This window comes from Coregonus clupeaformis, chromosome 34, assembly GCF_020615455.1.
Source record: "Coregonus clupeaformis isolate EN_2021a chromosome 34, ASM2061545v1, whole genome shotgun sequence".
Taxonomy (NCBI): Eukaryota; Metazoa; Chordata; class Actinopteri; order Salmoniformes; family Salmonidae; genus Coregonus; species Coregonus clupeaformis.
The window spans coordinates 32889701-33033879 of NC_059225.1; the positions used below are offsets into that span (position 1 = coordinate 32889701).

At 43.1% G+C, this 144179-nt stretch overlaps 1 protein-coding gene and 2 non-coding genes across 3 annotated transcripts; 2 read left to right on the plus strand and 1 right to left on the minus strand.

Moving 5' to 3' along the window:
• Positions 1 to 1063: 1063 nt before the first annotated feature.
• Positions 1064 to 117879, plus strand: LOC121550029 (POU domain, class 6, transcription factor 2-like). Its single transcript, XM_041862093.2, has 10 exons — positions 1064 to 1386; positions 2126 to 2313; positions 23923 to 24020; positions 27991 to 28198; positions 56341 to 56660; positions 78683 to 78820; positions 85284 to 85493; positions 88438 to 88591; positions 106952 to 107120; positions 114319 to 117879. Exons 2-10 carry the CDS (start codon positions 2142 to 2144, stop codon positions 114839 to 114841), a joined length of 1992 nt encoding a protein of 663 aa, XP_041718027.2. The 5' UTR covers positions 1064 to 1386; positions 2126 to 2141; the 3' UTR covers positions 114842 to 117879.
• trnaa-ggc lies at positions 57996 to 58070 on the plus strand. Its single transcript has one exon. It is a non-coding gene; the product is annotated as a tRNA-Ala (tRNA).
• Positions 81265 to 81320, minus strand: LOC121550141. The gene has a single exon (XR_005996921.1). It is a non-coding gene; the product is annotated as a U7 small nuclear RNA (small nuclear RNA).
• Positions 117880 to 144179: the final 26300 nt, after the last annotated feature.

Genomic DNA, 144179 nt, shown 5'->3' on the forward strand with positions numbered 1-144179 from the left:
GCTGAAGAGGACCAGAGCTCCTTTTTAATAATGTGATTAACAGCCTTGGATGAAGGAGGAGGAGACAGATGCTGCACCTATCCACCAATGGAACTGAAGATTAGAGCTGTGATCTCATTGTTTAGAGTCTGTCAGGAAGAGGAATGTCAGCATTAGATATGATGAAATAAGGAGAACATTGAAAAAAGGAAAGAGATGTAAGGATGGACAGAGAGGACCCTGCCTTACTCCAAGTGTCAGTTGCTTCTTGTTCTATTTTTTATCATCGCTGGTGGGGAAAAGATTCCCCTTTCCCTTTATATGTCCCACATTCTAACCAAAGGCACTGCCTTCATTGTTCTCTGTTTTACTATGTCTTGCAAACAACTACATTGTGAAACGACGAGGGAAATTTCAGCACTGCCCGTGCTCCCTGCTGCTGTCCCTCTGAGTTTCCAAAGAGCCGACAGACTGTGAAGAATAAATAATAAAAAACTATTGATTATTTTGATGACTGCAAGATCCAATTAGGTATTAATTTATCCCTCCAGTGGACCTATCATGCGACTCAAAGGAGAAGAGGTGGGAGGTGGGGGTGGGCCCAAATGGATGCAAAGAGCGAGTAAGGCCAGGCTCAGACAGAGGGGAAAATGTGTTTACCTCACCGGGCAGAGAGGTGCATTGATGCGCAGAGTCCCATATTTAAGTGGTCCACAAATGAAGCCCTGATGACAAGAGATATTGTTACCAGGGATATGAGTATTGACCAGCCGACTCGCCTTTCGATGACATCTTAAACTATTTCTATTGATTAACATTTTCATAGATTATCATGTGTCATATCAAAGCCCCCCCGATTCCCCTGATGAGCGCATTAAAAAGGCCCATCTGGGCAGGAACACATCGACCTCCCTGGCAGGCGTGAGATTAGTGGTGGACTGGCGCATGGGCAAGGTTGACCCCCCTCTCCCTCACGCCATACATGCTGGTCACCTGTCCCCATCTCCAACCCATTTAGACTGAATGTTCTTATCCATAAATAAGGCAGCGTGAGAGGGACAGAGTTTTACCCCTCTGTGTTCCTGCTGTTCATTGTGTGTCTCAGAGCAGGAGGGAGGTGGAACAGTCTGAGGAGACACAAGGGAGGCAAAGAGGGAGGAGAGAGAGTGGAGGTGACATCTCCAGTGCTTGTCTTGGGAGGCAAACTTAGGCTTGAACCCTCAGTGGCTATTCAGATGCACCAAGGTCGACGAGAATGTTTCTGGTTTTGTAGCAAGCGTCATGCACTAGCTGGTCTCTGCTCTGTGGTCGTGAGCATGTTTTAATTGGTTTCTGTCAGGTTCTTTGGACATTCAGAAGATCATTTTGTAAAATAATTGTTTGGTCATTCACTGGAGCTTCATTTAGGTATGTGTGCTTTTTGTTGGTTTATTTTTCATTTGGTGCACTTTTACATAGTTGCACATCAGTAGCAACATATCTTCATACATTACTTTGTTAGTAATTAACTGACAGTCATTCTAATTCCCTCCAGCTTATGGTGGTTTTGTTTTTGTGAGACATTAGAATTACATTTTTGGGAGGACCAGTGATACGCATTGATCTATTCCTGCTCTTGATTGGAAGAGGTCTTAATCGTTTGCTGATGTTGCCTCTGACTAATGATGCCACCTTTGACTTCATGCTCTTAATTAAAATATCAGGCAGGCTTTACTTTTGAGGAATTCATTAACTGTCTACGTAGATACAGTACGTCAATATTTCTAGGTACAGTATGCATGTACAGAATGTTGTGACATGTATGTTCTGTGGGTATTAATGAGCCTTTAGAGGTGTGGAGAACCTTTAAGGCTGCAGAGTATAATGGCAAAGCCAAACAATCCGTAACCGCTCTTCACCAGGCAGTTTGCAGCCACCAATATCAGCGGGAGCAGCACCAGTCTCAGATAAAAGAGAGAACGCTGTAGAGAGAGGGAGGGGGAGGGAGGGAGAGAGTGATGAGTGAGCGATAGAGGGGAGACACAGGGGTAGAGAGAAGGGGAGTGAAGGGGGGTAGACAGAGAACAAGCCAGTGTATAGTAGTGTGTGAGAGGCTGCGAGGCAAATCTAACCACGTTCTGTTGTATTCCCCACCTGGGCTCTCCAGCTCCCTCCAGGATCCGATGATTACAGGGCAGTTGAGCAAGCCGCTGCTCTCCCTGCGCAGCGAGATGAGCGCGGCAGAACTCCGGGCAGAGGACAAAGCGGCCACCCCAGACAGCAAGCTCAACGACGAGCCCCTGCTCCTGTCCTCCGAGGCCACGGAAAGAGAGGACACTCCTAACAAGCTCTATGGTGAGTCCATTGACAGGACAGCTCTTGGTCTCTCCTCTCCCTTCAGAGACTGGTCATGGCACAAGAGGCCAGGGAAATGCTCTGTTTCTGAGTGTTTTGGAAAGGGCGTCTGAGACCAGGTGCTGCTGGAGCAGGTGCTGGAAGAGTGTGATGGACCAAACTAAGTTGAGGTGCAGGGATTCAGGGAAGAGGTGGATGCAATAAGGTTGGTTGCCTGAGTTAAGAGTATGCAGATGTGGAAGATAAGTCCTTTAGGTGAGCTTTCAGGTGACATGGTGTTTTACATGTTCATTATGTCATTACTTTTTCACTGGAAATATCAATTAAGTCATGTCCTATAAACTGCTTGGTGTTTTGTTATGAGTCTTGTGTTAATTGATTCATTGATTTCCTTATAGGCTACATTTTGAGAAGTTTAGTTGTGGTAATTTTCAAATAGATTGTTGTGAGAGTCGCAATCAGCTGAATACTCAAAATGTCACACTGGAGTTGTTCAGGTAATTGTGTTTCATAATGTGTATTTAGGCCAACACATTTAGGAATTAGTGTTTGTATAGTTTACATTGATTAGATTGGTAGGAAAGTGACCCTTCCTTTCAGAAACAGCTTGGAATGTCTTGGAACGTGACGTTTTGTAATTTGTAGCAGTGAAATGTGTGAATGTTGTGACAAAATATTCTAAATAAGAGAGGATTTTAGGCTATATTTTATCAGAAATGTGTGTGTGTTCTCAACTTAAAAATGCCTAAACATTGAACAGTGGTGAGGATCTCTGGCTTTGGTTTTGGTTTGTGACATTTCCTTGCGCTTGATTTTATCTGCAATGGTGGGTCATCACAATTTAGAATTTCTTAAGCAACTAACAAATGTTTTTTTGTAGGTTAATTGCAAATACCGTTATGAAGATTAATTGATATTTCTAAAAATGATATATGGTAAACACATTTAAATCACTCAATCACAGCAATTTAGAAATATAAATGAAAAATGGCCTATTGCTCTGATAGGGAATTAGATATCCTTACCACAAGTAGAACAGTAAAAGAGATACTAATTAGTAAGAAATGTATGTGATTTTGAATAGAGAAAATATATATAGATTTTTTTTAACCCGCCAGTTCAATCTTATCTCTCTCATTAATTCCATGTTCAGGTTCAATTACAATTACGATCAAGTTAATTAATATGCTTTTAATTAACCTAATGTACTTATCCAGAGAGTGTAATTTAATCCTAGGTCATAAGGATGAATCAGTAGATCTAATGAGATTAAAACAATTGTTTTGTATAATGAAACTATAAAGACCATTACGCTATGTCTAATATAGACAGCTGTAACATGTAGATTCAGTCTCAAAGTAAAGGTTAAAATGACCTCATTTCACTATGTCTAATATAGACTGCTGTAACATGTAGATTCAGTCTCAAAGTAAAGGTTAAAATGACCTCATTTCACTATGTCTAATGTAGACTGCTGTAACATGTAGATTCAGTCTCAAAGTAAAGGTTAAACACTACCTCATTTCAAGTTGTTTGTTTGGATTTTGGTCAGATCCTTTTTTAATGGAAGTATTAGCATTACGTTTTTAGTCAATGCTGTCACAAAATAATCAGAATAAATTCAGTCACTTACTAATCCTTATTTACACCAAAGTATTAATCAATACATTTTTTGTACCAACAAAATAAGGATAATAAAAAACAATGTAGCGATTGTAACATTGTGATATGTAATATGTATCTAAGATATTAATTTATGCTTTTCAAATGGAACCAAATAGGCTACATTTCTTTCCTACCAATTGTTTCAGGCATTGCAATTCGATTTAAAAAAATGAAATGCATTAATAGAACAATTACTGTATGTCATGGATGGTTTAAAGTATACTTTTTGTGTTATCCTGATGATAGCGCTTTTGATGCTATACTATCACTGAGAAAACAGTATGTAATGCAGTTACAGCGTGTGCCCTTGGTGTGAGTAGATAATGGATGGGATATGATGTGGTCTATTTAAGACATTTTACACAGTGAATTTCATCAAAGGCTATTTCAGGGTAGAGTAATTTTACACTTAGTACACATCTAAACATGCTTGTAAGGTTATGAGTCAGTACTCAGCATTGAGGATGTAATACATCTATTTCTGAAAATGCCCATGGACATCATTGTAAAATATTATTTCAGTCCATAAACACCCCTTCAAATTACAGTAAAGGTATGCTTGTCCGGAGAGGCTTTTCGAAAAGTGACTGAATTGTGTCTTTCAGATATTATTGAATACAAACTACTACAGTAGTACTAATACTTGATTAAATTGGTAGTAAAATATATTTATTAATATTAACATAATACATTATAAACATAATAATGATAGTATAAAAACCATATTGTTCTGTAACATGAACATCCCATGAAAAAGCAGAAGCAAAATAAACAATCCCAAAACAGTACACTGTGACTCTGACGAGAAGAGTGCAGGATTGTGAGTGTCTGCAGTCACCATATGTAGGGCTCTATAAAATCTGTTATAATTTTTTCCTGATTCCGTTTTTTCCAAAATTCTGTTTCCTCCATTTAGTTTTTCCAGGTTTCCGGTTTCCCCAGTTTTTCAGGTTTTTGCTCTCAAAATCACACTTTTTCAGATAGAAAACCACTGAGATGTTCTAAATCCACAACAACGCTTAAACCACATCAGGATCCAACTTATGCATTTTTGGGGAGTGTAGTCACCCTTTAATTCCAGTGCGCACCTAGCAAGAGGCTAGCAAGAGAATGTTGTTTAGCAGTGTTTCTGTAGCGCACATGTGATGGTAGAGTTTGCAAAACAAATACCCACTGGATTGATGCAAATAATCATGATATAATTTTGCCAGATAAGCATAGGCTACTTTGTAGTTATTTAATTGAGAACGTTTTTGGGAAAGCCTTTCCATCTACCAGAAGACTTTTCATTAGCATCATCGCTACACAAAGTGGTAGACGCTCACACCGCACACACACAGACGTGGAATTCACATTGCCTCTTCAGAAAGTTGCAGGAAATTTGAATCCCTGATGCATTCTGTTCATGTCTTATAATAAACTTAGGCTAATTAATACATTTTCAATACATATAGTTGATTCCCTACTAAGTTCAATAAATTGTTTTATATTGTTGAATTCTGTTAAATATCTGGATTCCGTGATTCCGTCCACGTTCTCCACATCGTAGATTGTTATAGGGCCCAACATATGGCATTAGGTGTAGATTACTCTGTTTGGCACTACACTAATACAGTGAAAATATGTGTGAAAATGTTACAATCAAAATCCTAAAGCTACAGTGTCTTCAGAAAGTATTCACACCCATTGGCATTTCTCCACGTTTTGTTGTTACAGCCTGAATTTAAAATGGATTAAATTGAGATTTGTGTCACTAGCCTACACACAATACCCCATAATGTAAAAGTGCAATTATGTTTTTAGACATTTCAATGAAAATCTGAAACGTCTTGAGTCAATAAGTATTGAACCCCTTTGTTATGGCAAGCCTAAATATACTGAACAAAAATATAAACACAACATGCAACAATTTCAAAGAATTTACTGAGTTACAATTCATATAAGGAAATCAGTCAATTGAAATAAATGTATTAGGCCTTAATCTATGGATTTCACATGACTGGGAATACAGATATGCATCTAGGAGTGTGGATCAGAAAACCAGTCAGTGTCTTGTGTGACCATCATTTGCCTCATGCAGCGCGACACATCTCCTTTGCATAGAGTTGATCAGGCTGTTAATTGCGGCCTGTGGAATGTTTTCCCAGTCCTCTTCCATGGCTGCGCGAAGTTGCTGGATATTGGCGGGAACTGGAACACGCTGTCGTACACATCGATCCAGAGCATCCTGAACATGCTCAATGGGTGTCATGTCTGGTGAGTACGCGGGCCATGGAAGAACTAGGACATTGTCAGCTTCCAGGAATTGTACAGATCCTTGCAACATGGGGCTGTGCATTATCATCCCTTTGAGCATGGTGAAGTTATTAATTACACTTTGGATGGTGTATCAATACACCCAGGCACTACAAAGATACAGGCGTACTCAGTTGCCAGAGAGTAAGGAAACCGCTCAGGGATTTCACCATATTCACCATATTTGTCTGTAGGTGTATTTGTTTGTGCGTGTGTTTGTTTCTCTATGCGTGTATTTGTCTGTTCGTGTATTTGTTTCTCTGTGCGTGTATTTGTCTGTTCGTGTATTTGTTTCTCTGTGCGTGTATTTGTCTGTGCGTGTATTTGTTTCTCTGTGCGTGTATTTGTCTGTGGGTGTATTTGTCTGTAGGTGTATTTGTCTGTGCGTGTATTTGTTTCTCTGTGCGTGTATTTGTCTGTTCGTGTATTTGTTTCTCTGTGCGTGTATTTGTCTGTTCGTGTATTTGTTTCTCTGTGCGTGTATTTGTCTGTTTGTGTATTTGTTTCTCTGTGCGTGTATTTGTCTGTGCGTGTATTTGTTTCTCTGTGCGTGTATTTGTCTGTGGGTGTATTTGTCTGTAGGTGTATTTGTCTGTGCGTGTATTTGTTTCTCTGTGCGTGTATTTGTCTGTAGGTGTATTTGTCTGTGCGTGTATTTGTTTCTCTGTGCGTGTATTTGTCTGTTCGTGTATTTGTTTTTCTGTGCGTGTATTTGTCTGTTCGTGTATTTGTTTTTCTGTGCGTGTATTTGTCTGTGGGTGTATTTGTCTGTAGGTGCATTTGTCTGTGCGTGTATTTGTTTGTCTGTGCGTGTATTTGTCTGTGTGTGTATTTGTCTGTGTACATGTTTTGGGATCAGACAAGGGGACGATAGTGTGCAGTCTGGCAGTGGTGTGTGTGTGTGTGTATTTGTCTGTGTTTGTGTGTCTGTACAGTTTGCGTGTTTTGAGATTAGACAAGGAAGTGGCGTAAGGTGAAGATAGTGTGCAGTCTGGCAGTGTTGTGCTCCGTTGTTACTTACTCCTGAGAAATATTTGGGGGGAGGGTTCTCCAAACAACCTCTCAAGTCCTGATCATAGTACGGCTCCAGCTGTCAGTCAAATGAATTTTTTAGGATATCCCAGGGCTAGACTCTCCAAAGCAAAGACTGGGGCACCAGGTAACTAATTCATCTCAATAGTGTTACAATTCTCTGTAATAAGCATCAAGCCTTCTTTCAGTTCACCTCCAGACTCATGATTACATGTGAAGCCCGCTGGTCCATGTTTGTCTGTACATCTTACGCTCTTTGTCTCTCTCTTTCTCTTTCTCTCTTTCCCTCTCCCCCCTCCAGGAAATGAACTGTAAAACCTACAAATGTTCTCTCCGCTGTCAAGTGGGTGCCCCCCAACAAAATGTAGCTTAGGGCCCCCAAAAGGCTAGGGCCGGTTCTGACTGCATGTGTGGGTATGGATTTGGGTACACAGACCCGCAAGCTATTGCGGCCCCTCATGATGAGTTCCGATTTTTTGTGTCCCCCACCCCCATCAAAGTTGCCCATCCCTGCAATACACCTTTCTAAAACGGCAGTCTTTATTTTTATAAAACTGTATTTAACATAACTCTATTGTCATTTCATATTTAATGTCAATTCACCTGCTGTCTCCTTTATTGTGAATTCAGCGGTGTGTTTTGGTAGAGGAAGTCTTAAGATGTGGCTGGCCCAAGCTGCCCTGGTGTTTCTTGTGAGGCTGATGGAGGGATGGTATGGCTCTGCCTGTAGGCTGTGCCCGGGGTGGAGGGGGGGGGGGGGGGTGGGAGGCAGACTGGCTGGCACGACTCACTTGCCCTGAGACTAGGCACAGCTTAGAGACAGTCAGGATATGTGGTGCAGTCAGGAGATGGAAAAGAGAGAGAGAGAGAGAGAGAGAGAGAGAGAGAGAGAGAGAGAGAGAGAGAGAGAGAGAGAGAGAGAGAGAGAGAGAGAGAGAGAGAGAGAGAGAGAGAGAGAGAGAGCGGGAGAGAGAGAGAGAGAGAGAGAGAGAGAGAGAGCTCAACACCTCTCACAAAGCAGCACAGCTCCCCTACATGTAGGCCACAGGGCATAATGGATGACAGGAGGATGGTTTCTCAAAGAAGGAAAAATACTAATGTTATGCCAAGGTTGTACTGTATCTATGTATCACACACATGTTTGTTTATGCATGTTTAGCCGAAAGTAACTTACTTTTATAAATGTGCAGATATATTAATGAGATTGATTATGAATTTCTTAATCAAAAACAAATACAATGAATAGACTTCAAGTCACGGTACCTGTTGAGAGAAATCCTGACTCTTGATATGCTCAGTTACATTTTGACCCCAGCTCATTATCCAAGAAAATTCTAGTAATTATTTCAAGCTATGATTGTCCATGTATCTCCACACTACCCTCTGGATTTAGTATGTATGTATTAAGTCCAGCTCTTTAAACAAACCCCTTCTGCATAATGATAATTGAGCTACTCATATGAGCCAGTTCAGATACTCTAGATTTCATTTGGTTAAGAAATCTGGTATTAGACAAAATCCACAATATTATTTGCTGTTGACGGACTTAAGAACTTCCTAACCATTTCTCGAGGCGACTCTTCACAGTGTTCGCTGAATCGCCTGTTTCAATTACTAGAACAGCAAAGGAAAGTGTATTATTTTTGTGCGTCATTATCATCAGTATGTTGGTGGATGGTGACAATGTACTCAAAAAATGCACAATACAGGTTCACACCATCAATCTGAAAATATCCATGCAGCGGTCAACAAACACATGTCCTTGGCTGTATGGGTGAATGCGCCTACAGTTGAAGTCGGAGGTTTACATACACCTTAGCCAAATACATTTAAACTCAGTTTTTCACAATTCCTGACATTTAATCCTAGTAAAAATTCCCTGTCTTAGGTCAGTTAGGATCACCACTTTATTTTAAGAATGTGAAATGTCAGAATAATAGTAGAGAGAATGATTTATTTCAGCTTTTAGTTATTTCATCACATTCCCAGTGGGTCAGAAGTTTACATACACTCAATTAGTATTTGGTAGCATTGCCTTTAAATTGTTTAACTTGGGTCAAACGTTTCTTGTAGCCTTCCACAAGCTTCCCACAATAAGTTGGGTGAATTTTGGCCCATTCCTCCTGACAGCTGGTGTAACTGAGTCAGGTTTGTAGGCCTCCTTGCTCGCACAAGCTTTTTCAGTTCTGCCTACAAATGTTCTATAGAATTGAGGTCAGGGCTTTGTGAAGGCCACTGCAAAACCTTGACTTTGTTGTCCTTAAGCCATTTTGCCACAACTTTGGAAGTATGCATGGGGTCATTGTCCATTTGGAAGACCCATTTGCGACCAAGCTTAACTTCCTGACTGATGTCTTGAGATGTTGCTTCAATATATCCACATATTTTTCCTTCCTCATGATGCCATCTATTTTGTGAAGTGCACCAGTCCCTCCTGCAGCAAAGCACCCACACAGCATGGTGCTGCCACCCCCGTGCTTCACGGTTGGGATGGTGTTCTTCAGCTTGCAAGCACCCCCTTTTTCCTCCAAACATAACGATGGTCATTATGGCCAAACAGTTCTATTTTTGTTTAATCAGACCAGAGGACATTTCTCCAAAAAGTACGATCTTTGTCCCCATGTGCAGTTGCAAACCGTAGTCTGGCTTTTTTATGGTGGTTTTGGAGCAGTGGCTTCTTCCTTGCTGAGCGGCCTTTCAGGTTATGTCGATATAGGACTTTTTTTCTGTGGATATATATACTTTTGTACCTGTTTCCTCCAGCATCTTCACAAGGTCCTTTGCTGTTGTTCTCTGATTGATTTGCACTTTTCGCACCAAAGTACGTTCATCTCTAGGAGACAGAATGCGTCTCCTTCCTGAGCGGTATGACGGCTGCGTGGTCCCATGGTGTTTATACTTGCGTACTATTGTTTGTACAGATGAACGTGGTACCTTCAGGCGTTTGGAAATTGCTCTCAAGAATGAACCAGACTTGTGGAGGTCTACCATTTGGCTGATTTCTATCACCTTGGCTGATTTCTTTTGATTTTCCCATGATGTCAAGCAAAGAGGCACTGAGTTTGAAGGTAGGCCTTGAAATACATCCACAGGTACACCTCCAATTGACTCAAATGATGTCAATTAGCCTATCAGAAGCTTCTAAAGCCACATTTTCTGGAATTTTCCAAGCTGTTTAAAGGCATAGTCAACTTAGTGTATGTAAACTTCTGAACCACTGGAATTGTGATACAGTGAATTATAAGTGAATTAATCTGTCTGTGAACAATTGTTGGAAAAATTACTTGTGTCATGCACAAAGTAGATGTCCTAACCGACTTGCCAAAACTATAGTTTGTTAACAAGAAATTTGTGGAGTGGAAAAACACGTTTTAATGACTCCAACCTAAGTGTATGTAAACTTCCGACTTCAACTTGATATTCAGCTAGGATGCCAGGAGCTATAGAGTGTGAATGTTCAGAATTCACCAAGTATAAATAGTTTAAGTGATAACTGTAGGTTTGAGGCAGCAGAGGAAAATAGCCAAAAGAAAACACTTTATTCAGTGACTCTTCCTGTGGCAACACAGTGAGAGAGTTCAGATTCAGCTAGGTAATTTTGAGGATTTGCTTTGTATAGAGTAGAGTGCTGCTTTTGGCTTTAGTATGATTTTTTACAGTTAAGTACAAAAGTTTGATTTCTGCGGGGGAAAAAGTGTTGATTGAAGTGAAGGTGTCAACTTTCTTGGGGTTCTTGAGTTTGGTTGATTGTTGTGAGTAGGCTATTTTCTCTTGTACCATATGGTCTATCTACTAGAAACTCATGGACAATATGGACACAGATATAAAACATGTACACTATATATGAATACATTTTTAAAAAAGTTATTCAAATATAAATTACTAAAGCTACGATAGATTTTCTGTTAATTACCAAAATGACTGAAGATACTGGTAACTTTGGTAAATGACCAGTAGCTTTGCAACCTTAGTTGTGAGTGCCCAGGCAGTTGTATGAAAGGAAACACTGGTAGACAATGTCATTGGGAATAATGTTTGTCTACCACACCTAGCCATGCTTCCTATAAATGGTTTCTCTCATTTATAAAAGCTAATTTCTCAAATAGTCTTCCACTCCAGCTATCAAAAGCCATGAGGCACCACAAACATCCTTAAAAGTGGACATTAGGTGGGAAAGATGTGGTTAGCATCCCCCCACACACACACACACACACACAGATTCTGTCTTCCCCTCTCAAGCAAATCTCCCCCTTTCAAACATCAACAGACAAGATAATAAGACACTCAGAGCACAATTCGGTATTATATTCCGCAACCAAAGGCTCATCTCTTGTCAGTTTGCATTTACTCTCCCAAGGATGTGACGCATCTATCATCATGCTGTCAAATAGAGCCGGAACGACAAGGCCACTCATTTTCTACACTTACTGTCTACATGAAATGGCCTGCACTTATACCGATTCTGCCAAAATGGAGGAACATTTTCAGAAAGGTCACCTACAGACTAAAAAGATGAGAGAAAAAGGAATCTTCTATCGATTTATGCGATTGGGGGTCATTCCGAAGAAAAAGTCTAGAAAGACTACTGTACAAATCCTTACATTTCTTTATTTGTTGTATTTCGTAAGATCAGTTACTCATTCATTTCGATAAGATAAGATATTTATGACTACATGTGGGCTTTTTTGCACTCCGGTACCTCATTAAAATCACTTAAATTAATTGGATTACTGAAGTGATAGTTGATAGTCCTTAATACCAGTATAAAAATATGGTTATCACTAGGAAGAAACTGTTTACTTTTATTAGGATCAGCATGTATTTAATTTCATACCAACATTCTCTACAACTACTACTCCCACTTCCTCCTCATCCCCTTGTTCCCTTGTTCCCTTGTTCCCTTGTTCCCTTGTTCCCTTCAACTTGCCTTTCCCTCCTCTGCATACACAGACACACAATGCTGGAGGCAGCCCTCCATACTTAGTATTTTTCTGTAATCAGCTTAGTGAGAAGGGTGAGTGAGTGGAGATATTTGGCTGCTTGGTAATGCAAAGAGGCCTGTAACGTTCTGCTGTGCTGAGGTTAAGTAATAAAGTGGTAGAGACAGTTTGTAAATGGGACCGGCTCAGTACAGTAAATAAGACGAAGGATAAAGAAGGCGGAGAGAGGGGGAGGACTAGGAGTCTTTCTACACTGGAGGTGGATCTCATTATGAGGATTTCAGATGTCTGCGCCGCAAACTTGAACAGCGGCTTAATGCATGCCTATAAAGCAGGTGTAATACATTCTCTATTGCGCCCAGAGCGCCCAGGGGCAATCCTTGCCATCGTCACCATCACAGCTCAGATAGCAGCATTGAGGAACAAGAAGGAGATGTTTCTGAGATGGACAGGCAAAGGTCATCTGTTTTACAAATAAAAAACCCAGTCATGTAGATTACATTCCCGGTGACACTGAGCACGTCAAAGTGACTGACATTATAATCCATCCAATATATTGTGCATAGACAGTAGAAATGAATTGTTAACCTTTGTGTTGCTTTTACAAGGAAATATTGTGAAGCAAATGACATTGAGGGCAAATTTGCCAGTGGTAGAGGAAATTTAATGAATATTAAAATGCACTTCATTCTTCTCTCAGTATGCTCAGTCTTTTTGAGGTGAAAATAATACTTTTCAAATAAATGTGTATTTCATAGTCTCCATAAACAATATCAACAAGCTCTTCATGTTGGACTAACAAAGAAACGTCACAACTCCTTGGCGTTGACACGGTCGGTGTTGTTGGGATAGAATTGAAGCTGGGAAGGGGTCACATTTTCGGGATTGGAAATTACAATGTTGTCTTTGACTTGTGTGGCGTGAACCAGAGATGTATCCTTCCTACAGTCCATGTGTCCTTCACAAGGCTCTATTATTTATAACTCTCGCTCTTTGAGCAATGACCAGTACTAATGCATAACCTTCTGTCCTTCTGGCTGATTCGCTTCCTTTGAAACCAAAGATTGAAGGAAGAGGAAAGGGTGTGTGGAGAAGGGGGGTGGTGCAGGGGAGGGGGTGCGGGAGAGGGGGTGCGGGTGATATTGGGCAGTCGAGATCCAGGCTATCGAGAAGTTATTATGTATTTTCCCCTTCACATCTGAGGATGTGGAATAACATTCTGATGCTTATTTTCTTGGGGAATGGAGTTACGGGGTTCAAAGTAATAGTCTATCCCGTACATTCCCCTCCCTCCGCAGCGTGACTGCACTATGAGGATGTTGTGTGCTGCTGGGGAAATTCTGTTAGAGCGCATGGAGGGTTGGTTCTCGGTTCTGCCTCTCCCGTCCGATGTGGAGGCAGAGTATTGGGGGGAACAGAAGCTCTGTGGGACAGGGGGGCAGAAAGTGGGACATAGAGTCAGCATAAGTGTTGGATAGCCTGAGGGCCTGGGGATGATGTGTCAAGTGTGGCATGTGGGTATCTAGTAGCCCCCCGCACTGGCCCCCGTCCCCGTCCCCGTCTCCACCCACAGACGCTACTGGCTGCCTCTTAATTGTCTTGCCGCTGCTCTCGCTTGGCCAGATGCAACACAGGTTGACGGGCAGCCGCTCTTTGGACGCGGTGTGTTCACCATACATACTATGTGCTGTCTATGTTCTGCCTATATAATACTAGGGTTGTGAATATTTCACATAGATATAACTGTTTCTTTCCTTGATACTTTTGAAATTAATAGCATATAATGATTAATCACTTATTTGCTATTTTGAACATGAACCCGCATTATTCCACACATTTCCTTTGTTTGTGACAGAGATAACGAAAGATCAATTGAAACCAGTGCTGTGAAGTAAACACATTGGATGGAGATCCAGACAGAGGGCCATGGTTGAAGAGAGACCCTCTTGCAGGACAGGGATGAAGGGGCATCAGATCAGGCGGAATCCTATTTACCACAAATATAATTTAAGTAATTTAAGAAGAGTTGCCCATCAAGAGAGGGAGGCACCTCAGTATTCCCCTCATCTCCTAACAGGCTTAAAGCCCTCTCAGGCAGACCCTGATTTCACCATCCATGCTGCACTGATGGACATAAAAGGATGAGGAATAATTTGGGATTGTTATTTGTCTCTTTCAACCCTGAGGTAATCAGGTTGACCTTGCTAGGGGAATGAGGAGAAGGCAAAAGATGTGCTCATGTGCAAAGTGTTCTACTCCCCTGAGAGCTTGCCTGCACAAATGCCCTCTCCCTTTCTCTGTCCAACTCTCCCCCTCTTCCTCCTCTCCACCCCCCTCTCCCCTTCACTGCAGAGGAAGAGGCAGGTAAGAGCAGGCCTAGAGCACTTCCCTGTCTCAGAGAGCCTGTTGGAGGGAGACCCATGGCCATGGGAGTGAGGATAACTATGGGAGGATGCTACTTCCCTGTTATCAGTTACATTTACATACTGACAATGACCAGTAACTACCATTGAGCAGCAACAGTGGAGTCTACACTTCAAAAACATAGTTTCTACCCTGTAATAATTTCTTCATGGAAAGACAGAGACATTAGTCAGTCTCTATACCTCCATCTCTCTCTCTAACTCTCTCTCTGTCACTCTCACCCTGTCTCTCCCTGTCTCTCTCTCTCTCTCTCTCTCTCTCGCTCTCTCTCTCTCTCTCTTTCTCTCTCTCTCTCTCTCCCCCCCCATGTTTTCCAATGTGGTCCTGTAATTACTCCAGAAGTGGTTGAGGAATTGCTGAGGTGAAAAATCCAATTCACGCTGCCCAGTGCTTTGCTTTGCCTACCGTGTAATACCTTGACTACATAATTCCACTTATTGGTGGAATAATTAATGAATAAGATATTTTTGCCTGTAAACTCTGGAGCCCCTTGCAGTTCTCCTTGCAGCTCCTTGCAACTCTAGCAAATCAAACTTTAATGTGAAGGGCCCAAAGAGACTGGCCCCTGCGCTGGGCCCTTAATTAAGGAAATGACAGCTCTCCAGGCTCCAGCGGCCTATAATGTAGCTAATGGTATTACAGGCAGCCAGCCACTCAACAGTCAGTCTCTGGTGTGTTCCGACTTCAAAAACGCTATTGACCTGTAACCAGCCAGGCTCTCTTCTGAGGGTCTCTAAACAGAGTATTACTTTCCTGCTCATCAAATCAAATCAAATCAACATTTTATTGGCCACATGCGCCGAATACAACAGGTGCAGACATTACAGTGAAATGCTTACTTACAGCCCTTAAACAACAGTGCATTTATTAAAAAAAAAAAGTAGAATAAAATAAAAAAAGTGTTGAGAAAAAAAGAGCAGAAGTAAAATAAAATAACAGTAGGGAGGCTATATATACAGGGGGGTACCGGTGCAGAGTCAATGTGCGGGGGCACCGGCTAGTTGAGGAAGTTGAAGTAATATGTACATGTGGGTAGAGTTAAAGTGACTATGCATAAATAATTAACAGAGTAGCAGCAGCGTGGGGGGGCAGTGCAAATAGTCCGGGTAGCCATGATTAGCTGTTCAGGAGTCTTATGGCTTGGGGGTAGAAGCTGTTGAGAAGTCTTTTGGACCTAGACTTGGCACTCCGGTACCGCTTGCCGTGCGGTAGCAGAGAGAACAGTCTATGACTAGGGTGGCTGGAGTCTTTGACAATTTTGAGGGCTTTCCTCTGACACCGCCTGGTATAGAGGTCCTGGATGGCAGAAAGCTTGGCCCCAGTGATGTACTGGGCAGTACGCACTACCCTCTGTAGTGCCTTGCGGTCGAAGGCCAAGCAGTTGCCATACCAGGCGGTGATGCAACCAGTCAGGATGCTCTCGATGGTGCAGCTGTATAATTTTTTGAGGATCTGAGGACCATGCCAAATCTTTTCAGTCTCCTGAGGGGGAATAGGCTTTGTCGTGCCCTCTTCACGACTGTCTTGGTGTGTTTGGACCATGATAGTTCGTTGGTGATGTGGACACCAAGGAACTTGAAGCTCTCAACCTGTTCCACTACAGCCCCGTCGATGAGAATGGGGTTGTGCTCAGTCCTCTTTTTTTTCCTGTAGTCCACAATCATCTCCTTTGTCTTGGTCACGTTGAGGGAGAGGTTGTTATCCTGGCACCACATGGCCAGGTCTCTGACCTCCTCCCTATAGGCTGTCTCATCGTTGTCGGTGATCAGGCCTACCACTGTTGTGTCGTCGGCAAACTTAATGATGGTGTTGGAGTCGTGCCTGGCCATGCAGTCATGGGTGAACAGGGAGTACAGGAGGGGACTGAGCACGCACCCCTGAGGGGCCCCCGTGTTGAGGATCAGTGTGGCAGATGTGTTGTTACCTACCCTTCCTCAGGGAGCCTAACAAAGAGGACCCGGGGTTATTGGCAACACATTATACTCAGGGTTATTGTTGAGGGCTTTAGTGTGCTCAATGAAAGACAGAACAATGCTATGAAAAACACTTTGTAAGTCTGGAGTTTAACACAAGGTGCTTCCACATAGGGATACAGGTAGAAGATTCTTGAGCACGTAATGTTCTGCCACTCAGAACTATAACCTACTGTAGTGCACTATACAGTACTGTATGTTTTCTGTCCCTTCTCTTATGCATGGTATTTTGAGATATAATACAGTATGAGTAGGAACTGGGGAATAGGGCATTCTCTCTCTCCCTCTTTCTCCTCCTCTCTCCCTCTCTCTCGTGTGTGAATACTTGTCTGTGTGCCAATCCCATAAAAGCTATGCCGTGTCAGGCATTTCAGCAGCATTAGTGAAATCAATGGCCAAACAATCCAGCACAATTGGTCTGGTATTGACAGAATTAAACCTTGTGTATGATGTGACTTGTCATTTATTTGGCCCAGTATGATGCTCTGACCCCCATCATCAGTGAATCTCTATTGATTGCTGCAGCCTGAGCTTTCACTATCATTTGTTTAGCACTAAACACTGATAAGGAACAACAACACATATTTCCATAACAAATAGAAACTGTATGATAAGAATGTATTTTCTTTCGAATGTAGATATTGTGTAGATATTTAATAGTAGAAAATAAGTCAGAATAATAAATATACATTTTTTTACAGGATTTTTTTTTGGGAGATTAGAAGTTTAGTTTTTGTTGTCATAAATATACTACATCTCATGTGAGACCAGCTACGTAAATAAACAACATGCACTGAGCCCTGCTTTTGAAAAAGAGCCATTACTAAAAAGAGGGGTTGGGGCGTTGATGGCCTGGTTGATTTTGAAAAGCTTGAATCGTTACCGCAGCTCTCTCTCCCACATTTGACAACTTATATAATGCATCGCTGCTAAAACAACAGTTTCCCGTGTGTATCAAGGACAGCCAACTCGTTCCTAATATTTGGTATACTCAGTGCATATTTAAGTATTTTTCTGCTGTAGTGGGGACAGTAACATTAGAACTAAAAAAATATATATATATTTTAAAGAAAAAGTTGTATATATTTTTATTTTTATGTTTAGTTCACATAATTTTTTAATATTCATCAAGTGGTCTGTAAAATAATAAAAGTGGCAAAAACAAACGTAGACATTAATAAATGCATTTCTATAGCTTCCAAAATATTTTTTTTTATGGAGGCCCTGTGTAGCTCAGTTGGTAGAGCATGGTGTTTGCGACGCCAAGGTTGTGGGTTCGATTCCCACGGGGGGCCGGTTTGAAAAATGTATGCACTCACTAACTGTAAGTCGCTCTGGATAAGAGCTTCTGCTAAATGACTAAAATGTAAAACAGCTTAATTGTTAACGTTTCTTTTATGGACAAAAATAGATTCAGAAATGCACTGGGACAAAAGCTAACTCGGGACACAAAGCCTTCAATAACACCCATTTCATTGACATGGTCAATGGGTAAAGCAGTTGTTGCATTAGAGTAGGTGGCATACTGATTGCTTTATGAAATACCGACTTATTGTTTTGTGCTATGGTGTCCTCGGGGCAGCACTCTGTATTGAGGAGAGAGACGGATCATGTCAAATAAATGCAGCTCTTTGCACCACATACAAAGCCTTCTGCCTTTTGTGGGCATTGAAAGTCTCTCCAGTCGCCACTTAGGTGATCAATGCAAGAGAATTTATGTAATGTCCAATATTGAGAATATTTCCACACCATAAGACATCTCAGAGCCCCCCCACCCCCAATCACTGAAATAGGAATCACTATTGGTGTAAAGTGTAGAAGAGATGACAGTGGTTAGACTAATGTGGGAGATAGTTTTGGGTTATTCAGTTGAGTTAAAAACAGCACAAATACATTACAAAATGTTATTTTACATTAACAAGCAATAAGCTCCTACGGTCAAGGCAAAGTCTATGTACTGCAATGCATGGAAAAGGGTGACAGAGAGAGGTTAGCTATTCAAAATAATATAGCGAACACATTCATCCTTTCAGTACTGGATTTTTGTGCACACAATAGTTAATGTATAAAATTGTCATCAAACATTATTTTCAGCAAACATTTTATCATTCCACGTGCCATTATTGCTATTGTCAGTCCAGCGTTACTGTCCAAAAGGGAATCCACTGAAGAAACCTTCACATTATATAAACTGGTTAAAATAACTTAAAAGGACAAATAACCTAGTAATAAAAGGGAATTGAAGATGGCCTCCCTGGATATTTCTCCTGTCAGCTTTTTAATTTTGTTAAAGAAATCACACCCAACACCTGAGGGAAAAGATGTGCATGTGCATTTATTTATTATCGATTCCTTTCCCAGAGGTAAACGTGTTAACGTCACAGATATTTGCAGAGGGATCAAGCTTTCTCTTAACATCCGACTAAGTTATTGTGCCTGAATGAAAGGCATACAGCAGTTATTTAATAAGCCATAGCCCTCTGCGCTGCTTATCAAATGGAATATATTTTTCACTACACCAACTGCATTTATGAGCCACACATTCATTTCTTATTGATGGTATTGTCATGCATTCTGTAAACTCTGATTCACTCATCAATAATAGAGCCGAGTGATTCTCTGATTAGGGGTGGATGCCAGAGTCAAGCCGTTGTTATTTCATCTCTGATAGTGAGATGGAATGGATATATGCTAATTAGATGAACTGCTGCTGCCAATGTTCAATTCTACTGTCAAGGTTGTTGTGCTCTGATATGACATTTGATCATATGCAGGCTTGTATGCCTTGTTGTCTAAATTAATTAGCAACTAGTTATGTCATTGAATAATGTCTAATATGCTCATGAATACGAATGAGATCCTCAATTCACTCGTGAATTCCGCTTTTCATTCTATGAAGAAACTTGTCTTCAAAGACATAACATTCAGTCAGTAGTACTGGGTGAATTGATGTCGTATAGCTATGAGAACGCCTCAGGAAATAGAGACCCTTAACCAGGCTCATCATCATGCACTTATTTTAACCTCTGTTGGATGTTTGCCCCAGAGTTAGGATGAGACGAGGGTTCCAGTGTTCAAAGCCAAAGACATAGTTTCTTCAAAATTTGTTCAACGTTTTTTCTTCTCTGCAAAGATTAAAGGCATTAGGTTGGGCTATGTTTGACTCATAATGGGTGAAATTGGTAAAAGACTGTACCATCTAATGTTAAGTGACTGCAGGGTTGACAAGCTTGGGTTTATGTGAACCAATATCTAGATGCAGGACCAGTGAGCCAGAGGTAGAAACCAGCTCGAAATGCGGACTTGTCCCCAGGGCAATTAAATCAAGCATCAAATGCTTAAGGCTCATTTGATGGGTCATGCCATTCACCAATTATTTGGATTTTATGTATAGATGAGATGATGTTGGATGGCGGAGTGGAGTTTTGGACGTAATGCACACATGTGTACAGTCCCAGTCCCACACAACCAACCAGCAACGAGATCTTGACAGCAAAGACTTCAATAATACAAAGATTATGGTCTGAATGGAACTCTCAAACCCAGTGTGTGCGCTTTCACGTCTATCTCCAGTTAAGTTTAGAATTCAGGAACAAAATGCTTTTAAAAAAATGCACTCTTTACTGTGTGTCTGTCAAATGTTCTTGGTCTTTATAATATTAGTCTTTTGAAGTTTGTTATTCAATTTCGAAGGTCAAACTAAGATTTTTCAAGATATTTATTTTTCTTCCATAGGCCTCTTGTAAATTGCCCAAATTGAAAAGAGATACATTTACATTTTAGTCATTTAGCAGACACTCTTATCCAGAGCGACTTACAGTTAGTGAGCGCATACATTTTCCATACAGGCCCCCCGCGGGAAACAAACCCACAACCCTGGCGTTGCAAGCGCCATGCTCTACCAACTGAGCTACAGTTGTATTCATGTTCTTTGGCTTTCTATAGAACTCTCCCACTCACTTTGTTTACTTCTTTTATAAACTTGAATTAAAGTTTTTGAGGGAAGTGAGTTAGAATGTGTTGTGATACGATAAATTGAATTAGTTGTGTAGTAGCCTACCATTGATGTATGACTGCATTTAGAGAGAGCTCAATTTGCAGAGACCTTTGTATTGATTACTTCTATTGACTTGTGATATTTGAGGTTTACGTTCTTTGGTCAATGAACTTGACTTTTGTAAAGAATGGACGTTATAAAAGTTATAAAAGCCCATGTGGTATGAAAGCAAATAGTTTATCATTGAACTACAGTTGAAGTCGGAAGTTTACATACACCTTAGCCAAATACATTTAAACTCAGTGTTTCACAAATCCTGACATTTAATCCTAGTAAAAAATTCCCTGTTCTGTGCTCCCATCTTCACATCACCAGTTTCCCGTAGGCTTTCACTGATGGCGGTCATACAAGTCTGGGACTCTGGGAGATCTTCGCATCCAGTTGTAGGATTGTCATTTGTTGCTGTTTCTGTAACTCAAAGGTTTTACTGGATGGGGTTGCTAGCCCCATAACCAACCGTCCACCATTTCTGGTTTTGGGAGATTTTGGAATTGGCAGCCAGGTGAAACAAAAAAAGCTGGTACTGTGTCCAGATGCATTTTAGCTAGCTAACCAAACCAAAAAGTGTTAATCTGCAAATCAGTGGCTCAAAGACACCAGATACAGTTGAAGTCGGAAGTTTACATACACCTTCGCCAAATACATTTAAACTCAGTTTTTCACAATTCCTGACATTTAATCCTAGTAAAAATTCCCTGTCTTAGGTCAGTTAGGATCACCACTTTATTTTAAGAATGTGAAATGTCAGAATAATAGTAGAGAGAATGATTTATTTCAGCTTTTATTTCTTTCATCATATTCCCAGTGGGTCAGAAGTTTACATACACTCAATTAGTATTTGGTAGCATTGCCTTTAAATTGTTTAACTTGGGTCAAACGTTTCGGGTAGCCTTCCACAAGCTTCCCACAATAAGTTGGGTGAATTTTGGCCCATTCCTCCTGACAGAGCTGGTGTAACTGAGTCAGGTTTGTAGGCTTCCTTGCTCGCACACGCTTTTTCAGTTCTGGCCACACATTTTCTATAGGATTGAGGTCAGGGCTTTGTGATGGCTACTCCAGTACCTTGACTTTGTTGTCCTTAAGCCATTTTGCCACAACTTTGGAAGTATGCTTGGGGTCCTTGTCCATTTGGAAGACCCATTTGCGACCAAGCTTTAACTTCCTGACTGATGTCTTGAGATGTTGCTTCAATATATCCACATAATTCTCCTTCCTCATGATGCCATCTATTTTGTGAAGTGCACCAGTCCCTCCTGCAGCAAAGCACCCCCACAGCATGATGCTGCCACCCCAGTGCTTCAAGGTTGGGATGGTGTTCTTCGGCTTGCAAGCATCCCCCTTTTTCCTCCAAACATAACGATGGTCATTATGGCCAAACAGTTCTATTTTTGTTTCATCAGACCAAAAAGTACGATCTTTGTCCCCATGTGCAGTTGCAAACCGTAGTCTGGCTTTTTATGGTGGTTTTGGAGCAGTGGCTTCTTCCTTGCTGAGTGGCCATTCAGGTTATGTCGATATAGGACTCGTTTTACTATGGATATAGATACTTTCCTCCAGCATCTTCACAAGGTCTTTTGCTGTTGTTCTGTGATTGATTTGCACTTTTCACACCAAAGTACGTTCATCTCTAGGAGACAGAACACGTCTCCTTCCTGAGCGGTATGACGGCTGCGTGGTCCCATGGTGTTTATACTTGCGTACTATTGTTTGTACAGATGAACGTGGTACCTTCAGGCGTTTAGAAATTGCTCCCAAGGATGAACCAGACTTATGGAGGACTACACAGTTTTTTATGAGGTCTTGGCTGATTTCTTTTTTTTTAAATACATCCACAGGTGCACCTCCAATTGACTAAAATGATGTCAATTAGCCTATCAGAAGCTTCTAAAGCCATGACATCATTTTCTGGAATTTTCCAAGCTGTTTAAAGGCACCGTCAACTTAGTATATGTAAACTTCTGACCCACTGGAATTGTCTGTTAACAATTGTTGGAAAGATTACTTGTGTCATGCACAAAGTAGATGTCCTAACCGACTTGCCAAAACTATAGTTTGTTAACAAGAAATTTGTGAAGTGGTTGAAAAACAAGTTTTAATGACTCCAACCTAAGTGTATGTAAACTTCCGACTTCAACTGTATCTGATTGAGGATACTTTTTCAAAGTTGAATGTTTAATCTACAGTATACAATATACAATAGCTAAGCAGTAGGGACCTATAAAGATTGCACTATAGTGGCAATGCACTTTTCTAGTAACATGTTATCACACATGATGACTGAGTGAGGTCACAAAACCCTTTGGATTAGCCACCCACAAGCTGAGCATGAGCTGTTGAGAGATGCTGAGAGAGAGTCAACCCACTGGGAAAAAACGGTTGTTTCCACGTCATTTCAAGAAAATATTTTCATATTTTTTTCACCCAACTTTTAACCTAAATCCAATGACATGGTGAAATGTTTTGTTGATTTCATGTTGAATTCACGTTAGTTGACAACTCAATCAAATGTAAATCAAAACTAGACGGTGAACTGACATCTGTGCCCAGTTGGAATGGTCAGTGTCTGTATCCCAAATGGCACCCTACGGGCCCTGTTCAAAAGTAGCGAACTACATAGGGAATAGGGTGCTATTTGAGACACTGGGCACCCACCCACCCTGAGTGGCTTTGTTTTCCCTCCATCCATCACATCACACAGCAGAACAGGCTTATTATCATGTCTGTGTCTGATGTGCGCCTCCGTACTCCACTGTGGCTTCGTAGCAAACAGGTCTAACAGAGTCTCATAGCCGCAGAGCTGCTTGTGGTACAAGGGGGAGGAGGGGGGTTAGATGGGTGATGATGCTCAGCGATGTAAATGGAGGAATAATGCGGAGCCGGGCCCCACATTTTATGCAGTCCCGTGGCCATCCATCCCTCATTCCTCAGCTGTAATCGGGGCCGTCGTGGGAGCGCCGTCCCCCCGTCAATGAGCCTCTCAGCTGGCGGGTCATTTATTCAGGGTTGATTGTGAACGGCGGCAGTGCGTTTATTGATAAAACACTTAAACACATAATCCTCTCCCCTTCGCACTCGAGGCTGTGTGATCACAGCTGGCTATATTTGTGTGTGCATGCGTGTTTGTGCATGTTTTACGATTGTTTTGATGTTATAGTGGATTAAAATCTCTCTCTCACTCCCTACCTCCTCCCCCCCTCTCCCCATCTCTCTTTCTCTCCCCCAGGAGCCCGTGATGGCTCTGCCCAGTCTGATGCCAGCAGCAGCCCGTCAGAACAGTGTCATCTGGGTCAGTCTCACCCAACCTACCCGGTAGGACCACAGGTGGGTGTCTCTCCATGTCCCCTCCTGACCTGCACCTAAACACACACACCCAGCACCACACACACAATCACACTAGATACACATCAAAACATGAAGATGATCTGAAAATTATTTCAAATTCTCTGCAAAGATAATCCGTTGCGATGTGACCTTAATGAACATATACCGTTTTTGAATGAATAGAGAGTTGTTTACATTTCCTCTACCCCCAGGCAGCCCTACTAAATAGCTCAATAAGACAGTCAGCGTATGTGATTAGATTTATTGGCCTGGTGGCTCAGCCCTGTTTAATGAATATCTATCTCATTAGTGCTGTCTCACTGTCACCTCCCTGAACACAGTAGTGTGAACAGCCAGGCAGGCAGACATAGGGCTTCCCTCCCTCCTCCCTTCAGCTAATGAGGCCACTCTCCCAGCACTCAGTGGTTGCGTGCTAAAGTACACCCTATTCCCTGTATATTAAAGGGAATACGGTGCTATTTGGGACACAGTACTCAGTGTTACTCAATAAAGGGCTCCGCTACTGAATCAACCCTCATCAGGGTAAACAAAATAGGAAATGTGATGGGAAGAGAGACTCATTCACTGAGTTCCCTGCTGAATTACCACACTCAGCTCAGCAGAATGAACAGCAGAGAACCAGACTGATTAAAGCCACTCTGATAATGAGAGACATGATAGCTGTTTAATTCATGGATGGTAAACAAGGTTATCAGACGAAATAGAAACGCTTTAGTGCAGCTAGTTGTGCCAGTCCCTATGAGCTTCAGAAGGTTGCTCCCCCAACAGTCTGTCTAATATATTGATGCTGTCAGTACAGTCTCAGTGAAGCTAACAGTTTTCAGAAACAAAGGTGCTCCCCATGCCATAACCAATTCTCCTATTTCGGGATCAATATGTTATGATAGATTCTCACTTCGGAGCCGGATATTGTGCGAACAGGCATTATCCGAAGGTAGTTTACCCAACATGAATCCGCTTTTCCCCTGTTCCCCACTCGCAGTTAGGATAACAAAAGTCAGGTATCTCTGTGATTACGGGCAATTGCTCAGAGCCTGACTGGGCTTCCGGGCAGATGGAAGGGCTTGCTGGCCTATTGGGCAGAGAGGCAGGGTATCTCATCCAGGTCTAAAGCGCCACCCAGCCCCATCCAGACTCCATCCAGACCCCATCCAGACCCCATCCAGACCCCATCCAGACCCCATCCAGACCCCACCCAGCCCCATCCAGACCCCATCCAGACCCCATCCAGACCCCATCCAGACCCCATCCAGACCCCATCCAGAGCCCATCCAGACCCCATCCAGACCCCATCCAGACCCCATCCAGACACCATCCAGAGCCCATCCAACTCCACCCAGAACACATGCAGAGAGGCAGAGTACCTCATCCAGGTCTGAAGCCACATCCAGCCCCATCCATGGCCCAACTCCATCCAGAACACATGGATAAAGTCAGGGTACCTTATTCAGGTTTGGAGGCCCTTCCAGACCCATCCAGGGCCCCAACTCCATCAGAACATGTGCCTGCTCCCTGGGAGCCCCACTCCTCAACACTCAGCTGTCAGCCATGCCAAAGGCAGTACCACACCATCCCCACTAGACCTGCATTGGAGAGACAGGCAAGACAAACACAGAGAAAGGAAAATAATGCAGAACTATTCACACAGACACCCAAAGGGAGCAGATTGGGTTGTTGACTGTAATTCTCTGGCATTTTAAAGGACCGTTTTGTTGTTATGCTCTGGAAGTGTAAACTCACTTTGTGGTGGTGGCCAGGGGCTAGTTTCTCAGATTCAATTAGTACTCACACTTTACATGTTTTACAGAAGCAAGTTAGGTAGACATGGAATACATTTCTGAACTACCCTCCTCTGCTCCTCACAAAAGCAGAGTAACAAAAACAGCCTAAAGACAAATAGCATGGGGTCTTATTTACATGCAGTGCTCTGAAGCTGGCAGACACGTGCCTGTAATAATACATCTGAAGTACATTTGATGTATGTAGAATTGTTTTTGTATCGCTCTTCGGTGTCAGGCGAAGGGATCTCATTTAATTTCAAGATTAAATTTTCAAGTTCAAATGTTCAAAGATTTTGATTATATGCCACTACAAAGCCATCTTGCGTTGACGAAATGGCCCCTTTGTTATTGTCCTTTGATGGTTCTTCTTTGCTCACTCAAATGACTAATTCCTTATTTAAAGCTAATGACAAATGTCATTTTGAATGTGTTCAAAGCAGTCAACCAGTGTCACTCATTTCTGTTATGATTTGTTATAGTGTTTCAAAGCAAACAAAAATGGTTCTGAATTTTGAAAATGTTCAGTATAATACTCACAAGGTATTTTAAACCTAATGAGTATTGTATAAAACATACTCTGTTTTGTTCACAGGACACAGTTGCTAGAACTAAATGTCTCTCCATGCCAGTGACTATTAATTCCGAGCTTCGTCCCTGGTCTCCTTTGATCAAAGGCATGGGAGAAACAAATACATGATCAAGTTCGATTTTTTGGGGGGGGGGGTATTTCTCCTAAATTTTAATGCCAGTGTTTACCTTCCAATCTCTCCCAGCATCTTGGCTTTAAACCCATGTAACATCACATTCCTAAAACTGTGATTATGTTGAAACTGGTGCTCGCTCTCCGCACCGCGCCTGGTTATCTTAGTGACACGGCTGTCACCCAGCAGCACCAAGCCTGGGAGGATGGTGCCATGTTCACACCAGTCGACCCTTCAACTCCGTCTTCCGCTCCCTCGCCACAGGCGCCCCGTGCAAAACAGAAGCAGATAGCTGACAAGTGCAGTTAAAGGTTTGTGGGCTCAGGTCAGAATGGAGGACTCAAGCGGAGAAGGAGCAGCACCGAGGCCACAGGGCAGCCACGCATACTACAGGCATGCAGGAGCGGATGTGTTTAAGAGCAGTGTTAGGCTGGGCTTGGACACAAAGAAGCCATGCATTCATGTCCATGCCCTGTATGTAGAGGCACTCACAGCAGCTATTTTGGGAATGTCGTTTTACATGATGTAAAACGCTTGTTTCCCCTGATGACATTATGAGAATCAAGTCTGTATCTGACAAACTGATGAACTTATAGATTATATATCAAATGTAATACATATCTGGATGTCCTAACTCTTGCTCAGTATTCTGGTGCTACAACCATTTCCACATCTGGTGTCGAAAACATGAATTAAACCCGGGGTCAAAGCACTATGCTACAAAATGTGGTTGTGGCTGTATATTTGCAGATCCACTAGCTGTGAAAATACATTTAAACGGCTCCTCTACTGTGCCAAATATCTTCTAGCGATACTGCAGATAACATATCTTAGCGTCTGTGTCTATGACTTCACCCATTCTACTCTGACTAATATTAGTGAATGCTGACATGAAGTCAGTGTTGTTCTGTATCTCCCACTAAAGGAGGAAAATGCTGATATTTATGAAAGCATGGGGGAACAATTCAACGGCTGATTCTAGGGTGTCAGAGGTGTGTTTATTGTGATGAAATAGAAACCACTCTGCATCTGTCTGAAAGGAAAATGCACTGCTCTTTTTCAAAGGTTGGAGTTGGATTCCTTTTTCCACACGCCAGCAAGCAGCACTGCGTTCTGACTGTCGCTCTGGCTGTGGCATGTTGCAAAGCACAGGTGTCAGCAGCAAAAACAACAGCATTCATCAGAACAACACATTGATTAGAGCACTTTAATCACTTGAGTGAAATGTGGGTTATATGTGTGATGATCATTGATTCCTCTTAGATTAATTTGATGGGAATATCTTAATGTATCTTTATGAATGGTTCATTCCATATCCTGAGGCACTCATAAACCTATCGATGAAATGTGATGTGAATGTAACCTCTCTCTACTATGCATGCTAATACATTAATCACCTTTTACTATGCGTTTTACTATGTATACTAATGTCAATACATTTTTGTAACCCAGTGTCTTTCTCTTCAGTCTCTGCTGGTGGCTCAGCAGCTAGCCCAGCAGCTGGCTGGGGGGTCACCAGGCCTGAACCAGCCCATCCTCATCCCCTTCAACACGGGCGGCCATCTGGGAGGCCAGCAGGGGCTGGTGCTCTCCCTGCCCACCGCCAACATCCAGGGCCTGGTGGCTGCAGCAGCCGCACAGGGCATCATGACCCTTCCCCTACAGAACCTGCAAGGTAAGAGGGCTGCCTCAGCAGATCAACTATAGAGGACAAGGTGGGAGATAAAATGTACAGTCATTTTGACAATGCATGTATTTGATGTAATAACAGCAGTAATCTTATGTTATAACATTCACCAAAAGTATTTAGTCCTTGTACACTGGATGTACCAGTATGTACAGTTTATACTACACAGGTTATGTGTTATGATTCACCTGTATTCTGTAAACGTTCAATATAAAAACCCAGAGGGGAGAAAAATACTTTGGGGGGGCTCTATTCCAAATAGCCACCCATCCTCAACTTGCCCGGAGGAAGAGCCATATTAATTACAGGTCAGCGTTTTGCAGCGCGGCGCAAAAGCACTTCATGACACTTTTCTCTGCATAAGAGTGCACTGTACTCTCCCTTCTCCTCTTTCCTCTGCATAAGAGTGCACTGTACTCTCCCCTCTCCTATTTCCTCTCTTTTCTACCTCATCCGTCCGTCCACATGGCTGTACTTATCCTCGTCTTTTAAACTTTAGTGCGCAAGTGTTCTCTTTTGATCATAGTTGTAAAAGGTTTCCATTTTCATGTTTAAAACATTGCCTCTTTTATACCATTAGATTGAGGGATGGATGGGGAAACCATCAGTCATTAATGTTGGATGAGAGGGGCCTCGCTAATGTAAAAAGATTGGCTGCATGTAAAGCAGTGTGTTTTTTGGTGGAGATTACAATAATGCCAGGGCAGCACAAAGTGCAGAGAAAGGAGTCCCCCCCTTTCTCTTCATGTGAGGAAATGGATGGACGGATGTATTGAGTGAGGAAATGTGAAGGAAGGTAGAAGCCCTAATGGACACAAGCATTCATAAATAACAACATGCATCATTTCTATGGGTTGAGCTTTTAATAAATCCCACATCTAGCCACTGAAGCCCCTCCAATGTATCCTGGAGCAAGGGGCGATAATGGGCCCACAAGGCTGTCTGTCTGTCTCACACTTCAACAACTTCTCATACTGTATGTGGGACAAGCCAGAGGAAGTAATAACCGACAGAAAAACGCATTGTTATAATAATAATATGCCATTTAGCAGACACTTTTATCCAAAGCGACTTACAGTCATGTGTGCATACATTTTTACGTATGGGTGGTCCCGGGGATCGAACCCACTACCCTGGCGTTACAAGCGCCATGCTCTACCAATTGAGCTACAGAGTATGTTGAAGGCACAAAACCAACACCTCTCAATCATCCTTTTATAACAGATGGTACGGTCCTCAATCGTTTGCTATACCTCATCATCCGTTGGGTACAAAGCTAAAGAATGAAATGCCTTCATGGTAGTTTCATTTTAAGCGTACAGAAGCATTGACAGACTGGCTGTTCACACGTCCTCCTCCCATCCTATCTGAGGGTGACGCTGTGAAGGGACCTCCGTGAAGAGAAAGTGACACGAGTCAGGAGTGAAGCTAAATGTCTTGACTGTGTCCGGGGCCCTCTGGCCACGCAACGCCTCTCCACTCTCCCCTGTCGGAGCTCATCAGGGCCCTGCTAAATGAGGCCTGCTGGCAGAGCACCTCTGTAATGCGGCTCCAGCCTGCCCCTGCCCTCACCCCTTCGCCCTTTCTCCCCCTGCTCACACCAGTCCCCATCAACCCTGATTAATCACACGTTTAATGCAGTCAGTGCCCCTTTTGAGCCCAGAGCCAGCAGCCAGCTCATTTCACGACCTCAGGAGCAAGTGTGTTTTACAGCCCTGCTGCACTGCACCGTGTCACGCTGCTCTGCTGGTTAATTAGCGTCAGATCAGACACATACAACTGTTAGCCTACAGTAATGAGACTGCAGGACCTCTGACTCTATTTAAATCTACTGACACGGCTAATGATCAGCTAATATGGCTGTTTGTCTTTGGGGGGGTTGAGGGATTCTTCACACTACAGGTTTAGTATAGCTACTATAGCTGGTAAAGCCAGGATGGATTCCACTTTTGGTGTCCACTTTCACAGAATCCCAAATGTAGTGCTAAAAAGTATGCATTTTCTATCAGCACTCACTGGCTATTTAATCCAATTGTTCGCCCCTTTCAGCTTTAGTATTTTGCAAGGTGCTAAACATTCTTACAAATAAGATAAGCAGGGAAATGTGAGAACCAAGAGATTCCTGCTAAGCATCTTTGATCACTTACCTCTTGTTAAACACCCCTGGCTTTTTACCTTGTCTAAGGTCCTTCTAGAGCAGGGAAGGGCTAGATTCTATCAAATCGGAGGTGGAACTGCGTTAGAGATGGCAAATCCACAAGCAGCTCCTTGCATTAGCTTATCGCGTACACTGCCATTGGATGCAACGAGAGAGAGAGAGAGGCATCAACAGAATACCCTTAGGTGCATGAATACCTAGTGTGTTTATGTATACGTGTGTGTCAGAGGAGGCTGGTGGGAGGAGGTATAGGAGGACAGGCTCATTGTAATGGCTGGAATGGAATAAATGGAAGAGTTTCCATATGTTTGATGTGTTTGATACCGTTCCATTTATTCCATTCCAGCCATTCCAATATGCCCATTCTCCTATAGCTCCTCCTACCAGCCTCCTCTGGTGTGTGTGTGTATGTGTCAGTGGTACACGCCTCCGATGAGCAACACTGCTCTTACCCCCTCATCCCCCATCAGTGGCTGTCTCCTGCCCCCTCTCCTCCATCCGTCTCTGGCCACCTCTCTGGCCACCTCTCCTGCTCCCACTCCTCCATCCCTCTCTGGCACACTCTCCTGCCCCCTCTCCTCCATCCCTCTCTGGCCCACTCTCCTGGCCCCTCTCCTCCATCCCTCTCTGGCCACCTCTCCTGCTCCCACTCCTCCATCCCTCTCCTCCATCCCTCTCTGGCCTATTCTCCTGCCCCCTCTCCTCCATCCCTCTCTGGCCCACTCTCCTGCCCCCTCTCATCCATCCCTCTCTGGACATCTCTCTGGCCACCTCTCCTGCTCCCACTCCTCCATCTCTTTCTGGCCCACTCTCCTGCTCCCACTCCTCCATCCCTCTCTGGCCTACTCTCCTGGCCCCTCTCCTCCATCCCTCTCTGGCCCACTCTCCTGCCCACTCTTCTCTCTCTCCTCTCCTGCACTGCAGGATTTCAGTCCTTCACGGCGTAGTGTGTTACCAAATGTTTTCTTGGTGACTCTGGTCCTAGCTGCCTTGAGATCATTGACAAGATCCTCTCGTGTAGTTCTGGGCTGATTCCTCACCGTTCTCATGATCATTGCAACTCCACGAGGTAAGATCTTACATGGAGCCCCAGGCAGAGGGAGATTGACAGTTATTTTGTGTTTCTTCCATTTGCGAATAATCGCACCAACTGTTGTCACCTTCTCACCAAGCTGCTTGGCGATGGTCTTGTAGCCCATTCCAGCCTTGTTTAGGTCTACAATCATGTCCCTGACATCCTTGGAGAGCTCTTTGGTCTTGGCCATGGTGGAGAGTTTGGAATCTGATTGATTGATTGCTTCTGTGGACAGGTGTCTTTTATACAGGTAACAAGCTGAGATTAGGAGCACTCCCTTTAAGAGTGTGCTCCTAATCTCAGCTCGTTACCTGTATAAAAAACACCTGGGAGCCAGAAATCTTTCTGATTGAGAGGGGGTCAAATACTTATTTCCCTCATTAAAATGCAAATCAATTTATAACATTTTTGACATGTGCTTTTCTAGATTTTGTTGTTGTTATTCTGTCTCTCACTGTTCAAATAAACCTACCATTAAAATTATAGACTGATCACTTCTTTGTCAGTGGGCAAACGTACAAAATCAGCAGGGGATCAAATACTTTTTTCCCCTCACTGTATTATTTGAATCTGAAATCCATTTGCATTGCTAGTTCCAGCCTAATATTAGCTAGTTAACATTGAACCTAGTGTGTTAGCTTTAGCTACCTGCAGATTCATACTACAGCTATGACAATGTTTGTATTGGTAGTAGTATGAGTTGGGGTTATGCCGGTTAATTGTTTAGCTAGCTAGCTAGCTACATGTCTAAACAAAAGACTCCACTTCGGCTGGATTATTACATGACCCATCAAATTAGCAGGGTAGTGTCTGGGGGTGATTACGGCCATCGATTGTGTACATGTCTAGACAATATTCACCCATCAATTTAGCTAGATGTGGATGAGGGGTGGTTATAGCATTTCCTTCACATGACCCATCAATTTAGACAAGTGTGTCGGGTAAGCGTCATCTAATAATGACAAAATATTTATCAAATAATTGTATCTGGACACTTTCTGTTTTTGATATTGCTACTATGCAAGTATGCAAGTACTATCACTGTACCGTTTACACCTTCTGTTACCTGTGCATGTGACAAATAAACTTAGATTTTATTTGATATAGCATGTGTTTACTACATGGCCTCACATGTGAATCTTTAAAGAGATGGGTGGGGCTAAGGCTTAAGAGGGTGTGAACGATGCTGAATGGGTGTAGACAAAGAAGAGCTCTCCAGTAGGTGTACCAAAACATTCAAGGGCCATTTTCTCAGAAGTTGGGGTTACAAGTTTATCAACTTTCAAAGCACAATGACTTCCCCATTGTTCCTCAACTGCAGTGTATGATATACAATGTTCTAGCTCTGAGTCTCTACTTTTATCCAATGTAAAAACACAATTTCAAATGTTGCTACATAAGACCGAAACAAGGCGGTCGGTCACATATTAACAGAGCTCTCTGCCTAGGCTTCCTCACGGCACCATGACAACCAATACTTACAAAGTAATCCTTATTTTGAATATTTTTTAAATAGACCACATTTATTTTTGGCTGAGAATATAAGACTTATAACTCTGAGAGAGCATCCAAGGGCTAGAATGTTGTATATAGAATGTATGACAAACAATAATTTTTAAATATAATTCTAAAACCTTCAGAATTCTGAGATTTTTGTCCATAATACAGAATTCAAGCCAACATTCCAATCTCATTATGACTCAACAATTAAGCTAGGCTACAACCATAGAATTTGGAATTAGAACTTGGCTACAACAAGTTCCAAACCAAAGAAAACAACCAGCATATCCATTCACCACACCATAACTACTCAAGTGTATATCTTTTTAAATCTTCATAAGTGGACAGAAATCGCGGAGGAGAGGTGAGTTAGAACATAATAATGGGTAAAAGTGTTTGACTTCTAAGGAAATCAGTGAAGGTAGGCCTACTTATTACCATTTAATATATTATACCAGTTAGCCTGAAGGTAACTGAAGTTGGAAAACTGGCATGGCCAGACAGTTTTAAGAAAATGACATGGAAAAGATTCACACAAAATAAAAAAAATAAGGAATACATGTTTCTCCATACATATTGATGCAGAGAGAAGTCATTGAGATGGAGAAAGAGATGACTGAAAGTGAGGAGATGGAGAAAGGCAACAAGATGAGGGGGGAACGAGAGATAGAAAGACAAAGAGAAATGGAGGGGCTGCTGAGAATGAGAAAAGAGATTGAGACTTGTAACAAGGTAGACCACTACCGGTGGAAGCTGCAGAGAGAGGTGTTGGAGGAAGTCAACAAGGTGAGGGTGGAACCAGAGCAAGAAAGAGAAAGGCTAATTGAAGAGTTGCTGAGACAGATAAGGGAGACTGAGGCTTCTATTGAGGTAAACTGCTACCAATGGAAGCTGGAGAGAGAGTTGTTTGAGAAACAGAGAGAAAGTGCAGTGTCAGACAGAAAAAATATGGAGCTCAAGATGGCAAAGCTGAAGGTGCAGAACATACTGCACTTGGCCAAGATAGGGAAGTTGACCGTGGAGAACACGAGGCTGTCAGCTGAGAATGAAAGGGTGAGAGAGGTGTCGGACAAACAGAGAGAAAGCGCAGTGTCAGACAGAAAAAATATGGAGCTCAAGATGGCAAAGCTGAAGGTGCAGAACATACTGCACTTGGCCAAGATAGGGAAGTTGACCGTGGAGAACACGAGGCTGTTAGCTGAGAATGAAAGGCAGCGAGAGGTGATGGACAAACAGAGAGAAAGCGCAGCGACCGACAAACAAACAATGGTGGACAAGATATCAAAGGTGAAGATGTCCTTGGCCAAGTTATGGAAGGTGACAGTGGAGAACAAGAATAGACTGTTAGCTGAGAATGAAAGGGTGGGGAAGGAGAGGGTGAGAGAGAGGAATGGATGGAACCTCATAAGAAATGGTTTGGAGACAGCTTTGGCCAAAGCAGACCAGGAGAGGAATCAGACCCTAGTAGCCTGGAAGGAGGACAGGGGGAGATGGGCCAAGGCCAAGGCTGGCCTACGAAGCCTCTTGGATCAACGGGGGGAAAGATGGATGAAGGAGAAGGAGGAGATTAAGAGGAGGAGCACGCAGGCAGCAGATGAGTGGATAATTGAGCTGAGAGAGAAGGAGAGAGCGATAGAGGCTCTGGAAAGAGAAAAGATGAGGATTCTGTGCCTGAATGGACAAGAGAAGAAGGGATGGGAGATGGAAAAGAGAGAGATGGAGAAGGAGAACTGGAAGATTACAGAGGAGCGGGAGAGAAAGAGTAGTGAAATTGAGAAAATGCAAAGGGACAAAGAGAGATGGGCAATAGAGAAGAGGGATGTGGTGGAGAGGATGAAGGAGGCGTACATAAAGCTGTACCAGATGCAGACTGTCCTGAGGTTCAGAGAGCAAGAGCAGGCACAGGTACAGTACTCCATTTAACCAGTCACAGTTCAGGGAGGTCATAAGTCACCTCCCTAATGGTTATACTATCAGATTCAACAGATTAAGTTGACTGCATGCTAGAGAAGGAGTAATAATAATATTTCAGATCACTGACCAACATGTATGGACTTTCTCTTTCAGATGGAAACTAAACGCGCCCAGAGAGTCAGGGCAAAGCAGGAGAAAAAGGAGAGGAAAGAAAGAGACTTGTTGGAGAAGAACAAAGTAAAAGAACTGCTCAGAGCTAGAAAAGCAGAGAGTAAGGAAGAAGTGAGGAAGAATAAGGAGAGGGTGAAAGCCCACCTGGACGAGGTGGCAAGGAACTATAACGAAAAGAAACAGAGGGAGAAAGAAAGAGAAAAGCTGTTGAAAAAGGCATATGGCAAAGAAAATCACATGGTGTACATCCCAGACCTCATACTGAAGAAGATGTAAGAACACAACGCATATGGAAGAGTAAATATTATCAGCTAGCATTGGTCAAAAGTTCATTTCTATCTTCTTTCATTTAGTGGAATACTTCATCAATAAAATAATATGAGCATTTATTTGTCAGCATTCATTCCCATGTGGAAGAAAGAACACACAAAATATGAGAAAAGTATAAGATGTGGATTAAAGGTTGATGTGGTTACTGGATAATGCAATGTGAAGGGCTAGATTCTATCAAATCGGAGGTGGAACTGCGTTAGAGATGGCAAATCCACAAGCAGCTCCTTGCATTAGCTTATCGCGTACACTGCCATTGGATGCAACGAGAGAGAGAGAGAGGCATCAACAGAATACCCTTAGGTGCATGAATGCCTAGTGTGTTTATGTATACGTGTGTGTCAGAGGAGGCTGGTGGGAGGAGGTATAGGAGGACAGGCTCATTGTAATGGCTGGAATGGAATAAATGGAAGAGTTTCCATATGTTTGATGTGTTTGATACCGTTCCATTTATTCCATTCCAGCCATTCCAATATGCCCATCCTCCTATAGCTCCTCCTACCAGCCTCCTCTGGTGTGTGTGTGTATGTGTCAGTGGTACACGCCTCCGATGAGCAACACTGCTCTTACCCCCTCATCCCCCATCAGTGGCTGTCTCCTGCCCCCTCTCCTCCATCCGTCTCTGGCCACCTCTCCTGCTCCCACTCCTCCATCCCTCTCTGGCCCACTCTCCTGCCCCCTCTCCTCCATCCCTCTCTGGCCCACTCTCCTGGCCCCTCTCCTCCATCCCTCTCTGGCCCACTCTCCTGCCCCCTCTTCTCTCTCTCCTCTCCTGCACTGCAGGATTTCAGTCCTTCACGGCGTAGTGTGTTACCAAATGTTTTCTTGGTGACTATGGTCCCAGCTGCCTTGAGATCATTGACAAGATCCTGCCGTGTAGTTCTGGGCTGATTCCTCACCGTTCTCATGATCATTGCAACTCCACGAGGTAAGATCTTACATGGAGCCCCAGGCAGAGGGAGATTGACAGTTATTTTGTGTTTCTTCCATTTGCGAATAATCGCACCAACTGTTGTCACCTTCTCACCAAGCTGCTTGGCGATGGTCTTGTAGCCCATTCTAGGGCGACCCTTTTTTAGGCCCGTGGACCAATTTCACCCCCCCCCAAATGTTTTCAATGTTTACATTTTATTTTAGAAAATGTACTTAGTCGGGGTCTCAACTTACTGTTGAGAGTTAGAATAATAGAATACACAAGGTGCAATTTCGAAATTTAGTTGCGCATCAATTGGCCATTTTTTTTTTATTGGTAAGGCCAGCTATCTAATCTTGTAGTTATCATGGCAACATTTTCTCTACGCCCCATGGCAAAATGTGCAGAATTGCAGGAAAATAACTTTAAAACGTATATTTTTTTTATCTTCGCTGTCACAAGGGTGGCCAAAGTTGCCCATTCCTACAGACAGACAGACAGACAGACAGACAGACAGACAGACAGACAGACAGACAGACAGACAGACAGACAGACAGACAGACAGAAAGAAAGAAAGAAAGAAAGAAAGAAAGAAAGAAAGAAAGAAAGAAAGAAAGAAAGAAAGAAAGAAAGAAAGAAAGAAAGAAAGAAAGAAAGAAAGAAAGAAAGAAAGAAAGAAATGTGAGAGGTGTGAGAGGTGTGTACAGGCTGGAGAGTTGTGAGAGTGAGGCAGAGTGATGAATAACCATCATTGTAATGGGGTTGTGCAGTAAAGTTGGAGCTGTTTCTTAAATAAAACGGAGCAGAAGCAGTAGCATCTTGTTGCGGAAACGGTAAACACAGCAGCGCCCAGTGTAACTTGTTACTTGTCAGAATGATTTATGCCAGGAAACATTCTGTATAAACAAATTCCCATTGAAACTAAACAAGGAAGAAAGTATATTTTTAGATTGAGTGGACACTAGTGTAGCTGCAAACTAAGTTACAGTCATGCTGTTTGTACAATTATGTGATGATGCTTATATTTATTAACTGGCTCATTAACATAATTGGTTATTACTACATTACTATATTACTGTTGTATATTGTAAGTAATTAGATATGTAAAGAAAACAAAACACAGTTGCACAAAAGTAACTCAAAATGAAATTCTAGGAAATATAGATTAGCCACATATATTTTTATTGGATTTTGAATATAGCTTTATTGCAGAGCCAAACGTTTCCACACTCGTTAGTCCATGTCAGACTCCATCTCATCTGCTCAGCTGACTGCTGCTGGGTGTATGTAAGACGTTAGCTCGCCACGTTAGCGCGCCACAGCTCCCTGAAACCCTGGGATTTAAAGGAAATGCCTGTCTATGCCCTTCCTTAACCCCATTCTACCATTGGCACAGTTGGTGCATTTCAAACATGCCATTCAGCTTCATTTGTACTGTACATCATACAGTGTGTGTGTGCGTGTGCATGGCAGCAAATAAAACATCTCTGCCACATAAAGATTCTAATAATGAGAATACTTAGAATAACTACAACAGATTGGTGTTTGTAAAAATTCCTAGTGATGAGTACATCAAGATGGAGTATTATTATATCAGAGAGTCTTATGATCGAGATGTAGTTGTCCCTGATTGCACTGACTTTGCTCACAGCTGCTTGTTTGAAGAAGTGTACTTACTGTGATCAAGATGTGGTTGTCCCACTGGCTATCCTAAGTTGAATGCACCAATTTGTAAGTCACTCTGGAGAAGACCGTCTGCTAAATGACTTAAATGTAAATGTAAAATGTTATGAGGCGTCATTACTCTCATAATTCCCCTAGATCAACATCCCTATCTATTCCTATCTCAATACAATAGAACCTATCCCAGCCCCTCTCCCTTCTCCTGTTTATTTTGAAGTGTTTTCCACCAGTATGTATTCCACATCATTCCTTTAATGATTTAACTTTGCTGTGGTTGTAAGATGACTTGCATGGGAGAGAGTGGCATTAAATAAATAACAGTGATAAAACGTAGACCTCGTACATTTCAAAGCTAATGCAACTAGCGACGCCATAGGAGCAGCTGCACACACTGTCCTGGAGTGATAATTTGATTGATTTGTTGTGACAGCAGCCAAATAATTGAGAGTGAGAGGTGCTGTTGGCGATAAAGAGCAGGCTGAGGCAGGTTCGCCCAGGCAATCCCAGCAGATATGGCGCCTGTGTTCTCATCTCTGCCATTGATATCAGCTGCCACAGGTTTGTTGTTTGTCTTCAATAAGCAGCTTGGAAACGTAAAGAGGCGACTGCTTGTGTGACAGTTCAGGGAAAGGAAAGAACTCACCAATCAGAATGTACCAGAGCAGTGTTCAAAAGGTTAGAATCAAACACCCTCGTATTCACTCAAGCAGGCACACACTCGTACACACGCGCACACACCTATCCCTTGACACTTACTATTTATACCTACGTGTTCTTTTTTGAAGTAGAGGTGTAATTCAATTCACCTCCGAATATTATATTATTTCAAAACGTTTGTTATCAATTTGCGGTGGAATTGTAACACCGTGAGTGGGATCAAATAAGAACTAAAAAACTTGAGCATGAACAAAACCCACTTTTTTTTAGATATGTACATGTGGAACACCATTTATCCTTTGTTCTGTATTCATGTAGCCTATTATGTCTTCTGAAATTGACATTGCCTGGCATATTCTCAGATCTTTAGTGGTCATAACATTGACCTTCTAAATGCTCCTCCACATGCTGTTATTTGTTTTGGAGATAGTGGCATTGTCACTCTGGTTAAACTGCTGTAGCCTCAGCTGTGCCGCAGGACAGCAAGTTGCAGAGAGAGAGAGAGAGAGAGGAGAGAGAGAGAGAGAGAGAGAGAGAGAGAGAGAGAGAGAGAGAGAGAGAGAGAGAGAGAGAGAGAGAGAGAGAGAGAGAGAGAGAGGAGAGAGAGAGAGAGAGAGAGAGAGAGAGAGAGAGAGAGAGAGAGAGAGAGAGAGAGAGAGAGAGAGAGAGAGAGAGAGAGAGAGAGAGAGAGAGAGAGAGAGAGAGAGCACTCTCTTTGATGCCAGTTTAGTAAAGGACAATACCAATGCCAATCAGACATGGCTGTGGGTGCTTCACTAGAGCAGGCTCTGACATCTGCCCTTACTGTGGCAGAGAGAGCACTAAGGGAGACAGTCTGCTATCATCATGTCATAACCATAGACTGAAGACATACACTTGAGGTATTTGTACTGTGTAGGGTGTGATGTTTATTTCTGCACATGCTTTGTACGATATAGTAACCGTGTTTGTCGGCCAGTGATTTGGGCTGACAATAAAGGTCTGTCTGGGAGAATACAGTGCTCTCTTCTGACAGAGAAGTGGTGCACGGAGGCCTGAAATGACTTGAGCTTTTCCAACCGGCATTAAATTAAATGACGAAGTTGGAACACATTCACTTTACCCCAGCCACCTGTCATTCAATCAACTACTGGACTATAACAATACAATACATTACCAGCCTGACTCTCTGTCGTCCCATGCTCAGTCAAATGTGGAATGAAAAATGGGATGGTGTTAAAGGAAAGAGTTTTACGTGTTCGATACTGAATTTGTATTTTAAACCTTAAGGTAATATTATTATTATTATTATTATTATAGTCCAAATAATAAATACAAATTCAAACATTTAACATTTCCATACTTCCAGTATTTCCAGCGAATTACGTCAGTGCCTAGACAGTCGAGCAAACGGTTGTTAGCATATGCAGAATTACCTCAGTGCCTAGACAGTCGAGCAGACGGTTGTTAGCATATGCAGAATTACCTCAGTGCCTAGACAGTCGAGCAGACGGTTGTTAGCATATGCAGAATTACCTCAGTGCCTAGACAGTCGAGCAGACGGTTGTTAGCATATGCAGAATTACCTCAGTGCCTAGACAGTCGAGCAGACGGTTGTTAGCATATGCAGAATTACCTCAGTGCCTAGACAGTCGAGCAGACGGTTGTTAGCATATGCAGAATTACCTCAGTACCTAGACAGTCGAGCAGACGGTTATTAGCATATGCAGAATTAGCTCAGTGCCTAGACAGTCGAGCAGACGGTTGTTAGCATATGCAGAATTACCTCAGTGCCTAGACAGTCGAGCAGACGGTTGTTAGCATATGCAGAATTACCTCAGTGCCTACAGTCGAGCAGACGGTTGTTAGCATATGCAGAATTACCTCAGTGCCTAGACAGTCGAGCAGACGGTTGTTAGCATATGCAGAATTACCTCAGTGCCTAGACAGTCGAGCAGACGGTTGTTAGCATATGTAGAATTACCTCAGTGCCTAGACAGTCGAGCAGACGGTTGTTAGCATATGCAGAATTACCTCTCACTTGTTATTTTCCCTCCAGAAGGTTTCCAAAAGATTTGCTGCCCTCACTAATTAAAAGTCTGCCAGAGATTGCCAAGGCACTAAGCTTTCGAGGAAAAATCTGTAGTCAAGCATTTTAAATGAAAATTGATTTGTGATTTAAATGGTCAGTGAGAGGAAAATGAACTTACGAAATGTTGAAAATGAAATATTAGACAAGGTGCTGTGGGAGAGAGCAGACAGAGATGATAATCTTGTGGAACTGGAAATCCCTCCTGGCAGAATTGGGTGACATTTTACATTTATCTGTGTTCTGCATGGCTTGTAATGTTAATGGTAATTTTATGGAACTGGAATGAAACTGTGTTATCACAGATTGCCTCCAATGTAGAATTGTGTAAGGTAGCACAGTTGTATCCTTTCTTTCCCATTTTCCAGTAATGTGACTTATTGCATGATCTGTCCTTTGTTGTTGAATGTATGAATTCAGCCCAATATTATCAGGCAGTTCTACTCAGAACACCATTACAAACACACACCTTTACTGAAGCAAAGGCCATACAGAGACACTGTAGTATTTTACCACTGGGTTGTTTGAACGTTCATCTTCATGGGTTAGAGGTTTAGAAATGTGGAGTAAAAAGTACTTGCTGAATGGCTTCTGTCACTTTTATTTCTACCAAGCTATTCAAACTGAATTTTCCTTTCGGGATACTTAAAAATCGAGTTACTGACATTATTAACATTCAGTTGAAGTATGTTGTCTTCAGAAACAGCGCTGAATACTTTCCAAAGGAATATATACTTATTTCATAATGGACAAGTAGCTGAAGTACTATTGGAATACATACTTTTTTCAATACAAAAACATCATTATCAATACAACCCAACACCTTTTCAATACAAATCTACTTAAAGAGACTTTTCGGAAGATTTGCATATTTTTTAGCCAGTAGTTCTGAAAGTAGCGCTCTAGGGCCAAAACGGGTCCCCGAAAATTCCGTACTACGTCATTATGTGCAGATACAGTATGTGCAGTATGTCATTGCTCACTCTCTCTCTCTCTGCTATACCACTGAGCCATTGGGCCCAACCTGCAACCTCATTGGAAAACGTTGGGCAGGCCTGGGCCAGCCTTCTTCTTTCATTGTGCAACTCATCAATGTGCATCTTGCTAGCTGTCACTGAAATGGCGAGGGGCTTAAACTCATTGGCTTGAGCTCTAATTTCTAGGGGGCTGGCCCACGTGGACCAAGCTTGCAGTACTCAAAATGGCGCCACATAGCTTCCAGAAAACAGTCGCTTTCAAACGAGGGATTTCAAATCAAATCAAATCAGTGCAAATAGTCCGGGTAGCAATGATTAGCTGTTCAGGAGTCTTATGGCTTGGTGGTAGAAGCTATTGAGAAGCCTTTTGGACCTAGACTTGGCGCTCTGGTACCGCTTACCGTGCGGTAGCAGAGAGAACAGTCTATGACTAGGGTGGCTGGAGTCTTTGACAATTTTGAGGCCCTTCCTCTGACACCGCCTGGTATAGAGGTCCTGGATGGCAGGAAGCTTGGCCCCAGTGATGTACTGGGCCGTATGCACTACCCTCTGTAGTGCCTTGCGGTCATAGGCCGAGAAGTTGACATACCAGGCGGTGATGCAAGCAGTCAGGATGCTCTCGATGGTGCAGCTGTATAACTTTTTGAGGATCTGAGGACCCATGCCAAATCTTTTCAGTCTCCTGAGGGGGAATAGGCTTTGTCGTGCAGTCTTCACAACTGTCTTGGTGTGTTTGGACCATGATAGTTCATTGGTGATGTGGACACCAAGGAACTTGAAGCTCTCAACCTGTTCCACTACAGCCCCGTCGATGAGAATGGGGATGTGCTCAGTCCTCTTTTTTTTTCCTGTAGTCCACAATCATCTCCTTTGTCTTGATCACGTTGAGGGAGAGGTGGTTATCCTGGCACCACACGGCCAGGTCTCGGACCTCCTCCCTATAGGCTGTCTCATCGTTGTTGGTGATCAGGCCTACCACTGTTGTGTTGTCAGCAAACTTAATGATGGTGTTGGAGTCGTGCCTTGCCATGCAGTCATGGGTGAACAGGGAGTACAGGAGGGGACTGAGCACGCACCCCTTAGGGGCCCCCGTGTTGAGGATCAGCGTGGCAGATGTGTTGTTACCTACCCTTACCACCTGGGGGCGGCCCGTCAGGAAGTCCAGGATCCAGTTGCAGAGGGAGGTGTTTAGTCCCAGGATCCTTAGCTTAGTGATGAGCTTTGAGGGTACTATGGTGTTTAACGCTGAGCTGTAGTCAATGAACAGCATTCTCACGTAGGTGTTCCTCTTGTCCAGGTGGGAAAGGGCAGTGTGGAGTGCAATAGAGATTGCATCATCTGTGGATCTGTTGGGGCGGTATGCAAATTGGAGTGGGTCTAGGGTTTCTGGGATAATGGTGTTGATGTGAGCCATGACCATTCTTTCAAAGCACTTCATGGCTACAGACGTGAGTGCTACGGGTCGGTAGTCATTTGGGCACAGGGACTATGGTGGTTTGCTTGAAACATGTTGGTATTACAGACTCAGTCAGGGACATGTTGAAAGTGTCAGTGAAGACACTTGCCAGTTGGTCAGCACATGCTCGGAGTACATGTCCTGGTAATCCGTCTGGCCCTGCGGCCTTGTGAATGTTGACCTGCTGAAAAGTCTTACTCACATCGGCTACGGAGAGCGTGATCACATAGTCATCCAGAACAGCTGGTGCTCTCATTTCCTGGCTAATTGAGGTAATCAAGTAAATCTGCTCATAGAATATGCATGATTATGAACAACACATCCACCCCACATCCAGCCCAAAGCGGAACATTTAAAAAATACTTACATAGTCGGCAAAGTTCTGGAACGTCTCTTTAATAATAACATGAAATCAATTATGACAATTATGACACATTTGGATCAATAGTCTGTGCACTTAACATTTCCTTTCCCTACAAAGGCCAGACAGGCATAACACAGGGATTTCAAATTGGAACATTCCGGCATGTTTAAAGTAAAAGAAACAACTTAGTAGAACAAAGTGCCACTCCAATAAGGGCTCAGGGGGTCACAACACCAGCCAGCCCAACCAGATCACACCAAGGTCACTATTAACCATGGCTCTCCAATTCCATGTCTGTGAAACCAGAGAGCTTGTGGTGATATTTGTCAGCATATGGTGTTGAAACAAACCCCATGGCCATTAGGAGAAGCCTGGACCGCTAGCCTGCTAAAAGCTATCTGTGGTCACTAATTGCTGGCCGGGGCCTAATTGCCTTAATTAATAGGCTTGGTGTCTCAGGCCTGTATCAGTGTCAGATGATGTCTCGGGAGTGGTGTTGGGGTCCCTGGGGGGCCATCTCTGGGCTCACCACAGACACATCACAGATGGAGATCCATTACTCGCTGATCATAAGAGAGCTTCACTAACTAGATCTGAGGGTAGAGAGAAAAGCAATGGTTTCTGACTCCGTTCAAACACATCGCCCACCCCTCTCCTCTTGTACTCTCCTCCTCTCCCCCCTCTTTCTCTCTATGGCCCTATGGTTCCTGAATTACGTGGTTGTAATTCACAATGACAAAGTAGGCTAGCACATTTTCCCCTGACCATGGAGGTTTGTTCAATGAGCTCTCACTGTGAAATTAGCCCTGGTACTCTAATTTTCCAGTTGCAGGGAACTGGTTAAAAGACACAGATCATCCCATATGAAATGAGAACTGATTCAACAAATCTGCTGCTTTCCCCTCTGCCTACTCCTCATCCCTGCCCTCTCCACTACCCCTCTGCCCTCTCCACTACCCCTCTGCCCTCTCCACTACCCCTCTGCCCTCTCCACTACCCCTCTGCCCTCTCCACTACCCCTCTGCCCTCTCCACTACCCCTCTGCCCTCTCCACTACCCCTCTGCCCTCTCCACTACCCCTATGCCCTCTCCACTTCCCCTCTGCCCTCTCCACTACCCCTCTGCCCTCTACACTACCCCTCTGCCCTCTCCACTACCCCTCTGCCCTCTCCACTTCCCCTCTGCCCTCTCCACTACCCCTCTGCCCTCTCCACTACCCCTCTGCCCTCTCCACTACCCCTCTGCCCTCTGCACTTCCCCTTTGCCCTCTACACTACCCCTCTGCCCTCTACACTACCGCTTCCTCTCCCCCCTTCAAGCACCTTGTCCGCATCCGGGGAAGGCTTCTAAGATTCGGGTGCATGCATACATTTCTTCTGATGACATATTGTCCCGGTGGGGAATTCCACTTACTGCTGCTGCCTTTTACTGAACCTGTTGCTAGTCAGTGAGCACGATAAGCGTATAAGTAGCGCGTTTCTTCATTCATCATACATCGTTCTGGGACCTCAAATATCTCATATGCAATTCAGGAGGAAACTACTAAACCAGCACAAAGAATCCCTGTGGGAAGCAGCTGAGGTTATATTAAACGCTGTGCAAGAAATACTGCATTTTGGATTGTTTGCATGTGTAATGAAATATACATTTTTGATGTTTGCATTTTGCCATCATTTCGGTTTATCTGGTATGAAACTTATTACAATTAGTGGTACTCGTGATTTACATTATACATCTCATATATTTCTGACACTATTTATGCCTATGAATTTTGAAATCAGTTTTTCCCCCCAATCATATTCGCTGCTTTGTTGTGTTGTATTAAAGAGCATTACTAATCACAAGAGGCTCTGTGTCACTCAGAAGTCTCCACATCACTGGGGCTGACAATGTTGTTTTGGTATGCATGTTGTGCTGTACGAAAGTCCTTACATGCTCCCACAGACAACCAAAGGGAATCATTAAAGACAGAAGATGGAAGCAGAAGAATGGAGAGCAAATGCCATTGTTTGGGGTTATTCCATCCCGCTAAATTCTTTCCCTCCTTCTATTCTCGCATTTCTCTCTCCAAATTCACTATGGGATTGTGGCACACTTTGAAACGCATATCAAATCAAATCAAATCAACAACTAAAACTTGTCACATGTGCCGAATACAACAGGTGTAGACCTTACCGTGAAATGCTTACTTACAAGCCCTTAACCAACAATGCAGTTTTAAGAAAAATAAGTGTTAAGTAAAAAATAGATAGGTAAAAAATTGAAATAACAAATCATTAAAGAGCAGCAGTAAAATAACAGCATATGCAAACGAGGCAGCGTACAACAAAGGGGCTATGATGTCCTATTCATCCCCACATTGTATTTTCATTCTTTCAGAATCATTTGATAACTGGGGGAGTGGGTGAGTGAGCAGGCGAGCGAGGCAACGCTTAATAACCCCATAATATAGCTGCCTGGAAGCTGAGAATGAAAGATGCCTTTTAAAGGACTGGAAAACAAGCTGTGTAATCGTATTTCTCCCTCCCTCCTCTCTTTTTTTTCTAACGGCATCATTTCTTTAAACCCCCCACAATCACAACTGTTATCAAAATAATCCCCAATGAAATTCTAATTTAAGTTGAGCAGACTATTAGAGGAGCTCGACTACACTCCATTTCGGGAGCAGTAAATGCAGCCCCTCAATCTCTCCCAGCTTTTACTGTCAGTCAGAGAGCACTCAGTCATCTCCGTGCATCAGGTCCGCAATATTGATTTTACCACCCACTGAAACAGCCGCATGAACATACATTTTGCATGAGGCTTTTATTCACGGCCTCTTCCTCAGTCTGACGACAAATGACGGGACCATGAACAGGCTGTAATAACCCGTCTAGGACTGCCGGGGCTAACAGGCTTCACAGGGGCTCCAGACTCTACTCTAGTATCTACCACTGAAGGACAAAAGGCAGAGCTAGAGGGCCAATCATGTATGTTGTGTTCAGTGACACACATTCTGTGTCACGCCCTGGCTCTGGGGACTCTGAAATGTTGAGCCAGGGTGTGTCGTTTCTGTGGTATATTTTCTACGTTGATGTGCTAGATCATTTAGATCTATGTTGGCCAGGGTGGTTCCCAATCAGAGGCAGCTGTACCTCGTTGTCTCTGATTGGGGACCATACTTAGGCAGCCTGTTTGGCACTAGTCGGTGTGGGATCTTGTTCCGTGAAGGTTTGTTTTGTGTAACCTAGGACTTCACGTATCGTTTGTTTGTTGTTTTGTGTCGTGTTAAGTACTTAAGAAAATGTACGCTTATCACGCTGCGCCTTGGTCCGTATCTTCCGTTAACGATCGTGACATTCTGTATCACCTCCACCTCTGTCTGAGCCTCCCTTCTGGACGGACTTTGAAGAGTGAGAGAAGCCTGCTATATTATAGAGGTTATAAATATCAGGTCGCTATACAGACATCATGGGAACATTAAAAACGTTACTTGGTAGTCCATGAAAGGTTCTGAATATCATGTTATTTTGGAGATATCCTAGGAACATTTCATAACGTCACATTTAGAGCTATGGTTTGTCTTCATATGACGTTACAACCGGAATGATTTCCCTCTGTTTATTCTAACCATGGCCAAGGAGCAGGAATCTATTTGTCATACTCTCAACTTGATTCGTATACTACAGCTCCCAAAAGAAAAACAGAGCAACAAATTTGTATTTCCAGATATCTAGGGAAACTATGACATGGAAATGTGTTGTGTGACCTTTAGTTCAATGTGTGAGCGTTATCTGTTGTTTGATATGTTTATTGTATGTAACACCAATGTAAGGAGTAAGGAACTTGTCTGTCGGCCTTGCATTAAAGAACATAATTGGTTAAAGAAAATTGTGATAAATAAAAAAGTTTACCAGTTTCATTTAAGGACCAAAGGATTGACAGCTGTCCCATATAGATTGCAAAATAGTTGGGAAGAGATTTTTGACGTACCGATTCCATGGCATAGTGTTTATGAACTGATACGCAAAACGACGCCGGATTCAAAACTTGAACCAATAGAATGTTATTTGTATGGGGGATAAAATCTTCCCAGCTCTGCAGATTTGGCTGTGAAGAGACAGAATCATTAGATCATTTGTTTTGGTACTGTCCATTTGTAGCTTGTTTCTGGACACAGGTCCAGGAATGGCTAAAGGATTGCAATATTTGCATGGAGCTGACCCTGCAGATAGCACTACTGGGTCATCTGAAAAGTCATAGTCAATCGATCAATAATATAATAATACTTTTAGCAAAAATGTTTATTTTCAATTTACAAACTGTAGAAACAATGAGAATAGAAATGTTCAGAACTTTTGTAAAACATCACAGTACAGTTGAAAAATATATGGCAAATAGAAATCCAATATGGATGGTGTTAAGAGATAGATGGGAGGTGTTGAATGGAGCTGAAGGATGGGACTAATAACAACAACTAATAACAACAAGATAACTAGTGTAAGACATGCTGTGTCCATAATAAGTATATAGGTTATATATTGTGAGCTTTTGTGAAAGAGCACAGTTAGAAAGATATGGCATATAGAAGCATACCAGATGGACATCGTGAAAATGATCGGAGGAAGTTCAGGAGTAAAAACAAACAAAATATAATTATTGACTGTGTCCATAAAATGTATATAGTATGTATAAGCATGAAGTAGAGGCCTAAGCATTGTTGTTCACTGGTTTACTCCAATTAGGGAAGGGATGGTGGGGTAAAAAACAAACAAACAAAAAAACACCAATGTCTATGGGGGTGGTTGATGCTCACATTTTAAACCCTTCACTACACAAGACTATGATGATTAAATATTTTCAGTTTCAGTTCAATATCTATTTAAAAAAGGTCAAGGGAAGCATGTCATTTAACTATTATGCTGGGTTATTATGCTGGATCATTATGCTTGAGACGCCATATTGCAAATACCAATAAATATTGCAAATACCAATACAATTATTTACCACTGTGATAAAAGTTGCATCAAAACAGCTGCATCCGCACAACATGTTTCTGGAAGAAATAACATGTTTTCATCCAGTTTATCAGTCTAAGTGAGCTTACTCTTCGGGGTAAAAATGACCTTCCTCCGTCCATGTTCATAATTACCAAGCGCCTCACCAACTGGCCCATCTCTCTCCAGTGGAGTAATTACCTGTGTGGCTCATTGAGCAACCAATTGAGATGATGCTTTCTGTACTCCCACTGAGAACGGTGAGGTATAATAGGGATGCTGTTTCCTCTCCTCTCCCTTCACTTGTTCAAGAAGCACAGCACAATTTAGAAGACCCCTAAAATACAGACATTTTTATTTACTTCATGACGGCACCTCTTCAGACCCCTGACTGGGTGTTCATTTATTACAATCTGCTAATGATGCTGGGGGAGAGAGAGGTGAAGATAGATGGTGGTCAGAAAGAAGTTTCTCACTGTGGACTGGAAGTTTTACAGGATAGATAGAGCATTGTTTGTTTTAGGTACATGCGTTTTTGACCTTTTGATGATTTTATGCCTCCGAACATTTGAACACATATTGTACAGTTTTGCACTGAATGTTGTAACCTAGAATATTCTTATTTTCGTACTTGAAGAACTAACTCTTTATAGTTCATTGGATGGACTGGACTCCTCATCTCTATGTTGTATGCAAACGGTTTGTGCGATACACACTATACAACGTAAGAAAGATGAGTCCAGTCAATTCAGTGAAGTGTTAAGAGCAAGTCTATCTATGGAGTAAACTTTATGGGTTGAAGCCAGGCCAGTCAATGTTTCTTTATCTGGACATGACGGCTACTTTGTTACTGTCTCTGTCATGTGGGCCTTGACCTGGCCTTTTCTGTGAGCTGAGTGTGATGAGCACGGATGTAGACATAATCCCATTTGATGCTTTTACTTTCAATTATAACATCACCTTTTGCCATTGGTGACTGTCTTTCAATACTGTATATAACTGGACAAATACTTGGCCTTTCTTTATTTCTATATGTTCCACCTTTTTTATTGTCCCTCGTATGAATTTGTCCGAACTCTAAAGAAAAGAGTTACCACACATGCATTGTGCAGAGCAGACAGATATGACTAATGCTCATTGCGCACACACACACACACACACACACACACAAACACAGGGGTGAGCTGTTGTTAACACAGAGGAAAAAACCACCGAGGCCAAATCAAGCCCAGAGAGAGAACTGCAGTAATGGAGGGTTGGCAGGGACCAGAGAGGGGCCTGTGGTAATGAGAGAGGTGGCTGCTTCTCTCTCCTCCTCTCCTGAGCGACACAGGAAACAGAAATAGCATTTTGTCTGACGAACAAGCAGGTTTTGACCTAGCCTTTCGACCTCTGACAATCAGTCTTGTACTTCACAAAGAGTCAGGGCTGAGGCAGTCAAAGACGACAGTCGATTTTTACAGTGGCACCGTCCGCAGAGAAACAAAGTAGACAAGAGCCTACAGTATCAGGCGGCAGGTAGCTTAGTGGGTAGGAGCGTTGTGCCAGTAACCGAAAGGTCGCTAGTTCTAATCCCCGAGCTGACTAGTTGAAAAATCTGGCGATGTGCCCTTAAGCAAGGCACTTAACCCTAATTGCTCCTGTAAGTCGCTCTGGATAAGAGCGTCTGCTAAATGACAAAAATGTAAATGCATCATGGGTCCTCGAACCCCACAGATCATATGACTCCTACCCCTCTGTGCTGCAGAGAATCACTGTATCCTGTTTGAGGGATTTAATCTCCCTCCTACTGGGACCTCTTATGGTCCAGAAGTGCTACTGTAAAGATTACAATTGACAGAAATACACATCTAGTGAACATCTGACATGTTTTTAGTTGATTCATGTCTTTTGAGTCCTTTTTCTGTGATGTAGCTTATTCCTTATTATCCTCATTTTCAGAGCTGGTTCAACAGTCAGATTGGGATCCTCGCTCTTTTACTACTAAGCATGGTGCCTATATACAGTTGAAGTGGGAAGTTTACATACACTTAGGTTGGAGTCATTAAAACTCGTTTTTCAACCACTCCACAAATTTCTTGTTAACAAACTATAGTTTTCCTATAGAAAATGTGTTGGCAGAACTGAAAAAGCGTGTGCGAGCAAGGAGGCCTACAAACCTGACTCAGTTACACCAGCTCTGTCAGGAGGAATGGGCCAAAATTCACCCAACTTATTGTGGGAAGCTTGTGGAAGGCTACCCGAAACGTTTGACCCAAGTTAAACAATTTAAAGGCAATGCTACCAATTACTAATTGAGTGTATGTAAACTTCTGACCCACTGGGAATGTGATAAAAGCTGAAATAAATAATTCTCTCTACTATTATTCTGACATTTCACATTCTTCAAATAAAGTGGTGATCCTAACTGACCTAAGACAGGGAATTTTTACTAGGATTAAATGTCAGGAATTGTGAAAAAACTGAGTTTAAATGTATTTGGCTAAGGTGTGCGTAAACTTCTGACTTCAACTGTAAGTGAGAGGACCACTCGAACATTCCTCCCGAGTGGTGCAGTGGTCTAAGGCACTGCATTGCAGTGCTAGCTGTGCCACTAGAGATCCTGGTTCAAATCCAGGTTCTGTCGAAGCCAGCCGCGACCGGGAGACCCATGGAGCAGCGTGCAATTGGCCCAGCGTCGTCCAGGTTAGGGTAGGGGAGAGAATGGCCGGCAGGGATGTAGCTCAGTTGGTAGAGCATGGCGTTTGTAATGCCAGGGTTGTGGGTTCGTTTCCCCCGGGGGGCCAGTATGAAAATGTATGCACTAACTAGATAAGAGCATCTGCTAAAGGACGTAAATGTAGGGCATATAATGAGCTCCATAGCATCCCAGCAGCCTTTTGGCCTGTCTCCATCTTCACCGAGCCTCCCTTTCTCATCCTCCATCCATCCACTGTTTGCTTGAGGAGGGAGCACAAACAATTAGTGGAGACAGGGCTGCTGGATTATGTGCTCAGCCAAAGCCATCAGACAGCCGCGGTTAGAAGAATGCTCTTCCTAAAGCCGGGTGCCCAGTTACAGGGGGGGGAGAAGGGTCAGTGGGCCTGAAAGTCTTAACAAGATGACAGAATTTATAAAGCACAGCTGTTAAAGAATGTAGTTACCTGTGGTGTAGTCCTTATAATAAGGCCACATGGGGATTCTTCCATATTCCCTCAGTATTTGTTTTTCTTCTTCTTCATATTCTTTTGTTGTGTCTCTCTTTCCTCCTCTGCCTCAGGTCAGCGCTGGAGGAAATTCTCAGAATCCTCTTTGATCTTCCCTTGGTTTCGATAATTTTTTTTTTTACAGACATTTCTATTTATCTCTCTCTCGCTCTCCTTTTCGTTTGTTCGTTCTTTCTGTATTTCTTTCATTCGCCCCATTTTCCAACTTTTAACTGGCGCACTCCACATTTTCTTGTGGTTCACTTGTAAGGGAAGACAGAGAGAGGAGCCCGGTCCTGTCATAGCTTGCGAGACAACTTGCCCCAACATTTCAAGTGAGAATTGGAGTCTTGGCTTTTGCAAGCCCAAGATGATATATAATTCATGGTGGGGTTTGGGAGAGGTGTCAATGTGTCAGGAGGTAGAATAAATGTAAAAGTGTTGCTGCTGTTTACTGGCCCAGAGACACTGGCCACATCCCAAATGGCACCTTATTCCCTTTAAAGCTATTTTAGTAGGGTCCGGTAGGACTCTGGTAAAAAGTAGTGCAGTTTATAGGGAATAGGGTGTCATTTGGGACGCACCCAATAGCGTTCTTCGTTGGGATTCTTCTTCTGCTGCTTAGAACCGAGGAAAAGGGGGAGGTCTTGATCAGAGCGGTCCAGAACCCAGCGTGACCAGACTAATCAAAGAAATGTCTGCCCTGATCTTTTATTTATTCATCTCAATATGAAACAGCCCATGGTTTAATTATTGAAGTGCAATGATTCAGTATGTATACAAGCTTGTCTCCCGCTCTATTCACGAAGGCTCTGTTGCATTATCAATACGACAATCAACACTCTCTTTTGTGCCATTGATCTGTTGTTATTCTCGCAGTTTCTCGAGACCTCTCATTGTTTTTTAAGGCTGAAAAATAACTATTGCGGTCACTAAAGGTTATATTGATGTTATACGGCTTAAAATAGCATTCATAACATATAGAAAGTAGATAATAGTACTTTGGCAATATACACTCACACATAGTCCCAGAACTGGCAAAAACAAAGTCTTAGGCTGCAGGTAGACTTTGTATGGTGCCGGTCGTGCACCGCACCACCAGTACCTCTTCCCAAGGAACAAAGTCAAGTAGATTCACAGTCAAATGAATGGCCAAATGTTCTATGTCTCAGAGCGTACAGTCTTCTCCTTCCTTTTACTGGAGAACCAGTGAGTCAGTTATAAATGTAATGTATTGGTCAAATCAACTGGTATGAATGTCTTTATATTTGGTTTTGCTACTAGAAATGATGTGGTTTTTGCACTCTCTTTATTCTATCTACTGAGTGATTATAAGGATAAAATGCTGTATGCCTTAGGTCAATACAGTCACTTATACAGTCAATTAGGGCTTTGTTACCAAAATAAGAACCAATGAATTTCAGAGTCAATGGTTACGAATTTGTGCAATTCACCATCACATACTGTACTATAGAAGAGCTGAATACAGTGTATTCGGAAAGTATTCAGACCCCTTGACTTTTTCCACATTTTGTTACGTTACAGACTTAATCTAAAATTGATTAAATTGTTTAATCTACACACAATATCCCATAATGACCGAAAACAGGTTTTTAGAAATGTTTGCAAATGTATTAAAAAGAAAAAAAGAAAATATCACATTTACATAAGTATTCAGACCCTTTACTCAGTACTTTGTTGAAGCACCTTTGGTGGCGATTACAGCCTTGAGTCTTCTTGGGTATGACGCTCTCAAGCTCTGTCAGATTGGATGGGGAGCGTCCGGGCTCTGGCTGGGCCACTCAAGGACATTCAGAGACTTGTCCCAAAGCCACTCCTGCGTTGTCTTGGCTGTGTGCTTAGGGTCGTTGTCCTGTTGGAAGGTGAACCTTCACCCCAGTCTGAGCTCCTGAGCACTCTGGAGCAGGTTTTCATCAAGGATCTCTCTGTACTTTGCTCCGTTCATCTTTCCCTCGATCTTGACTAGTCTCCCAGTCCCTGTCGCTGAAAAACATCCCCACAGCATGATGCTGCCACCACCATGCTTCACCGTAGGGATGGTATTGGCCAGGTGATGAGCTGTGCCTCCAGACATGACGCTTGGCATTCAGGCCAAAGAGTTAAATCTTGGTTTCATCAGACCAGATAATCTTGTTTCTCATGGTCTGAGAGTCCTTTAGGTGCATTTTGGCAAACTCCAAGCGGGCTGTCATGTACCTTTTACTGAGGAGTGGTTTCCGTCTGGCCACTCTACCATAAAGGCCTGATTGGTGGAGTGCTGCAGTGATGGTTGTCCTTCTGGAATGTGCTCCCACCTCCACAGAGGAACTCTGGAGCTCTGTCAGAGTGACCATCGGGTTCTTGGTCACCTCCCTGAACAAGGCCCTTCTCCCCCTCCCTGAACAAGGCCCTTCTCCCCCGATTGCTCAGTTTGGCCGGGCGGCCAGCTCTAGGAAGAGTCTTGGTGGTTGCAAACTTCCATTTAAGAATGATAGAGGCCACTGTGTTCTTGGGGACCTTCAATGCTGCAGACATTTTTTGATAACCTTCCCCAGATCTGTGCATCGACACAATCCTCTCTCGGAGCTCTACGGACAATTCCTTCGACCTCATGGCTTAGTTTTTGCTCTGACATGCACTGTCAACTGTGGGACCTTATATAGACAGGTGTGTGCCTTTCCAAATCATGTCCAATCAATTGAATTTACCACAGGTGGACTCCAATCAAATTGTAGAAACATCTCAAGGATGATCAATGGAAACAGGATGCACCTGAGCTCAATTTCGAGTCTCATAGCAAAGGGTCTGAATACTTATGTAAATAAGGTATTTCTGTTTATTATTTTTAATACATTTGCAAACAATTCTAAAAACCTGTTTTCGCTTTGTCATTATGGGGTATTGTGTGTAGATTAATGAAGAACATGTTTTATTTAATCCATTTTAGAATAAGGCTGTAACACAACAAAATGTGAAAAAAGTGAAGGGGTCTGAATACTTTCCGAATGCACTGTACATGTACAGTACGTATTGCATATTATGGGAGTGAAGATTAATTCCTGTCCTGTCTTGTCCTGTCAATTTTTGTTCTGTACTGTCCTGATCCCACAACAATTCTATAAAATCACTCCTGTCCCATCCCATACGAATGTTTGTACTCAGAAATATGTTGGCTATTGTGCTTGTTTAGGAAGTATTTAAAATAATTTCAGTAATGCAATATGCGACTGTGATATGTGGTTGTCTTTACTATTTTAGTTAAATGCAATGACTGTAGGCCTATGTCGCTCTGGATAAGAGCGTATTCTAAATTACCTCAATGTAGATCGATTAGGGCTGGAGGATGAGGACCGACACCCCAGCAGGATGGTCTGCTCAGCACAGCACCGGCATAAATCTGTAGCATACAGCTGAGCACTGCCCACATATAAACATTTACAACATGAACATACAAAATCAAATAAAAACTGAGCGGCAGTACTCCATAAGTCAATCTATTTTTATATCGCTCTTCACCTCAGATGGTACGGGTTTAGTTAAATACACGAACAATTGGGCTTGACGGTAAAGTTGTTAGGAGTAGAGCAGCTATGCCGCTTGGTTGGTTAAACCGCAGCATTTTTTACAAGCCGTGTACTCGGTTCCTTCCTTGTCAAAGACAACTCCATAAAATGATGCTAAAACATCGCTCTTTCCGTGGCTCTAATGTTAATGTTAGTGATGGGTCCTTGGCTGCAACAAGACATTGCAATTCCTTGAAGGCTTCATCATTTAGCCTAATAACGTAGGTTGGCATCTGAAGCCTTAGTGACTGGCAACAACTGGAGCGAGGCGCGAGTGAGCCGACATAAGGGGCAGAGGGGAAATGACCTTTTAAACAAATGTTTATTAAGGAAACTATAGGCAATAAGGACTACACAGTTGTTGTTTCATAAAATGCTCCACACATTACATTTTTACGCTGAAAAAACTCCCGTTTATAACTATTCCTGTACTGCCCGTTCCTGTAGACTGTTGATCCTGTCTCATCCTGTCCCGAACTTGACTCTAGAACTTGACTCCCATTCCTGCCAGAAATCCCGCAAGACCCGCGGGAGTCCTGTTCCCCTGTTAACCTCTAGTATGCGTGTCTGTCTGTCTGAACATCTCTGTCTGTGTGTTTCACTGAAACTGTGCATAAAATGTATTAACATTTAAATCTAGAAATGAGGATAACGGCATGCCATTATTGGATCCAATTAGTTAATGGATTGATTTCTTAAGACGTCCAGTCAAGATGAATGGCTCTTCATAGGAGATTTTCCGCAATTAAACCCAAGATCGTGGCATTCATTGCGTGAAATTGAAGAGCTTCTCTCTAGAGAGAGCAATTATGTCAATCCATGTATATAGCTTTGTCCTCTAACTTGAAGTCAAGTCGTTCCTTAAGTCCATTGTAGAAGTTACAATACTACAGGACCTTGTTGTGGCACTGACCAATTTGCATCATTGTCCCACACCTCCACCTGCAGTATGTATTGTGTGTCTGAGGTGTGACCATTATTTTTCAGTATGATAACCTGACTGCTGGTTTTCATGATTGCACATGAATGTCTTACAATTGTTTTTGAATGTCTCTGAATAGTTTTAGACTGTGATGATGATAACAACAGAGGTGATACCAGGAGGTTGATGCTCTGCTTCTGTTTCTCTTCCTTCTTCAGCTACCTCATCCCTGAACTCCCAGCTTCAGCACCTGCAGCAGCTCCAACAGATACAACAGCACCACCATCACCAACAACAACAACACCATCAGCAGCATCAACACTCCCACAGCCACGCCCACAACCAGCTGTCATCACGGGGTCACATGACCCCGCCCAGCCTACAGCAGTCCTCTGTCTCGGTTCCCTCCCCTGGCTCCGCCTCCTCCACCACCTCCATGACTGGCTCTGGCCAACCACCGCAGTCTTCGCCCCTCCGGCAAAACCAATCGCCGGCCCGCAGCCTGCCCTCGCCCGTCACCCCGCCCATGCCACTGCAGGTGAGCTCACTCTTACCCCCGTCAGTGTAAACCAATGGTTTAGTCACTAAATTATCTTTAACTTTGTTATCCAAGTTGGAAGAATAGTAGCTTACCTTACTGTTTATTGCTGCTGCACCTTTGATGCCCTCATACAAAACTTCAGCAAATGGATGTGTTTTTGAATTGTCTTTCTAGTGGTGATATGCTATTATTGTGTGTGTTGTGGAGAGACGGAGGCCAACCTTGAGATAACACAATGCTGATGCCTACTTAATAGACCCCATTTGTCCAGGTACTCTGTTTTATACTTGATATGAATCAAGACCCAGTGTTTGACTCCTGGCAGGCAGCTCTGCTGTCAGTGTGGGGACAATAAAATGTGCATCTCATTGACAAGGTCATCCTACAGCGAGAGGTTTCTTCAAAGCACCCGAAACTGTTTCGAGCCACCATGCATAACTTTTTCAACTGATTCATCTCGGATAGATCATGTTATCTATCCCAGCTCTCATCAACATTTATCAGTCCTTTTTAGCTTAGCTGTCCTTCTCTTCCCTTATCCAACCTCCTTTTTAGTCAGTTTGTCTGTCCATCAATCTTGGCTCCCTTCTGTCCATCTGACGATAATAACCTATTTTTATATCCCTGTGGTTTCATTTCTGGTGAAGCCGGATCAGGGTCGCCTCCCTCTCCCTCGCCACATTCATCAGCGTCAGTCCCTTATTGGGTTGTGGCACTGCACCCTTCTTTAAGTCTGGGATGAGTATGGCCATTTGTTTCCCCCCTTGCACCCCTCTCCGGCCCTGTCATGGCCTAGTGAGACTCAGCAGGAAAAACAGACGCCCGCATTTAATAACCCCCAAAGGCTGGCTAGCTGCTTCCTGCCTCCCAGACCTAGACGCCAACCATATACTGTAGCCACAGTCCAGCCATGGCGATGAAGCCTGAGCGCTGAGGGTAGATTGGGCTAGTCAAAGGCTGCGTGTCCCAAATGGCACCCTATTCCCTTTATAGTGCACTACTTTTGGCCACGGCCCATAAGGCTCTGGTCAAAAGTAGTGCACTATATAGTAAGCTTGGGCGGTATACCGTATATACCGTGTATATGCCATTGAAACTATTTCTGTGAAGTATTTCTATACGTTGTAATATTTGTAGCTACTTTTTAAGTGAATACCTGCAGTCAACTTGTGCAATATGTTAGAAGATAAAGCAAATTGCATTCTTCATTTCACCTGTCACATTATTTTACATTATGAAGCTTACCATAGTTCCCCAAAACAGTTGAGCCAATCACGTTTGTTTGTAAATAGCACAACTGGAGAAAGCAGGAGCAGCTGTGTAGCTCAGTTGTCCCCTGTAGCTCAGTTGGTAGAGCATGGCGCTGGCAATGCCAGGGTTGTGGGTTCGTTTCCCACGGGGGGCCAGTATGAAAATGTATCCACTCACTAACTGTAAGTCGCTCTGGATAAGAGCGTCTGCTAAATGACTAAAATTTAAATGTATTGACAGGGGTCGCATTTATATTGAAAGTCAAGTATTTTTTTGCTTCAATAGAGTGATCAGGGGCGTGCAACTATAGTTTTCCTTCACAGAAAATACATTAGTGCAACACATTCGTCAGAAAATAGCTTCATTTTCATCAGATGACAACAGAAGTGCAATGCTATTTGGCTGGCAGCCGCACAAGTAGGCTAAATTAGCTTACAATGAAAAAGCAAGGTCTTTTTTGCAAAAACTATGCATAGCCATCATATTTCTGTTTATCATACAAAGACTGTAGCCAGCTACATTTCCTAATGTTTTTCTTAAAGTTAATTTTGCATTTTACCAGAGAAAGTAGGCTGGCTACACTGAGAAAAGTACCAGAGAAAAGTAGCTACACACCAGTCATAGCGCTGTCTGCTGATAAAATGCCCATTCGTGAATATTCATCTGAGTGGAGAAGTGCAACTGAAGCAGAAAATTAGTCTGATGCCGAGCAGAAATTACAATAAGAAGCATTTTAGATCTGTATTTACAAAATGCAGCAAAATATTTCCTATGCGTTTAACTTTTTTTCCTAGATGAAAAATGAAGAGTTCTGTGTTAACACGACCCCTGTGTTCGAGAAGTCAAAGCCCTTTGGATGAGTTATCTATATAGGTGCCACCGCTATCTTTTGATTTCCTTGCGTTTTTTTCTCCTCTCCTTTCTCGGCCCATCTGCTCCTCTGAGCAGAGCAGGCAGGCCCGTTGCCCTAGCGACTCCAGACGCCACACAAACACAGTGTGTACACATGCTGTTCCAGAGCCAGTACTGTTCATTTGGACAATGACTCTCGTTCACATTGTAAATGTCCAAACTCACCAAAAATTACATTCGGTAGCTCCTACCTATATATGTACAACATTGAGTAGAACTGCCTGTCTTTGTAATTATTTTATTTTTTCATTTGCGCTCGTTAGCATATTTAGCTAGCAGCCTCCATGGATATATGCTATCACTTGTGCTAATTGTGTTAGCATTCTGGTAATAGACACCCAATGGGCTTTTTATTCTTCGTTTTTGGCGCCCCCTTGTGTACTAAGACAGCAATACCGTAAATCCTGGGATGAGATAAGGACAGTATGACTATGTGAAAATCTGGATACCGCCCGACCCTACTATATAGGGAATAAGGTGCTATTTGGAACGAACCCATAGTACTGGTCCACTCAGACACACCCAGCATAATGGCCAAAGCCTAACAATAATAGTATTTTCTGGAGTACATAAGTGTTATGATGTTAGTACATTACAGTCAAGCAAAGCCCCCATGTTCTTCTCTGAATATTTTAGTCTGTTTGAAGAATGTCTTAGAAAGCATGGCTTTATATAGAATTTATTTGAAAGCAGAGCTACAGAGCCTGTGCCTTGTATACTCACAATAAATTATAATGCTCCTCTGATTCCTAGCACAATTTATGAGAAATCATCATTTATTAGTACTATTATGACATCTTTCACCAGTTTCACCACCATCACACCCTGTTCTTAGCTTGGATTGTATTTGACAAAGAAGCTGAGATCCTGATTATAATGACTGGGGATAGATATATATATAGATAAATAGACCACCCTGGAGGGAGGCCGAAGAGGCCATCATTAAGATATTGCCTCGTCCAATGGTATTAAGGCTGATGTGAGAGGGAGGCAGGCAGGCTGGGTGTAAAAGGTTTAATCTCTCTCAGGGTCAGTGCTGGGGTTGTCACTGAGGGCGTTGCTATGTCACCCGGTGAGGGTCCCTCCAAGGACAGTTCTTGTGTGCGTCCCAAATGGCACCCTATTCCCTTCATAGTGCACTACTTTTGACCAGGGTGCACTACGTAGGGAATAGGGTTCCATTTGGGACACAACCCCTCTCTGCTGAGAGCAGTCCTGCCCAGGTCTCGGCACACTCTCAAGTCTGCAATAGGATTTGGGCCCCTCCAACCATCTGCACCCTCCACCCTCAAAACCCAGGTCAATGATTACATTTTCAGTTAAGAGTCACTGAGCATCACTTTGGTTAATCAATAGAGGCTTCCATCCGGGGAGAGCTCCACTCTGTAACCCCCTGAGCGTGTGGGTGCGTGCTACATTAAACCTTTCCTCAGAGAATTCTAAACCATAATTGTCCGAGTACATTTTCATTATGTATTTTGCATTATTGCTTTGGCCATGTGGGACTAAAATACAAAATTGTTGTATTGGGAATCTATACAGCCAAGGCATGCCATAATTAGTCCTCACACTAGGTTATAGGGCTCTGATCAAAAGTAGTGCACTACATAGGGAATAGTGTGCCATTTGGGACGCACATAGAACAGATCACAGCCCTTTATTGGTCTCCTAAAATTCACACACACAAGACCACTCAGCCATTCAACCATTTGTTTTAAGAACCAGAGGGCGTGTCAGATAGACGAACAGTCATTAGGATACTATTACTCTCCTAATTGTCCCCCACTGGGAGATGATGCTCACATTGCACCTGTTACAATAGAATCAACAGTCCGAGCAAGTCTTTGTATGTAGAGAAACAAACTCTAATCTCAACATTAGAGTGGATGAAGAGAAACAATACGGCTGTTTTACTGTTGCTCCCTTCTTGTTTCAGTAGAGTAGCAGCCTGGGTTACTGGCGGACTCTCCACAGTTTAACACAACGAGAGGTTCACTCTGCACCACAGTAGCCGGCCCTACAGCACTACCACCTCCTGTCTCCCATCCCACTCCAGCATGCTGACTTCCAGTTGCTCACAGAGGGGGCCTCAACCTCCCTCCAAAGTGATGACAAATAGACGGGGAGAGAGAATATGAAATTTGCTTAAGTGTGTTAATGGCCTGATTGCTGGATCCGGGCTGGATTTGCTGGAAGTTGATTGAATAGAGGTGCAGGTTTTCTCCACACCCGGCAGAGCTCAGGGATTTGACGGCGCTCGCCAAGTCTGTTACACCAGAATTGATCTTAATTAGATCTGAAAGACCTGCCACAGCAGAATGGTCGCAGCGATTAAAATGAAAAACAGGAGAAATTACTGATCAAATTAATCATAATGTCGGGCTACAGCTGTAGGTCTGGTGTAATTTGCCACTCCACTGAGTTACATCGGCCCCGGCAGGGAGAGGCAGAGAGAGGCTGCTACATACTGATCCGTGGCAGTGGGAGGCTTAGGCCAGCCCATCAACTCTCTCTAATTCCATTCGCTGAGCCCGGGCCCTCGTGACCCCTGTGCGTCATTCAGTGGAACTAACACACTCACAGGCACACACACGCACACACACTGACAAAGGTTTGCACGCACACACACAGACGCGCACACACACACACATTCTCCCATATGTTATCACTCTCTTCCACTCTTTCATTTCTGTTTTATTTGTTTCTTTTTCTGAGTTCTCACATGTCCTATCTCCACTTTCCTGTTTTTCTATAGAAACAAAAATGTAGAATGTCTCTTAACACAAACTGTCTGGTTGGTTAGGTACAATACTCAGTCTGCCTGAACCTTATTTGCTGTTTGTTGTGTGAACAACATCTTCCAGAGGCTCATGAACAGTATCATGTATTGTCCAGCCCTACAGTACCTCTTGTCTTGGTCTGGGCTGTCCTGTCACACGTTGTGTGTATGTGTGTGTGTGTGTGTGTGTGTGTGTGTGTTCACTTATAGCCCTTGACCTTGGCACAGTGTCTAGTTCTGTGGTTTCAGGGCTTACAGTATGTCCTGTCTCCATCCTCTATCCCTCCTTCAGCTTCCTGCAGTCTGTCTGGCCTCCCCCCTGCGGTCCTCAGCTTTCCTCTCCTCCGTCCCTGTGCTCCACACTGGGCCTGTCCACTCTACTCCATCCCACAGACTCGCTGGGGTAATTACTGCCCAGAGCCCTGCTCTCTCTCTCTCCCTCTCTTTCTCCATCCCTCCCTCCTGTTCCAGCACTCCACAATTGACCACCAAAACGTCTGCAGACATCTCTTTCTCTCGCTCTCTCTCTCCTTCCTTCTCTTCCCCAGTGGACGCCGACATCACAGGACCGCGGGGCATCAGACCCACAAGTGCTGCAATTACCTGAGCCCTTTCTCTCTCTCCTCTCCTTTTCTCTTTCTTCCTCTTCCTCTCTGACTCCCTTTTGGCTCCCTCAGTAGTCCCTGGCAATCAGGCTTCATTAGAGCCCTCTCGTGAAAACCCATCGTCACCAAGGTCAGCCCCTGCCCACCACAACAGGCTTTCAGGGGCCTGGCTGTCTGCACTCTCTCCATCTCTCCCACTCACTCGCTCGCTCCCTCCCTCCTTCCCTCGGTCGGTCTCCAGCCCATCTCAACTGCTTTTGTCTCCAGCTGACGCCCCTTCAAAACACCTTTGTCACTGTCTTCCGCTGCAGCACATTTTTGCCTATGTCAACCACTGTTAGAATCAGCACCATTCAATTTGCCTCATTCCTCTTTTTTGTGTGTTATAAATCGCTCTTGCATGTCGATTAATTCATATCAAACAAATCAAATTGTATTTGCCACATGCGCCGAATACAACAGGTGTAGACATTACCGTGAAATGCTTACTTACAGCCCTTAACCAATAATGCATTTATTTGTTTTATAAAAAAGTAAAATAAAACAACAACAACAAAAAAGTGTTGAGAAAAAAAGAGCAGAAGTAAAATAAAATAACAGTAGGGAGGCTATATACAGGGGGGTACCGGTGCAGAGTCAATGTGCAGGGGCACCGGCTAGTTGAGGTAATATGTACCTGTGGGTAGAGTTAAAGTGACTATGCATAAATAATTAACAGAGTAGCAGCAGCGTAAAAAGATGGGGTGGGGGTGGGGGGGCAGTGCAAATAGTCCGGGTAGCCATGATTAGCTATTCAGGAGTCTTATGGCTTGGGGGTAGAAGCTGTTGAGAAGCCTTTTGGACCTAGCTTGGCGCTCCGGTACCGCTTGCCATGCGGTAGCAGAGAGAACAGTCTATGACTAGGGTGGCTGGAGTCTTTGACAATTTTTAGGCCCTTCCTCTGACACCGCCTGGTATAGAGGTCCTGGATGGCAGGAAGCTTGGCCCCAGTGATGGGCCGTACGCACTACCCTCTGTAGTGCCTTGCAGTCGTAGGCAGAGCAGTTGCCATACCAGGCGGTGATGCAACCAGTCAGGATGCTCTCGATGGTGCAGCTGTAGAACTTTTTGAGGATCTGAGGACCCATGCCAAATCTTTTGATTCATTTTCCAGATCAGGTACCCACCTGCTTAATTTACTCATGCAGCCCCTGATAATTCCACAGTGTTTTAAATCTAAATTAAGATGACATTCCCATAGCATTCTAAATGTACCCATGATTTCCATGCCCAATTAGTGTGATAGTATCAAATCTAACAAGTCTATGAAATTGTCCATTACCGCTCAGAAAGTTCATGAGAAAATCTAATGTTCTTTAGTGAACAAAAATACAGTGTTAGAGGTGAATAAAAAAAATTCATAGGCCTAATACAAACGCCACAGATCTATGGTCATATCGCAGTAACTACTACTGAATTAAAATACAGCATCTTTTTTTCATAAAGCACTGGATTCAATTCATTTGTGTTCTTTAAAAAAAGTGTGTAAATGAGCAGCTGGGGACAGATGTCTTATGTGTTGTGCCGTCACTGCTGTCTAGTGCTTGCAGTGAGGCCTTGTCGGTAGTCAGGCTCCTCAGCAGCTCAAGCTGGGAGGGGGTGGAGGGAGGGGGTCTCATTAATGCACAGGAGATCTGGCTCTTAAGAAGGCAGAACATTTCCTTACATAACGACCTGTTGACTGAAGCAGAAAATAAGTCTGTTGCCCATCAATAGACAGCGGCACATTTCTCATATGAATATTTATACAGCAGCATAGGTGGAGACAGATGAGGGAAGCAGTCTGACCATGACAGCACTACTGCTATTATTTACTTCAAATGAGAGGGATTAGGCCAAAGAAATCTTCAGACTCAGGGCCAAATATATTTTTATTTACTATATTTCCACTCAAGCCCATGGACAATTCCTGCACATTTTTGTATTGGGGATGTAACAAGCAGGTTTCCTCTCTAAACTGTACTCTGTTGCTGTGAGGCTCTGCAGAGCCATACTTACCTATTTCCTACTTTCTGTCTGTGTTTTGGCACTTGTTCCTCTTCTCCAGCCTTCCTCTCCCACTGGGCAGGCACAGAGCTGAGGAGAAGAGAGGCGGTAACCAACCCCGAACAGACGCCTAGTAGTGAGACTTGGTGCCCCGATCAGCCCACACTCACACTGGGGGCGACACGCATTAGATGCCCACAGGGGAGCCTTGGGGTTGGGAAGGCAAGCCAAGGCTCACTTAACAGTGGATACGGAATAGGGTTTCTTAAATTATGAGGCTAAGCCGTGACATTGAGTTTCCCCCTCCTCCTCCTCCTCCTCCTACTCCAGTGTGCTCCCAGACACAAGCTGCTGTCTAAGTGCTCCACTCCACTGAGGAGGCCAGTCCCCCTGCGGGGCACGATTTTCTTGCCTGTAATTTCTGATGCCCATTAGTGACCACAAGGAAAACAGCCACTCCGCACAGCAGCACTGACCTGCACCGCAAAAAGCATCCTCTTTTAATGCAATGTTATTGCTTTACTCTCACAGACCAAGTCAAAAGTCCCCATTTCTGGTCAGAGCAAAATATGACCAGAGAATGTGTTATTTGCATTATATGTTGGGCATAGATGATCTAGTCAGGGCTAAATAGGGTCACTTGATAGCTGCACTCTAAATGCTGATACACCATTGGAATAAAGGAAATAGAAGTGTAGGCTCCTATTCATCCAGGTGGGGGATCTTCAGCCCCATTTGATTAGCAGAGTGAAACTGATATTGATGCTTCAGTGAATGGACCACAATACAAAACCGATTGATTTAGTTAAATTAGCAGCTTCTCAAAGAGGACGGCCTCGGGAGTTAAACAAGCAGATTATCAATACACAAAGTCTGTAAATGTCATCAATTTATCTCACCACTTAATGCTGAGATAGCGTGTGTGTGCGTGCGTGTATGTGTGTGCACGTGTGTGTGCTTGCATGTGTGTTTGCGTGCGCAAATGTGTGTGCGCGAGTGTGTGTGTGAGCGGTGGGGTTAATCGATCATGGGTGACCACGTCTCGGCCACAGAGCCCCTCTCTTGTGATTAACCTCTGGAGTCAATGACACATGACAGGCCTCCCCTTCAACCTCCCCCATTTCTCTTCACTATAGGCCGTATTTTTGGACACCACAGTGAAGAGTAATCATTTACCTTTGTTGTGTTTATAAGGCCGGAGCACGGATGACCCTTTCTAAATTGAATTAAGGACATGGAAAGATCACCGGTCATTGATTAGGAGGATATTAAAGTCATTCAAATGCTATATTTATATGTCAAACAACAGCAACGTGAAAAGAGATGGCATTTCCCCTCAAATAAAAAAAATGAGTTTTTGTGATATTTTGTTTAGGTGATTGTTGTTCCTTGACCTTTTTAACTGAAATTGTTTAACGCACACCCCAAATAATTGAATCAATCTCTTGGGGTAGATTGCTGGACACAGGTTAAACCTGGTCCTAGACTGGAAAGCACTTCCTATGAAGAATCTCTATTGAGCACACTTTTTAGTCTAGGACTATACTTAATCTGTGTCTGAGAAACCAGCCCCTAATTATATATCATGTGATACTCTGATTTTGTTATTCTGTGCATGTTTCATCTGATGTTTCATTTTTCACTTACTACTGTAGTAAACTGAGAAGCACCACAGACCAGGAATGCAATACATCCACTTCACACTCAGCCAGAGTAATACTCTCTCTGCTATTTTTACATCTACAGCAGGAGAGGAAAGGTTGCTTAAAAAAACGGCATGTTTCTCAACTTTACAACTGTATGCAAATAACTGCACCAAATATGTCACTTCATAAAATCGCAATGGTCAGCTCTTTTCCACGAATGGTACTTCATCACATAGCCAGTTGACGTAAATTTAACACATCCGAAAAAAGTCAAATATTATGGATTATTAAGCAGAGAGAAATGAGAAGAAAAGGGATGTTATAAGGGAGCTTTTTTAGCCACACAGTCGGTGGCCCCTCTGACTAGAGAAAATGTACTGTTCTGCTGATGGATGACAATAGAACCCATCGTGAACTCCCAAGCCCCACAATTATCAACGAATGGGCGAGAACAGATTTTATGTAATGATTCAAGCCGCTGTTAATTTCACATGAAGCTAATGAGCGAGAGGATTGACGGCTACTATCCTGCACTCAATCATGCCTTTATAGTTAGCCTGAACATTTTCACGACTCTGCCCTTCCTTCATTAGCATTTTGCCTCATTAAATTCATTAAATATGGCCATTCTCCCACCACTAAGGATGTCTATTTCCTAGAAGTAATGCATTTTATTTTATCAGCCCCCACTCCCCTTTGTTAACTAGCTGTCAGACTGCTGGGCTATGATGACATCACTCCATTAGCACGCACCCCTCCCACCCGTCTCTGGTCCACTGCCATTAGAATGGTTTGAATGGTTACTGATGTGCTGGTGTTGTGTTGTCATGGCGTTTTCTGTCCCTGATGTTCTTTATGCCTTTCTCTTCCCTCATCATCAATGTTCAATGTCCTTTCGAATGTTGATTTGTGACAATGGCCCATAAGTAGAGTGGTAACAGAGGTCCATCGGTGGCCCAGACGACGCTCTGAGGACCCAGAGTGGAGGAGCAGTGTGTGAGGCTGCCCAGCCATTCCAGCCAACCCTGGGACTAGAGGTGTTTGGGTAGGGCCTAATGGCATTTTGATGTACATGAGCCCAGTAGCGGATGTGAGGGCAAGGAGGAGCCGGGAAGGGAGCTGTTTGGAGAAGCTAGGCTGAGCAGAGGACTGGCAAGGCACTGACAGACAGAGAGCGTGTTTTCTCATGTCACAGCTGATTACATTCACTCAGGAGTGGGAATAGAAGAGAGGGATGGAGGGATGTGAGAGGTGGGGCCGAGAAAGGGAAACGTATGTGTTTTTCCTCCTGAGATAGACGCTCGCTCCTCTCATCCAGAAGCAATAACCCTATTTATTGTTAATTTTCTCTGTTTGGTTCACTTTGCCACACTTTTGGCTGAGTGATAACGAGCATGACAGGAGAACTTAAGATGGAGGGCCACTTTGACAGATGGGCTTCTTGCATCTGGCTACATTCAAAAGCATTACTTTGCCAGACTTCCTTTTACTGCTATCATCCCTATATCCATGTGAGGACCCTCTCAGGCAAGCTGAAGTACATTCTGTTCCATACTGGTCAGATATACTGTGCCCTCATGTACAAAATCCTTTGTCCATTACACATGCTGTGTATCTAGGTCCACTGGAGGAAGTATTTTCATCCTACAGTAATTGTCTACTCTTAGCTAAATGCTTTCTAATAAGCGCCTTCTAAGGAGCCGAGAGAACTATTATGGATGTTGTTCAAAGCATTAGTAATGGTAGAACACTCTGTTTTCCTTTGACAATACAAAAAAAAAGTGATTCGCTTAAAAACAGGCACATAAGAAGAGCCAGCCTAGAATAAACTCAAGTTAGTTTGAGTCACATTTCCAGGGGTCTCTCCACGCTCACAGAGAGACCATTTTTATCCTATTCCAGAGATTGCACGGGTTACTGCACCGGTGACCCTCATGGTCAACGGGTTACTGCACCGGGTGACACTAATGGTCAACAGTGACCGAAACAGAGTTTACATTTACTGTTTTATCAAAGAATGATATCTACCTTGAATCAAGGACCTCTTTTTGTACCTACTGACCCCATGTCCTGTACAGTATGTATTAAGTTAGGGTGATGAATAATGCTTATGGGGAGTGATGGCAAGTAGATCTGTGGCTTGTGGTCCTGTGATGATGACATACTGTATGTTTCAGACTGGTGTTTCAATATAATAATATAATATAATAATATTCTACAGTGCACCTAACTTTACATCACACAGCACCAGCAGATACAATACTCACTGGTGACTCCAGAATATGTATTTATCCAATTATTTCATGTCATTATCAGATTCCTGGGGCTCCTGTTTGTGTGTTATTGGCACGATTCAGCCCTAGCGATCGGGTAGTGAGATCCATGGCACTAAGACTCCTATTCACCACCCTATTGACGGGGGAATTAAAAAGCCGGAACACAATGGAGGCCCTGCAAACAGGAAGATCACTGTTTATCTCCTGCAACACATGCAATCAACACAAATGCTGGGCCACGTCTGTCATTTTCTGCCTCCCGTAGCACTGTTGAGAGGAGGCACTGTGGCGGAAAATCACCTGTTTAGACGTCAAACACTGCTATCCCCCCTTCTTATACCTACAGTGAGGGAAAAAAGTATTTGATCCCCTGCTGATTTTGTACGTTTGCCCACTGACAAAGACATGATCAGTCTATAATTTGAATGGTAGGTTTATTTGAACAGTGAGAGACAGAATAACAACAACAAAATCCAGAAAAACGCATGTCAAAAATGTTATAAATTGATTTGCATTTTAATGAGGGAAATAAGTATTTGACCCCTCTACAAAACATGACTTAGTACTTGGTGGCAAAACCCTTGTTGGCAATTACATTTACATTTACATTTACGTCATTTAGCAGACGCTCTTATCCAGAGCGACTTACAAATTGGTGCATTCACCCTATAGCCAGTGGGATAACCACTTTATTTTTTTAGGGGGGGGTAGAAGGATTACTTTATCCTATCCCAGGTATTCCTTAAAGAGGTGGGGTTTCAAATGTCTCCGGAAGGTGGTGAGTGACTCCGCTGTCCTGGCGTCGTGAGGGAGCTTGTTCCACCATTGGGGTGCCAGAGCAGCGAACAGTTTTGACTGGGCTGAGCGGGAACTATGCTTCCGCAGAGGAAGGGGAGCCAGCAGGCCAGAGGTGGATGAACGCAATGCCCTCGTTTGGGTGTAGGGACTGATCAGAGCCTGAAGGTACGGAGGTGCCGTTCCCCTCACAGCTCCATAGGCAAGCACCAAGGTCTTGTAACAGATGCGAGCTTCAACTGGAAGCCAGTGGAGTGTGCGGAGGAGCGGGGTGACGTGAGAGAACTTGGGAAGGTTGAACACCAGACGGGCTGCGGCATTCTGGATGAGTTGTAGGGGTTTAATGGCACAGGCAGGGAGCCCAGCCAACAGCGAGTTGCAGTAATCCAGACGGGAGATGACAAGTGCCTGGATTAGGACCTGTGCCACTTCCTGTGTAAGGCAGGGTCGTACTCTCCGAATGTTGTAGAGCATGAACCTGCAGGATCGGGTCACCGCCTTGATGTTAGCGGAGAACGACAGGGTGTTGTCCAGGGTCACGCCAAGGCTCTTCGCACTCTGGGAGGAGGACACAACGGAGTTGTCAACTGTGATGGCGAGATCATGGAACGGGCAGTCCTTCCCCGGGAGGAAGAGCAGCTCCGTCTTGCCAAGGTTCAGCTTGAGGTGGTGATCCGTCATCCATACTGATATGTCTGCCAGACATGCAGAGATGCGATTCGCCACCTGGTTATCAGAAGGGGGAAAGGAGAAGATTAGTTGTGTATCGTCAGCGTAGCAATGATAGGAGAGGCCATGTGAGGATATGACAGAGCCAAGTGACTTGGTGTATAGCGAGAATAGGAGAGGGCCTAGAACTGAGCCCTGGGGGACACCAGTGGTGAGAGCACGTGGTGCGGAGACAGCTTCTCGCCACGCCACTTGGTAGGAGCGACCGGTCAGGTAGGACGCAATCCAAGAGTGAGCCGCGCCGGGAGATGCCCAGCTCGGAGAGGGTGGAGAGGAGGATCTGATGGTTCACAGTATCAAAGGCAGCAGACAGGTCTAGAAGGACAAGAGCAGAGGAGAGAGAGTTAGCTTTAGCAGTGCGGAGAGCCTCCGTGACACAGAGAAGAGCAGTCTCAGTTGAATGACCAGTCCTGAAACCTGACTGGTTTGGATCAAGAAGGTCATTCTGAGAGAGATAGCAAGAGAGTTGGCTAAAGACGGCACGCTCAATAGTTTTGGAAAGAAAAGAAAGAAGGGATACTGGTCTGTAGTTGTTGACATCAGAGGGATCGAGTGTTGGTTTTTTGAGAAGGGGTGCAACTCTCGCTCTCTTGAAGACGGAAGGGACATAGCCAGCGGTCAAGGATGAGTTGATCAGCGAGGTGAGGTAGGGGGAGAAGGTCACCGGAGATGGTCTGGAGAAGAGAGGAGGGGATGGGGTCAAGCGGGCAGGTTGTTGGGCGGCCTGCAGTCACAAGTCGCGAGATTTTATCTGGAGAGAGAGGGGAGAAAGAAGTCAAAGCATAGGGTAGGGCAGTGTGAGCAGGACCAGCAGTGTCATTAGACTTAACAAACGAGGATCGGATGTCGTCAACCTTCTTTTCAAAGTGGTTGACGAAGTCATCCACAGAGAGGGAGGAGGAGGGGGGGGGGGGGAGGATTCAGCACGGAGGAGAATGTGGCAAAGAGCTATCAAAGAGGAATCAAAGAGGTCAGACGTTTCTTGTAGATGGCCACCAGGTTTGCACACATCTCAGGAGGGATTTTGTCCCACTCCTCTTTGCAGATCTTCTCCAAGTCATTAAGGTTTCGAGCCTGACGTTTGGCAACTCGAACCTTCAGCTCCCTCCACAGATTTTCTATGGGATTAAGGTCTGGAGACTGGCTAGGCCACTCCAGGACCTTAATGTGCTTCTTCTTGAGCCACTCCTTTGTTGCCTTGGGCGTGTGTTTTGGGTCATTGTCATGCTGGAATACCCATCCACGACCCATTTTCAATGCCCTGGCTGAGGGAAGGAGGTTCTCACCCAAGATTTGACAGTACATGGCGCCGTCCATCGTCCCTTTGATGTGGTGAAGTTGTCCTGTCCCCTTAGCAGAAAAACACCCCCAAAGCATAATGTTTCCACCTCCATGTTTGACGGTGGGGATGGTGTTCTTGGGGTAATAGGCAGCATTCCTCCTCCTCCAAACACGGCGAGTTGAGTTGATGCCAAAGAGCTCGATTTAGGTCTCATCTGACCACAACACTTTCACCCAGTTCTCCTTTGAGTCATTCAGATGTTCATTGGCAAGCTTCAGACGGGCCTGTATATGTGCTTTCTTGAGCAGGGGGACCTTGCGGGCGCTGCAGGATTTCAGTACTTCACGGCGTAGTGCGTTACCAATTGTTTTCTTGGTGACTATGGTCCCAGCTGCCTTGAGATCATTGACAAGATCCTCCCGTGTAGTTCTGGACTGATTCCTCACCGTTCTCATGATCATTGCAACTCCACGAGGTGAGATCTTGCATGGAGCCCCAGGCCGAGGGAGATTGACAGTTATTTTGTGTTTCTTTCATTTGCGAATAATCGCACAAACTGTTGTCACCTTCTCACCAAGCTGCTTGGCGATGGTCTTGTAGCCCATTCCAGCCTTGTGTAGGTCTACAATCTTGTCCCTGACATCCTTGGGGAGCTCTTTGGTCTTGGCCATGGTGGAGAGTTTGGAATCTGATTGATTGATTGCTTCTGTGGACAGGTGTCTTTTATACAGGTAACAAGCTGAGATTAGGAGCACTCCCTTTAAGAGTGTGCTCCTAATCTCAGCTCGTTACCTGTATAAAAGACACCTGGGAGACAGAAATCTTTCTGATTGAGAGGGGGTCAAATACTTATTTCCCTCATTAAAATGCAAATCAATTTATAACATTTTTGACATGCGTTTTTCTGGATTTTTTTGTTGTGATTCTGTCTCTCACTGTTCAAATAAACCTACCATTAAAATTATAGACTGATCATTTCTTTGTCAGTGGGCAAACGTACAAAATCAGCAGGGGACCAAATACTTTTTTCCCTCACTGTAGCTCTCCCTCACACTGCTATCCATATTACCCAATAAAAGACCCTAGGATAGAGCCCAGTCGATTCTCTCTTTTTACCTGGATTTACCGGAATAATAGCCTCCGAATAGCAGAGGAATAGCAAACACAATGATACTACCACCAACATATTCAGTTGGGCACGTATAGCTACACAAGGATAAAGCACCTAAGTATCAACGCACCATAGTATCACACACACACGCACACACTCACACACTGCCAACGACACCAACTACATCCGCAAGTCAAGTGTCTCTGTCAGAGCTGATACCATTATCTGTTTACTGATCCAGACCTCTCCAACTCCACATGAGGCCAGGCTCTGATCTGCTCTGCTAGCTGTAGTGTAGACACCCCTCTCTACATCCTCCTCCACTCCACTGTGCCTCTATCGGGCTAGCACATCACCCCGTGGTATGACCAAATCCACATCATCAACCCAGTTAAATAAGGAAATCCCCTTTATCAGACCAGCGCATCACTTGACATAACCAAATCACCTAAGGGCATGATGTTTAACCGATCATAACCAAATCCTCTCTGCCTCACCTGGACTCCACCATTGTATCACCTCTCACTCATACAAATCCTCTCCCCCTCAGCAGAGAGCAGAGGGAGAGGAGAGAGAGCGGCTCCACTCAGAAATGAAGGGAGGATTATCTGTTAATGCAATCCCTGACTGACTGATATCACCAGCCGACCCTTCCTGCCACTTTTGCAACGATACATGTATTTATTTGAAGATTTGGCCCGGATAAGGCCCTCTCAAATCCATCACCGTTCCTCCAGCAGGATGGTCATAAAACAGGATGAGGTGGTCTGGCTGGCTCTCTCCATCCCCCCACCAGGACAGATATAGAGGCAAACCTGGCTCCTCGTCACACTCATCCTTTGTTTCTGTCATATATGGAAACATGCATCTAAAACATTTCACAATGTGAACATATTGCATCAAAGGAGAGAGAAATGTATATCTCAATCTCACTATTACAGTAATAGCAGGCTAAACCCTTATTAGCATAGTGACACTACAAGCTTTGCCATAGAGAAGAGTTTAAACACACACTACCATTTTGTCTAGATACCAATCCCACTCCAAATACTTTTTGGCACGATGGAAACTTGCCATTCCATGGGTCAGCCGGGTTTAATTTTTTTATTGTTTGTGTTTCTCCCCCTGATTCCATGAGCTGTCAAAAAAACAAACTATTGCTATCTCTATTGATATCAACTTCAATCTGATCTAAAATGAATAAGATACGTTTAGAAGGTTAGAAGTCAGTATATAATCGCAAAAATGTATATTCAAAATGACACGAGTCCTTCAGGGCATCCATTTCACAGGTGAGTGACATGTTTTCAAAACGATTACTGTATGGCAAGTAATGAAATACATGCTTCCTCTTCTGTTCTGTTTCTCTGACCTTTACAATAATACTATCCTGACTAGAGCAAATCATTTGTAAGTTACGAGCCTCCCCTTATGGAAAAACCACATGATTTCACATGCGGAAACTCACATGATTTTACATGTAAATTGTCCACATTTTGCACATGTAAAATTGTATTTCACATGTGAAATCATGTGAAACCATGTGGTTTTGGAACACTTCACATATGATGATATTTCACATGGATATTTTTCACATGACATTTCACAGGGGATGCCCTGCAAACAAAAACTCAGTGTTTTCAACTTACATACTTTACATACATGACTACATTGTGTATGTTTATTTATACAGTAATTATTATTCAACATGTCCTCACCTGGGATTTGAACACGGCATTCCGATCTTCCTGCTACGCCACCATGTCTGTGTCAATAACAGATTTCACCTGTATTCCTACATTTTGGACCTCAAAGTAAATCTCAGTTTTGTTAAAAATACACTCAAGAAAAACTATTTTATTTATCATAGTGATTCAGGAGTATCATTCAAACAGAATAATATGACCCCACCAATATTAGACAACTATACAGAAAACCCCTCAAATTGCTGAAATAAGTAAATTAAATTAATGATGAGAGAATAGTCAGATTAACTGATAACTAAAATAGCAGTGCAGATGGCACTCTTTTGCTAAGTGCAGAGATGTATTATAGGTAATGAATGTGGAGGGGACTTCTGAGAATGCTGAAGACTGTGGCGCAGCAGAAATGTCAGCGTATCCCAAATTCAGAGGTTGTGAGTTCAAATCCCAGGTGGGGTCATCTTGGAAAGTCAACACTAAATTATCATGTCAAATGTAATTATATTGATTAAAGATGTTTACACTATTTTAGCTAAACAGCGTACCACTTACCTTAAAGCCCCCATACCATTTCATGACTTCTCTTCCAAGAAAATGTGAAATAGGCGTTTTCACATGTTGAGCTGTCAAAAGAGACACATGAGGTCAGTTGTTCACATGTGAAACCATATGTTCACATGTATTACATTTAGAGTTCACATGTTAACACCACCTTTTCACATGTGAGGAGAATAACATGTTTTCACCTCACGTGAATTTCAGATTCAAATGTGAAATTTGCAGTTTCACGTGAAAAACATTCACGTGAAAATAGAATTTGCACTTTCACATGTGAAAAACGTGTCGTTTCACTTGTTGAAATTTTACATCCCCATGTTGTCACATTTATTTCACATGAGACAATGTTTCCACATGTGCTCAATGTTTTCACATATGTAGTTTCATGTTATCACATGTTGCTTTTACATGTTGTCACATGTTAACACATTAACTTCAGTGCTACAAAGTGATCATGTGAAATTCATGTGATTTTTTCATAAGAGCATGGAAAAACAAATAAAATTGTCAAAAGTTGACAACCCTTCTGAGATATATGGAAATTGTGTGCATATGTTTTATCATTTGGAGCTAATGATAGATGTCAAGTAGCCAATGACGAGTAAAAGCTTGAATGAGACTCTCAAATGCACATCACCTCTGTGAAAGATGAATAACTAAAATGAAAAGACATTTCTTCTTAACGTTTAAGACTGAAGTTGGTCAGAAAGACGAACGCGGCATGGGCATTTAAAGAAAATCCTGCGATTTTCGGAAGAAAAAAAACTGGATGACTTTCAGACTAGGGGACCCAATATCAATCATGGCCAATTTGAGGCCACCAACATGAAATATGATTTCATAAGACAAATGCAGTGTCATTCTTAATGTACTTAACCTTTACTGTCAATGAAAAAGTATTGATTGTTCCGTGGCATCTTTTCATCATTTGATTTCAGAAAGAGTAATAATATATGGTGGTGGGGGTACCATAAAAGATGAATGGCAACTGAATGGTCTCAGTTTAACAAAGCTCAGGTCCCCACAGAATGATTTAGGTGGTGGGCCAAAGCACCATATCTGCTTTAGTCTTCAAGATGATCGATCCTTGGCGAGGTGGAGGCGCATTTTTTTTCATATAAGCTACATTTATTTTTTCTGAACACATTTCCATTTCTTGGCAATCTCCATTCTTGCAATTTTTTTAATTTAAATTCATATTTATAAGTTCGCTAGCTGGTCAAGCAAACACTGCCAAGTACTATAACAGTAAACCAATCAAAACTTGGGTACCATCTCTGGCAATCATGTTCTCTGTTACAAAGGAAGTAAACACAGCTGATGCCAGCTTGAGGTGGAAGGCAAGAGGGGGGAGCCCGGGAGTTGGAAATGGCCACGAGTAGTGCGGAAATAGATAAAAAGTTGGTGAAGCAACAGCTGTGCTGGAATGCGAACAATATGGGTGTCAGTTCTGATGGTATGGAGCGGGAGGATGAGGGTCAAGGACCGGAATGGTCGGTAGTGGAAAGACATAGGAAGAAGAGAGATCATGATACAGAAAGCAGTGCAGTGTCTAGTAAAGAAAGCATAAAGAGGGCCAAGATAGGAGGCAAGAGTAATGATGTGTTGGAGTGGAAAGTGGTGATAGTGTTTGATGAGACCACAGGGCTTCACTTACACCCTATCCGACTAACTAATGCCATAGAGAAAGAGGTAGGTGAAGTGAAATTAGCTCAGTTCGTTGGAAATTGTAGATTGTTCATATTTTGTGGTAGCCAGGCTCAGCAAGAGAAGATTCTGAAAATGGAAAAGCTTAATGGGAAGAACATTAAAAGCCATGTCCCTGGTACTTATGCTAGATTGAGGGGAGATATCTAAGTCCATTTATTAAAGAAAATGTGAAGGGAGGAAGAGTGGTTGAGGCCAAAAGGTTGATCAGTAGGAAAAAACGTCAAAGAAGTGAAAGCCTATCAGTGCTGCTGAGGTTTGAGAAGGTTATGCCTGGGATAGTACAGATAGGATTCCTTAGTTTCAATGTCAGAGAATTTGTCCCATCCCCATTGCGGTGTTTTAAAAGCCAAAGAATAGGACATGAAGCTGTTCAATGTAAAGGAAGGAAAATATGTGCCACAGGTGGAGGGGAACATGATTACGGTGAATGGTAGAGCAATGTGAAGGTTAAGTGTTGTACTTGTGGGGGGAACATAGTGCAGCATTTGGTGGATGCCAGGTGCAGAGAGAGGCTAGAGAGTCTCAGAGATATAGGATCAGTCAGGATGTATCGTATGCAGAGGCTGTAGGAGAGATTGGTGGAACTACTGTGTGGAATGATGGAGCTTCCATGGCTGCTCCTGTACTAAGTGGACCTGCTGTCGGGGCTGGTGCTTCTGCTGGTCCTGGCATGGTTTGGAGGCCTGTTCAGAAATCTTGCGCTCATGAATGTGCGGTGTCAAAGGACACTTTGATAATGAATAAAGTTGACTTCACAGCTTTTATTGGTAAGGTTATCAATACGACTCGGGTTGTGAAATGCAAAAATGCCAGGTTGAAGGTTATTGTGGAGACGGCAAAGGAGATATTGGGAGTAACAGATGTTACTGTTGAAATGGTTGTTGACATGCTGAACAATCCTAAGGGTGGAGGGTTTCAGCATGATATAGATGAAGTTTAATGTTGTAGGGAGGTTGGGGAGGGGGTTTGGGGGGAGGGGGAGGGTGTGGTAGAAATTAACAGGGATTTATTTGCTTTTTATTTTATTTTCATGGTAGTACAGAATTGGGCAGATCATGATTGATCGTACATTGCAACACAGTAGGTGGCGGCATGCACTTAAACGATTGTTTATGGACCGCCATGATCTCTGTCCAATAAACTACTATCAGGTAATGTATTTTTTGGTCATTTGTAATCTACAGTATTTAGTTACATAAACGTGATGCAATCAACGCAAGCTTTAAATGACTCCCAATTTAGCTAGCTAGCTACAATGAGTAGATTTGATCCTCTTCATCACACATCCGACAGCAGTTTGTGAATTCACGTGAGCCTGTGTTTAGATCTTAGATAGAAGCAAGCCATTGGCTGCTGCCTACACGACGTGTATGTACGGGTGTTCTGATTGGTTATAAGTTTAGCAGTTCAGCTAATTTGCCTGAGCAGACAGTGTTAAAATATACTTTTTATGAGAAAATGTGCAAGAATTGAAGGTGCTACAGTCATCATAAGTGTATTTCACTGTCATATACAAAAAAGCAGCTCCTCCCTCGACAAGGATCGATCAACTTCACGTTTTTCAGGTTCGGCCCACCACCTATGCTGTGGAGAGAAAGATTTGTGGAATTTATGCCTTTGCTGAATGATCTTTTGATAGCTTTATAGTAACTTGCCCAGAAGTATCTGAAAGATATTGCATATCCACTATTCATTGAAGTTATCTTTCTATCCATATTGTTTTTAGATGGTTATCCTTTTCTCTATGCATTTTCTATGTGCTATTAGGATTTTCAATTGTTTCACCAGGCCTCGTTGAATATTAGCCCCTCATAACATTATTGCCCACCAGCACAAGCCAGTCGCCGCTTAAGCAGTGTTTCTTTTATTTCTCTATTCTCTTCAGTAATTGGATGGTCTCCCCTGCCGGCCTGCTCTTTGATCTACTTACACAACCTAATAAGGCTCTGCTGCACTACAACCAAATCAGCAGTGCATTTTCAGGCCTAATAAGTGGTTAGCTTGATTTATATGGGTCATCTCATGCTCCTACTTGGCTGGAGCTCCACAGGCTCTGGCCACACGGAGACCTCCTTCACAAGCCCTTGGCCAGTCCACCAGTTCCAGATGAGTCCATTATAGCCGGGGTAAAGACGATCATTTTTGAACCCCTCGAGATGAGCGGCGTGGTGGAGCGGTATGGTGGCGGGGTGGTTCAGAGTGGGAGGTGTTAAGGTGGTGGTGCATGGCCGCCGTGGCTACTTCTATTGTTAGAGCTAGATGGTCTGGGGCTGCCTGGCCCCTGTAAAGATGGTGCTGGTCCTTGGGAGAGCCCCGGGGGCCACAGGAAGCACTTAGACTGATAAAATTGCCACTTATTCACCGGCCCACCCCAGGCTGTCCTCTGGGTCCTGGAGCACACACCTCTAGGGCCTGGATGATGGACTACTATACATTTAGACATCACAGTACGACTGTCTTTAGGAACAAAGTATTGACACTCTGTTCTCTCAAGCTACTTCACTTTCTTCATCCTACACTCTCCCTCCCATGTTTGTGTACGCTAACATTTCAAGACTACCAATAAACGTCATTGCTACTGATCAAATAGCATCATTTATTATGTTTGACCTCTAATGGTTGATTGTGTACCTTCAGTTGAACTCTCTGGCCAGCCAGGCAGCGGTGGCTGCAGCAGCTATGGGCTCCATCACCGGGTCCCAGGTCTTTGGCAACGCCCTCTCCAACCTGCAAGCTGGAGTCACGGGGCAGCTGGTCACCAATGCACAAGGACAGGTGAGTGTCCACTCATTATACCACTTATAACACCTGTATACCAGGTATCAACTTTTCATAAGACATGTCTGGAATGGCTCACAACGAAAACCTAGTGGAAGATCACATCCCACAATGGTGGTTAATGTTACAGTACATTTCCATGCTGTTCAGTGCTACAATAAACACTTTTCACTAACTAAATACATGCAAACAGAACTCTAAAGACTGGATGGTCTCAATATTCCGTTTTCTTATGTTGTAATGTTGTTTTGGGGGTTTATTTCTTTATTTTTCTGCTGGTTGTTATGTGGCACTGCCCCGTGGCATCCATCCTACCATATGTTAAGCTTTTTGGAAATAAACAAAGCCCTTCCTCCTCTTATCCGCATGTTCCCGTCACAGTAAAACGCTGACCTTGTCATATTTACAGGGTGGCTGCAGAATTGTTCCATCAGTAGCCAGAGGCTTGAACGATGACGCTTGTCAGAGTGGGGCCCTATCTAATGAATCATCTTATTGCAGGTGCGCACAGCACATATTAAAGGAAGCTCGTATGGACAATGTGCCCTTTCATGCCAGCCGGTTATTTACCTTGACCCCTGTTTCATCCCTCTCTCGCTGCACTCCTCCCGCTCTCCTGTTTTTATCACTAACTTAAAACCACTGCCTGACTAATGCCTTAGATGTTGGCTTTTGTGGTTTTATGATAAGACAGACCTTATTCCATGTTTGTTTGTGTAGGAAGTCTGTAAGGCGTAAGAGTTGCTGTACAGGGGAGTTTTTCTCAATATGCTCATGACTAAGCAATGCACATATTGTAGGCTACTTATAATTGTGTATAAATGTGTTTCTCGAGAGTGTATATGTTCTTCTATTAATTTGCCCACATGTAGTCTATACCGTAAACAACATGCGTGAGTGTGTGTTAGCCCTTGATGCTAAACACAGCTAACGAGACAGTATGGGTTTCCCTGGTCTGGAAACGCCCAGAGCGCCGGGGACAGATCCCCATTGAGATGGATTTGATGGGATGCTCTGTGCTTTTGTAATGTCACGCCGACTGACACTGGCTGACATAATAAGGTCACAGAGACGGTCAAAGCCCTGGGCTACAGTCCTTTGCTCCCTGACCTCATTATTCCAGAGCATTATTCAGTCTGAGCGCTCCGAAACATGCACCACACTACTACTAACGCAGGGTTCCCCCCACCACACAGGCACGCACTCACACAGATGGATGCACGCACGCGTCCTCGTGCACATGCACACAATCGCGCACATACGCACACATACCCCACCACCCCTCTGATACTGGCAACATTACAGAGACTAATGCATGCCTGCAACTTGACTGGAGGACAAACAAACACTGCCTCAGAAGCTGAATGCCCACCATAAAAGCAGCACTTGTGTCAGTCTGTAGAATCCCAAACAGACTTTGGTGTTTGTTTTGCTGGAAGAATGACAGAGGAACTAGAATAGCTCCACAATGTGTGTGCTTGTTGAATATTCTGTAGTGGTTTAGCTAGGTTAGAGAGCAGTGGTTTAGCTAGGTTAGAGAGCAATGGTTTAGCTAGGTTATGCAGCATCGTAACAGCATTGTTACTGTACTAAAAGCACAAGGAATTTGATCAAAGTATCCGAATGAAAATACTTGTCCTGCCTTCATTTGGAGTCCTTTCTTCTTCTATAGGTATTTTTATCTAAATGAAGTATTTGTCTTTTTTGAAGAGAGCATAACACAGTAGATGACCCGGTCATTAATGCCCAGTTGATTTCTCTCTCTTAGCTTGTTTAGTGTAGGTTCCAGACAGGGGCCTTGAAAAGCATTGGATTTGATAATGTGGCTTTAACATGTGTCCACCTGATTACATTTGTCAATCTTTTTTCACTTTCCAAGGCTAGTCGATGAAGCCACTCTTCAGTCCCATCTTTGTGACTACGTCTGTGAGAAAATAGTAAGAATTAATTTGATATACACAGACTGCCTTAGGAAAGCATTATACCATTTTATTTTTGTTTCCTCAGTATCTAATACAACAATTAAGGTAAAATATATTTTTAAAGATCTTGAAATAAGATCAATTACTTGTATTAGGCATTTTTTAGATTAAAATAAGCAAAATGATCTGCCAATGACGTTACATAATTTAGCTTGGTACAAAAAACAAGAAAAAAAAACAATTTTAAGTGAATTATCACTCAATATAAGATATTTAGGCTTGCTTGGATTTCACTTTTTGTAGTGTACAGTGAATACTGTATTTACTGTAGTGTTGTGGACATATACTGTATTTCCAGTTTACTATAGCATAAATACTGTAGTAAAAAACTGCAGTATACAGTATACTATAGTAATTACTGCATGGTTTTTGCTTACTGTAATTTACTGTAGTGTTTTTGTGGACATTACTGTAGTATTTACTATAGTGTTTCTGTTTTATTGTCTTTGATATAGCAGTGGGGGCTTTCTCCTAGAGGAAACCTACTGGACAAAATACTCAAAGAGCAAATTTTCCATAACTTGTAAGTAGTTAGGACTGAGGTCTGAACGGACAACCTGTAGGGAACAAAATATATGGTCTATACTTGGGTGGCCCAAATTGGGATATAGGGGAGGGGAATGGGCAGGGTATATGCAAATGAAATACTGTAGTATAATATACTATAGTAATTACTATAGTGTTTTGCAGACTGGAATGTTTTTGCAGAAATTACTGTAGTATTTACTGTAGTGTTTTTGCGGTCTGAGATATACTGTATTATTTACTATCGTTTTCTACAGTATACTACAAAATTCTATAGTAAATACTACACATGATCGAGGGATACTGCAGTGTGTAGTATAGTATTCTACAGTATACTACAGTTTACTAAAGAATTCTACAGTAAATACTGTAGTATTCTATAGTAAACTGTAGTATTTTTTCGCTGTTAACCTTGGTTCCTGGTCTTTGTGTTTCCTGGTGAAACCCCCATGAGCCTGGGCTTTTGGGCCCATCCATCCCCTTCACTGAGCTTTGATAAAGGCCACAGCCCACAGGCCAGACTGCTGTTACTAATACACACAATACCAGGTAGGAACACACATGCTCTGTTAACCTGCATGTGCACAACCACGGAGGGACTCCATTGAAATACAAATTCACTCCTGCGTGCGGAAGCCCTCAGTCCTCAGAGGTAGAGGAAACATATTCTGACATTGTCATTTTAAATTTTGAAACCTAACAGCGGGGCAAATAAAGGCAGGTAAATAATACTGTAGGTATCTGTATATTTTGTAATATGGTAGAATATTCACACTGTTTTAGGCCCACAATCAAGAGGGCTTTACATCTGACTTTGTGATCTTATAAAGCAATTAACATCCTTTATCAAATGGATATGCTTAGTGTCTTTGAGCTGTAATGAAGTAAGTCAGGACTTCCAAACGTTTCCCAACCTGGGTCTCTATTCCAACATGGTTCTCTATTTAAACATGGTTCTCTATTCCAACATGGTTCTCTATTCCAACCTGGTTCTCTATTCCAACATGGTTCTCTATTCCAACCTGGTTCTCTATTCCAACCTGGTTCTCTATTCCAACCTGGTTCTCTATTCCAACATGGTTCTCTATTCCAACATGGTTCTCTATTCCAACCTGGTTCTCTATTCCAACATGGCTCTCTATTCCAACATGGTTCTCTATTCCAACATGGTTCTCTATTCCAACATGGTTCTCTATTCCAACCTGGTTCTCTATTCCAACATGGTTCTCTATTCCAACATGGTTCTCTATTCCAACCTGGTTCTCTATTCCAACATGGCTCTCTATTCCAACATGGTTCTCTATTCCAACCTGGTTCTCTATTCCAACATGGTTCTCTATTCCAACATGGGTCTCTATTCCAACATGGTTCTCTATTCCAACATGGTTCTCTATTCCAACCTGGTTCTCTATTCCAACATGGGTTTCTATTCAAACATGGTTCTCTATTCCAACCTGGTTCTCTATTCCAACATGGGTCTCTATTCAAACATGGTTCTCTATTCCAACCTGGTTCTCTATTCCAACCTGGTTCTCTATTCCAACATGGGTCTCTATTCCAACATGGGTCTCTATTCCAACCTGGTTCTCTATTCAAACATGGTTCTCTATTCCAACATGGGTCTCTATTCAAACATGGGTCTCTATTCAAACATGGTTCTCTATTCCAACCTGGTTCTCTATTCCAACCTGGTTCTCTATTCCAACATGGGTCTCTATTCAAACATGGTTCTCTATTCCAACCTGGTTCTCTATTCCAACCTGGTTCTCTATTCCAACATGGGTCTCTATTCCAACATGGTTCTCTATTCCAACATGGTTCTCTATTCCAACATGGTTCTCTATTCCAACATGGTTCTCTATTCCCAGCACGGAGATAGCAGGAGGGGAAAATGGCCAGAGATATTGTCTGGCCACCATGGCTAACACCACAGATTGCCCTGGCCTGGCTGGATAGATGAGATGGCATTTCTGTGGAAACAAGAGAAGAGAAGGATAATCTTAATGAGTTCTGCTGAGAGAAGGGAGAGGGAGAGGAGGATGCAGGTCCTGACCGTTCCTGACACGCCACACTATCACGAGTGGAAAACAAATACATGAGGAGGAAAAAGACAGAGAGGAAAGGGAAACATAAAGGATGCTGGTTGGACAAAGCTGACAATACTATTGTTTGTTAGATGGTGCCACAACGTATGTGACTCTGTGTGTACAAAATGCCATAACTGGCTGTAGTCTTCCACCAAAGCATGTATTCTCCATGGACCTCTCCGTGAATCTACAGGTTTCCATCAGAATGTTCATGTTTTACATAATCAGTGTCACAATTGAATGCCTTGAGGAACGCCATCTAAGCACTGCCATATATCATCCAAGAGGTCTGAGGGCGAGAAGTAGCGTTGCATCCGGGACAAGAGCTAAGCTGTCAGTTCCCTGCCTGTGTTATTACGCTTATAGAACAACCACTTAGTCCAATGAGGATGAATAATTGAGCGGAACAAGTCCTCCGCCACAGAGGCACGCGAAGCCAGACGTCGAGAGACATTAGCATCAGGCGGCGCAATAAAATATGCTAAGTGGCAGGAGAGGAGAGCATTACAGGGGAGGCGACACAGAGCGCGGAGAGAGAGATAAATTATCTGTAGCTTAACGCGAAGCAACGTAAGCAAATGAGCCGTGGAGGGGATGAATTACAGATTACCTACCTTTATACCACGAAATCCTTCCCCATTATGTCAAACTGAGAGGGGGGAGAGGGGAGGGGAGACCAATAAAGCAGAGAGCGGCATGGCAGGGAGAATCAGATTAGCACTGAGAGCAGTTGTGAGATGCTGGACTACAGTATGGGGGGACCTGTTTGCATCTCGCTGTGAAATTATACATAGTGGCAGGTGCATGTGTAATAATCTTGATTTATACACAATGCTTGAAGTAGGCAGAAACCCTGTGCAGTATGAGCTACCAAAACATTAATTGTGCTTGTGTCCATTTATTTTGGTAATCATTTTTTGACTTCGTTTTTTACTATAACAAAATACAACAATGCTAGCCCAAATCTTCCAGCCATGTCCAAATGACACGTTTTGTAAAATAATGGCAAGCCCAACCATGTTCACTCTCCTCTGACATAATGAGGCTGCATGCTGTGGTCCTGTCAGAGAAGAGAACAGGCAGAGAGACTCTGAAGCTGTCTGTCCAGGACCAGTCCACAGATTACATTAACCTTCATCATTGTGAAGAGGCGCTAAATCCCCCCCTAAAGCGCTACTCTTGGCCACACTCTGGCAGCTCTGAGAGCTAAAACGCTGCGGTGACACTCTGCTGCCCCCTTTGATCTGCAGCCATGGAGGAGAGCAGAGGAGAGCTGGGGAGGGGAGGGGGGGGGGTGAGAGGAGGAGAGCTGGGGAGGGCGGATGAGAGGAGGAGAGTGGAGGAGGGGATTAAGTACCCCAGGGACCCTGGGAGCTGAATTGGACATTTGGGGTATGTGTGTGTGTGTGTTGGTGTGCGTGCAAGCGCACTTGTGTGTGTGTGTTGTGTGGGGGGGAGGGGTCTCAGCATTAGCAACCCCCCTAAACAGAAACCGACAAAGACACATATACACACATGAATCTCACACACATACATGCCCCTCTCCTGGCCTGGTGATGGAAAATACAGGCAGTGGTCTGCACCAGCACGCACACATGAACTCAACCATCAAGTGCTTGGGCTTTGATACTGTCATTCCAAACGTTTGTGCGTCCACTGATATACATGTATTGTCATACACAGTAGTACTGTATGTTTTATTTGATGTGGGAGTTCATATATAATCTGAAAGGCACTCCATACTTCTGTGCAGTAGATCATAAGAACAATAGTTCTAAAGATGTTCACCCTCCTACCCTTATCCATGTACTGTAGATCACTGGAACAGCCCATCTGATTTCTTCTCCTCTCACCCCTCCTTTGCAGATAATTGGAACGATCCCACTGATGCCCAACTCTGGGGGGCCCTCGAGCCAATCAGGGGGCGGAAACCCTGCGCTGCAGGTCCAGCCAATTACACCTCAGCTTCTGACCAACACCCAGGGCCAGATCATTGCCACGGTGATCGGCAATCAGATCCTGCCTGTCATCAACACCCAGGGAATCACGCTGTCACCAATCAAGCCTGGACAGCAGGTAACCACACACACACGTACTGTATAGTACACACACATGCACAGACACATTAGACACAATACATACAAGACACATGAAGATATTCCTACTCACAGAAGATGCCAATTGAGTACATTCGCAGATCACAAATCTGTGTAGATATAGCTTACTCGTGAGAAAAGTAACCCAAACAAAACTAGTCAGGTCTGATCTTCTCATCTTCTGTCTAAACACAACTTGAAAATATTTCCTTCTCATAAACGTAACTCCCAACTGGAGCATTTCATTGCTCCAAGTGTTTGGAAGCGGTTGCTTTCGATTAAACCATTCAAATTGACTCTCTTGACTATGGCAGTAAAGATTATAGAAGTGTGACAGAAAGAAAGTGATAGTGCATGTATCAAAATCTGTCAAGCCTTTGAAAAGATACTCTATTTTTAGGAGCTAATAAGCAGCACCATGGTGCATCCTCACAAAGGTGTGTGTTTGTGTGTAAAGCACCTGTCAGGGAACCTCTCAAACTCCCTCTCTGGCAGTCTGCAGAGCCCCTGCAGAGCCAAACGAAAAACAACTTTTCATCACCCCACTTAAAACTCAAACACTACCTCACTCTGTTTTCACCCTGTTTCTTTTTTCTCTCACTCCCGCTATATTTCTCTCTCTCATCCTCCCCACATATTCGTGACCTTATCTGTGACCTGAGCATGTCGTAATTCTCCTTAATCACATATTTAAAAGGAGAATCGTGTGTCTCTAGCTAGCGTAACAATAAAACACAGTGCTGAGCCTCTAAAAGAGGTTCTCTTAGAACATGCACAGACGAACATGGACGTGTAAATGCATGGTAGGAGTCAGAGGCACACTTACCAAAGAAAACAAAGAAATGTCACAGCTTTAAGTCTACTATGGACCCGGCTTTCAGCCATAAAAATGAAGATAAAAAAAGTGAAAGATGCTATGTAAACGGCAAGGACAGTAGTTAAACCTGATAGGGTGGATTAACTCAGAAGATGGCCTTCAATGTGACTTCACAGAACACCAGATCACACTTGTGGACGTTTGTAATAATGTTTGTTTTTTTGTCCTCACTTCAAAGCCACGGACGTAGACAACGACTGTTCCACGGGTATCATTTACGGTTGTCAGCGCCAGCAATGCCGAATGTTTCCAGTGAAGCTAGATAATTCTCACTGCCTGTCAACCGTCTCGACAGTATGTGCATCGCTGTTGACATCCACCACCACTCCAAACAAACACATGCCGAGGGGAAAATAATTAATAGCGAGAGAGAGTACTGAGAAAGTCAACCTAGTTTATGGAGGAGACAGCTTTGACTTTAGAGTGAAGACGTATCAGCTTGATCTTGTAAGAGCAATTCATTTGCGCACCAAACATGAAAATACATAGTTTTCTTACAGCCAGAGCTGTAAATCATAAATTAAGTTTGATAAGGGAGTGGCGGTGTCTTTTCCTGCGCCGACATGCCTTTATTAGCAATTACCTTATGTGATGACTGGAGAAAACACCCTATAATTATCTAAATGTTTTTTTCTACACTCCTGTATGGCAGGCAGGGGATGGTAGAGGTCTTCACGGGTCCAAAAAGTTGGAAGAATGAAATCTGAAATGGACCTGGGGCTTTCCCACCCGAACCCAATATGCATAAATTTTTTTATATACAGACACTCATTCCGAACGGACCAGAGGACAAGCAGACCCGTTCCATATAGACCTGGTCGGATCCAGACACGATCCAATCCGAGTGAGGGAAGCAGCAGAAAATATTTTTAAGCTACTTTATTGACCGGAGCTGATAAAGCGTGATAGGAGGGAGACAGAAGTGCTGCTCTAGCAGGCGGGGGGCACCATACTGTGAGCGAGTGACACTGGGAGCAGGGAGGGAGAAACGAGAGACAGCAACCAACCAAGCCGACTCGTGCTATAGTAGACTAAAAGCTGCCATAGCTAGGTTATTTATCATCAAATATGACTGCATCAAACTGGGAGAAGCTAGTTAAGCTAGCTAAAGTTAGCTACAGTAGCTAGGCTAATTGAGGCTGCAGTGCATGCACTTTCTCATCCTACAGTTACAAATAATAACTCCATTCAGAATATTAAGTAGCAACCTACCTACCTGTTGGCTCTTGGTCGTTGTAGCCTATCCTTCTCTTTTAACTTTTAATTCCGTCATTTGATTTCCATCCTCCATTGATTAGATATCTCCTAACTTTTGCCACACATGGAGCGAGGCTCTATGACTGTAACCTATTGCCGCTTTGATGACTCATGTTTGGCCAACAACAAGCTATACGCGCCACGCTCCACTCTCATGAAAAGCAAGAGCAGCAGCATAAATTATATAATTTCGCTCTACTGCAGCAGTCCATTTAGATATGTACGGGCCCTTCCGGACAAGTCAGTTAAAATTACCGGGCAGAGACCATTGACAATCAAATCAGATTCAACCCAGACCCGTGACATTATTTAAAATTCTAGTTCCGGACCTGCTCGAGTCCCGGACCCCCCTCCCCGCAAGCAAAACATTTTAGCAAAACGTTTTAGCGGCCCCCCTCATGAAGAGAGGGGTGTAGAGAAAATGTTGCCGTTTTAAAGCAAGTTTGCTGCAATTCTACACATTTTGCCATTGGGTAGAGGTTTTTAATATGATAACTGATGATCGATGGGTCCCACCCCGGTCAGTAATTCGACCATGCTTACTACAAGTTTAGATAGCTGGCCGCTAGACTAATTTACCAATCTAATTGAGTGACTGCTGATGCAAAACCAAATTTCAAAATTGCTCCTTGTGTATTCTATTATTCTAACTCTCAACCGTAAGTTGAGACCCTGACAGAGTTCCTAAAAATGATTTTCAAGATAACTTGTAGTGTTATTGAGTTGTAATATTATAGTGGTTGTATTGTTGTTTTAAGTCAATATTTAATTTCTGTGTGTGTGTCCTCAGCTGCCTCAGGCTCAGCCGGTTCAGACAGGCCCAGTGTCGTCTCAGCCCAACCTGCTCCACATGCCCCACAGTCAGAGTCCTCTCCGCCAGGTCTCTTCCTCCTCATCATCATCATCTTCCTCCTCCGCTCTCAGCGTGGGTCAGCTGGTCAGCAGTGAGTACCCGGCGACATCCTCACACGCAAACACACAAACACACACACTCATATTAAAATAACATACAAGCATACAGATAAACCTACATTGTCAGATAATTACATTTTGTAATTGACCACATGTTGGTGAACCTTCTATTTCAAGAGTGCTGGCTTTCTGTTTGTCCAAAAACATTAGATTTTTCGGTAACGCTTCATTTTATAGCCTGTTAATTACTATGTATTTACCTAGTAAATACGTAGTAACAAAAACGATATACATAGTAACAATTTAGTCTTAAACAAGCAAGTAAGTACTACATACTTATTTAGTAATAATATAGGTAAGTACAAGTAAGTAAGAAGTACAAGTAAGAACCAGCGTATTACCATGTAAATATGTAGTCACGCCGGTCTCTTTCAAAGTAATACCTAAGAAAAACCAATGAACATACATGGTAATTTATCATTTAAATACCTTCATTTAAATACCAAATAAATACCTTCAAGTGATCCTCTTGTGTTGATATTCTCTCAGTTATTTCAGAGTACTTTACCTTTAGTTACCATGCATGGTCACAGTAACAGGGCTGTAAAATTAAGTGATGTCTGTTTCCATGTAGATACAATGTAGTTACTTGTGAGTTACCACTGCATTGGATGATTCCATCGCATGAAGACAACAGCAACATTTTCTTTGATCTTACCCTGTTGTTACATGGTACCACCTTCACACTCACAGGGTAGGTAGGAGGTAAGAGGGCTGTAAAATGAAACCATTGCTAATACCATATACAGTGCTTATAGAAAGTATACACCCCCTTAAAAAAAATGTCACCTTTTGTTGCCTTATAGCCTGGATGTAAAATGCATAAAAATTGTAGGTTTCACATTGTACCCCACAACTTCCAAGTTTAAAATATATTCAGATTTATTTTTTACAAATCAATACAAAATAAAACCTGAAATAGCTTGGTTGGATAAGTGTCCCTTGTAATAGCAATCCTAAATTAGCACAGGTGTAACCGGTCACCTTCAAAATCACATGCCAAGTTGATTGGCCTCCAATTGTAGTGATTCACATGATTTCAGGATAAATTCAGCAGTTCCTGTAGGTTCCCTCTGCTGGGTAGTGAATTGCAAAGCAATCACTTAACCATGAGCACCAAGGAGCTTTCAACCCCCAAGACCTAGATCAGGCCCTCCCTCCAAACTGGATGACCAACCAAGTAGGAGACTGATCAGAGGCTACCATGATTCCAATGGCAACTTTGAAATAACTACAGGCTTTTATGGCCAAGACTGGTCAAAGTGTGCATGTGACAACAATATCCCAAGCACTCCACAAATCTGGCATGTATGGTAGGGTGACAAGAAGGAAGCCATTACTCAAGAAAACCCACCTTGAATCCCATTTGAAGTATGCAAAAAAAAACACTCGGGAGATTTTGTAGCCATGTGGCAAAAGGTTTTGTGGTCTGACAAAACTAAAATTGAACTTTTTGGCCTAAATGCAAAGCGTTACGTTTGGCGCAAATCCAACACAACACATCACCCAAAGAACACCATCCCTACTGTGAAGCGTGGTGGCAGCATCATATTATGGGATGTTTCTCATCGTCAGGATAGAAGGGGAAATGAATGGAGCAATGTACAGAAAACTCCTTGAGGAAAACCTGCTGCCCTCTGCAAGAAAGCTGAAACAGGGACGGAAGTTCACCTTTCAGCATGACAACGACCCAAACCAAAGCTAAAGTGGAGTTGCTAAGGAATAAAAAGGTAAATGTCCTTGAGTGGCCCAGTCAGAGCCTCGACCTAAATCCAATCGAAAATTTGTGGCACGACTTGAAAATTGCTATCCATCAATGCTCCCAAAGGAACTTGACAGAGCTTGAACAGTTTTGTAAAGAAGAATGGTCAAATATTGCCAAATCTAGGTGTGCAACCTGGTCTCAGAGCATTTCGTATTATTCTGTAAGTAAATCCGAGATACTCTATTTATTATTATATGTTATGTTTTGTATGGTATGTATTAATTTGTGGATATCCATCATCCATTTCATATGATATGTTACAAATTATAATTTGTATGATATGTTACGAATTGCAATTCGTATGATATGTTAGAAATTCCAATTTGTTGTGGCTAGGTGGCTAACATTAGCTAGGCTAAAGGTTAGGGGTTAAGGTTAGGAGTTAGGTTTAAGGGTTAAGGTTAGTGTTAGGGGAAGGGTTAGCGAACATGCTAAGTAGTTGCAAAGTAGCTAATTAGCAAAAATGCTAAAGTTGTCCGTGATGAGACTCAAACACGCAACCTACGTTCGCGTTATGCGCCCACCCATCCACCTCGACAAACTATCCTCCTTTCATTTTTGCCTTAAGTAACCTTCTGTCTTATGTAACCATACCAAACGCGACATATAATACTAATTTCAATGTCCCGGATTTAGATTTGTTTTATGTTACGTCTAGTCTAGGAACCCAGGCTGAGCAAAGTTGGTAGAGACCTATCCCAACAGACTCGAAAGCTGTAAATGATGCCAAAGGTGCTTCCACCAAGTATTAACTCAAGGGGGTGGAGACTTATCCAATTATGATATTTCTGTTTTGTATTTTTAATATAGATTTACACTACATGACCAGAAGTATGTGGACACCTGCTTGTCCAACATCTCATTCCAAAATCATCTGCATTTATATGGAGTTGGTCCCCCCTTTGCTGCTATAACAGCCTCCACTCTTTTTGGAAGGCTTTCCACTAGATGTTAGAACATTGCTGTGGGGACTTGCTTCCATTCAGCTACGACCATTAGTGAGGTCGGGCACTGATGTTGGATGATTAGGCCTTGTTCGCAGTCGGTGTTCAAATTCATCCCAAAGGTGTTCGATGGGGTTGAGGTCAGGGCTCTGTGCAGCCCAGTCAAGTTCTTCCACACCGATCTCGACAAACCATTTCTGTATGGACCTCGCTTTGTGCACGGGGGCATTGTCATGCTGAAACAGGAAAGGGCCTTCCCCAAACTGTTGCCACAAAGATGGAAGCACAGAATCGTCTAGAATGTCATTGTATGCTGTAGCAGTCACCTAAGTCATAGACTGTTCTCTCTGCTACCGCATGGCAAGCGGTAACGGAGCGCCATGTTTAGGTCCAAAAGGCTCCTTAACAGCTTCTACCCCCAAGCCATAAGACTGTTGAACAATTAATCAAATGCCCCCCCTTTGTTGAGCGACTTACAGTTAGTGAGTGTATACATCTATGCAGAGTCACTTTACCCCTACCTACATGTACAAATTACCTCAACTAACCTGTACCCCCGCACATTGACTCGGTACCGGTACCCCCTGTATATAGCCTCGTTGTTGTTAATTTATTGAGTTACTTTTTATTAAATGTTTTACTTTAGTTTATTTAGTAAATATTTTCTTAACTATATTTCTTGACCTGCATTGTTGGTTAAGGGCTTGTAAGTAAGCATTTCACGGTAAGGTCTACACCTGTTGTATTCGGCGCATGTGACGAATAACATTTGATTTGATTAGCGTTAACATTTCCCTTCACTGGAACTAAGGGGCCTAGCCCGAACCATGAAAAACAGCCCCAGACCATTATTTCTCCTCCACCAAACTTTACAGTTGGCACTATGCATTGGGGGCAGGTAGCGTTCTCCTGGCATACGCCAAACCCATATTCTTCCGTCAGACTGCCAGATGGTGAAGGAATTGTCCGTAGAGCTCCGAGACCAGATTGTGTCAAGGCACAGATCTGGGGTAGGGTATCAAAAAATGTCTGCAGTATTCAAGGTCCGCAAGAACACAGTGGCCTCCATCATTCTTAAATGGAAGAAGATTGGAACCACCAAGACTCTTCCTAGAGCTGGCTGCCTGGCCAAACTGAGCAATCGGGGGAGAAAGGATGTGCTCAAGAACCTGATGGTCACTCTGGCAGTGCTCTAGAGTTCCTCTGTGGAGATGGGAGAACCTTCCAGAAGGACAACCATCTCTGCAGCACTCCACCAATCAGGCCTTTATGGTAGTGGCCAGACGGAAGCCTCTCCTCAGTAAAAGGCACATAACAGCCCGCTTGGTGTTTGCCAAAATGCACCTAAAGGACTCTCAGACCATGAGAAACAAGATTCTCTGCTCTGATGAAACCACGATTGAACTCTTTGGCCTGAATGCCAAGCGTCATGTCTGGAGGAAACCTGGCACCATCCCTACGGTGAAGCATGGATGTGGCAGCATCATGCTGTGGGGATGTTTTTCAGTGGCAGGGGCTGGGAGACTAGTCAGGATGGAGGGAAAGATGAGCGGAGCAAAGTACAGAGAGATCCTTGATGAAAACCTGCTCCAGAGCGCTCAGGACCTCATACTGGGGGCGAAGGTTCACCTTCCAACAGGACAACGACCCTAAGCACACAGCCAAGACAACGCAGGAGTGGCTTCGGGACAGGTCTCTCTGAATGTCCTTGAGTGGCCCAGCCAGAGCTCGGACTTGAACCCAATCAAACATCTCTGGAGAGACCTGAAAATAGCTCTGCAGCGACGCTCCCATCCCACTTGACAGAGCTTGAGAGGATCTGCAGAGAAGAATGGGAGAAACTCCCCAAATACAGGTGTGCCATGCTTGTAGCGTCATACCCAAGAAGACTTAATTGCTGCCAAAGGTGCATTAACAAAGTACTGAGTAAAGGGTCTGAATACTTACACTACCGGTCAAAAGTTTGAGATTTTTGGTTCCACCCGCCGTGTCTTTGTGAGACGCGTGTGGGTGAATGGATGATCTCCGCATATGTATTTCCCACCGTAAAGCATGAAGGAGGAGGTGTTATGGTGTGGGGGTGCTTTGCTGGTGACACTGTCTGGGATTTATTTAGAATTCAAGGCACACTTAACCAACGTTTGCGACCACAGCATTCTGCAGTGATACACCATCCCATCTGGTTTGGGCTTAGTGGGACTATAATTTGTTTTTCAACAGGACAATGACCCAACACACCTCCAGGCAGTGTAAGGGCTATTTTACAAAGAAGGAGAGTGATGGAGTGCTGCATCAGATGACCTGGCCTCCACAATCCCCCGACCTCAACCAAATTGAGATGGTTTGGGATGAGTCGGACTGCAGAGTGAAGAAAAAGCAGCCAACAAGTGCTCAGCATATGTGGGAACTCCTTCAAGACTGGTTGAGAGAATGCCAAGAATGTGCAAAGCTGTCATCAAGGCAAAGGATGGCTATTTAAAGAATCTCAAATATAAAATATATTTTGATTTGTTTAACACTTTTTTGGTTACTACATGATTCCATATGTATTATTTCATAGTTTTGATGTCTTCACTATTATTCTACAATGTAGAAAATAGTACAAATAAAGAAAAACCCATGAATGAGTAGGTGTGTCCAAACTTTTGACTGGTACTGTGTGTATCCCGAGTGTGTTGGGCCCTGAGTGGCGCAGCGGTCTAAGGCACTGCATCTCAGTGCTAGAGGCGTCACTACAGATCCTGGTTTGATTCCAGGCTGTATCACAATCTGGCTGTGATTGGGAGTCCCATAGGGCGGTGCACAATTGGCCCAGCGTCGGCCGGGGTAGGCTGTCATTGTAAATAAGAATTTGTTCTTAACTGACTTGCCTGGTTAAATAAAAAATCCCTGGTATATTACATCATATACCAGGGACAAGACATAGGCCTATTTTTGGACTCACCGTTGTGCTGTTGAACAGGGTGGTGCGGCGTTCCTTCTTGTCATCAAAGTCTGGAATTCTCTGGATTGATGGTGCTTTCAAGACAACTGGGAACTCGGGGGGGGGGGGGAAATGAGGTTGAATCATGACATCAGTGATCTTCAGGTTGGAAAGTCTGATATCTAGAAAGAGATCAGAGTTCCCGACTTGGAATTCTGAGTTGGATGACCGTTCAAAACGTATTTTCCCAGTTGGAGCTAGTTTTTTTTTCCAAGTTCCCAGTTGTCTTGAACGTACCGAAGTCAGAGATTTCCCAGTTCCATGTTCTGAGTTCCCAGTTGTTTTGAACCCGGCAGAAGTCATGCTGGATTGACAGCATGGCCAATATATTATGTATGAGTTCACACAAATGCTGAGCACTTGTTGGCTGCTTTTCCTTCACTCTACGGTTCAACTCATCCCAAACAAATCTCAATTGGGTTGAGGTCGGGTGATTGTGGAGGCCAGGTCATCTGATGCAGAACTCCATCAATCTCCATGGTCAAATAGCCCTTACACAGCCTGGAGGTGTGTTTTGGGTCATTGTCCTGTTGAAAAACAAATGATAGTCCCACTAAGCGCAAACCAGATGGGATGGCGTATCGCTGCAGAATGCTGTGGTAGCCTTGCTGGTTAAGTGTGCATTGAATTCTAAATAAAACACAGACAGTGTCACCAGCAGAGCACCCCCACACCATCACACCTCCTCCTCCATGCTTCACGGTGGGAACCACACATGCGGAGATCATCCGTTCACCTACTCTGGAACCAAACATTTTAAATTTGGACTTATCAGACCAGACTAATGTCCATTGCCCAAGCAAGTCTCTTCTTCTTATTGGTGTCCTTTAGTAGTGGTTTATTTGCAGCAATTCGACCATGAAGGCCTGATTCACGCAGTCTCCTCTTAACAGTTGATGTTGAGATGTGTCTGTTACTTGAACTCTGTGAAGCATTTATTTGGGCTGCAATCTGAGGCTGGTAACTCTAATGAACTTATCATCTGCAGCAGAGGTAACTCTGGGTCTTCCTTTCCTGTGACAGTCCTCATGAGAGCCAGTTTCATCACAGCGCTTGATGGTTTTTGCGACTGCACTTAAAAGTTCTTGAAACTTTCTGGATTGACTGACCTTCATGTCTTAAAGAAATGATTGACTGTTGTTTCTTTTGCTTATTTGAGCTGTTCTTGCCATAATATGGACTTGGTCTTTTACCAAATAGGGCTATCTTCTGTATACCACCCCTACCTTGTCACAACACAACTGATTGGCTAAAACGCATTAAGAAGGAAAGAAATTCCACAAATTAACTTTTAACAAGGCACACCTGTTAATTGAAATGCATTCCAGGTGACTACCTCATGAAGCTGGTTGAGAGAAGGCCAAGAGTGTGCAAAGCTGTCATCAAGGCAAAGGATGGCTACTTTGAAGAATCTCAAATATAAAATATATTTTGATTTGTTTAACACTTTTTTGGTTACTACATGATTCCATATGTGTTATTTCATAGCTTTGAGGTCTTCACTATTATTCTACAATGTAGAAAATAGTACAAATAAAGAAAAACCCATGAATGAGTAGGTGTGTCCAAACTTTTGACTGGTACTGTATGTATACTATAGCTAGGAAAGTAATACTTTGTGTATGTTGTGTAGTAAGCTGTTAGTAGTGTGTCTCACCCTAAGAATTTGGTCCCTCTCCCCCTCAGAACTTAACCTACAGTGAGGGAAAAAAGTATTTGATCCCCTGCTGATTTTGTACGTTTGCCCACTGACAAAGAAAAGATCAGTCTATAATTTTAATGGTAGGTTTATTTGAACAGTGAAAGACAGAATAACAACAAAAAAATCCAGAAAAACGCATGTCAAAAATGTTATAAATTGATTTGCATTTTAATGAGGGAAATAAGTATTTGACCCCCTCTCAATCAGAAAGATTTCTGGCTCCCAGGTGTCTTTTATACAGGTAACGAGCTGAGATTAGGAGCACACTCTTAAAGGGAATGCTCCTAATCTCAGCTTGTTACCTGTATAAAAGACACCTGTCCACAGAAGCAATCAATCAATCAGATTCCAAACTCTCCACCATGGCCAAGACCAAAGAGCTCTCCAAGGATGTCAGGGACAAGATTGTAGACCTACACAAGGCTGGAATGGGCTACAAGACCATCGCCAAGCAGCTTGGTGAGAAGGTGACAAAAGTTGGTGCGATTATTCGCAAATGAAAGAAACACAAAAGAACTGTCAATCTCCCTCGGCCTGGGGCTCCATGCAAGATCTCACCTCGTGGAGTTGCATTGATCATGAGAACGGTGAGGAATCAGCCCAGAACTACACGGGGGGATGTTGTCAATGATCTCAAGGCAGCTGGGACCATAGTCACCAAGAAAACAATTGGTAACACACTACGCCGTGAAGGACTGAAATCCTGCAGCGCCCGCAAGGTCCCCTGCTCAAGAAAGCACATATACAGGCCCGTCTGAAGTTTGCCAATGAACATCTGAATGATTCAGAGGAGAACTGGGTGAAAGTGTTGTGGTCAGACGAGACCAAAATCGAGCTCTTTGGCATCAACTCAACTCGCCGTGTTTGGAGGAGGAGGAATGCTGCCTATGACCCCAAGAACACCATCCCCACTGTCAAACATGGAGGTGGAAACATTATGCTTTGGGGGTGTTTTTCTGCTAAGGTGACAGGACAACTTCACCGCATCAAAGGGACGATGGACGGGGCCATGTACCGTCAAATCTTGGGTGAGAACCTCCTTCCCTCAGCCAGGGCATAGGAAATGGGTCGTGGATGGGTATTCCAGCATGACAATTAACCAAAACACACGGCCAAGGCAACAAAGGAGTGGCTCAAGAAGAAGCACATTAAGGTCCTGGAGTGGCCTAGCCAGTCTCCTGACCTTAATCCCATAGAAAATCTGTGGAGGGAGCTGAAGGTTCGAGTTGCCAAACGTCAGCCTCGAAACCTTAATGACTTGGAGAAGATCTGCAAAGAGGAGTGGAACAAAATCCCTCCTGAGATGTGTGCAAACCTGGTGGCCAACTACAAGAAACGTCTGACCTCTGTGATTGCCAACAAGGGTTTTGCCACCAAGTACTAAGTCATCTTTTGCAGAGGGGTCAAATACTTATTTCCCTCATTAAAATGCAAATCAATTTATAACATTTTTGACATGCGTTTTTCTGGATTTTGTTGTTGTTATTCTGTCTCTCACTGTTCAAATAAACCTACCATTCAAATTATAGACTGATCATGTCTTTGTCAGTGGGCAAACGTACAAAATCAGCAGGGGATCAAATACTTTTTTCTCTCACTGTATACTTAATACATAACTTAGCCTACTGTTCTGACTTGGTGGTGCTCATGTAGCCTATAGCCAGTTTTAGAGAAATGTCATTATCGAATATTGTAGAAGCTTTCATTGTCTGCTTATATGCCCGTTATTTATCCTACATTTTGACCTGGTGTACAGGGAGAATACTGTAAGAACTGCCCATGTTCTGAATTATGTCGCTGTCCATTTCAAAAGTGCTGAACAAATAGGCATATCGTCCATCTGAGCTCGCTCATTAATGTCTTAATCAAAATTGCCTCTTATCAGCTCATCATTCCATTATGCCATACTTTGTACATCTCAATTGTTATATTGCTTATATAGGTCTATCTCATTAGTATCTTATTCATACTTCACATACTTAGTCTCTCTCTCTCTCTCTCTGTGGTGACTTAAAGAAGAGTAAAGTTAACGCCTCAACATCTTGCTGAATTTATCTAAACTAACACCTATCTAAATTTCTGTCTGTGTCCATTTTGAAAGTGCTGAGCGAAGGCCTACCTCGTCGCAGCTTGTTTGCTTGCACTTGCTTATACTTAGGGCTTAGTGTTAATGGTATATGAACAATCATTATGAATCTACTGAACATAAATGTAATAATATTTGTGTATGGCTCAAAAGCCAAACTCATTTCGGCATTCGTTATTATTGAAGGAGAATGCATTTTTTTATCTAGTTACGCAACTCCACAAGTCAGTAGAAACCATATTTATTTAAGCAAGTCAGCCATATCAGCTATTGTTTTAAAAAGGCGGTAAACGAGGCTGAATGAATTTTTTCCGCTGCCAGTTGAGGCTCTGCTGATCGCCAGGTGTAGCGGTGTTAAGGATTCACTCCATGGTCCTGAACAGAAAGCTCTGCTGTCGGCACAGCTTTATGTATGCCCTAACAGTTTGTGGGCACCGTTTGTCACTGTTATAGTGCAATTAATGTATTGTTTAGTGTTGTGTTGTGTAGTGGCTTTGCTGGCATGCAACAAGAAAAAAAGAGTTTGCCCCAACAACATTTACATGCTAAAATCACCAGCATTGAACTCTATAGCACTCTTGACAACCACGTTGAATGTGACTGCACATCAAATGTTGCAATGGTAAAACGTTTTGTATAATTTTCGCCTACTTTTAATTCTTGCCTAATATGTTGACATGCGTAACCTTTTTTAAAATCAATTCTGATAGTTGTTAAAAGCGGTGTCTTAACATACACAATACTCTGTTGCAGATAAGCATACCCCATATAAGAGATTAAGGGTAAAGGACAGATCACGCATTAATTTTCTGAAAGAAAACTTAGCTTGGGCTAAGGCTAGATTTACTGATTCTACCTCTGACTGGCAGTCCTTCAGATATTTGAGAAGTGTCTTACTCTGGTTAGAAAAGCAAAGTCAACATACTTATTGAATTGTGTATCTGAGAGTGGTAGAAATCCAGCTAAATTCAAATCTTTGAAAATAACTCCACCCCCTCATTGCCCCAGCAGGTTATGACAGTCTCTGGTACCATAACAGACAAAAATACATTTGTGGTGCTTTTAATAACCATTTTGCCTCAGCTGGCCATCTATTTGAAAGAATGGTTTCTGAAAAGACCTCAACTTCCACTAGAGGGAATCCTTTATTCACCTCTAAACAGATAGCAGAGAATGATGCACTTCCAGGCACTCTTTTTTTCTCTCATTTGAACCATTTTATGTTAATGATGTATTAAGTGCCTTGCAAAAAAATTGATGTAACAAAATCCATAGGAGCTGAGTCGCTTGATCCCTTTCTACTGCAGCTTTCTGCCCCCCTCAGCGTAGAACCTTTGACCCAAAATGTGTTATTTAACAATTGCCTTTGGTGCTATCCCTAAGATCAGGAAGGCAGCGCATGACCTAGATAACTACTGCCCAATTTCTAAACTGTCTTGCAAAAATATTAGAATCACTGGCAACCTCTCATCTAAGAACTTTTTAAACTTCAAATTATATTCTTAATGTGTGCCAGTCTGGTTTTAGACCTGGACATAGCACCGTTTCAGCAGCTACGCTTTTCTTAAGTGATATATTAAATTACTTAGATCATAGGAATCGCTGTGCTGCCATATTTATAGACCTATCCAAGACCTTTGATACTGTCGACTATCCCCTACTCATTCAAATGTTGTCTGAAATGGGGCTCGACCAGGAGTCTTGCAAGTGGTTTGGGAACTATCTGTCAGACAGAACACTGTGCCTACTGACGGTGTCAAGTTACCTCGATATTACTAAAGGTTTCCCGCAAGGGTCGATTTTGGGACCTGTCCTCTTTACTATTTATATAAATAATAATGGTCTATCTGCAAAAACCTGTAACATTCATCTGTATGCAGATGACACTGTTATGTACACTATTGCCCCTACGGCTGACCAGGCTGTGTTGGAGCTGCAATCTGATTTTGTTGCCTTGCAGAAAGTCCTGATTGATTTAAAATTGGTAGTTAATGTGGGAAAAACTAAATGAATGCTGTTTTTCTGATTCTCGTAAAAATATTTCTGATGGCTTACACATTTATGCATTGGATGGTTCTTTCGTCAAGCAGGTTCCAGCCTATAAATATCTGAGCTTTTGGATTGACAATATTTTGACGTTTAAAAAACATACGGATGAGCTAGTTAAGAAACTGAGATTTAAAGTAGTTTTTTTTTAATAGAAATAGATCATGCCTCTCCCTAAACAGAAGGAAGCAGATTATACAGTCAACTTTCCTGTCAGTTCTTGACTATGGCATTTATCAGAATGCAGCAGCTACTACTCTTAAACCTTTGAATGCCGTCTACCATAGCGCCCTTCACTTTATCACAGGTTACAGTTTTGATACCCATCACTGCATCCTGAATCTCTCGACTAACCTGTATCCCAGCACATTGACTCGGTACCTGTACCCCCTGTATATAACCTCGTTATTATTATTTTATTGTGTTACGTATTTTTTTCTTAAAACGGCATTGTTGGTTAAGGGCTTGTAAGTAAGCATTTCACAGTAAGGTCTAAACCTGTTGTATTCGGCACATGTGACAAATAAAATGTGATTTGATTTGTATCAAAAGGTTGGCTGGTCCTCATTAAAGTCCCGTATTTCACTTCATTACTCCCTTTTTGTTTACAAAGCTCTACTACACAAGTTTCCAACCTACCTCACCTCACTGTTAAAATGTGAAAATATTAAAACCAAACCCGTTCACAGAGATGGTTACCTCTCGAGGTTCCACTAGTACATACCGATCTAGGTAAATCTGCCTTCAGTTTTAGTGACCCCCATTTTTGGAATAGCCTACAAAACTCCCTACATCTTGACTCTCTGGTGCCTCTAGGGCAGTTTAGGATTCAATGTTGAATGAATTTAATGAGAATTGCAACTAAATAATTGTATTTGTGGTGTTTGAAGCTGTAGGGTTGATTGTGTAATTTGTATTGATCATTTTGAATTTGTATTGTTGTCCTCAGGGCACAATTGTAAATGAGACCCTGGTCTCAATGGTTTACCAAAATAAAAGTTGTAAAAAATGAACATCGTCCTAAACCCTACTCCTAGCTAGTAGTTTTTTCGTCTTGAAACAGGTTTTAACAGGATTCCTAGGACCTTTTCTGAGATGCTTTGTGCATACGGGCCCTGGTCTGACAAACACTGCTGTAGCTCTGCCACCTTCCATCGCAGATGCGGAAGGCTGACATCTGCGGATGCGTTCGATTGAGATGCAGCCATGCAAAAAAATGATATCTCTAGTTTAAACAGACAGATTTTGATGGTAATATTGTATTGTGCTAATTCGATTTCCGCACAGGCATTGAGTCTAGGGGTTGTTTTAAGACGGAAAGGGACTGCATCCCAAATGGCACCCTATTCCCTATATAGTGCACTACTTTTGACCAGATGAACCCTCCATGAAGTAAAAAACTATACTATGGGCCCTGGTCAAAAGTATTGCACTACATAGGTCTCCAAATGTTCACACGTTTGGAGCTTGGCCGCCTGTCACGACTTCCTCCGAAGCTGCCTCCCCTCCTTGTACGGGCAGGCTTCGGCGTTCGTCGTCACCGGCCTTCTAGCCACTGCCGCTCCTCATCTCATCATTCCATTTGTTTAGTCTTGTTTATTACACACACCTGGTTCATATCCCCTCATCAGTACCTGTATAAGTATTCCCTCTGCCCCCATGTCTTTGGGTGTGATTCTTTATTGTAGAGGATATTATAGCTCGGTGGAGCTACTTTGTATTTTGTATCGCCCGGGATATTCACCCGTGTGCCTTGTTTCTCCAGTGCACCGTATTTACCGCACTGGAGTGTATTACGCATTGCTGCGTACCGCTGTGTTCCTGATTAAACTATATATTCTGTGATTTACTCTCCTGCGCCTGACTCCGTCCGAAATCAGCCGCCACACCGCTGTAGAAGCTCGGAAGCCCCACTTATGAGGCCTCACGGCGAGATGGCAGCCCCATAGATTTTTCTTTAAATAGGCTTGGAGGATTCCTTTAATAATTCATTGATCATGACCAAGATGAATAATTCACCGGCACAAACTTTGCTTTAGTAACAGTATGCCAGGGCACAATGTGTAGAATGTGAAATCACTTTTTATTAGCGATGAAATTCTTCAAATGCTTTGGGGGAAAAAGTTTCCTAAAGTCACTTACACTGAGTGTACAAAACATTAATAACACCTGCTCTTTCCATGACATAGACTGACCAGGTGAATCCAGGTGAAAGCTATGATCCCTTATTGATGTCACTTGTTAAATCCCCTTCAATCAGTGTAGATGAAGGGGAGGAGACCGGTTAAAGAAGGATGTTTAAGCCTTGAGACAATTGAGACATTGATTGTGTATGTGTGCCATTCAGAGGGTGAATGGGCAAGACAAAATATTTAAGTGCCTTTGATCGGAGTATGGTAGTAGGTGCCAGTCGTAGGGCTGTTAAGGTGACCGTATTACCCCCACACTGACAGTCAGGAGTCATGACCGCAGTCAAATACGATGTGACCGTTGAGTTACTGTATCTAGGCTTCTCCAAAACTGTGTTCTGATGCCTCTGATGGTCATTAGTAGCCTACCAAACTTGCTAATGGCCGGTACTCAGCACTCTATTGTCCCTCTAATCACTCTGACATCAATGCAAATGAAATCGAAAATCAAATCAAACACTTCATGAGACTTGAGACTGGCAGAATCTTTTTGAATACCTCACAAATTATCAAAATGACAGGCTACTTTGACACTGACAAGCTGAGAATCTGAGATCTATAAAAATTACCTTGTCTTGAATCCATCAATAGCCTAGGTGTGTGTAGACACATATTGTAGGTTACAATATGAGGAGGAAATTATAGTCCTAAAAATGCTTTCCAGTTTCACTGACTCACCCAATGATGTGCAGGTCACTCGCAGGTGATGGCCGATGCGTTCGTGCCAAAAGCCTCTCTCTCTTGTTTTACTTTGTAAAACAATATTTGGAAGTTGCTAAAACACTTTGGTAGTCTACAGCATACGGATTAGTCTCTTTTCTTTTCAGCAGGAGCCATTTGCTTTCCAACCTGTGTTTTCCGGCGATTGTATTAGAAATATTGCGAAAGGTCTGTTTTGTCTGCATGCTGTTCACCGACAGATTTGCGGCGCGATTCCCGACTGTAGAATATGCCTTCATATTGGGCTCCACACAATCCACAGCTAAGCTATTTTTTAAATAAGCTATTGAGCCTCTACGGCTTACGGCTGATGTAGTAGGCTATTCTAAATGATTTCATTTCTTTCTGAACACACAGCAGGTGATAAAAGCAGATCCCAGCTTTGTCGTACTGCTATATTTATTGCTCAAAAACAGTATAGCCTACCTAGCATATTAAAAAAGTAACTGCTGGTAACCTCCATTCGCTATTCCAGTGCAGGCTATGGATAACTTTTTTTTGTTGTTGGCCATTTCTAAATAAAAATGTATTCTACACATATATTAGTAGGCTATATGTAAAGACCAGATTAAATTGAGAATACTGCATGAGCATATTATCAAGTGCTTGTCAAATTGTGAATGAAAGACTGATGAAGTGTGTGCAGCCTGCACAAGAAACAGATCAGAGTGCTTCCCTTTCATGCAGCGCCACGGGAAGTAGGGGTGCTGAGGGCGCTGCAGCAGCCCCTAAAAAATCAGAATAAAATGTAAATATATATTATTTTGGAAAAATATATTTTTTCACAAAAGTAGTGCACTGGGACTTTACTAGTATTAGCGGACATATATAGACGTCTGTAGCGCGGGCAACGTTGTTTTTCAGCATCTCCGCTTTGGCTAAAAAGGTAGTTGTATAATTAAGAACGGAATGTTGCTTTCACGACTCAGGATAAGACCCAGATGCAGATACAGGAGGCGGATAGTTCGAATCTCAGGTATTTATTGTAACACAGGGGGCAGGCAAACGGCAGGTCGAGGGCAGGCAGGGGTTCGTAAACCAGGTCAGGCAGGTACAGGATGACAGGCAGGCTCAGGGTCAGGACAGGCAGAAAGGTCAGAACCGGGTAGACTAGAAAACAAAACTTGAAAACAGGAAAAACGCTGGTACAACCTGAACAAGACAAGACGAACTGGCAACAGACAAACAGAAAATGCAGGTATAAATACACAGGGGATAATGGGGGGAAATGGGAGACACTTGGTGGGGGGTGGAGACAAGCACAAGACAGGTGAAACAGATCAGGGTGTGACAGTTGCCGGATTCAATCGTTGGAATTGTAAGAGTTGTTGCCCTGTCCCTTTCTCTGTGATTGTCATTCTAATGGAATCCAGAAAGAACAAAACCCTGTCCTCAAACATTTACATCAAAAGGTGGAAAGTTATGGGTAAAGATACAAAACATCCTAATCAAATTAAATATTTTTCTTGATCAAATAACATGGAAAACAACCACTTTTTGTGCAGTTACTGTATTGTACATTACTGTATTGTACATTAGCTGGTCATCTAGGTTTGTACCTGTAGACTTTCCATCACCATGAAGAAAAGCAATGCACAATACAGTAATTGAGTACATTGAGACATCAAGTGGTTTGTGATGAGGTGATGTGAGGATGTGGCTCAGTAGGTAGAGCATGGCGCTTATAGGGTTGTGGGTTCGATTCCCATGAGGGACCAGTATGAAAATGTATGCACTCACTACTGTAAGTTGCTCTGGATAAGAGTGTCTACTGAAAAGGAATGAATAGACCATTTTAGTTTTCACATAGAAATAAGTTGCATTTGCAAAGTATTTCAAGAAACTGGAAAACATATACCAAGCAAGTATTTCTATATTCCACAAGTATTATCAGATTAACTGGTTTGTACAGATAATTATCAGACTCAATATATAAATGCTGGTAAACACTCAAATACATTCAGTTAAAATGTTTTCACAAAAGTGAAATGATGTAGATGTCTTCAACGCGGGCAAAAATAAAATTCTGCATCCCCCCGGCAAAAAAATCGCAACACCCCTAAACTACTTCCAGCAGCCTTAGAATGTATTAGAAATCAAAACATATAGCCTAACGTTTGTATCACAGCTAAAGTTTCATAAATAACTCTAAATTAAGCATATAGGAGGACCTGTTTATTTGTTAACCGCTCAAAACAGAATAGCCGCATGTGCGCACTCCCTCAACTCGTTTGGGGAAAAATATCCTTTCTATTTTATTCAGCTATGTTCAATTGTATTGTTCTTACTATAGAGTAATATTAAAAAATGCACGAGAATTATAAGAAAATCTTGCCTGCTAAATGAACTAGTGTAGCCCACAGCCATATGGCATAGCCAGATCAGGGCCTAACATAAGGATGACTCAGTATGTTATTCTATTCTTCTGAAATGGGCTACATTTTCTTAATATCATAATGTTTCTTTAGAGGTGCCTAAAATAAATAATGGATTTATTGTGTTGGTGTAGGCTATATTAAATGGATTTATTATACTTTTTTAAATGTAGATGTTCCAAAGGTCCACATCCGTGGCTTGCAGGCTATGTGTGGAAGCCAGAGATGCTAAATGTGTCAATTACCATGAGACCGGCAGTTATTTGAATGACAATCAACAGCTTATATGATGTGGATGTTTTGTATCTTTGCCCATAACTTTGCACCTTTTGATGTAAATGTTTGAGGACAGGGTTTTGTTCTTTCAGGACCGCCACAGCCCTAGCCAGGCACACCAGTTTGTGTCAAGAACTGCAACGCTGCTAAGTTCTTCACGCTCAACAGTTTCCCATGTGTATCAAGAATGGTCCACCACCCAAAGGACATTCAGCCAACTTGACACAACTGTGTGAAGCATTGGAGTCAACATGGGCCAACATCCCTGTGGAACGCTTTCGACACCTTGTAGAGGTGTTCTGAGTGCAAAAGGGGGTGCAACTCAATAGTAGGAAGGTGTCCTTAATGTTTTGTACACTCAGTGGATATGGGGGTCTGCAAAGCAGCAATTTACAAAAACATTTCTATAAAGTGAATTCTACACAGAGGAGTTTTATGTCATCTTTCAACACTTGAGTTGTGCAGCGCACAGCAGCACAGTCTTTCTGTGGAGGCCTCAATTGACTAACCCAAAGGAGGGACACATGAATGGGAATGATTCTCTAATAAAGATTCCACAGACTTTTAAAAAATGATAAAAGCAGGGAGAGTGGGTTATAAAGCTGTTTGCTTTCAGACTGCTTATTCTTCTTAATGAAAGAAGGAATGTTTACTTATTAAATAGGCATGGCTTTATGCCGCGGAGTCTGTTGTATGAGCTTTTATATGGAAGATTAAAGGAGGAACATTTTCAATTTAGTGTTAAACGCAAAGCCAGCCTTTCACTCTCACTACCATTGATACAGCACATGCTGTACAGAGACTGCTATTATCAACTAGAGAGGGGCAGAGAAGCACCAAAATGAGAATCACTGCTAACTGATTGTAGATTTCATAATATATTTTCTAAAGCTACTCTTTGTTCATCATCAGAGAGCAGCATGGTCACATTATATTGGAATGTATATGTATTAGCTATATTCTTTGTATCCAGTACTTTTAACAGTGCTATTCAGGTAACTGAAACCCGACTCCCTCTGCACTCCCTGACGAAGAGTTTTTGAGATTTTCGTCTATTGAACAGGCCATCACAATAAAGGCATTTTAACTACATGAAGAGAAACACTGATGAAGACAGCTTGCTGTCGAAACGTTGGTGAATAAATAATTGCATCTAGTGTGCGGATTTTCCTTTTCTTTTAAACTATATGAAGAGTGCCTTGGTCCTCCTCGTTCTTTGACCCCCTCTCTCTCTGTTGTATTGTAGACCCCCAGATGGCCTCCAGCGAGGTGGATGGGGTCAACCTGGAGGAGATTCGGGAGTTCGCCAAAGCGTTCAAGATCCGCCGCTTGTCCCTGGGCCTGACCCAGACTCAGGTGGGTCAGGCTCTCAGCGTGGCCGAGGGCCCAGCCTATAGTCAGTCTGCCATCTGCAGGTAAGGAACGCTTGGGGTTCCAAGTGATTAACATCGAAGCATGGTATATCTTAGCATAGCTCTGTTGATTATGGTGTCTTCAGGAATATTCCTATCCTTCCCATCAAGTGATAAATGGGTTTTTCTTTACTGCAGTGCAGAATTTAAGTTTACTAACTAATTGTGGTATTAAAATGACAAATAAATACAATACAGTGAGGGAAAAAAGTATTTGATCCCCTGCTGATTTTGTACGTTTGCCCACTGACAAAGACATGATCAGTCTATAATTTTAATGGTAGGTTTATTTGAACAGTGAGAGACAGAATAACAACAAAAAAATCCAGAAAAACGCATGTCAAACATTTTATAAATTGATTTGCATTTTAATGAGGGAAATAAGTATTTGACCCCTCTGCAAAACATGACTTAGTACTTGGTGGCAAAACCCTTGTTGGCAATCACAGAGGTCAGACGTTTCTTGTAGTTGGCCACCAGGTTTGCACACATCTCAGGAGGGATTTTGTTTCACTCCTCTTTGCAGATCTTCTCCAAGTCATTAAGGTTTCGAGGCTGACGTTTGGCAACTCGAACCTTCAGCTCCCGCCACAGATTTTCTATGGGATTAAGGTCTGGAGACTGGGTAGGCCACTCCAGGACCTTAATGTGCTTCTTCTTGAGCCACTCCTTTGTTGCCTTGGCCGTGTGTTTTGGGTCATTGTCATGCTGGAATACCCATCCACGACCCATTCGTTCTCACCCAAGATTTGACGGTACATGGCCCTGTCCATCGTCCCTTAGATGCGATGAAGTTGTCCTGTCCCCTTAGCAGAAAAACACACCCAAAGCATAATGTTTCCACCTCCATGTTTGACGGTGTTGATGGTGTTCTTGGGGTCATAGGCAGCATTCCTCCTCCTCCAAACACGGCGAGTTGAGTTGATGCCAAAGAGCTCGATTTTGGTCTCATCTGACCACAACACTTTCACCTGAATCATTCAGATGTTAATTGGCAAACTTCAGACGGCCCTGTATATGTGCTTTCTTGAGCAGGGGGACCTTGCGGGAGCTGCAGGATTTCAGTCCTTCACGGCGTAGTGTGTTACCAATTGTTTTCTTGGTGACTATGGTCCCAGCTGCCTTGAGATCATTGACAATATCCTCCCGTGTAGTTCTGGGCTGATTCCTCACCGTTCTCATGATCATTGCAACTCCACGAGGTGAGATCTCCGAGGGAGATTGACAGTTCTTTTGTGTTTCTTCCATTTGCGAATAATCGCACCAACTGTTGTCATCTTCTCACCAAGCTGCTTGGCGATGGTCTTGTAGCCCATTCCAGCCTTGTGTAGGTCTACAATCTTGTCCCTGACATCCTTGGAGAGCTCTTTGGTCTTGGCCATGGTGGAGAGTTTGGAATCTGATTGATTGATTGCTTCTGTGGACAGGTGTCTTTTATACAGGTATCAAACTGAGATTAGGAGCACTCCCTTTAAGAGTGTGCTCCTAATATCAGCTCGTTACCTGTATAAAAGACACCTGGGAGCCAGAAATCGTTCTGATTGAGAGGGGGTCAAATACCTATTTCCCTCATTAAAATGCAAATCAATTTATAACATTTTTGACATGCGTTTTTCTGGATCTTTTTGTTGTTATTCTGTCTCTCACTGTTCAAATAAACCTACCATTAAAATTATAGACTGATCATTTCTTTGTCAGTGGGCAAACGTACAAAATCAGCAGGGGATCAAATACTTTTTTCCCTCACTGTATATTACCAGTTTTATGGAAGTAAATATGTATTATACCATTTCATATCTGAATGATGGACAATCATTTCTCTGTAGTTCAACTGACCCTCTTGCTGCACTCCTGTCAGTATGCAGTAGTAGCTACAGTAGATGAAAGCACTCAGCACTGCTGTATTTGAGAGTGCACATAATCTTCTGGTGTCCATGACGGCTCACATCCATATTTCATCTCATATTTAAGCAGACATCATTAAGATATTAAAATGAATACATAATTGAAGACCATCCAGTCAAATGAAGCTCTTTGTCCACTTCTTTCTCTCCTCTCACACGACAGCGCTGTTCTTTATGCAAAATACATTACCTAGAGTATTACACGAAGCACTTAAAGCATTTAATAATTACTAAGGCCTATTGCTGTTCCCTCTACATTGGGCTTAAGAGAACCTGGCAAGAACTGGTCTGTTAATAAGATTGTTGTGTTCTACAGTCCCGTAAGGACATGCGTTTAGTCATGAACAGCTGCATTATCTATTCATTAGATAATCAGACATATAGTGTTTTACGAGATAGTCTCTTCCTTTTTATGCCTTCCTTCCACCTGGTTAACTTTAGTACCAATGAACTAGACCCTTTAGAAATACACCTACAGTATCTCTAATCAGGCAAAGTCACATAGGGTGGGTACCATTATATTAACACAAAGAGTTTCATATGATCAAAAAGTATAATAATGTATGTTTTGTTTCAGTTTTTCCTCCCCGAACATGTAATATACTGTATGCCATTTAGCAGACGCTATTATCCAAAGCGACTTACAGTCATGCGTGCATACATTCTACAAATGAGTGGTCCCGGGAATTGAACCCACTATCCTGGCATTGCAAACGCCATGCTTTACCAACTGAGCTACAGAGGACTACAAGTGAAATCAATAGTTTTAACAATATCATAATCACGTTTACTTAAGTTCTGGCATTTGGTCGTGACCTTACTGTGGCTAATTTCCTGTTACCTTTTCATTTTTCTCTACCCATAGTATTTTGCTTTACCATAGTTGCATGGTTCACTGTCAATAGTTATCAGCACTGTACCCCGTCATATTCCTGTATTCATTTTCTAATGCGTTTCTGAAATACATGTGCTTTGCTGATGACCTGCTGCCCTGCTTATGTGACACATTGGTGCAATGGGCTTTTAACATCAACATCAAACGGCCGATATAATCTGAAACTGGAGGGAGCAGGGTTCTTATAATGGACAGCCCTTTCAAACTAATGTTTAAAGTCTTAAAAATCACACATGAAATATTTACAAGCATCCATAATTCAGATATTTATAACATACATTAAAAGCCATTAGCTTAAAAATAAATAAACAGGTAATATGTCCTTGTGGGTTTATTTATGTCGGTAAGACAGTCTTTTTTTGTTTGTATGACATTGGACATGACAAGCATCTTCTATGTTTTAAGTAAAGAGGCAGTCTTCACATGCTTTAGTTTAGTTAACATCAACAGAGTCATGGAAGTTGGAGGAGAAGAGGGGACTGCATGCTAGCTCAGGGGCATGTTGTTGTCCTATATCACTGGAACAGACAGTGACAGATGGTTCCATCTTGTCTGATTTCATTGCTCACTTTGTTAAAAAGCTTTATTAGCTTATCACAGGGGAACAAACATCCCATAAGTACATCATCAAACCAATGGGTTTGGATCTTGTCTTATGATAGAGTGCTTGGTACATACAGTAAATACAATCTGTCATATTGCTGCATGTCATATTTAAGGGTTAAACACAAACTATTATTCTATTGTATAAATTATTTATAGATAATGTTGCAAATGATGATTGATGGCATCGATTCTTTCACAAATGGAGGACACATTTTATTGCAGAAAAATATGCATGAAGTTTGAATCCACCTCCACCTCAATGAAGCTACATCTCCAAAGATTCACAGTGCTCTTGATGTGAATACTGCTCACAATGCATAGGTGCACAATGTTGTCTTAACTACTCATTGCTGGTGTAATTCTTGAAGAGCAATTATGTTGCCATGTTTAAGCTGCATGCATTTACAACATTCATTCACACTAGAACACAGCCCTTCCACATCAATGATTCATATCTCATGACAAGAAACTGTTGTCTCTAATTTGCGCATCAATGTAGCAGAAACGTGCCTTCACATCCTCCATATTTGTAGCAGAAACGTGCCTTCACATCCTCCATATTTGTAGCAGAAACGCGCCTTCACATCCTCCATATTTGTATTTTATCACATCCACTTCTTTCTCTACCTGCTCCTGGTATGTTGGATTAATATCTGAAAGATGGGATACTGATTTAATACATCATATCAGTCCCCTGTATTCTGTTAGTAATGGACCCTCCACTCAGTCAAAGACCCACTCTTAGCCATGGCCTCACAATATTCTTAAAGGGTTAAATATAAACAGTACGATAGTCATATGCAAACCTTCATTTTGGGCTACACTTAGCAGATGTTTGCGCATGGCCTGAAAAAGGTACTTTTAAGACCGTTAAGAGAGATGGGGGAGGGGGGTAAAAGAGATATGTATTTATTTTCCCCAGGTGGTTCTGAACCAGTGGGAACCAGCTGAGCAGCTCCCGACTCATTTTAGTGCATTTGGTTCCTGTTGATCCATTAAATGTCCTGTCTCTACCGACTCCTTATATGTACTAAAGTATTCCCTGCAGTATATAACCGTCCTCTTTCCGCTGTTTAAAAGGTGGTTATAAATAATAATGACAGTCGACAAGCAGAAATGCAACAACAATCAGAGAGGGGAAACAGGAAAAAACAGGCAGGGTCCTTCTTCAGTAAGCTAGGGCAGCATCACTTCCCTACTGTTCTGTATAACCAGCCGACTTGCCACTAAGAAATATCTTTCATTTTGTTTGTGTGAGAGGGGTCCTTTCCCCCAGCTCTAAGGCATCTCCTCACCTGCCTGCCAGGAAGATTCTTTCAAAGACATCCAATTTTGGTCAAGGTCTTAGAAGAGGCCTGGACAGGAACGGCTGTTGTTTTAAAGGGGGATCACCTTTTCTCTCAGCTGCTCGCTCCCGAACACCTGGACAGATGTCTGGACTCTCATTAGAAGGCAGTCAGCTCAAACCACACTCTGACACTGACCCCAGCATGAGAGAACCCCAGCGCCTTTAGCCCAGGTCCATCTTCCTTCATCATGTGAAAGCCAAAAGCCATTTCTGTGCTTGTCTCACAGAACTCTGCAACTGACATGGTCAGAATACACTGAGCTACAGTACAGATACTCCTGAAAATGTTATAATAGTACATTAGCATCCACTATTTGTTGAGATTACACTGATTCAACAAGCCATAATTCAGCTGCAGTTTGTGACTCAGGAACTCTATCAAAATGTTGTAACTATAGTTTTGTGCTATTGAAGGTACTTTTCAAAAGCACTAAAGTGCACCATACATTAAATTTGAAGAATTACTTATGCTTCATGCATCCATAAACTCTGAAGTATATTCAAGTCTGAAGGGTGGAAATGTATTCATATTAAATATACAAGAGAGCTTGAGGAGAGAGAAAAGTTTGAAAAATGTATTAAAATGTGAATTTTGATTAATAATTCAAACTGCTTTTGTAAAGAAATTACAGTTATGTATTTACACTTGCTCAAATCGCTTACAAGCATTTTTTGGAATAATGACGATTTTCAAAACAGAGTCCACAAGACACAGAACTCTGTGGCCTTTTGCAAAACAGTAAATAGGTTTTCGAAATGTAGTTGCCTTCTGAAAACATAAATACATTCATTTAAACTATATTATACAGTCAAAATTGCAAATAGATTCATCAAAAGAGCATGACTGCCTGCAAAAAGATGAACACAACTATACTTATCTCTTGAGTCCAAGCAGACAAAACAGAAAGTTAGTCTGTCTTTAAAAAGATCCCACTAGATCAATACATTTTCTTTGCAGTCACTAAATCATGCAATCAAAAGTGCAGAATTATGGGCAATTACTCTCCTTTTGTGCATATTTCACCAAAAAATGTCATACACATCAAATCAAATATTATTCCTGATTTAAAAAACAATATAATAATAAGCCCGTTGTGCAGGATTCATTCATCGATATCATCACGATCCAATTCCATGTATTCAATACATAGGCTGGTTTGCTCACATTTTGTAGACTTTCCAATTGGTTACAGAAACACAATCCACAATAGAAATAGGAAACACAACTGATACAGTATGAATGCATAGGCCTCAATGTACACCAAAGCAAAGCTCTATAATGGAAGGTAACAGTGTTGGAGATGATGACTTAGGAGGAACCCAAAGAGACTTAAAAGTAACCCAACTTCATTCTCTGCATCTCTGCATGTCCTCAATATTGTAAAAAAATCACAACAATTGGACAGTTCCCATTGCCTAGATCTTTCCATATATTGTACATGGTATGACACTGATGGGGGGATTTAACATATTGTGCAGTAGTATTTATTTATAATATGCCATTTAGCAGTCGCTTTTATCCAAAGCGACTTACAGTCACGTGTGCATTCATTTTTATGTATGGGTGGTCCCGGGGATCGAACCCACTACCCTGGCGTTACAAGCACCATGCTCTACCAATTGAGCTATAGAGGACCACAAATGCCAGAAACAGTGAACACAATTGCACACATTCCTCTTCTGATGAAAGCAATGAGTTAATATTCTGTGAACAAAACACTTAACAGTGAGTTTTGTATTCATTGTTGACGTTTGTATTTAAAGTTTTGCAGAAAAGTGGTCTAAGATATGCAAGTCAGGTACAAAGGCAAGAAAATGATCAGTTCTGTAAATGTATTTCAGCATTTGATCATTGCTGTTCTGCTATAGATACATTTCAACACTGATCCAAAAATTGCTTGTACGCGACTGAGAAGATCTAAGTGCATGCACTGCTGCCTTTTTCACCATATTAAAAACCTAGATTTTTTTATCACTTCAGGGGAAGGTATGGGAATAATGTTAAATTCATTGTTTGGTTAACCCCTTTTTACCTTTTGTTGATTGGTGATATAATATGTGGATTATATTTTACATCAATGTGTAGTGTAATCTACATTTGCTAAAGCTCAGTGTTTGATCATGATAGTCACATGATCTGTCAGTTTTTTTTTGTCTATCTGAAGTCTATTTTTAGCTAATGGCAGGGTCTCCTCGCTCCAACACTGCCTTTCTGGGACAGAGAATCACAACCAAATACAAGACAAGCGAAAAACAAAATAACGCTCACTTCCAACTGCTACAACTTTGGCTACACACTGTCATGAATGTATCCAAGGCTGGTGGGTGTCTTTGTCCCAGTGGCAGTTGTCTGGGAGAGGAGGCCCTTCCAGTTCACTGAGGCAGGCAGGTTATCCCTTGGCCCAGCAGGGCACCTAAGTAAGATTCTTCTCTCTCAATTCTCCCCAGACACACCATCCTGAGAAGCCACTTTTTCCTACCACAGGAAGCCCAAGAGAACACTATAGGTAGCAGTCTGACAGGCAAACTGAACCCTGGCCTTTTATATCCTGCCAGGTTTGAGAAGTTGGACATCACCCCAAAAAGCGCCCAGAAGATTAAGCCCGTTCTGGAGCGCTGGATGGCCGAGGCCGAGGCCCGCCACCGGTCCGGCATGCAGAACCTGACCGAGTTTATCGGCAGCGAGCCCTCCAAAAAACGTAAGCGGAGGACCTCTTTCACCCCGCATGCTCTGGAGATCCTCAACAGCCACTTCGAGAAGAACACGCACCCCTCTGGACAGGAAATGACCGAGATAGCCGAGAAACTGAACTATGACCGCGAGGTGGTCCGCGTCTGGTTCTGCAACAAGAGGCAAGCGTTGAAAAACACAATAAAGCGGTTGAAACAGCCCGGTGACCTGGACCTGGACCTCGGCCCGACCGCGCCCATGGACCCTCTCTCTGATTCTCTGGATGAGACCCCAAAATGAACTACCAAAACTAGAGGTAAAGAGAAAAGTCCTAACAACATGGTGGATCATGACCCAAAGTGGGATGAAGACTGAAAGAACATTCCACCCCTTTTATAAAGTCAACTGAAAGGACATTTATGAAAGTTTGCAAACAAGAATACGTGTTGTCAGTGTGATTACCACAGTTATTTATTTAAATGACCTTGCCGAAATCCAAAAATAAGAAAAAATATATGTTAATATTTGAGAGAAAATAATTCATGGAGTTCTAGTTCTGGCCTCATAGACCAGAATATTGTCCAAATTTGGGTTCCCATTAGGGAGATTTTAGTAAAGCGATCATGCCAAAATCAAAGACAAAAACACTAACTACTTACCAAAGTCTGTTGCATCGGAACACTAAGAATAATTTTTTAAGTGTAAATGTGTTCTACATTTTTACATTTGTACTGGCAAGAAAATCTAAGATATATATGTGAGTTTGGCTGTACATTTTATCTTTGTCTCGCTTCATTTTATCTCCTGGGTTTATATGTAAATATCTACGAAATTGAAACCACAATGTCAAATTTGTCGTGTAAATGCATTTTTTGCTGTTCAACAATGCCATATTGTTTGTCTCAGATTCTTTCTCATCTGCAACTATTTTCAGTCACAGTGTAACTTTGTACAACTTTTACAAGTATGTATCGATGATTTTATGAGATTGTTTTTATGTTTTGGAGGAAGGGTAATAAACTGAAGTCTGTCTGAACAATGAGGGGATACTCAGTACCTAACCATATAGGTTCTGTCTCTGTGCACCAACTCTATTGTGGATATGCCTAAAGCTATTGTATCTCATTCTGTTGCCAAAGCCTGATAGCCAAAGAACACATTACTTCAGCTCAAGGACTTGTTTTTAGTTATTTTTATGTGCCTAAGTTCCCTTTCTCTGGTTCTTTTTACTGTAGAGTTTATTTCATACACTGAGCTCAACTAAGTTACACAAAGGCCAACAGAATGCCAAGAAACATTTTGATTCCAAAAGAGAACTCTTTGTTTGTTGACAACCCTTTGATATTGCAATATAGAAAATGGGTTTTACTGTGAGGACTTTTATACCCATCCCTTCCTGAAGTGTGTGTCTAGTTTGGTCTGTTTGCAGAATTGCTCCTGCATGTTTGAGATGAACCTCAAAGTTGGACTTATAGAAATATGGAAACAAGACAACAAAACACAAAAGGCAGCCCAAGCTTCAAATCAATAAATATATGTATATTCTTCTGAGTACATTGTCACCGAGAACAAATTACACGTTAGTGGTTTTAGCAATTATTTTACATTTTTGTACCCTTAAAGCAAAATATGCATTACTTCCCTTCAGCATTCAGTAACTCATTATAATCTAATCAATCTGAATGTTTTCTCATCCCTGAATCTTTGTTTTCAGGGGTCAAATATGTTTTATGAAATGTCATGCTGCTGTTTTGTGTTTATTTTCTTTTAGTGATTCTATAGTGATGCCTTGACAGACAGTATAGCCTAATTCAAAAAGTATATTGGAAAAAGTTAGCCCTTTCACAAGACATAATCCATATTCATTTCAACCAACAAATCATAAGGTGTTATTGCTGTGTAGCTGTGGATCTAAACAGGGTGTCATCATAACGTCTAGCTCACCTCCCATAGGTGTACTTCAATATTACCAGGACCCACATGGAGGATTTAAGGAATCCATATTGTTACACCACTGGAGTGTTAATAACCTATAGGCCTACTGCCACTGTGTTGAACTACTCTAAAGAATATTGCAAACTGGTACATACATGTAAAACCACTTCTCAGAACTATTAAGGTTACACATTGATATGAAATGTTCTAATTTGATTCATGTAAAACACTTAGTCCCACGTTGCACTGTTGCTTACCTAGCAGCATAAAGTGCACTTGATAACACTTACAAGCACATAAGGAAATAGATAATAGTTGAGGATAGTATACAGAAGGCTGAGGTTTGAGAGGCACTACATAGGAGCCCCATTACGTGTTCATTTACCCTTTATTATTTACTGTAGGCCGACACTGAGCAAAGATTAAAGTTTTTTTTTGTTGCAGGAAGTAGTTGTAAACAGTGTTATATTGTAAGACAGTATTACTAAATGGTGGTCAATCATAATATACTGTAAGTCATATGTGATTTGAATCAATTAAAAAATACTTTTATGTGTTCCCTCTGTCTCTCATCCCCTCTCATCCCAACATGTAAGAGAAGTGATGATGTGGTTGCTGTATATTATGGGCATGTAGTACTGAGGCTTAACAATGAAGCTGTAACCAAAACCAAAAAGAACGGAGTTAAACCTTCACGCAACCTTTCGATGCTGGACCAAAGCTCTATAGTTATATGCACATTGTACAGAGAAATGGTTTAATGTTGCTGACAATCTTGAAATACAAAGAGAATCGATGAGTAGATAAGTAGTAGTTCTTTGATATTTGACCTCACCACTGTCCAACACATTGTGAGCAATGCCATGCGTTAACCATAATAGAAAAAAGACAGAAAAAATGACTCCTGTATGTTTGAATGTAGTGTTAACTTCTCATGGGGGGAGGGTGTCTGAACAGAGATTCTGTATGACGCTCGTTTTACTTTTGCCAAGTGGTTTCCAGGTCAGATGGACTTTCTAGACTTTGTTGTTACCTGCTCTGCTTTTTTTCTCTCTGTGGCTATGTTACATACACTTCTCAGTTTCAGTCTCCAAGACGTGCCCTATTTTATAGGGGGCAAAGAACGCTTTATGATCGTACCCAATTATGTAAAAAAGATACATGTTTTCAAATTATATCCACACAGACTCATACACCAACTGGTTTGAAATATTGTTATAACTCAAGAAAGACCTTGAAACCAAAGCTGATGAACCTGCAAAGGTTGCTTTTAATTTTATGGACTGGAAATTGTACTTAAGCTATAGAGCAATATCTGTTTCGTCATTTAAGCTGTGCTTTGTGTATTTCTAAAAAGCTTCAAGTCTGTCACATTTATTTGTACCATAATTAATAATAAACAATTGTTCGACATGAATGGATTGTCTTGTTTATTCTGAAATGTAGCATAAATTATTTTAATCTAAATGATATTGCTAGTGTCTTATAAGCACCAAAAGGACATTTCCAAAGAATGATCTGGTAAGAACTGCATATTTTTTTGTACAGTATACTATTAGAATAAAAGGTTATAGAACCAAAAAGGGTTCTATATTGCTTGCTTCATATATCACACCCCTAAAGGTTCTATAAAGTAGAACCCCAATTAACCCTTTTTTTTTCAAGGAAAAGGGTTCATTGGGGTTCTATATAGAATTTAGGGTGCCATATATCAAGCGAGCGATATAACCTTTTTAGAACCTTTTTTTCTGTGTATTGTAATAGGGAAAAAAGCACAAATGCACCACATACTAACAATATACCAACAGGCAAATTAGCATTCTTCAGTGAAAGCCTTTTGAAACTAAACTCCAAAGTTTGAAATAGCTTTCTTGTTTATGAAGCCTTTGAAAACAGACTGGCTGGTGAATAGAAAGTAGTAAATAAATAAATAATTAAAAAAAGCACAGACAACATAAATTATTAACATTAGGCTGAAAACTGATGTCTTCCTTTCAGCTTTTTCCCCTAGATGTATTTTTAAGTGGTGATGGGTGAGGTATAGCTTGGCCTATTTGATATTCTTTTGTTTTGTATTTGTTCCATTTTCTTTATTTAATATAATACAATTGTGCAGACAGCAATTTTTTTCAACGTCTTAAAATGTTTATTGTTTGTTGATGGAAAAGTAAACTTCAACTTAACAAAAGTTAACATGTCAATAAGTGAGTGACCAGTGCACAAAAACTACATATCTCACTCTCAACATACCAACAATACATCTCTCTCGTAAGGAGAGGAGTAACCCAATATGTGAGTTGGAATCACAGAAATAGAATAGATGAAACAAACACTCTTAAAATCCACGTTTTTTCAATTTACCCATTTTCTTCTGGACTTTGTCATTGCTGCTATGTGTACAGCATCGTGAGAAGCACAAGGACAGAATCACACTCAAGCATTCAAAATGGTACAGTTGATATGCTGATATTCTAGTCCACAATGAATAGAATATTCTGTTGTATTAATTGTGTTTCTATGGGTGGGATAATGTTGCTACAAAAGTATCATCAATCAACACTGCCAATACTGAAGCTGTTTGACCCTGGGTCTTAACCATATCCATGACCCCTAATAGTGATCTGCAACACATCAGTGTTGTTTGCAGTGACCTACAGTGGCTTGCGAAAGTATTCACCCCCCTTGGAATCTTTCCTATTTTGTTGCCTTACAACCTGTAATTAAAATAGATTTTTGGGGGGGTTTGTATCATTTGATTTACACAACATGCCTACCACTTTGAAGATGCAAAATATTTTTTCTTGTGAAACAAACAAGAAATAAGACAAAAAAAAACAGAAAACTTGAGCGTGCATAATTATTCACCCCCCCCCAGGGTCAATACTTTGTAGAGCCACCTTTTGCAGCAATTACAGCTGCAAGTCTCTTGGGGTATGTCTCTATAAGCTTGGCACATCTAGCCACTGGGATTTTTGCCCATTCAAGGCAAAACTGCTCCAGCTCCTTCAAGTTGGATGGGTTCCGCTGGTGTACAGCAATCTTTAAGTCATACCACAGATTCTCAATTGGATTGAGGTCTGGGCTTTGAGTAGGCCATTCCAAGACATTTAAATGTTTCATTTGTACATTTTAGTAGACGCTCTTATCCAGAGCGACTTACAGTTAGTGAGTGCATACATTTTTCATACTGGCCCCCTGTGGGAAACGAACCCACAATCCTGGCGTTGCAAGCGCCATGCTCTACCAACTGAGCTACAGGTTTCCCCTTAAACCACTCGAGTGTTGCTTTAGCAGTATGCTTAGGGTCATTGTCCTGCTGGAAGGTGAACCTCCGTCCCAGTCTCAAATCTCTGGAAGACTGAAACAGGTTTCCCTCAAGAATTTCCCTGTGTTTAGCACCATCCGTCATTCCTTAAATTCCGACCAGTTTCCCAGTCCCTGCCGATGAAAAACATCCCCACAGCATGATCCTGACACCACCATGCTTCACTGTGGGGATGGTGTTCTCGGGGTGATGAGAGGTGTTGGGTTTGCGCCAGATATTGCGTTTTCCTTGATGGCCAAAAAGCTCAATTTTTGTCTCATCTGACCAGAGTACCTTCTTCCATATGTTTGGGGAGTCTCCCACATGCCTTTTGGCGAACACCAAATGTGTTTGCTTATTTTTTTCTTTAAGCAATGGCTTTTTTTCTGGCCACTCTTCCATAAATCCCAGCTCTGTGGAGTGTATGGCTTAAAGTGGTCCTATGGACAGATACTCCAATCTCCGCTGTGGAGCTTTGCAGCTCCTTCAGGGTATCTTTGGTCTCTTTGTTGCCTCTCTGATTAATGCCCTCCTTGCCTGGTCTGGGAGTCTTGGTGGGCGGCCCTCTCTTGGCAGGTTTCTTGTGGTGCAATATTCTTTCAATTTTTTTATAATGGATTTAATGGTGCTCCGTGGGATGTTCAATGTTTCTGATATTTTTTTTATAACCCAACCCTGATCTGTACTTCTCCACAACTTTGTCCCTGACCTGTTTGGAGAGCTATTTGTTCTTCATGGTGCCGCTTGCTTAGTGGTGCCCCTTGCTTAGTGGTGTTGCAGACTCTGGGTCCTTTCAGAACAGGTGTATATATACTGAGATCATGTGACAGATCATGTGACACTTAGATTGCACACAGGTGGACTATTTAACTAATTATGTGACTTCTGAAGGTAATTGGTTGCACCAGATCTTATTTAGGGGCTTCATAGCAAAGGGGGTGAATACATATGCACGCACCACTTTTCCGTTATAAATTTTTTAGAATTTTTTGAAACAAGTTATTTTTTTCATTTCACTTCACCAATTTGGACTATTTTGTGTATGTACATTACATGAAATCCAAATAAAAATGTAAATTACAGGTTGTAATGCAACAAAATAGGAAAAACGCAAAGGGGGATGAATACTTTTGCAAGGCACTGTATCTCAATGAAATCAGAGGAGGACATTATCACTAGTATTGCCATATTTTTTAGCAAATTTGCTAAATCAATTTGGATTTTGTCTACATTATGTACGTATTTCAAAAAAGCGAGACATATGTTTCTCTGGGTTGATCTATGAGTCTAAATAGAAAAAATAATCTCTCCTGATTTGAACAGCTCTTTGCAAAAGTCAACCGTCTGACTTATAACACATTCCTGTTCAACTAGCAACCAACTGAAATTGTCCTGGAAGAGAAAGAGGGTGAGAAAAAAATATTATGACATGTCGGCAGTCCAAATGGATTGTGTTTCAATATCTGTCAGGACACAGAAAGAGAAAGGTGGAAGAGAAGGGTGCATGTGTTGGATGCAGATGGTTTTAAATTGCCCCCTTTGTTTTCCATCAGGCATGAGGCATTCACTTCCCTTATCTTTCAGACAATGTGCACTGGGCTGATGTTCTCAGTAAATGAACTGTCGGTGTATCCCTCTCTACCACCAGTCCTCCGCCTCCTTGTTTTCCCTTCCTCCTCAAGGTTGAGACATTGCTCCTCTCACTGCTCAGCCCCCAAGCCGTCTCCCACTCTGCTGCTCTGCTCTGCACACCAGGATGCCTCTGGGGGTACAATTAACAATCCTCACATGCAATCCTGGTTGTCCATGCATATGATGCCTGGTTGCTTTTGCTATTCTGTTTTTTTCACCATTCTTAGCCATGACACAATTTGAGACATCTGAAGGTAGAGTAGTTAATAGGCCAGGTTTTTTTTATAGAGATGGCCGGCACCCTGACTGGAACAGCAGATTGCATTGCCCACAACACATTCAACTTTCTACACTGTCTAGTCTACACTGACTGTGTGAATGCATCTTCTCACTTTGTGATGCCTTCAGTTTTCCATCAGGACTCAGGACTAGGCCCAGTGCTCCCACCACCATGTGTCCCGCCTCTTCTCTTTTGCATGCACCAATCCAAGGGAGTTAGTTTGACATGTACTTCTTCTCTACCATTCTTGGTTTTACCGAAATTCTAAATTAAATCATGTTGAATGAATTCAAATATTTTTTTTACAGTACTGTAATGTTCAGAACATGAACGTAAAAAAAAAATGGGCAAAGACCATCTGCTTTACCTAATTATTGTTGTATGGTATAGGACCTATAAATCTGATTAACTCTTCCAGGGTTGGGGTCAATTCCACCCTCACTTAACTCAATAAGGAATTGGATTAAAGTGCCATTTATAAATAGGAAGATTGCCTATGAATTCACTTTCAATTAATGAGTTGAAATGAGTGGACCCAACCCAGATCTCTATCCACTGACACTGCTATAATATATTATTACACACACCAGCAGTTATCCTGATCTGGAACCAGGTTTCCATCCAGCCCTTTTGTTATGTGGGCAGCTTGTCTCTCCCTTTTCTGTTTCCCTTCCTCCTTGTTTTGTCCCCTCTTTTTCTGTTGTATCTGTATGTGTGTTTGTCCCCTTTATGTGGGTGTGTCTGGAGTGGATCAGGGGGCGTGCTCAGGATCTGCCTCTCCTGTGCAGCTGCGGGTTGTTTCCAGTGATTCCTGCCTACGCAGCTGCATCCTATTCTCTCATCAACCTGCACTACTTATTCCTGGGCATGGCTCTCCACCGGCGCCAGATCGTTGTTCTTACCAGAGCGTTTTGGACATATCTCCCAAACCTGCCTGCCTTCCTGCCTGTCGGTCTGCCTGCCTGCCTGCCTGCCTGCCTGCCTGCCTGCCTGCCTGCCTCAGCCTCTCCTTCCTCCGGAGCCGACTAGCCCACTCTGTTCCTTTACTTCAGTTGTTTTTGGACTAAGACAATTTTTACTTTGATTAAATATTTTTGTTTCTTCCACTCCCTTTGTCGTGTTGTTTCTCTGAGTGCTGGGTTGAACCATAGCCTAACAGAACGATCTGGCCATGGACCCAACAGAGAAACAGCACGGGCAAACAAAGACAGCTTCCAACAAGCTATCCAGGCTCAAGGAACGTTGCTAGGACAGCATGACCAGTTGATTCGGACTCTTGTGGAAGATAATCATCAACTGCTGAACCAGGTGACTCAGTTAACTACACACGTCTCTAAATTGTCTGTTATCAGTTCTCCATCTCTCTCTGACCCCCAGTTTGATGCACCCCAAGTTGTTTCCTCGGACACTAGGCAGGCTTCGTTCCGTCGGGAACCCCCTGTCACGCCGCCTGAACCGTTCAATGGAGAATTGGACAAGTGCCGGGATTTTTGCTTCAGTGTGACTTGATTTTTTCGGCAGAGACCACTGTCGTTTTCTACTGATTCATCTAAGGTACATTATGTTCTGGGGCTGTTAAGAGGGAAAGCTCTGGTTTGGGCTGAGGCTGTGTGCTCAGATCAAACTTTGACTGGATTGACTTTTGCTGATTTCTCTGCTAAATTGAAGACTGTTTTTGACCATCCTGACCATGTGGGTAATTCCTCCAAGATACTTTTTAATTTGAGGCAGGGTTCTAACAGTGTGGCAGAGTACTCTATTGAGTTCTGGACGTTGGCAGCGGACTCCAAGTGGAACAATGTGGCACTTCAAGGAGCATTTCTAAACGGTTTGAATGAAGCCATTAAGGATGAACTGGCTGCTCGTGATGAGCCACATGATTTACATTCTCTCGTTTCCCTGTCCATCAAGCTAGACAATCGGTTGCGGGGAGGCGTCGGGAGAGAGGCGATCGGCCACGTCTAGGAGGACGAGTTCCCCAGCCTTCAACCACTCGAGTCTCGCCTCTCCGGAGTCGGCAGCTTCTTGTTCCTGATTCCATCCCGAGCACAGAGGGAGGAACCTATGCAAGTGGGTCGAGCTCGACTACCTCCAGCAGAGCGGCAACGGCGCCTCCAGGCGGGTGAGTGCCTGTACTGTGGAGACGCCACACACATTCTGGCTACATGCCCTAAGCGGCCAAAAGACAAGGCTCGCTCGTAACGGTGGGTCTACTTGCGAGCCCAGAGTTAGATCCTGAACCCATCATTCCCCGATTACAAGTACCTGTAACCTACGTTTCCAGAGTCATTCCCTGCCACTCTCAGCTCTCATAGACTCAGGTGCAGAAGATAACTTTATTAGCCACCAGTTCGTTACACAAGCTCGTATCCCCATGGAGCCACTACCTACCCCCATTCGGGTCACAGCCCTTGATGGGCGCCTCCTCGCGGAGATAACTCATCAAACCACCCCCGCTTCCCTAGTGATTTCTGGCAATCATTGTGAAAGCATTCAGCTAAGAGTTATGTCTGGCTCAGCTACCTCCCTAATCCTTGGCTTCCCCTGGTTGGCTCTTCACAACCCACAAATTGATTGGACACGTCACACCATTCTCAGTTGGAGCACTAACTGCCATTCCGAGTGCCTGAGGTCAGCGGTTCCCCCACTAAGTGTAACCCAACTCCTCCCTCAGCTCCTCTTGATCTGTCATCTGTCCCCAAAGAATACCATGACTTAGCGGAGGTTTTCAGTAAGGACAAGGCTCTGTCTCTACCACCACATAGGCCTTATGATTGCCCTATTGAACTGCTTCCTGGTGCTCCCTTGCCCTCTAGTCGGTTATACAATCTGTCCCGACCGGAAAGAGAGGCAATGGAGCAGTACATTGGTGATTCTCTGGTCTCGGGCATAATCCGTCCTCGTCGTCTCCTTTGGGTGCAGGTTTCTTTTTCGTGGAAAAGAAGGACAAGTCGTTACGCCCCTGTATCGATTTCAGGGGTTTAAACAACATAACTGTTAAAAACAAGTATCCCCTTCCACTCATCAACTCAGCTTTTGAACCTCTGCATGGCGCCACAGTGTTTTCCAAGCTCGACCTCAGGAATGCTTATCACCTTGTCCGAATCCGAAAGGGAGATGAGTGGAAAACCGCTTTCAACACTCCACTGGGACATTTTTGAGTATTTGGTCATGCCCTTTGGGCTTTCAAATGCCCTGCGGTTTTCAAGCCATGGTGAACGATGTTCTTAGGGATTTTTTGAACCGTTTTGTCTTTGTATACCTGGATGATATTCTTGTTTTTTCCAAGTCACCCGAGGAGCATGAGTCACACGTCCGTCAAGTCCTTCAACGGCTCTTGGAGAACAAGCTGTACGTCAAAGCAGAGAAGTGTGAGTTCCACAAACAGTCTACATCGTTCCTTGGATTCATAATTGAGAGTGGGCAGGTGAAGGCGGACCCCGAGAAGATCCGGGCAGTGACGGAATGGCCCACACCCACCACCCGTAAGCAACTTCAACGATTTTTGGGCTTTGCTAACTTCTACCGTAGATTCATTAAGGGTTTTAGTAGAGTGGTGGCACCCCTTACAAGACTCACATCTCCTAAAGTCCCTTTTCGGTGGTCCCCTGAGGCGGAGCAGGCGGTAGGGGTTTTGAAGGAACTGTTTTCCACCTCCCCCGTGTTGATACACCCCAATACCTCTCTGCAGTTTGTTGTGGAGGTGGACGCGTCGGACTCAGGTGTGGGAGCAGTCCTCTCCCAGCGCTCCCCCACTGACCAAAAGCTTCACCCCTGTGCTTTTTTCTCCAAGAAATTGTCACCCACAGAACGGAATTACGACGTTGGAAACCGGGAACTGCTGGCGGTCAAGCTTGCACTGGAAGAATGGCGGCACTGGCTGGATGGAGCTGAACTGCCGTTTGTGGTCTGGACTGACCACAAAAACTTGGCTTACATCCAAGCCACTAAGAGACTCAACTCACGCCAAGCCAGATGGGCCCTGTTTTTAGTAGGTTTAACTTTATTCTTACATACAGACCGGGGTCAAGAAATGTTAAACCAGATGCTTTGTCCCGCCAGTTTGCTGACCCTTCGGAGACCAGCGAGCCTGAGGCAGTCCTGCCTTCCTCATGCGTCGTGGCGGCTGTTCAGTGGGAGATCGAGTCTCTTGTGAAGACTGCACTTGCCACGGACCCGGGACCGGGTGATGGACCTCCCAACCTACTCTTTGTTCCCGAGACGGTCCGGTCTCAGGTGTTGCAGTGGATTCACACCTCCCGTTTTGCTGGTCACCCTGGGATGAGACGCACGCTGACGCTGCTTAGGGAGACATTTTTGGTGGCCTTCAATGGAAACTGACGTTCGGGCTTTTGTGGCAGCCTGTTCAACCTGTGCTCGGGCAAAGCCTCCCATCAGTCCCCTTCGGGCGCTGCTACCCTCCCAGTTCCCAGCCGTCCCTGGTCCCACATTGCCATGGATTTTGTCACCGGCCTACCCAAGTCTGAAGGTAATGATACTATACTTACATTGTGGACAGATTCTCTAAATCTGTCCACTATATAGCATTACCAAAATTACCGTCTGCCAGTGAGACAGCGGACCTCCTAGTCCAACATGTATTCCGTCCCCATGGAATACCTGTGGACATCGTATCTGATAGAGGCCCACAGTTTACTTCCCGTGTTTGGAAGGTTTTCTGTTCTGCTTTGGGTGCTTCCGTTAGTCTGTCCTCAGGGTTTCATCCCCAGACCAACGGTCAAACAGAAAGAGCCAATCAAAACCTCGAAGCAACCCTTCGTTGTGTGGCTGCTCAACATCCATCATCCTGGGCCAAACATCTGCCCTGGATAGAGTACGCCCACAACTCCCTCACCGCCTCTGCCACCGGTCTTTCACCCTTCGAGGTTACCATGGGTTATCAACCCCCTCTGTTTCCTGCTCAGGAGAAGGAATTGGCTGTTCCTTCGGTTCAGGAGAACCTCCGCCGCTGCCAGAGAGTGTGGAGCGACGCTCGGGAAGCATTGCTTCGGACCACCGACAGGAACAAGACAACAGCGGATAGGAGCAGGACTCCCGCACCTGTGTTTCATCCTGGTCAAGAGGTTTGGCTGTCATCTAAGAACGTACCTCTTCGTACCAAATCACGCAAGCTGTCTCCTCGGTACCTGGGTCCGTTTGTGGTGGAGTCCATCATTAACCCCGCGCTGCTGTTCGTTTGAAGTTGCCTTCAGCCATGAAGATACACCCTACTTTCCACGTCTCCCAACTGAAACCTGTGTCCTCCAGCCTTTTGTGTCCGCCGGCTGATCCACCTCCACCTGTTCGCCTCATTGACGACCATCCGGCCTACACCGTCAGTAGGCTCCTGGACTCTCGGAGGCGGGGTAGGGGTCTCCAATACCTAGTCGATTGGGAAGGTTATGGACCAGAGGAGAGGTCTTGGGTCCCTAAGCGTTTTGTGTTGGATCCTCAGCTGATCACGGACTTCCATCACGACAACCCTGACAGGCCTGGTGGGTCGCCAGGTGGCGACCATTGAGGGGGGGTACTGTTATGTGGGCAGCTTGTCTCTCCCTTTTCTGTTTCCCTTCCTCCTTGTTTTGTCCCCTCTTTTTCTGTTGTATCTGTATGTGTGTTTGTCCCCTTTATGTGGGTGTGTCTGGAGTGGATCAGGGGGCGTGCTCAGGATCTGCCTCTCCTGTGCAGCTGCGGGTTGTTTCCAGTGATTCCTGCCACGCAGCTGCATCCTATTCTCTCATCAACCTGCACTACTTATTCCTGGGCATGGCTCTCCACCGGCGCCAGATCGTTGTTCTTACCAGAGCGTTTTGGACATATCTCCCCAAACCTGCCTGCCTTCCCTGCCTGTCGGTCTGCCTGCCTGCCTGCCTGCCTGCCTGCCTGCCTGCCTGCCTGCCTCAGCCTCTCCTTCCTCCGGAGCCGACTAGCCCACTCTGTTCCTTTACTTCAGTTGTTTTTGGACTAAGACAATTTTTACTTTGATTAAATATTTTTGTTTCTTCCACTCCCTTTGTCGTGTTGTTTCTCTGAGTGCTGGGTTGAACCATAGCCTAACACCTTTTATGCCAGTAAAGTACATGTCGGATAAAAAATGTCATTACAGGCCTGGTGGAAACAGCTAATTTGTCAGGAACATTTCCAAATGTCCACAAAACAAAATATTCCAGACAAGGTGGGATCTTTTTGTGTCGGTAAAATTAATGATGCGAGAAATGGTGATGGAAATGCCTTTATGCGCAAATATTGATATAAGAACCATCATATCAAAGTAAACTTGGAGTCACGCGATGATATTCTGTGGTCTTCCCACTACTACTCGGGAAATAATACAGTTTATTAGGCTACAGATTAAATAAATTATGATGAACTTCACAGGGTGGTGAAAGTGCACAGTGATGCGCTTGATGCTCCTTTCCAATAGATATATTGGGTCTTATTCTGGTGACATGATCGATGCTTGGCTGCCGTTTGACAAATACAAATAATCTCACTCTCATCATGTATGTAGCCTACCTGCACTGTATCTGTGAGCTGTTGGTTAGAGCGCACCTGCCAAGTCCAGAGTGGGCACATTCGCTATGTAACGCAACATTTCATTTTTTATTCGGTACATGGAAATTTTACCACAAAAGTTATTTTTATGTGCAACAAATACATTTGATGGAAACATCTCTGGTATGAAAATGTGCATACTGTTTTTATGCAGATTTTAGAATATTTGCATGAATATCTGTCGCCAATTGGATGGAAACCTAGCTATTATGGAAAATATTGTTGTACTGTCCATTTCTCTCAGATTTCTAGGGTAAAAACAAGACACACGTTTTATACTAAGTGGAGTGGTATCATCTGAGAGAGTGATATATATACACTGCTCAAAAAAATAAAGGGAACACTTAAACAACACATCCTAGATCTGAATGAATGAAATAATCTTATTAAATACTTTTTTCTTTACATAGTTGAATGTGCTGACAACAAAATCACACAAAAATTATCAATGGAAATCAAATTTATCAACCCATGGAGGTCTGGATTTGGAGTCACCCTCAAAATTAAAGTGGAAAACCACACTACAGGCTGATTCAACTTTGATGTAATGTCCTTAAAACAAGTCAAAATGAGGCTCAGTAGTGTGTGTGGCCTCCACGTGCATGTATGACCTCCCTACAACGCCTGGGCATGCTCCTGATGAGGTGGCGGATGGTCTCCTGAGGGATCTCCGCCCAGACCTGGACTAAAGCATCCGCCAACTCCTGGACAGTCTGTGGTGCAACGTGGCGTTGGTGGATGGAGCGAGACATGATGTCCCAGATGTGCTCAATTGGACTCAGGTCTGGGGAACGGGCGGGCCAGTCCATAGCATCAATGCCTTCCTCTTGCAGGAACTGCTGACACACTCCAGCCACATGAGGTCTAGCATTGTCTTGCATTAGGAGGAACCCAGGGCCAACCGCACCAGCATATGGTCTCACAAGGGGTCTGAGGATCTCATCTCGGTACCTAATGGCAGTCAGGCTACCTCTGGTGAGCACATGGAGGGCTGTGCGGACCCCCAAAGAAATGCCACCCCACACCATGACTGACCCACCGCCAAACCGGTCATGCTGGAGGATGCTGCAGGCAGCAGAACGTTCTCCACGGCGTCTCCAGACTCTGTCACGTCTGTCACATGTGCTCAGTGTGAACCTGCTTTCATCTGTGAAGAGCACAGGGCGCTAGTGGCGAATTTGCCAATCTTGGTGTTCTCTGGCAAATGCCAAACGTCCTGCACGGTGTTGGGCTGTAAGCACAACCCCCACCTGTGGACGTCGGGCCCTCATACCACCCTCATGGAGTCTGTTTCTGACCGTTTGAGCAGACACATGCACATTTGTGGCCTGCTGGAGGTCATTTTGCAGGGCTCTGGCAGTGCTCCTCCTGCTCCTCCTTGCACAAAGGCGGAGGTAGCGGTCCTGCTGCTGGGTTGTTGCCCTCCTACGGCCTCCTCCACGTCTCCTGATGTACTGGCCTGTCTCCTGGTAGCGCCTCCATGCTCTGGACTACGCTGACAGACACAGCAAACCTACTTGCCACAGCTCGCATTGATGTGCCATCCTGGATGAGCTGCACTACCTGAGCCACATGTGTGGGTTGTAGACTCCGTCTCATGCTACCACTAGAGTGAAAGCACCGCCAGCATTCAAAAGTGACCAAAACATCAGCCAGGAAGCATAGGAACTGAGAAGTGGTCTGTGGTCACCACCTGCAGAACCACTTCTTTATTGGGGGTGTCTTGCTAATTGCCTATAATTTCCACCTGTTGTCTATTCCATTTGCACAACAGCATGTGAAATGTATTGTCAATCAGTGTTGCTTCCTAAGTGGACAGTTTGATTTCACAGAAGTGTGATTGACTTGGAGTTACATTGTGTTGTTTAAGTGTTCCCTTTATTTTTTTGAGCAGTGTATATATATATATATATATATATATATATATATATATATATATATATATATATATATATATATATTTAACATGGATCACAGGAGTTTGATGGGTCAGAGATCCCCTCCTCAGATGTTTGGAAGTCTGGCAGATAACTGTTCCTCTGATGAGATGTTTGTATGGACAATGTTCACCTCTTCATCTGCCTCTTACTCTCTCTCCCAAGCACCTAGCAAAAGGCAGTGAGAGAGGAGATATGGATAGAGGAGTAGGTCATGAGTGGTATGGTTGGCCGCATCTTTGCCGTCTTATTAGTGGGGGCCTAGTTGCGGACACTTTGGCCTTCTTTATGGGCCATGATGAGACCCTCTTCGCACATCTCAGGAAAATGGCTGGGGGAAATCACAGATGGGAATCACTCAAAAACAGGGAGATGTCAACAGGACCATAATGATACCTGATGGCCCCAGAAGACTCTCTCCCCTTTTCCCTCTCAGCCTTCTACCTGCCCAAGTTGCACCACACTTGAAAACATAATTAGAGGTAAAACAGGAAGAAGCTTTAACCCCCCCCCCACACACACTGTTTTCTGTAGCCAAAGCTCTTTGTTTTATAAGTCCGGGATTCTTTTTCACACACCTCTCTTTCACTTCTTCAGAAAGGGGGGATGAAAGAGGGAGAGAAAGAAAGAAAGAAAAATGGAGGGAGAGACAGAGAGAGAGAAAGAGCGAGAGAGAGAAAAGGAGAGAGAGAAAAGGAGAGCGAGGAGGAGGTGGAGAGTTCCCTCTGTGCGATGCCAAGGTGCTTCCAGTCCATTGTTCTGCCAGCTGTCAGGTTAAATTAGGGAGTACAGGCTCTGTGAGTGTAAAAAAATCAATACTTGATGGAAGACTGCTCCCCGGAAAATCTGTTTTGATTCCAGGATTAATTCTTGACCAAAGGCTCTAGCAAAATGACATGCCATTGGGCTGAAAATGAACACATTCTGCAGTGGAAATTGGATGGAAATGTGTCAGGTGATTGCCCTGGCTGGTTGTTCTGCTCTTTGAGCAGCGGGACTGAAGGTGTGGCTGCTGCTGCGAATGAGGCCCCCGGACTGACTCAATTTCCAGAGCAAAGATAACTCCACCGTGGCCTGGGAGTATTCTCAAGGCCATTGTTGTCCAGCTCCTGCAAATGTATTCTTACCTAGTTGAAATGCATTTGTCCACCACGTTCTCTCTCTCTTGTGTTTTCCATAAAGCATGGCATGAAGAATGGGGAATTTGAAAATAAAGCAACGTCGAGAAGAAAGGGGGAAAATGCTATATTGATGAGCAAGTAATGTGTTTGTCATCACAAATAACATTTTTCTGTTTGAAACTTCAACAGGAGATAGCAAAGAGTGTCTGAGCATTGACATTAACAACAGATGCAGTCAAGCTGGACAAAATATGTTTGTGGATGTATTGTGTAAATAGAGCATAAGGTACAGAGCCTAATGCCACAACAAGATGGTCTACATCTGATATTGAATATCAGCCCATCAGCTCTGTGACATAAAGCAACATTTACCTGACCAAAATGTGAAGAGTTAAGGAAAATAAACGTTAATTTGCCCACTACTCAATTACAAAAAGAAAGCATTCAATTATTATTTCCTCAAACAAATCCAAAATTTTACTAGAATTAAAAGGATACAAGCTATCGTTTGCAAAAGTAAAAGTAATAACATTTCCGATATTATGAACGAAAAGCTGTGAGAGAGAATAGCCTACTTTCAGAATATGTTTACTCTGTGTGCAGACCATCTTCCACAGGACATTTTGCATCTCTCTTAATGGGTAAGTATCTGAGCACCAAAATTATTTAAATAGACAGGAATAATGTATTGCACAAAAAGTAGTTAGAAAGCCATTCTTTCTGTTCCGGCGTTCTTCCATTTTGCCAGAGATTTGTATGACTGATGGTTTTCCACATGTGAAAAGAGTGCATTGTATTTGGGACTGGTAGTGGGTGGAAAGACAATTGACAATATCAAAAATATGAATATGCATAAAATGCAATATATGATGCAATTAATTGTAATATAGGCTACAGTAGTCCTGTCTGCATGACAGCATAGGCAACCTAGTACCTACATCTTGCCTTTGAAATAGACCTACTCTTTGGATGTGTGTGAACTAAATCTTCATTAATGTTTTCATATAGTTTGTTTTACTTGTGTACAAAAATGTTTAGACATAGTTACACTAGACTCGCAGAGGTATTCAACTATTACCCTACGACAGGGTTCTTCAATTCTGGTCCTGGAGGGCCGAAACACTTCTGTTTTTTATTTCTACCTGGTAGTTAATTGCACTCACCTGGTGTCCCAGGTCTGAATTAGCCCCTGATTAGAAGGAGAGGATGAAAAACAGAGGTGTTTCGGCCCTCCAGGACTGGAATTGAAGAACCCTGCCCTACGAGGTCCGGAGACTGCTGGTTTGCTGTTCTACTTGATAATGAATTGCACCCACCTGGTGTGCCAGGTCTAAATCAGTCCCTGATTAGAGGGGAACAATTAAGACAAGCAGTGGAACTGGCTTCGAGGTCCAGAGTTGAGTTTGAGGGCTAGAGTAACCAAATGTGACAAGATGTTTGCAGCTCTGTAGAATTGTATGGGTTTAGCACCATCTACAGGCTAAATGAAACTCCATCTGGAGACGAGTGTGTCATTTTACTTAACACGCAGTAGATGGCAGACTGTAGCACTACTCTTCCTGGTATACATTGCCATCCAAATAAGAAAAACAACAACAATGCGCATTGTGATGATGTCGTAACTTTTGTGGCCAGTTGATGCAGGTACACTTCCGCTTTTAAACTGCCAGCCCAACGACTTACTGTGTTCATTAGCTTATTGGCTTAGGCTGAAAGGATGTGAGGTTGACCATCCCAATGCTACTGTTCTAGATGACTGTTGGGAATATACTAGTAGACAAGGCAGTGGTTTTGGTTGGACAGTTGGTAAACTTGCTGATGAGAGTGGTTTGAGGGAGTTTGAGGTTGGCCCTTCTGTGGTGATAGGGGATGTTCCTCCATAGTTACTCCCAACCTTACGAAAAACAATATTGCAGCCAGAATACAGTATAACTACAGTACACTGTAGTATAACTGTAGTGAGAGTGCAGTATAACTGCAGTATGCTGCAAATACTGCATCCAAAATAACACTGTTTTCTTGCAGTATGACTGCAGTTACAGTGCAGTATAACTGCTCTGCAATTACTGCATCCAAAATACCACAGTCGACTGCAGTTCTTGCACTTTTACTGCGGTTTCAAAACTGCTATCTCTTTTTTGTAAGGGCAGATCCTGTTGTTGATCTAAACTTTGTAGAGAAAAGGAAAGATTGGTCAGAAGTCAGTGGGCCAGATAGTGGGCGCACAGGAGTAGGCGTTTACCTTCTTGAATTTGATGTGCAGATATGTAGAAGACTAACAGATGAACTGTCAGTATACTCAGTTGAACTGTTGGCAATAGTAGTTGTCCTCCAGTGGGTGGAGGACGTACAACCTGTTAGAATTATAGTATGCTCAGATTCCCTGTCTGTCCCTTGAATAGTTTATCATCTGGTAAATCTAATAGGAGTGACCTACTATTGGTGGTATTAATGTTATTATGGAGAATTGAGAGACTGGGTGTAGTAGTGAGATTCTGCTGGGTCCCAGCACATTCGGGTGTGGAAGGGAATGAAATTGTAGACCAGTTAGCCAAAAGAGCTTTGAAACGAGATATAATTTATATTAATGTTCCACTGGGTAGAGGTGAGGCCAAATGTAAGATCAGAGCCATTTTGATAGATGTGTGGCAGAAGAGATGGGACTCTGATTCAAATGTCAGATTAGGAAGAAAGGTGGTGTTTGCTCGATTGCGCTTAGGACATTGTACATTGAACCCGTCATTACATCTGGTTGGCAAGCATGTGAATGGTTTGTGTCTGGAGTGTATGGTCGATGAAAATGTGTTGTTATAGTATGTTGAAGAGAGGGGAAGATTGAATTGTGGTGTCATTGAGGTTGGACGGGGTTGGGGGGGTTTGGAAGGGATTTGGGGGATGGGGGAGGGGTTTGGGGGATGGGGGAGGGGTTTGGGGATGGGGGAGGGTCTATTAGAAGTTAGTAGGGCTCTTTTTTATTTTCTCAGAAGTACTGAGTTAGGTAGGAGGATATAGAAATGTTGGAAACCGTGATTGACCACACACTCCAGCACAGTAGGAGGCGGCATGCACCTTTAACGTTTGTTTGCGGACCACCATTATATCATAGAAGAAGAAGAAGAAGAAGAAGAAGAAGAAGAAGAAGAAGAAGAAGAAGAAGAAGACTTACTGTGTAGTGCCTGACACAATCTTCTATACTGACAGCTGTCAAAACACAGTAAACACGCAATGTCTTCCTACATCCGAGACCAAGACCTCCTCCCTATTACGGTGAACGTAATAGAAGCCACACAGTTTGAGAGTAGGATGTATAACAAGCACAAATCTTTTTGGTTGTTACAAACAACTTTCTGGGGATTCATGAGTCTCTAAAAAATTATGGCATGGTGAGGCTACTTGGAAATAGAATAGCTAGTTTAGTCAAAATAGTACAGTTTAACAGTTATATTGTAAATAATTAACTTACGGTGTGAATTTAGGATAGACTCCCCAGAAACTACGCTGAACAAAAATATAAACGCAACATGCAACGATTTCAATTCAGTCAATTGAAATAAATAAATTAGGCCCTAATCTATGGAGTTCCTCTGTGGAGATGGGAGAACCTTCCAGAAGGACAACCATCTCTGCAGCACTCCACCAATAAGGCCTTTATGGTAGTGGCCAGACAGAAGCCTCTCCTCAATAAAAGGCACCTGACAGCCCGCTTGGAGTTTGCCAAAAGGCACCTAAAGGACTCAGACCATGAGAAACAAGATTCTCTGGTCTGATGAAACCAAGATTGAAGTCTTTGGCCTGAATGCCAAGCGTCACATCTGGAGGAAACCTGGCACCATCTCTACGGTGAGGCATGGTGGTGGCAGCATCATGCAGTGGGGATGTTTTTCAGTGCCAGGGACTGGGAGACTAGTCAGGATCGAGGGAAAGATGAACGGAGCAAAGTACAGAGAGATCCTTGATGAAAACCTGCTCCAGAGCGCTCAGGACCTCATACTGGGGGCGAAGGTTCACCTTCCAACAGGACAACGACCCTAAGCACACAGCCAAGACAACACAGGAGTGGCTTCGGGACAAGTCTCTGAATGTCCTTGAGTGGCCCAGCCAGAGCCCGGACTTGAACCCGATCTAACATGTCTGGAGAGACCTGAAAATAGCTGTGCAGCGACGCTCCCCATCCAAGCTGACAGAGCTTGAGAGGATCTGCAGAGAAGTATTGGAGTAACTCCCCAAATACAGGTGTGCTAAGCTTTTCGCTGCTAAGCTTTTCGCGTCATACCTAAGAAGATTCGAGGCTGTAATCGCTGCCAAAGGTGCTTCAACAAAGTAGGTCTGAATACTTTTGTAAATGTGATATATATATATTTTTTTGTCATTATGGGGTATTGTGTGTAGATTGATGAAGGAAAAAAAAACAATTTAATCCATCTTAGAATAAGGCTGTAATGTAACAACATTTTGAAAAAGTCAAGGGGTCTGAATACTACATGAGGTGTGCGACTATGAAAAAGTTGCAAAACAAAGCTATGCGCTGTGTCTTGCCTTAATGCACAAGCTGGGCATCATTCACAAGCGATAATACATCATTTACAAGTGATAGGCTAATATTGTCACCCATCAGACTATTCTTAATTTAATGTTGTCTTTTCATACACAGTACCAGTCAAAAGTTTGGACACACCTACTCATTCAAGGGTTTTTCTTTATTTATACTATCTTTTACATTGTAGAATAATAGTGAAGACATCAAAACTATGAAATAACACATATGGAATCATGTAGTAAACAAAAAAGTGTTAAACAAATCAAAATATATTTTATATTCGAGATTCTTCAAATAGCCACCCTTTGCCTTGATGACAGCTTTGCACACTCTTGGCATTCAACTCAACCACCTTCACCTGGAATGCTTTTCCAACAGTCTTGAAGGAGTTCCCACATACTGTATGCTGAGTCACACCTGTTAATTTAAATGCATTCCAGTGACTACCTCATGAAGTTGGTTGAGAAAATGCCAAGAGTGTGCAAAGCTGTCATCAAGGCAAAGGGTGGCTATTTGAAGAATCTCAAATATAACATACAGTTGAAGTCAGAAGTTTACATACACCTTAGCCAAATACATTTAAACTCAGTTTTTCACAATTCCTGACATTTAATCCTAGTAGAAATTCCCTGTCTTAGGTCAGTCAGTTAGGATCACCACTTTATTTTAAGGATGTGAAATGTCAGAATAATAGTAGAGATAATGATTTATTTCAGCTTTTATTTCTTTCATCACATTCCCAGTGGGTCAGAAGTTTACATACACTCAATTAGTATTTGGTAGCATTGCCTTTTAATTGTTTGACTTGGGTCAAACGTTTCGAGTTTCCTTTCCACAAGCTTCCCACAATTAATTGGGTGAATGTTGGCCCATTCCTCCTGACAGAGCTGGTGTAACTGAATCAGGTTTGTAGGCCTCCTTGCTCGCACACACTTTTTCAGTTCTGCCCACAGATTTTCTATAGGATTGAGGTCAGGGCTTTGTGATGGCCACTCCAATACCTTGACTTTGTTGTCCTTAAGCCATTTTGGCACAACTTTGGAAGTATGCTTGGGGTCATTGTCCATTTGGAAGACCCATTTGTGACCAAGCTTTAACTTCCTGACTGATGTCTTGAGATGTTGCTTCAATATATCCACATAATTTTCCTTCCTCATGATGCCATCTATTTTGTGAAGTGCACCAGTCCCTCCTGCAGCAAAGCACCCCCACAGCATGATGCTGCCACCCCCGTGCTTCACGGTTGGGATGGTGTTCTTCGGCTTGCAAGCAACCCCATTTTTCCTCCAAACATAACGATGGTCATTATGGGCAAACAGTTCTATTTTTGTTTCATCAGACCAGAGGACATTTCTCCAAAAAGTACAATCTTTGTCCCTGACTCAGGGGACTCGTATATGTTGAGTCAGGGTGTGTATATTCTTTGTTGTGTGTATTCTATGTTGTCGATCTAGTATGTGTGGATCTATGTTGGCCGGTGTGGTTCCCAATCAGAGGCAGTTGTCGCTCGTTGTCTCTGATTGGGGATCATACTTAGGCAGCCTATTGGCACTAGTTTGTTGTGGGATCTTGTTCCGTGTAAGGTATGTTGTGTGTTCTACCTTGGACTTCACGTTTCGGTTGTTGTTTTGTCGTTGTGTTTAATAGTTAACAAACATGTGCGTATATCACGCTGCGCCTTGGTCTGACCCGTCATTCAACGAGCATGACACCATTTGCAGTTGCAAACCGAAGTCTGGCTTTTTTATGGCTGTTTTGGAGCAGTGGCTTCTTCCTTGCTGAGCGGCCTTTCAGGTTATGTCGATATAGGACTCGTTTTACTGTGGATATAGATACCTTTGTATCTGTTTCCTCCAGCATCTTCACAAGGTCCTTTGCTGTTGTTCTGGGATTGATTTGCACTTTTCGCACCAAAGTACATTAATCTCTAGGAGACAGAACACGTCTCCTTCCTGAGCGGTATAACGGCTGCGTGGTCCCATGGTGTTTATACTTGCATATTATTGTTTGTACAGATGAACGTGGTACCTTCAGGCGTTTGGAAATTGCTCCCAAGGATGAACCAGACTTGTGGAGGTTTTATTTCTGAGGTCTTGGCTGATTTCTTTAGATTTTCCCATGATGTCAAGCAAAGAGGCACTGAGTTTGAAGGTAGGCCTTGATATACATCCCACAGGTACACCTCAAATTGACTCAAATTGTCAATTAGCCTATCAGAAGCTTCTAAAGCCATGACATCATTTTCTGGAATTTTCCAAGCTGTTTAAAGGCAACGTCAACTTAGTGTATGTAAACTTCTGACCCACTGGAACTGTGATACAGTGAATTATAAGTTAAATAATCTGTCTGTAAACAATTGTTGGAAAAATTACTTGTGTCACACACAAAGTAGATGTCCTAACCGACTTGCCAAAACTATAGTTTGTTAACAAGAAACTTGTGGAGTGGTTGAAAAACGAGTTTTAATGACTCCAACCTAAGTGTATGTAAACTTCCGACTTCAATTGTATATTTTGATTTGTTTAATACTTTTTTGGTTACTATATGATTCCATATGTGTTATTTCATAGTTTTGATGTCTTCACTATTATTCTACAATGTAGAAAATAGTAAAAAATAAAGAGAAACCCTGGAATGAGTAGGTGTCCAAACTTTTGACTGGTAATGTATACTAAATAATATGTGTAATATGCTCATCTATGCACTTAAATAGTGAATGGAGGACTATGCACTTAAATAGCGAATGGAGGACGCTTTTCCCATGGTTCATTTTCATGTCAGCCAGGTAGGCGATACTCCTGTTGTAAAGCGAAGCAATGTGCTTAATATTAGGAAACTTGATAAATAAATAAATATAGTAGGCCTAGCCTATAGAAAGCTGATGCGATCCTCCTCTTTTTAATAGAGGCCATCAAAACTCTGTTTTCTCACACAATTGCATAGCCTATAGAAATGTTGTGCAACATGACCACTTATGAAGTGTTTGGTTAGATTTTCGATTACATTTGCATTGATGTCAGAGTGATTAGAGGGAAAATAGAGTGCTGAGTACATTTACATTTTAGTCATTTAGCAGACGCTCTTATCCAGAGCGACTTACAGTTAGTGAGTGCATATATTTTGTTTTCTCTATACTTTAAACCCAAAAGCACCAGGCAGTTAGCATGTTTGGTAGGCTACTAATAATCATCAGCAGTATCAGAGCTTGGAGAAGCCTAATTACTGTGACTAAACGGTCACGTGGAATTTGACTGCCGTCATGATGTGTGGCGGTAATACGGTCACCGTAACAGCCCTAGGCGGACATAATAGAAGTTGCAACTGCACTTGTCGCCATCCCAACATCCTAAAAGATTATCTATTATATTGACAAGATAGTCGAGTGACCTTCTTCTTCGGCGTTTAACGGCGGTTGTCATCCAATATGTTGCATCACCGCTCCGAACTGAACTATAGTACAATGAGGGAAAAAAGTATTATTATTTTTTGTACGTTTGCCCACTGACTATAATTTTAATGGTAGGTTTATTTGAACAGTGAGAGACAGAATAACAACCAAAAAATCCAGAAAAACGCATGTCAAAAATGTTATAAATGATTTGCATTTTAATGAGGGAAATAAGTATTTGACCCCGTCTCAATCAGAAAGATTTCTGGCTCTCAGGTGTCTTTTATACAGGTAAAGAGCTGAGATTAGGAGCACACTCTTAAAGTGAATGTTCCTAATCTCAGCTTGTTACCTGTATAAAAGACACCTGTCCACAGAAGCAATCAATCAATCAGATTCCAAACTCTCCACCATGGCCAAGACCAAAGAGCTCTCCAAGGATGTCAGGGACAAGATTGTAGACCTACACAAGGCTGGAATGGGCTACAAGAACATCGCCAAGCAGCTTGGTGAGAAGGTGACAACAGTTGGTGCGATTATTCGCAAATGGAAGAAACACAAAATAACTGTCAATCTCCCTCGGCCTGGGGTTCCATGCAAGATCTCACCTCGTGGAGTTGCAATGATCATGAGAACGGTGAGGAATCAGCCCAGAACTACACGGGAGGATCTAGTCAATGATCTCAAGGCAGCTGGGACCATAGTCACCAAGAAAACAATTGGTAACACACTACGCCGTGAAGGACTGAAATCCTGCAGCGCCCGCAAGGTCCCCCTGCTCAAGAAAGCACATATACAGTGCCGTCTGAAGTTTGCCAATGAACATCTGAATGATTCAGAGGAGAACTGGGTGAAAGTGTTGTGGTCAGATGAGACCAAAATCGAGCTCTTTGGCATCAACTCAACTTGCCGTGTTTGGAGGATGAAGAATGCTGCCTATGACCCCAAGAACACCATCCCCACCGTCAAACATGGAGGTGGAAACATTATGCTTTGGGGGTGTTTTTCTGCTAAGGGGACAGGACAACTTCACCGCATCAAAAGGACGATGGACGGCGCCATGTACCGTCAAATCTTGGGTGAGAACCTCCTTCCCTCAGCCAGGGCATTGAAAATGGGTCGTGGATGGGTATTCCAGCATGACAATGACCCAAAACACACGGCCAAGGCAACAAAGGAGTGGCTCAAGAAGAAGCACATTAAGGTCCTGGAGTGGCCTAGCCAGTCTCCAGACCTTAATCCCATAGAACATTTATGGAGGGAGCTGAAGGTTTGAGTTGCCAAACATCAGGCTCGAAACCTTAATGACTTGGAGAAGATCTGCAAAGAAGAGTGGGACAAAATCCCTCCTGAGATGTGTGCAAACCTGGTGGCCAACTACAAGAAATGTCTGACCACTGTGATTGCCAACAAGGGTTTTGCCACCAAGTACTAAGTCATGTTTTGCAGAGGGGTCAAATACTTATTTCCCTCATTAAAATGCAAATCAATTTATAACATTTTTGACATGCGTTTTTCTGGATTTTTTTGTTGTTATTCTGTCTGTCACTGTTCAAATAAACCTACCATTAAAATTATAGACTGATCATGTCTTTGTCAGTGGGCAAACGTACAAAATCAGCAGGGGATCAAATACTTTTTTCCCTCACTGTAACTCATATACCGTAACATTACTTTGTCAGGTAAATACTCTGAATCAAAGCTCAAAAGAACAGACTGTGTCACCTCTGTTTCACCACGCTCCCCACCGGATCTGTGTCGCACCAAACGGCGGGCGTCACAAACACCAGGAATCTTCAACTTAAATTGCTCCAACTCCACACTTAACGCTACCACCGAAATCACTCCCTTCAATGTTGCCCTGTACCTAAGCGCAAAGCAAGATACAGGTCTTTCCCCAAGTTCTTTCGCACGGATTGCCTGCTTCCTCTGATCTGAAGAAACACAAACAAACATCACAAGTCCACTTCGGGTTACCTTCAACGACTCAACAGCCCCCACCATCTTTTCCACCCAACCTGAAACCACCCATGGATCAGCCAAAAAGGCCTGGTTCCACCCTCTTCAAAAATCTCACTCCCACTGGACCAAACGTATCTTTATCATATGTCCATTAATGCAAGGCTCGGGCTCCAAGCTCCTCACAACACCTTCTACCCCTTCCATTTCACCTCGAACTGGTGTCCGGCTCACTTGAACTTAACACCAATCTTCTGCGACATACCCTGTCCCTTGTTATTGCTAGCTTCAACTGATTCAAACCCATCCTCTGCCTCCCTCAGTCTTTTCAACGTCCCCTCTCTGTCATGAGCCCTCTCACTCCACCGGGTTACCACCTTAATGTGTTTCCACTATCTTCCACTCTGCTCATCTCTCTCTCTCTACTCAGCCTAACGAGCTCCACCTGTCCCTGCTCTGCTCGGCTCTAATTACTCTGCCAGCTGCGCTGCATTACCCACTAACCTCTCCCAGTATTTAAAGTCCCGTCTCTCAGCTCTCCTTTGTCAGATCGTCTGCAAAGCTCACACCCGGAACCTGTGTGCTCGCGCTTCTGGCTCACCCTTGTTTTGTGACCCCGGACCTGCCTGATTCTTGGATACTCTTCTGCCCCAGGAAAACCAGACCTGCTTTCTGCCATTACGACTCCTGACTACTCTTCGACCCCGGTAACTCTGACCAGCCTTCTGCCTTGCTACAACGTATTTGGATTTCCCTTGAACTGTACTTCTGCCTTGTTTCATCCGCCCGTTGTGTCTGTGTTTCCTCCCCCAGGACTTCTGGACCACCAACCACCGGCGTCATCGGACGCACCGCTGCCACTGGGGGGGGCACAGACCCAGCACATTGGACGGGAGAACCCCTGGAGCCTTCACTCACTCCCTACTTCCCTTCTCCCTTAAGTTTTAATAAACTTTCTGGTGTGACGCAATTGTGGTCCTCTTGTCGTCTGTCTGAACCGTGACAGTACGATCTGACCATCATGGACTCAGCGCACACTTCCCCGACATGGAAACCGAAGAACCTGAGCAACCCACCGCCATGCTACGCCTGGAACACACTGAGAGAGAGCTAGGCCGCATGAGCGGCGACATCACCTCTCTGCTTCAGGTCGGCCACCAACAGCATCAGCAGTTCCAGCAGCACCAGCAGCAGTCCCAGCAGCAGCAACAACAACTCGCCAGGATCATTCAACTCCTCACCAACCTTACCCCAGCCAGTCTGCCCACCAGCCCTGCCTCCGAGTCACCTGCCCCGGTCATTTCAGCCGCTGCCCCGGAACCCAAGATTGGAAACCCCGAGCGGTTCAACGGCGATTCTACCCAGGTCCGGCCATTCCTGACTAGCTGCCGACTTCAGTTCTCCTTGCAGCCAAGGACCTTCGCCACGGAGGGGGCTAGGGTCGGGTATGCCATCACTCACCTGACGGGCCGAGCTCGACTCTGGGGAACAGCAGAGTTCGAACGTCAAACCCCCGCATGTGCAACCTTCGACCTGTTTGCTGAGGAGATGCTGAAGGTGTTTGACCTGGATTCACCAACCGCAGAGGCGTCTCGTGAACTGTTCAGTATTCGACAAGGCAGACGTACAGTCGCAGACCATTCCATCGACTTCCGAACCCTGGCAAGACGAAGTTCTTGGAACACACCATCGTTGGTGGACGCGTTCTTCCATAGCTTGGCTGACTATATCAAGGACGAGTTGGTCTCCCATGAACTGCCTTCCACTCTTGATGAAGCCATCGCACTGACTGTCCGGATCGACAGAAGGATACAGACCCGTTGCCGTGAGAGGGGGCGCCAAGGTCCACCAACTACCGGCATTCGGAGAGATCCGACTGGGCTCCTGTCAGCTACTGCCACTCACCCAAGTCAGCTTGATCAGTCTGAGCCTGCGGAGATTGGGCGAGCCTCTCTCACTCCTGCAGAGCGCCAGCGCCGCTTCACCTCAAACCTCTGCCTCTATTGTGGAGGTGATGGACATCGTGTGGTAACCTGCCCTTTAAAGGCCGAAGCTCACCGGGCATAGGGGGAGTCCGGTTGAGCTCAATGACCATCCAGTCCTCCGACCGCAAACCCTTGCTGCAAGTTCACCTCCGCCTCTCTGACTCTACTCACACCCTGGCTGCTCTGGTGGATTCTGGCGCCGAAGCCAACATAATGGACATCAAGCTGGCACGCCAACTGGGACTGGAGAACCTCCGTTTGACACCTCCTATTCCTGCCCGGGCACTGGACGGACACTTACTCGGATCGGTCACTCATGTCACGGCCCCGGTCTTGATGGGTCTGTCCGAAACCATCAAGAAACTATCCAGTTTCACCTGCTCCCCTCTCCAGGCCAACCCCTCATCCTGGGTTACCCATGGCTCCGCCGGCACAACCCTCAGCTCGACTGGGTGACCGGGGTGATCAGGGAGTGGGGAGAGGACTGCCACCGAACCTGCCTGCTTGCTGCCGCACTACCCCCTCGGCCAGTACCTACTAACTCCGCCCTGACCTCTCCCATGTCCCAGAATGCTACCATGGTCTCAGAGAAGTGTTTAACAAAGCAAGAGCCACATCTCTGCCCCTCACCGACCGTACGACTGTGCCATCGACCTCCTCCCTGGAACAGCCCCTCCAAGGGGCCGTCTTTATTCGTTGTCTGCTCCTGAAAGAAGGTCCATGGAGGACTACATCAATGACTCTCTGTCCACAGGATTGATCCGTTCATCTTCATCTCCGGCTGGTGCTGGCTTCTTCTTTGTGGGGGAAGAGGGACGGATCTCTTCGCCCCCTGCATCGACTACAGGGGACTCAACGACATCACAGTGAAAAACCGTTACCCTCTCCCTCTGCTCACCTCTGCTTTTGAGTTGCTCCAGGGAGCCACTGTTTTTACCAAGTTGGATCTCAGAAACGCTTACCACCTAGTGCGCGGATCCGGGAGGGAGATGAATGGAAGACCGC

Coding starts and splice junctions, on each gene's coding strand:
- LOC121550029 (XM_041862093.2), top strand. CDS start 2,142: ATGATTACAGGGCAGTTGAGCAAGCCGCTGCTCTCCCTGCGCAGCGAG. Junction 85,494..88,437: donor CAATCAAGCCTGGACAGCAG/GTAACCACACAC, acceptor GTGTGTCCTCAG/CTGCCTCAGGCTCAGCCGGT. Junction 107,121..114,318: donor AGTCAGTCTGCCATCTGCAG/GTAAGGAACGCT, acceptor AATTCTCCCCAG/ACACACCATCCTGAGAAGCC.